The sequence below is a fragment of the Dendrobates tinctorius genome, unplaced genomic scaffold (assembly GCF_039654945.1).
Source record: "Dendrobates tinctorius isolate UK_male_01 unplaced genomic scaffold, ASM3965494v1 ptg000388l, whole genome shotgun sequence".
Taxonomy (NCBI): domain Eukaryota; kingdom Metazoa; phylum Chordata; class Amphibia; order Anura; family Dendrobatidae; genus Dendrobates; species Dendrobates tinctorius.
The window spans coordinates 6,452,062-6,574,303 of record NW_027362054.1 but is presented as its reverse complement, the minus strand read 5'-3'; the positions used below and the strand labels follow the sequence as shown (position 1 = coordinate 6,574,303).

At 44.3% G+C, this 122,242-nt stretch overlaps 1 protein-coding gene across 9 annotated transcripts; it reads right to left on the bottom strand.

Annotated features, from left to right (window-relative positions):
• Positions 1 to 836: 836 nt before the first annotated feature.
• SPATS2 (spermatogenesis associated serine rich 2) lies at positions 837 to 115,179 on the bottom strand. Of its 9 annotated transcripts, none has more exons than XM_073563424.1 (13): positions 115,041 to 115,179; positions 77,885 to 78,082; positions 35,241 to 35,320; positions 34,115 to 34,223; positions 32,510 to 32,559; positions 30,530 to 30,791; positions 29,847 to 30,044; positions 19,625 to 19,760; positions 9,912 to 9,970; positions 9,636 to 9,745; positions 9,014 to 9,116; positions 3,602 to 3,795; positions 837 to 2,888 (listed from the first exon to the last, which is right to left on the bottom strand). In XM_073563424.1, exons 2-13 carry the CDS (start codon positions 77,907 to 77,909, stop codon positions 2,580 to 2,582), a joined length of 1,635 nt encoding a protein of 544 aa, XP_073419525.1. In that variant the 5' UTR covers positions 77,910 to 78,082; positions 115,041 to 115,179; the 3' UTR covers positions 837 to 2,579. The 9 variants fall into 9 exon arrangements, with proteins under 9 accessions (XP_073419525.1, XP_073419528.1, XP_073419527.1 ...); XM_073563427.1 differs by lacking the exon at positions 115,041 to 115,179 and adding an exon at positions 112,629 to 112,689; XM_073563426.1 differs by lacking the exon at positions 115,041 to 115,179 and adding an exon at positions 112,526 to 112,614.
• Positions 115,180 to 122,242: the final 7,063 nt, after the last annotated feature.

The window sequence follows — 122,242 nt, the reverse complement described above, 5'->3', positions numbered from 1 at the left end:
GTTACTATGCCCAGGCAACGCCGGGCTCTTCAGCTAGTATTGTATAAAGCTCACTACTGTGTTACATAAGGGCTGTAAAACAAAAGCCTAAAAACACAGTCTGTCAACAACCTTCCCTCGATAATTCCACTAATGAAAATGATACAGGCTGCAATACATCAGTAGCGTATGCCAGGAATGTGTATGGAGCTTGATAAAGTCTACATGGAACCTCGATGGCAATGTTAATTGTGAATGTAATTACTAGTGCGCCAAATAAGTATCACATTTTCCATAGATTTCCCCAAAAAATGTTATCCCTTGTAAGGGTACCATTACACCTAGCGATGGACCAGCGATTCCGACCAGCGATATGACGCGGTCAGGATCGCTGGTGCATCGCTAGTGAGCTGCCACACAGGCAGATCTCACTAGCGACATTGCTGGGGACGGGGATCGCTACTTACCTGTCAGACGAGGCGATCCTGCGTCCTCCCGCCCGGCTCCACGCGTCGCTCGTCGTCACAGCAGGAAGCGCCGCAGGAAGAAATGATCCAGCAGCTTCTCGCGCGATCAGCGATAACCAGCGGGGGAGCCGGTCGGAGGTAAGTATCACATGCAGCGATAGCGCTAGCAATATCGCTGCAACGTCACAAAATCGGTGACTTTACAGCGATATTGCTAGCGATATCGCAGTGTGTAACGGGGGCTTAAGACGAACAGCTATACTGATATGTCAAAAGGTCTACCTCCTGTAGGTCATGGCATAGGGATAATTACACAACAGAGCTCACCCGCTGCTGAAGAAAGCGGACCACCTAATACTGTAACCACCTCCAGAATCAATGATAGGCAGGTTCAAAACTATCCCTTTTATTGACTGCCTTATTGCAAAGAAAGGATTTTTATTCCAGACGTAAATGTCCCATGCATATCTTTACATTTTGTGTGCAATATCCTACTCACTCAAATATTCCCTCTATATTTATGCACTATTTTAATATAATTGAATTGTGAGATTAAGTTCTGCATAGCATTTTATGTAACTAGCAAGATATGATTCATGGTACAAAGTACATTAAACTAGCACTGCAGGATTGTCATTATTAAAGAGACTTCACTTCAAGGCTCGTCCATGGGATGTTCTCAGTGACAATCCTAAACCTAGCCACGTCAATCGAAGCCGATAAAGGTCCCAAGACAGGCAGATCAATAGCTGCTGATCAATAACTGTTACATTTTAGACTTTAATCAACGTCTGATACAGATTTAAATGCTGCCGCTCAACATACCTGCACTAGCTCTGTATACTGTACTGTATTTATATCCTTTAAGTGTTGTTCTAGGAAATGTGACAACACCAAAGCCCTTGAACTAAGGTCTATAAGAAAATGGAAACCTAGATCTATAACATTTTCCCCCCTCCCTTCACCAGAAGAAAAAAAATGAGACACGTGAATATTGGTGAAAGGTGCATCTTTGGACAAGAGAAAAAAAAAAATAAGGAAAGGGGCACTGCCCTAATTTACAGGAACATGGGGGAAAATAACAAAACAAGACCCAAAACGTGCAACTGGTGGCCAATTACAAGGCCACAGCAATAGGACGGTGCAGATTTGCTCTTTGGTCCACAAAAAAAATAGCTGTGTGAAAGGACCAAGGAAAGAAGTAATAAGACTGAACTGGCTCCCACTGTACTCTACAATGCTTCCAGATTCTGCACAGAGGCTTATAGACTTCCAGTTTGGACAGGTAAAATGTTGATAACAAAGAACCAAAGAATAACTCGTGGTAAATTCAACCATGGCATCAAGTAGTGCTGAATGTGTGCCAGTAACGGAACAAGATACAGTTGTTGCAGCTCCACAAAGAACTGACATAAAAGAAAAAAAAAAAAAATCAGTGGTTGGGGACAGAAGAAGTGGAGAGAATGTGTAGAAGTTGCTGACACCAGTACAAAAAACAAGGCACTTTGAAGACAGGTATAGGGAATGGTATCTAAAAAGTAAATTAAAATACTAGTAGCGCTAAAGCTAAAAAGATTATGAAGAGATATCCAGAAACGCAGAAACCTAGCAATGTCAGATCACTCCACGAGGAGCATACAGAGCTGCAGGTCGTATGTGACATTGCATAGATTCCAATCTACAAAACAGAGCAGATTAAAATGGTTAGAAGCCGCAGACGCAGGGAGCCCATGAGTATGGATGTAGCAAAGCTGGCCCAATGGCAGTGGCAAGGGCTGGCACCAACCTGACATATATCCTAGCCAGCCCTTGAATGTGCTCTTAGTAGAGGACATCTAAGAAAACGGGAAGTATGCTTGGGGGGGGGGGGGATGCAATACAATGTAGTAACTCATGGAAAAGCAGATTATTACTTTAAAATCAATGACGGGATCTCTTAAAGTGAATTGGCAAAAGGTGTCCACTAAGAAAAAAATAAAACAGCTTTGATAAAGATGAGATAAACAAGAAAAGTGGCACAAAACAGCTGGCTGTAAACGTTTCTTTTTGTTAATAAATCTAACAGTTTTCTAAAGTCAAGTTACAGAGTTGAATGTTGAAAGTGCGGACTAAAGGTGTGGGTTCTCTCCGGTCTCAGGACGCTGACGCAGGGTTCGCTCTCGGTTTACGTTGGGGTAGGGCTTTATTCTCTGGGTCCAAGACTCCTATTTGGACAGGCTCAGGGGTAGCAGCAGGTCCACTGGTACCATAGGGATGGGTAGATATCCGGTCACTGGGAGGACGTTGTGTCTGTGGATAGCCTTGGTTTCGAGGGTTAGAATGGTACCAGGAACTGTTCCGGTTGCGATTGGCATTATCATATCTTGCATTATTTGCGTTGTAGTTTTGCCGTGGACCCTGAGGTCGATAGCCCTGCCCTTGTCTTTTATTCATTTGATAACCCTAGTAAAATAAAAATGAGAAAATATTAGCTTAGCAGTAAAACAATAATTTACTACAGTAAAACATCTTTCAGTTCATCAGGTCTTTCCACTAGAGACTTTTCCTTCAGTCACCACTTGCTAATATACCGAATGTACATTAGAAAGAAGAGGACTTCAGGATCAGATGGCACATGGGTTGTTCATGAATGAAGACATCTTGCTCTAATGTTCAGGGTGGGAGATAACTCTGATCCCAGCTATTCACCCTCTTAGATGTTGTGGCAGCTAAGTGGGGGCTCCCTCTGTCACACCATAGGTTCAATAACCCCCATCCCCCAATGAAACAATGTTGGGGTGCAGACTGATTTGGCCTCTAGGTCTGCGACGTATGGGAGTCTTTGACTAGGGCTTGCTGCCACTTCTGCCCTGACACAGAAGTATTACAATGTCTTATACAATACTTGCCTCCCTCCAAAAAAAAGGCCAGAATTGCTGCGTTGCCTCAACCTGTACCTAACCCGATAGAAAGATATGCATTTTATGAACTAGAAAATACATCTCATTGCCCCCAAAAACAAGGCCTTAGATGGTTGTGTCAGGAGGTAAATGAAAGTGACTTCTTTTGAAAAAGAAGAAAAGGATAATAACACAAACAAAATCGCTTTACCTATAAAGGCTTAATTCATATTATATAATTGTAACACAAAAGTTAACTTAAACAACAACACATACCTGTCTAGGTGGCTGGTTCTGCCTGGGAACATTGTGACTAGCAGTAAAGTCTCCTGTGGTAGTCGGCTTTTGATTGGTTGAAGTAAGGCTCGGAGCAGAAGACAGGTCTGGGGTGGACGGAGCAGAAGCATCGCTGGGACTAGTTAAGGAGCAACACCGAGAGCGGGTAGAGTAACTGTTCTTTGGGTGGGACACTGGAAGATAAAACAGAAGATGCACGAAAATCACAGCAGGCGAAAACATGTGATTAGTAAATGCATTACAGCAAACACATGTCAGTCATGCTGTGCACACGGTAACTGCAGGCTTGCCAGCATGAAGATAAGAACCTCACGCTGCTTGCTGGAAAGAGCCCGCAGGCAGCAGAGTCTGTGGGGTGCAAAGACTAATGCTTCCATGCCTGCAGAAGAATAAAGAGTGTGGCTTCCATCAGTCACAAGGCAAAGTATCTTATAGCAGCTGCAGAATCAGGTGGCTGCACAGACCTTACACCATAACCTCACATAGGAAAATGACAAGGTCTACAACTGATCTGTTCATGGGACACTATGTAAGTTATTGTATTAGGACTAACCTATATGCCCACCAAGGACCTCCCCAACTCCTCCCCCTTTAATAGCCAAAATGTGGAGTCACTCTGGCCATGAACCATATTTGGCATATTGTGATTATAATATAAGATCCTCCTCTTAGAGTGGGTGAATATAGCATATGTCTGATGATATGACTGACAACGATATGCATAAAAACGACAGAGGCAGCTAAGGGGCCTTATTCCCTCATTGCCATTTTAAAATGGCGATTGGGAATCAGGTAATGGCGCCCCAAAGAGTAAAAAATCTCTGGGGTTTTAGCTACAGGCGTACCTTGTTTCAGCCGGAAGTTCGCGTACAGTGTAGTTCTCACAATGAGCCGAGCTGATCGCGAGAACTGCCGTACACGTGACCGCCAGGGATCGAGTTATCTCTGCTCATCAGCTTTAAGCTCTGCTGTATCTGGATGTCAGTCTGAGTGGTGGCATAATGCCACCGTTCAACAAAAGGCATCCAGATGTGGCAGAGCTGGACTCGTCGTGGGACAGTATGTATATCTTCTCGGCGGACAGGTAAGGATATTGTTGCTTTTTTATTTTATTTCTCTTACAGGAGAATGAGGGCATCGGTGGAATAGGCGATGCAGTAAGTTTGGTTTAATTAAGATCTATTAAAAGGAGTGTCATTATTTCAATTAAAGGACTTTATTCTGGCTGTGTCTTTATTCACCATGTAACTATAGGATTAGTAATGGATAGGTGTCTTATAGATGCCTCTCCATTACTAAGCCGCGAGCTTGATGTCACTAGACAATACAAAGGCGACATCAACCCCACCAATATTACCCCACTTGCCACCGCTACAGGGCAAGTGGGAAGAGCTGGGTAAAGTGCCACAATTGGCACATTTTTGTATGTGCCAATTGTGGAGCTGCTGCGAGCTACTATTTTTAGGCTGGTGAGGGACAAAATCCATGGGCCTCGCCAGCCTGAGAATACCAGGCTGCAGCTGTCTGCTTTTTCCTTGGCTGGTTAACAAAAATATAGGGACCCCACGATATTTGTTTTGGAGGGAATCCCACTATTTTTGCTAACCATCCAAGGTAAGCAGACTGCTGCGACCTGGTATTATCAGGCTGGTAAGGTTCATGGATATTGGATCCTTACCAGCCTGAAATACCAGTCCCAGTAGTCTGCATTTCTCTGGCTGGTTAACAAACATAGGGGGACCACACGCTATTTTTTTTGGAGGGGATCCCACTATTTTTGCTATCCATCCAAGGTAAGCAGACTGCTACGGCCTGGTATTATCAGACTGGTAAGGTTCATGGATATTGGATCCTTACCAGCCTGAAATACCAGTCCCAGTAGTCTGCTGTACTCTTGCTGGTTAACAAATATAGTGGGACGCCACGCCTATTTATTTTTTTAAATTATTATTTATTAAAAAGGAGGGTACCTCTCTCTGTGCCTTCCTCCACTTCCTTTGTCATGTACTTCCGGCTGTGTCACAAGATTCACCATTATGTAAATTAGTACACATGCGTAGTAAGCTGCAATCACGCACTTAATACATGTGACTATGAAGATGCGATTTTACCGCATCGAATGATAGTGAAAGGATAATTTACGCAACAGAGATTGAGTGTCTCCACTACATAAATTGACATGCTGCAGTCTGGAACGATGCACAGCATTTCCGTCTATGCGGCTGAGCCGCGGGCAAACGATACACGCATAGTGGGCATGGGATTTCTTGAAATCCCATTTACTATACTGTAACGGTTGTATGCTGCAGGTTGGACATTGCCGATGTAAGCAGTGTCCAACCCGCAGAATTTACTGACCATGGGCACATACCCCCAATATATCTGCAAACAGGAAATCACTTTTTTTTTTTTTTTATTTCCTTCCCTGAAGCCAACTTTCAATTAGCTTTATTTCAAGTGACAAAAAAACTCATGCAATGAAAAAACGCATCAAAAACGCATGCGGAAAAAATGCATCAAAAACGCAGGTGACCTGCCAGTGACCTCAGTTGCAGATTAGGTGCAGTTTTCACCTGCATCAAATCCTGAGCAAATATTGAGCCATTTCTGATCGTGTGCACATACCCTTAGGGTTAGGCATAGGTTTTTTTCAAAAGTACAAAATTGAAATAAAAAAATGATGACAATATTCAATATGATGACCTAATGTTATCAAATCAAATTCTGTGTAGTACCTGTGGGTTCAAAATCCTCACTATACCCTGGATAAAGTTCTTGAGGGGTGTACTTTCCAAAATGGGGACAGTTGCGGAGGACCTACTGCTGTTTGGGCACCTTAGTTGCCCTGCAAATCCGACATGATGCCTTGCAATCTGTCAGGTCAAATTTGTGTTACAAAATTCAAATATTGCTCCTTCCATTCCAAGCCCTGCCGTTTGTCCAAATAGAACTATTTGATTACATATGGGGTATCGCCACACTTGTAAGAAAGTGGGTAATAAACGGTGGGGACCACTTTTTGGTGTAACGTCTTGCAAAAGTGAGAAACTTGGGGCTAACGCGAGATCTTTGTGAACAAAAAATGAACTTTTTCAATATGACGACCTATGTTATCTAATTCTGTGTTGTACCTGTGGGTTCAAAATACTTATTATACCCCTGGATAAAATACTTGAGGGGTGTAGTTTCCAAAAAGGGGGCAGTTGTGGGGGAAGTTCTGCCGTTTATGCACATTAGGGGCCCTACAAAATGGGACATGGTGGCCGCCATCTTTCAGCCAAATTTGTATTCCAAAATTCAAATATTGCTCTTTCCGGTCCGAGTCCAGCCCTTTGTCCAAACAGAACTTTTTGACTGCATGTAGGGCATCACCACGCTGGTAAGAAAGTAGGTAATAAACTCTGGGGTCCAATTTTTGGTGTTACTTGCTTGCAAAAGTGAAAAAAAAAATGGGACTAAAGTAAGATTTTAGAGCTTTTTTTTTTTTTTTTCCCCTTTTCATTCCACTGGCATTAATTCCTGGGTATCACCTGTCCTGAAGGGTTAACAAACATTCCTGCCAACAGTTTTGAAGTATTTGAGGGGTGCGGTTTTTAAAATGGCATCGCTTTTAGGGAGTTAATATATAGGACCCTCAAGTCCATTTAAATCTGAATAGGTTTCTAAAGAAACAGGTTTTGAAAATGTGTTGAAAAGACTAACAAAATAGGTTTGAAATTGTTTGAAAAATGATGCAGATGTAAAGTAGACACATGGGAAATATTTATTATTTTGCACAGCATGACTAGCTGATTTATGGATATACATATTGAGATTCTGAAAAATGCGGGTTTTCTCAAAATTTTCATCAAAATTGCAATATTTTCACAACTAAACGCAAGTCATATTGAACAAATTTTACCACTAACATGAAGTACAATATGTCACAAAAAATCCCAGAATCACTGGGATCCATGGAAGCGTTCCAGAGTTATTACCACAAAGTGACAGTGGTCAGAATTGTAAAATTTGGCCTGGTCAAAATTAGCTTTGGTCACTAAGGGGTTTAACGGGACTCTGTTAGCACAGAATGACTGTTCAAACCAAGTACAGGCACTCTGTGCTTCAGGGCAGAGCCAATGATTTATGCATGCTTTCCCTCTATCTCCACCTTTCTTTGGCCCTATGAAGCCAGAGATGTCAATCAAAGAAGAGGAGGTGGAGATAGAGGGAAAATAAGAAGGCGTATATAAACGATTGGCCCCACCAAGAAGCACCGAGTGGCAGGACTTGATCAGTCATTCTGCGCTGACCCCTTTAATATGTACATCTGATGGTACGACTGACAAATCCATAACGTTATATTATCCTGTGTAGCCATTTAGCAGAGCTTCTGAATCTCAGGATTGAAGCATTAAACAAGTAAGGCGGTAATTAAGAATATTGTGGATCAGGTTATAGTTGATATACGGATAACTTTTAGACTAGGACAGGATCATAGATGTGCCACTCCGATGTCACAAGTGTCTCTAGAACCATATGCACATACACAAAACTATAAAGACTTCTATTAAATAACATTTCTATGGGTTTCATTTTATCTGCAATTAATGCCGGAGCAATGAGTCTTGTGAACGTTCCCTATAGACAAGAGACAGAATGGGTATTACACTACGGCAGACAGGCCGCTACTGTCAATGTCAATATATTCCTGTAACATCCAGTAATGGGGAATGAGCTCTACATCCAACACACAAACTCCCTGCCTGGAGACGTTCATCACTTTTATTGCAGCAGAACGCTGGATTTTTATCACTCCGGTAATGGAAACAATTAGGAACCTGTAAAGCTGTCATTGTAATGCAAGCAGCAGTAACAAACACTTATCTTATGTGTGCACAGCGGACACTACTGTAAGCAGAGCAGGCACAGCCGTATTTAAGAACCAACCGTGGGTTTATTTTTTAGCTACTCCGTAACATGTGGAGCAGAGAGGTGGGAGGGTAGGTCCTGAAACCCCCCACTGATCACAAAAAAACCACACTGTCATGCTTCAGGTTTCACACAAAGCGGTGTACGGACTCAATAGAAAGGCTGACTGTATTCCACTCTGGGTACAAGCTCAGACTTTCAGCCTTTACACTGTGCGCTCATGAAGGAGCTCAGAGCTTCCGAGTAATGAGCAGCGAGATGCAGTTCGTTTTGGAGCACCCACAAATCTGCTGCACTGACCCAGACACTGAGCAACCTGCTCCACGTTACAGAGGGACTACACAGCAGAACCATCGATAGCTAGTCTTTAATGATATACTGCCCCTTCGGTGAGCACGCCTATTGTCCTTAATACCAAATTGAGGAAAAAAGAGATGAACCCAAAAATTAGCCCACATATCATATCAGACAGTCACCAACCTTGCCCAAAGGACTCGATGCTTTTCTTCAGAGTCTCAAGATCGGCTGTAAATTTGGCAGCACGGCCCAGCTCCTCATCATACTTCCTCTCGCTGACGAAATGCTGAAAAACATAAATCATCCCAATTAACCATCTTCAGAAGATAAAATGCCTGTATGATTCCCGCTCAGAAAGAATCTGCATTGTACAAGACGTTGTGCGACTTATGGCATGGCCTGTTTATTTTCAGCACATTATACTTTCATGAAAAATAGGAAATTAATTCCAAGTTTCGTGCTGTCATCCAGAAGTCTGAAATATTCAGCGGCGTATGCATACACCAGAATTGGGAAAAAAAAAAGGCAAGGCTGGCAAACTACAGCATATTCATACTACCGAAATCACTATCACTACCGTTAGCTGGCACCATGAAGAATGGCACATGTTCTCAGTGAAGACGTTCTCCGGCATTATGGTAAAAAACAAAACAAAAAACTAGATCAAAATATTTATCACACAATAACCCATTTGTCGTAGGGCAAGGAGCAGAATGAAAGGCCCCTGGAGAACACGTGCCCGCAATACACCCCTATTACTGCAGGAATTTGGGAACACAAGATTTCTGGCCTGGGAGCGCCAAACCTTGATGTCTGCGCGAAGCTCTGCCAACTGCTCATCAGACATCCGCACTGCCACATCTGTCAGCTTTTTCAGCTCCTCTGCCTTCTTCTGACGGCTGTCCAAGATCTCCACTAGGAAAAGAAAGGGCGAAAGATCAGCGATGACACCTCCGACTGTCTCATTAAAGGAGCATACAACTGAGAACAAACAAATGCAGATATAGCAAGGAGAACCAGCGGGTGCTGTACAGGTAGAAAAGAACAGAAGGAGACAGAATTTCCAGGATTAACTACTTACTTGCTTCTGCTTTCACCTTATCCATTTCACCTAGTAAGGTTACTTCTCTGTCCATGAGGCTAGGAGTAAAACAGAAAAAATGTTGTTATAAATGGTACATCAACCATTGGCTTAGTTTACACATTTTTTTTTTTTTTAATTAGAATCCAAAAAGCTACACTCCATCTAAAGGAAGGGACAGTAAAGTCCAATGTGTCAAAAAACCCCACATACATATGTATTTGTGTCTGGATAGTTGTATTTTGCGGCTGAATGGTCTTCATCCTGCCAGTAGGTGGCGACAGACCTGCACTAGTGTTGCTAAACTGCTCCCTGTCCGCTGGGCCAGCTTCACATCTACCTGTCTTGGCTCAAAGACGTAAAACGCGCTGATAGTTTAAATATATATTTTTTGACCAAGCTGTATTGTAACATTTCAACAACAAACAGAATTTACAGCTATGAATAATAGAAAAGGCAAGTACTTTATGGTTTTAGGTTTGGTAGCCTCATCCATTTACAGGTCTGAAAAAAGTCTCTCATGTTCATATGATTCAATCGAACAGGAAAGATATTGTTTTGCAACTGTTAAAATGCAGAAAAAATTCAGCGCTATCAGATCATATGGTTATACGTGATAAAGGTCAGGCAACTTTTAATTTTTGAGTCTTTATTTTTCTCCCCTTCCTCCAAGAGCCATAACACTTTTTCTTTAACATTTTTCCGCCGACATATCCATATGAGGACTTGTTTTTTGCGATGTGAGCCGACATTTTTCTTGATGCCATTTTGGGTTACATACGATTTTTTGATCACTTGTTGTTGCATGTTTCTGTGAAGTTGACGAGACCGAAAAAACATAATTTGGGCGTTTTGATCTTTTCTTCTCTTTAGGGTTTTTTACCAAATCTGATCTATTATCACAGTGATACCACATATGTGTATTTTAATTTTTTTTTGTTTGTTTTAATATCTTTATTTTTAATGGGGGAAAAGGTGGGTGATTTTAGTTTATGATTTTTACTTGCCTTTGAGGCAGCGGGCTTTGCAGTTACTGCTTGGATGAAGACTTTATGGCGCAGTATCCTGGCTGGTTCCCAGGAGGTAGACCTTGCAGATACTGTGGATCAGATCGTGCAGGCAGGCAGATATTTATATTCGGCATGATTAGATGCTGCTGAATGCTCAGCCCAGGGGGCAAGCAACTGTGTGGCCATTCATCTTATTTTATGGCTAAAGGTATGGAGAGCAGATTTGCTGTATATTTACCCTTCAAGGGGTCTCGCCTGTTCAGTAGAAGCACTCTGCTTCCACAGGCCAGGCCCAGCTGTGCATTTTGAAGATGGGGGGGGGGGGGGATTTGCAATTTCAGCCCTTTTGCCAGTTTCCTGCATCAGAGGATTCCAGGAGTCAAGTCAGACTCAGATTCTTCCACAGATCATCCTTTAAACCCACTTCCACTGTGTGTTCCCCTTGGTCAAGGTGGCAAACCTTTTGGCTCCAGAGGCAGGGGAGGAATTAACATATGACAGGCGACCCCCACTCAAGGATTCTTCCCATATTGGTGACCACCTCCTCTTCAGAGAGACATGTTTGGGGTAGTCATCAATTTATTGGTCAAAAAGTTGTCTCTTCTGGCTACAGAATAGAGTTTGTCACTCACCCGCAAGATCGTTTTTTCAGATCTAGCCTCCCCATTTTCCCCAGTATAAGAGCCAGTTTCGATCAAGCGATAGCTTCCCTGCTTCAAGCAGTAGTAATCATGAGGGTCCCTCCTTCAGAATCTTTCAGAAGGTTGTAGTAAAACCTATTCACCATCCCCAAAAATATGGTTTGGTAAGATCCATTCTGGATCTAAGACAGCTGAACAAATGGGTACCGGTGCGTCACTTCAGGATGGAGTCGCTCCGGTCTGTCGCGTCTTCCATGGAGGCCAGGAGACATCCAGGATACCCATCTTCATGTACCTATCTTTCTGGCTCATCAGTGATTTCTTCTCTTTACAGTCAACAAGGATCATTTTCCGTTCAGGTCTCTTCCCTTCGGTCTGGCAACTGTGCCCAGAGTGTTTACAAAAGTCCTGGCCCCAGTCATGGCTTTGCTCCAGAAAAGGTGGTTGGTGGTAATCCTCTAAATGGATAATTTTCTGGTCAAGGCGCCTTCCTTTTCTCAGGATCTAGAGAGTTTGCAAATTGTTCTACTGTAGTCTCCCTGGAACAATTCAGATGATTATCAATAGTGCAAAGTTTGCGCCAGTTTTTCAACACAGCGGCTTTGGTTCCTAGTGACGATATTCAATACAGTTCAAATGTCAATTTTCCTTCCAGTGGAGAAGAGGCTAGCTCTGCAATCTTCTGTCCAAATTCTGAAGCGGCCAGATAGACATTCTCTCCAGTTTTGAATGAGAGTCTTGGGGACGATGGTAGCAACGTCCAAGGCAGTTTCGTCTGCACAATTTCAATCAAGGCCCCCACAAAACACACTTTTAGGACAGGTCAATATAGTATCTAGACCGTCCAGTCCTCCCTTCCACTTTAATGTCGCTAGTCTCAGGTGATGGTTAACATCGCCCTATTAATTCGGGGTCGCTCCTTCCGCCCCATCCAGAGGCAGGTTCTACCACAGATGCCAGCCTTATCAGGTGGGGCCCATCGTCCGCCACTTGCTGGTTCAGGGATCCTACAACATTCAGGAGAGAATCATTCTGATCAATCTCGTGGTGCTTGGAATGCCCATCAGTGGCCCATATCAACCGCCAAGGATTCTATCTGCCATGTCGGAGGTGGAAGAGATACAGAGATGGGAAGGACAAGGATCCTCTGATCTCAGCACTTCATATACCTCGAGTGGACAACTAGGTAGCAGAATTCTTTAGCCGCCAGCAGGTAGAGGCAGCATGAGAATGGGTTCTTCACCCAGAGATGTTTGAGTAGATTTGTCGTCAGTGGGGCACACCAGATATCGACCTGTTGGCATCCAGACTAAAACACAAGGTACCACAGTTTGTCACAAGATTTTGAAATGCTCAGGCAGTCATGACTGACACATTGGCAATTCCCTGGTCCTATTTCTCACTGCCGTACCTATTTCCTGCTTCTTCTTCTGCCCAGACTCAACAAGAAGGTCAAGGCAGAGGGGATTTCAGTTATCCTCATCGCACTAGATTGGCCTCGGAAGGCCTGGTACAAAGACGTGTTTCAACCTTTTGCCAGATGTCCTTTGGACTCTTCCTCAATGTCCAGATCTTCTGTCTCAGGGTCCATTGTTTCACCAGAATTTAAAGTTGCTCAGTTTGACTACGTGGTTATTGAAGCCGTGATTCTGAGGGTAGTGATTTTGTCAGAATCAGTCATCAAAACCATGATCGAGATACGGAAGCCCTCCTCGCTGCGTATCCATCACAGCACTTGGAAGGAATACTTACGCTGGTGAGTCTTCTGGAATTTCTCCAGTGTCCTTTTCTCTGCCTGTACTCTGCTCTCCTTCTTGCAGTCAGTGTTGGCGCTTAGTTCTCTCAAGGAACAGGTGTCCACCTTGACTGTCTTGTTTCAGAGAGATAAGGCCTCTAGACCTCAGGTCAGGACCTTTCTTCATGGAATATCGAATGCTAGACCACCCTTGATCCGTGGGACCTTAATCTCGCTTTGGAGGCTCTTGTTTTCAACATTTGAGCGTTTCCGAGAGATTTCAGCACTTCATTTTGCATATAAATTAGCTTTCCTTATAGGCATTAATTCTATTAGGAGCAAGAGAGGAGAATTTAGTGATAACAGTATATTATTTATTTTCCCACTTCAGGGACATCTTTAGGACGTCCCATAGTTATCTGTGTCCCCCAATGAAGCTACGGAGAAATTGAGATATTGGTATTCACTGTAAAATCTGTTTCTTGATAATCTCAATAGGGGGACACTGCACCCACCCTTAATTGCCTGGTTGGGCATGCATTTGTTGTTTCTTTCTCTAGGGGTGTGACTGAATCATTTTTGACCAAATGCTTCAATAGTTTTTGCTTCTCCTACTGCTTTCTCAATAGACTGAGGGAGCTTAAGGCTAGCAGGCGAGTTATATAGTCTGCTGGGGAGGAGTCAATCTTCATTTAGAATGTCAGCCTCCAGGTGGAAGCAGGCTATGCCATGATTCTGTGTCCTTCAAAGAAGACTATCGAGAAACAGATTATACGGTGAGTACTTTTCCACCACTCTCCCCAAAATTTTTAAGATATCTGTGATTTGGGCTCCTAATACAGGGGTGAACCTATTCTAACTTCCTCAACAACCCTAGGATGAAGCAAATGGGAAAACAGCACTTGAAATGTCAACTTTTAGATGGATGTCATGTTCTGAATCGTGACAATATGTAATTTACTTGTTTAATATTTACAGAAAAAAAACCCACATTTTTCATTTGTACAAACACACAGTGCCATTTTATCCATTATGAAGTAAAGGGCAAGCCACCACCCTAGCTGGAGCAGTAATACTAAAAAATCCGGCCTGAAGCTGGAGCAAGCACTTTCCTTGATATTTATTGAAGGAGGTTCCAGCTGGCAAAAAGCCAAAGCAACTGAGCGAGATGGCGTTTTCTCCACCATACGGAACTAAGCTTCCTGGTAAATAGTTGCTGTGTACGTAAAACCGGCATGTAAACAGGTCTCCTGTTGGAGGATCCGGCAATATAGAGGAGACAGACATTTCTAGGGTTGTCACACTATTACTTTTAGTGGACAAGCTTTTCCATTATAAGAAACATTCACACTGACCCATATTCAGTCTTAGGGCTCATACTCACATGCGAGAAACTCGGACAAGTCTAGCACGCCAATACTCTGCACTCGGATCGGTGTGTGCAGCTGCATGTGTTTCTATGGAGCTGAATGCTCCGATCCGAGTGCCAGCAGCAGTGCTGGGTATTGACGTGCATGTGAGTATGAGCCCTTATTGTATGAGTGTTTCTATCTGGCAACACCAAAGAAAGAAAATCATTTCTCAAAACTTCTCGCCTATGAGATCGCAAAGTACAAAGAGCACAGAGAAATATTATTTAAGTTTAATTACTTCCAAACCAAGGAGGTCTATAAAATATATAAAATACATAGAAATTTTTTTCCGCAAAGCAGCAAATGGTTTAAGAAATGTTGCAGAAGGCTTCAGCAAGATACTTAAATGAAGCTCGTAATGATACTTATTACAAGGTAATAAAAAGTAATTCCCTATAAACTACAAATGATTTGCACATAAAAAATAGGAGGCTGAATAGCAGAGATTCCCCAGGTCGGAGCCTGTGCATATTTGTGAGTATGAGGTGGCGGGTGCTATCACAGGTCATAAAAACCTGCACAATGCAGTACTGGTAGGGCAGGTTCATACCACAAAGGTGCTGAAGAAATGAAACAGCCCAAGGCCATGTTTCCCCGACAGTCAACACGTGATCAGCAAGAAACGAAACACAGGACAGAAAAGGGGAAAAGGAATGTGTCTGCAGCAGAGCGAGCCGTGAGCGACAGAATGAAACCACTGAAGCTGGATTTATAGGAAAGTTATGAGCGCAGGATCAAAGCACTCACAAAGGGAAACCATGACACAACCACAGGAATTAGGGAACATAAATGAGACGAGATGAATTTTAAAACAGTATAGAACCAGAGTCGGATTGGGGTGCCAAGGGCCCACCAGAAACATCAACTCTAGGGCCCCATTTTTCAGCTACATGTAAATATGACTTTATTCCGATTCATAAATTTCTATAGATGTAAACTAGGTAGATTGTTAAGATGCTGACTTTATCTGTACATAATGATTCAAGTATATTGTGCCAAGTATTGAGTCGTGGCCAGAAAGGTCTGCAACATCTGAGGAGTTATGGAGCATTCTAACTTTTGATTTACAATAAAAAGTGAAACATTGCATGCGGTCCTATTCTCATCACCCAATCGAGCAGAGGAGAAGATGAAAGAGACAAGGAGTCAGGCATAATCGTTACTGCAAATCATGAAGCATAGGTAAGCGACAGGGGACTGGCAGAGAAGAGGGAGCTCAGCCTCAGGCCGGGTCCCCACACAAACCTGTAAACTCTTATGCCATCGTGTTGGGAGAACCGCCGTCTGGGCATTGCAGTCCATATACGAACAGTAAAATACACACGTCTAAAGCGGACATTAGTCGACAGGGAAGTTAATTAATTCTTACTGTCTTAGGCTATGTGCACACGTAGTTTTTTTGCTGTGCGGATTTTGTAGAGAAAACCGCAGGACAAAAGTTTATCTGCGCTTTTGCCCTGCGGTTTTACACCTCATAATGGATGAGGTGTAAAACTGCAGCGTTTCTGCACCAAACAATTGACATGCTGCGGATTGTAAACCACAGCAAAACTGCACGGAAAAATCCGCAGCATGTGCACAGCGTTTTTTAATTTTCATAGGAAATAAAGGTACTGTACAATGCAGCAGAATCTGCTGCGGACCCGCAGCTGCAGAAACACTGCGGAACCGCAGCAGAATCCGCACCGTGTGCACATAGCCTTACTCCAATACCCATAATTAATGTAAAGACTAGTAGCAACTTAAAGGACCTTTTCAGCTATTCGATAATCTTTTCCCAATTATTGAATTCTGTAAACTTGCAATCACCTAACAAGAAAGAAAAATGCTCATTCATTGAGTGATTAGAGCAATCATGCTGATATTAGAGGAGTCTGTTACCACATTTGACCTAAACTAACGATCGAAATAGTCTTGCTGTGGTGAAATCATCTTTTATCACTTTATGTAAGTGACCTCTTCCAGGCTCTTGGGAGGACGCTGCTTGGAAGATAACTCTGCCTCCAGAGATTATTGTATATAATAGGGGAGTTACCAGTGTGAGACAAGTAACTAACAGAGCAGGAGAAATTAAACACGTTAAAAACACACTTTTGCGTCTCTCACAGCTCTGATCTAACAATATTACAACCCTGTCTGCCTGGGAGATGGAAGCTGAGAGGAACCTGCAGATGTGTCAGGTATAATCACACACAGCTCTGCAGTGAGATCAGGAGAACAGAGAGCGGCCATCACACCTCACACTGGTAATACCCCTTTATGTATAATAATCTCTAGAGGCAGAGTTATCTCCAGGCAGCGGCCTCCCCAGAGCCTGTTAGCATGGATGTCTGGTTAGCCAAGCTAGTCAGGCCATTGTGTGACCACCCACATTGCTGCTGTATATAACAGATCGGAAGTAGCTTAACTGATGCAGTCTGCTTGTCTCAATATGGCCGAGGTCGGCTTTGAGAAGCTACACTTCATGCATCTATAAATAGGATTGGTCACCATTCAATGTAGACAAGTGTGTACATGCTTTTACTACCTTTTGGACATTAGGTAATCTACAGTTTTGCCTTCAGATACATGCAAAAACAAAAAAAGAGAAACCTTTTTTTCTAAGTGTATGTACTTTCCATACAATTAGGGTTGAGGCAGTGACTCTAGGACGTGTTCATGCTATCTGTACATGTTGTTTCACAACCTAGATTGAGCTTGTTATTTATTATACAGGAAATGTGTGTTACCTAATAAATATACGCATTGTGCCGTAGAGAAGTCGAACATTTTTCCATTTTACTATATTGGAGATACTCCGCTCTGTCGAATATAAGACAAATCCAGACAGTCTTCTATGTAAGAATGGTACTAATGTACAATTGTGACATCGTGTCATATGTCAGCCAGAGATGGAACCTAATGTCAGCTAAAATTCCTCCATCTATAGAAGGATAACATGTAGGACACTTTAAAAGGGGCCCTGACAACGGATACATGGTATCCAGTCCACTGACAGCATGTGTCAGACCCTGCCTATGTGATTCCTGCCATATATGTTTAACACTGCGGCATTTCAGAGAACAAGTAATACACATCTGGAAACTTGTCTCCGGGGGGACTCGTTTCTGCCCAGGAAAGACCGGTCTCTCCTATACATGCACTCAGGGAGAGACTGGTCACTCCAGGGCAGCGTGGGGGAAGAAGAAATGGCTAATAAACTTTGGGCCAATTTGTCAAAGGTTTTATGCCAGGGAAAGCTTTGAAGTGTCACATTTTTGCAAACTCGAGGCTGCGCTGAAATATTGCCACTTTTGGCATTCTCTTGCTATATTTGCACAGCAATGACAAAGTGAGTGGAGATGGTGCGGTACAGGGGCGTGGTGATCGGCACTCAAATTCATGACGAGCAGCAGCGCTCGATACGCCTCAAGCCTTACGCTTGCTAGGACTGGAGTGGGATTTGTGAGGAGGCACACACAGAGGTGTATGTCACTTGTCCGATGTGCTTGATTCATGATGGGACGTATGCTTCTTCATGAATTAGGAGCGCCTGACTTAAGTACATCTCCTCAAGACTGGCGTGAACAACACCGGTCTTCATGAATCGTGCCCAATGTTTTTCTCTGAAACACCACGGCATTTCAGAGTTAAACATATATGACTCAAATCATACAGCCAGTGTCTGATACCGATATTCCCTTTAAAATGGCTGTTCTTCAACAATGTGCAGGTGGTTAGAAGTCAAATGACTGGTACAAGAAAAAAAATCCCCCCCCCCCCCCCCCAAAAAAAAAAAAAATCATCTTTCTCAGATGTGCTGCTCCAGTCACCTGTCCGCTACAGCCAACCACAGTGGGGTCATGGCTTTTGTTCCTATCTCAGTGTAATTGGTCCTGGATCTGTGGGGGTGAAAGTAAAGGCCCCGTCACACTAAATGATGCACCAGCGATCCCGGCAACGATACGACCTTGTCAGGATCGCTGGTGCCTCGCTACATAATCGCTGATGAGCTGCCAAACAGGCAGATCTCACCAACGATCAGCATCAGCGATGACGCTGGTATCTAAGGTAAATATCGAGTAATTAAACGCGCGCGTCACTTAGTTACCCACTGTGTACCTTAGATACCTGGGTGCTCGCGCTAGGACGCTGGTATCTAAGGTAAATATCGGGTAACTAAGCGCACATGGCACTTAGTTACCCGCTGTTTACCTTGGATACCAGCTTCCTAGCGCAAGCTCTCAGGTATCTAAGGTACACAGCGGGTAACTAAGTGACGCGCGCTTAGTTACCCGATATTTACCTTAGATACCAGCTCCCAGCGTCTGCTTACAGCGCTGGGAGCTCGCTGATCATTGGTCTCCCGCTGCCACACGCAGGCGATGCGCGCTGGCCAGCGGGAGCCCAACAATCAAAAAATGGCCCAGGACGTTCAAGCACAATCAGCGATACCCGGCGGGGGGGAGGGCGGTCGCTGGATGTGTGTCACACACGGCGAGATCGCTGTTGCGTCACAAAATCAGCGATCATGCTAGCGATCTTGCTGTGTGTGACGGGGCCTTTAGAGATTTTGCCTTAGTTTGTTTTTCCTTCCCCATCCATGTCGCTCGTAAAATTTCTATTGAGACTCTTCTACACTAGTTTTAATTAGATAAGTATTGTTTAGCTCGGGGATGAAAAATAAAAGACACTTGGGGGATATTCAAAGCATCAGCCTTATTGCAAAAAATTCTGTTGCAGTTATATATTTATCTGAATGAGGTTTACAACAAACCAAAAAAGGTCTACAACAGAAAGGAAGAAAACAAACAAACAAAAACAGCTTTTTGTAGCAGTACTAATTGTAGTCAAAATACTTTGCTGTCCTTCACGCTCGAAAAACAACAGTTTCACAGAAAACGTTTTTCTAACACTTTACTAGCAGCCCGCTTACCAGCTCTGCAATTCGGAGAAGGTCTGCTTCATCTTTTTGATCGAGGCATCCATTTCTTCCTTCACAACAATCCGATACCGCGCCAGGGACACAGAGCAGCGCTGCAGGTCCTTCACAGACTTCTCAATATTAGCACCTGTAAAATAACATACATGCTCATCTCCTGTGCAGAGGTAACGCAGTATGCAGCAGCCCATACAATTTATTTTAATCTAGTCTACAATCTTCAGTCAATCCTTTGTTTCGGTGATTATAAAGCCCTGAGTATATGGCGTTTCAGCCCCATATTTGATGTGTACAGCAGGTGCTATGCTTTCCTGGTATCAACAATAAAGCTGTGTTCAGTATTCGGTCAGTATTTCACATCAGTATTTATAAGCCAAAACCAGGAGTGGAATAACTAGAGGAAAAGTATAATAGAAACACGCCACCACTTCTGGATTTATCACCATTTTCAGTTAAGATCTTTATCCTCGCCATTTAGACTGTAATTCAAAGGTAGATGGTCTGGATAAGACATGTTAGATAAAGAAGCACTCCTGACAATAAGGTTATACCTTAAATGTTTTTTTAAATATGAACATGATGTAGTGTAGCTGCACGGGTCACGTGTCTGCTGCACTCGCTTGCCAGCTCGCATAAAGGTGCTACTTCCACCAACGTAACCTTATCAGAGACTTACATAGTGAAATGGACTTCTGGTCCACACACAAAAACCTGTGTAATCTGGTGAGTCTGTTTCGAATTCATGTGCCCCAGAAGAGGACAAAGCACCCCTGTAACCCGGAGATTGGTGGGAATTTTAAGGCTATGTGCGTACGTTGCACATTTGCGTGCAGAAATTTCTGCAAGGTTTCTGCATCTCTTGGCAGAAAAACGCAGTGAAAGATCAGCACTTTTTTTATGCGTTTTTTTCATGTCGTTTTGTAAATCCATAGAGCTAACTAAAGATATATTAACTCCCTTATGACCGGAGTTTTTTCGGTTTTGCGTTTTTGACTCCCCTTCTTCCCAGAGCCATAACTTTATTTTTCCGTCAATATGGCCGGGCTTATTTTTTGTGGGACGAGTTGTATTTTTGAACGACACCATTGGTTTTACCATGTCGTGTACTAGAAAACGGGAAAAAAAATTCCAAGTGCGGTGAAATTGCAAAAAAAAAAAACCTGCAATCCCACACTTGTTTTTTGTCTTTTATGCTAGGTTCACCAAATGCTAAAACTGATCGGCCATTATGATTCTCCAGGTCATTACAAGTTCATAGACAAAAGAGAATCTAGACATGTTTGGTGTCTAAGTGGTGAAAAAAAAATTCCAAACTTTGATAAAAAAAAAAAATAAAAAAATAAAAATAAAAATGGCGTTTTAACTTTTTTCCCACTATGCCGTTAGAGCCCGGCGTTGCCTGGGCATAGTAACCAACTGTGGTTAGTTATAACAAATTATAATGATTACATTGCACATAAAAACATTTCACATCATATATTCAACACTACAGATTTGCAACACAAATTAACTAAACGATTACCCAAGTATTGATAGTATTTTATTTTCAACTCATTCAAGGTTTTTGGTTTTTCCTTTTGGTGAACAGATTTTTGGCAGTTTCAACTCTTGAACAGACCACGACCATGAGAAAAGCATGGAGATTGCAAATCGATCCCTACTACTTTCAAGGACTGTCCCTGAGCATTGTTAATGGACATTGCAAATAGCAGTTGAACTGGAAGAAACTAGAGGCGTTTAAAATCAAAAAACAAAATCAGATGGAATGAGTGGAATTCTTGGAATGAAAATGTCCTCTCCTTTGGCACATCCTGTTTCTGAGCTGTGTATCTAACCCTATCCTGTGTAATAATGTCTGCTGAGCTGTGTATCTAATCCTATCCTGTGTGATACTGACTGCTCAGCCGTGTATCTAATCCTATCCTGTGTGATACTGACTGCTGAGCCGTGTATCTAATACTATTCTGTGTGATACTGTGTGCTGAGCTGTGTATCTATTCCTATCCTGTGTGATACTGACTGTTGAGCTGTGTATCTAATTCTATCCTGTGTGATACTGACTGCTGAGCCATGTGTCTAATCCTCTCCTGTGTGATACTGACTGCTGAGCTGTGTATCTAATCCTATCCTGTGTGATACTGACTGCTGAGCTGTGTATCACATCCTATCCTGTGTGATACTAGGCTCCCCCTGCAGTCTGAGTCAGAGGGTGGTCTGTGTTGGCACGGTAATAAATTTTGTTATTTCCAACTTTACGGAAGGACGATAACACCACAGAAATGATAAGAATAATAGGCCAAATTGTTTGGTGAATTGGAATGCGCGGGGTTAAAATTTTGCTTCACAACATAGCCTATGACGCTCTCGGGGTCCAGACGTGTGAGTGTGCAAAATTCTGTGGCTGTAGCTGCGACGGTGCAGATGCCAATCCTGGACATACACACATACATATACTGTGTTCCAAATTATTATGCATAAAGAGTTTAGGAGTGATAAGGTTAGAATTTTTTTGTTTGTCATTTAAACTCATTGATGGTGATGTGTGTCAGGGCTCTTTATATCACTGAAAGCAATTGCAGATACCTGTGCAAATTAGTTTGGCAGGTGTGTCCAAATAAAGGCAAGACTACTTAAGAAGGCTGTTCCACATTATTAAGCAGCCTACATTTTTTGCCATAATGGGAAAGAAAAAGGATGTGTCGGCTGCTGAGAAGCAACAAATTGTGGAGTATTTAGGTCAAGGCATGACTACAAACATTGCCAAGACACTTCATCGTGATCACCGCACAATCAAGAAGTATGTAGCTGATTCCCAGCACACACGTGTGCGTGCTGATAAGGAAAAATTGAGGACTCTTTCCAACAGGCAATTGCGTCAGGTTAAAAGAGCAGCTGCAAAAATGCCTTGTCATAGCAGCACACAAGTTTTTGAAGCTGCTGGTGCCTCCAACGTCCCCCGAACAACAAGATGCAGCGTCCTTCAGAGGTTTGCAGCTGTGCGTAAGCCATCCTGTCGACCACACCTCTATCCACTGCACACAAACAGAAACGGCTCCAGTGGGCCAAACGATACATGAAGACTGACTTCCAAACTGTTTTGTTCACAGATGAGTGCCATGCAACGATCAATGGTCCAGATGGATGGAGTGGAGGATGGCTGGTTGATGGACATCCCATGAAAACACGGCTAAGGCGCCAACAAGGAGGAGGTGGAGTAATGTTTTGGGCTAGAATCATGGGGAGAGAGATTGTTGGCCCCTCCATGGGAGGCTAGAAGCTGCCATAGCCCAATCGGCTCTGCTACATAGAGGCGATGCTCAGATCACCTCTATGTAGCAGAATTACAGACTTGCTATGAGCGCCGACCACCGGATGGCACTCATAGCAATCCGGCATCAACAACCATAGAGGTCTCAAGGAGACCTCTGGTTGTCATGCTGACGCACCAGTGACCCGCAATCACGTGACACGGATCACCGGTGAGCGTTTTTCCGGCCGGATGGAGCGCTTGTTAAATGACAGCGGCATTTAACTAGTTAAAAGCTATTGGGGGCACGTGTCAGCTGTTCAAAACAGCTGACATGTCTGGCTTTGAGCTGGTCTCACCACCGGAGCACACATCAAAGCGGGGGATACTGACTTCAGAGACGTACTATACCGTCCGATGTCAGTGAGGAGTTAAAAAAAAAAAAAAAGGAAAAAAAGAATTGTGATGTCAGCTCCTTGTCTCATTGTTCCACCTCTTCTTTTTCATTCTCCATTGAGGACCATAATATCATTACCTACCATGTTCAAATTTATGTTTACACACAGAAAATAAATAAATAAATATATATATATATATATATATATATATATATATATATATATATATATATACACACATACATACACACACATACATACTGTCTATAAGACACACACACCAGCCTATGTAGGAGCATTAACATAATTAACCTACATATGCTGTAACAGCAACTGTCAGAAATCTGCTTGAAATGCAATATGTTTATTTTTCAAAAAATTTGGAAAAAAAAAATTGCGTGGGCTCCCGCATAATTCTTATAACCAGCAGAGGGAAAGCAGACGACAGTGCTGATGTTATATTTCTGGGAAGGAGCCAATAGCCATAAAAGGTTTCCAGGCTATAAACATCAGCTCACACGTTTGCTTAGCCTTCACTGGCTAGTTTACAGGGGAACCCCAGAAACAAATGACATGGGATCCCCCTATAAAATCGAACAAGCAGAGGCTAGGCAGACAGCTGCGGGCTGATATTAATAGCCTGGGAAGGGGCCATTTATATTGGCACCCCCCAGGCTAAAGACATCAGCTCTCAGCCGTCCCAGAAATGGCGCATCTTATAGATATACCAATTCTGGCACTTAGCCTCGCTCTTCCCACTTCCCCTGTAGTGGTGGCAAGTGGGGTTCAAATTTGTGGGGTTTATGTCACCTTTGTATTGTCGAGTGACATAAAGCCCACAGGTTAGTAATGGAGAGGCGCCTATAAGACACCCATCCATTACTAATCCTATAGATAAATGATAAATAATCACACAGCCAGAATAAAGTCCTTTATTTGAAATAAAATCAGACAGACTCCTTTATTGAATTAATTAACCAAAATACTGAACACCTAATCCCCGACGCCCTAGTCTCCTGTAAACAATCAAAAAATACTATCCTGTCCGCCGTAGTCCATTTAATACCAAGTGTTCCAAGGCGATCTCACGTGTAAAAACAGCCACATCAGGTGATGTGACTGCTCTACCCGGCCTCTGACGGTACACTGACAGGAGGTAATCGCTCCCAGTGTATCACTGCGCTGCCATGAGAGTTCACCGGAGTTCATCAGCTCCGGTGCTCTCACTTACAGCACTACCGCTGTGAGAACTTTCTCACGCAGCGGTGCCGTGAGAGCACCAGAGCAGATCACCCGATGTACTCCAGTGAACTCTCACAGTGGCTCAGTGATACACTGCGGGAGCAATTACCTCCTGTCAGTGTATTGCGGGCGACCGTGTGACAGCGACGTGCGACACTCTGTATTAACCCCTTCACGACCAATGACGCCACATAGGCGTCATGAAACCTGGTTCAAATCTGACCAGTGACGCCTATGTGGCGTCATGACTTCAAAGCCCCCCTGCGGGTCGGGTGACCGGGGTCACTGAAAGGTCACCCGACCCGCAGATACAGGGGGCTTTGCAATTCACCACAGGGGGCGTGGCTTCGCCCCCACGTGGCTACGATCGCTCTGATTGGCTGTTAAAAGTGAAACAGCCAATCAGAGCGATAGTAATATTTCATCAATGAAAATTGATGAAATATTACAATCCAGCCATGTCCGACGCTGCTGTAGCATCGGACATGGCTGGAGACACCGATTCCACCCCCCCCCAAGGGCGATCGCCCCCCCGCAACTGAATGATCTGCCGCCGCTGTCATCATCTGCCCCCCCCCTCCCATTCCCTCTGCTCCCCGCCAGCCTCCGATCCCCCCCTCACCCCCCCGGTACCTCCGGTGTCCCCCCGTCTCTCCCGGTGTCCCTCGGGTCCGGATGATGGGCGCCACCATCTTTGAAAATGGCGGGCGCATGCGCAGTGCGCCCGCCCGAATCTGCCGGCTGCAGATTCCATCCTTTCATTTTGATCACTCTCACAGTGATCAAAATGAAAGAAAAAGTAAATAACCCCCCCCCGATTATCACCCCCATAAGTAGGCAGAACTAATAAAATAAAGATAATATTTTTATTTATTTTTTTCATTAGGGTTAGGGTTGAAAAGAGGGTTAGGGTTGAAAAGAGGGTTAGGGTTAAAAAGAGGGTTAGGGTTAGGGTTGAAAAGAGGGTTAGGGTTGAAAAGAGGGTTAGGGTTAGTGTTGGAAAGAGGGTTAGGGTTGGAAAGAGGGTTAGGGTTAGGATTGGAAAGAGGGTTAGGGTTGGAAAGAGGGTTAGGGTTGGAAAGAGGGTTAGGGTTGGAAAGAGGGTTAGGGTTGGAATTAGGGTTATGGTTAGGGTTGGGATTAGGGTTCGGGGTCTGTTGGGGTTAGGGTTATGGTTAGGGTTGGAATTAGGGTTAGGGATGTGTTGGGGTTAGGGCTGTGGTTAGGGGTGTGTTGGGGTTAGGGCTGGAGTTAGAATTGAGGGGTTTCCACTGTTTAGGCACATCAGGGGGTCACCAAACGCGACATGGTGCAACCATTGATTCCAGCCAATTTTGCGTTCAAGAAGTTAAACGGTGCTTCCTCCCTTCCAAGCCCCGACGTGTGCCCAAACAGTGGTTTACCCCAACATATGGGGTATCAGCGTACTCAGGAAAAATTGCACAACAACTTTGGGGGTCTAATTTCTCCTGGTACCCTTGGGAAAATAAAAAATTGGGGGTTAAAAAAATATTTTTGTGGAAAAATTTTTTTTTTTTAATTTTCACGTCTCTGCGTTATAAACTTCTGTGAAGCACTTGGGGGTCCAAAGTGCTCACCAGGCATCTAGATAAGTTACTTGGGAGGTCTAGTTTCCAAAATGGGGTCACTTGTGGGGGGTTTCTATTGTTTAGGCACATCAGGGGCTCTGCAAACGTAATGACGACCGCAGACCATTCCATCAAAGTCTGCATTTCAAAACGCCACTACTTCCATTCCGAGCCCTTACTTGTGCCCAAACAATAGTTCCCCCCCATATATGGGGCACCAGCGTACTCAGGACAAACTGTACAACAACTTTTGGGGTCCAATTTATCCTGCTACCCATGTGAAAAAAAAAAATGCTGGCTAAAAATCATTTTTTTTGAGGAAAAAAAAATATTTTTTATTTTCACGTCTCTGCGTTATAAACTTCTGTGAAGCACTTGGGGGTTCAAGGTGCTCACCACACATCTAGATAAGTTCCTTAGGGGGTCTAGTTTCCAAAATGGGGTCACTTGTGGGGGGGTTCCACAGTTTAGGTACATCAGGGGTTCTGCAAATGTAACATGATGCCCGCAGACCATTCCATCAAAGTCAGCATTTCATAATGTCACTACTTCCCTTCAGAGCCCCGACGTGTGCCCAAACAGTGGTTCCCCCCACATGTGGGGTACCAGCGTACTCAGGACAAACTGGACAACAAATTTTGGGGTCTAATTTATCCTGGTACCCTTGTGAAAATAAAAAATTGCGCACTAAAAAATAATTTTTTGAGGGAAAATTTTTTTTTTTTTTATTTTCACGGCTCTGCGTCAAACTTTTGTGAAGCACTTAAGGGTTCAAGGTGCTCACTACACATCTAGATAAGTTCCTTAGGGGGTCTAGTTTCCAAAATGGGGTCATTTGTGGGGGAGCTCCAATGTTTAGGCACACAGGGGCTCTCCAAACACAACATGGTGTCCGCTAACGATTGGAAGTAATTTGCATTTCAAAAAGTCAAATGGAGCTCCTTCCCTTCTGAGCCCTGCCGTGTGCCCAAACAGTGGTTCCCCCCCACATATGGGGTACCAGCGTACTCAGGACAAACTGGACAACAAGATTTGTGGTCCAATTTCTCCTGTTAGCCTTGTGAAAATTAAAAATAGTGTGCTAAAAATCATTTTTGAGGAAAAAAAAATATTTTTTATTTTCACTGCTCTGTGTTATAAACTTTTGTGAAGCACTTGGGGGTTCAAAGTGCTCCCTACACGTCTAGATAAGTTCCTTAGGGGGTCTAGTTTCCAAAATGGGGTCACTTGTGGGGGAGCTCCAATGTTTAGGTGCACAGGGGCTCTCCAAATGCGACATGGTGTCCGATAACGATTGGAGCTAATTTTCCATTCAAAAAGTCAAATGGTGCTCCTTGCCTTCCGGGCCATGCCGTGCACCCAAACAGTGGTTTATGACCACATATGAGGTATCTGTGCACTCAGGAGAAATTGCTCAAATTTTAGGATCCATTTTATCCTGTTGCCCATGTGAAAATGAAAAAACTGAGGCTAAAAGAAAATTTTTGTGAAAAAAAAGTATTTTTTTTTTTTTACAGATCAATTTGTGAAGTACCTGGGGGTTCAAAGTGATCACTATGCATCTAGATAAGTTCCTTGGGGGATCTAGTTTCCAAAATGGGGTCACTTGTGAAGGAGCTCCAATGTTTATGCACACAGGGGCTCTCCAAACACGACATGGCAACCGCTAAATATTCCAGCATATTTTCCATTCAAAAAGTCAAATGGCGCTCCTTCCCTTCTGAGCCGTGCCGTGCGCCCAAACAGTGGTTTATGACAACATATGAGGTATCGTTGTACTCCGGAGAAATTGCCCAACAAATTTTAGCATCCATTTTATCCTGTTTCCCATGTGAAAATGAAAAAATTGATGCTAAAAGAAAATTTTTGTTGGAAAAATTAAAATGTCCATTTTTTCTTTCCACATTGCTTTAGTTCCTGTGAAACACCTGAAGGGTTAATAATCTTCTTGAATGTAGTTTTGAGTAGCTTGAGGGGTGCAGTTTTTAGAATGGTGTAACTTTTGGGTATTTTCTGCCATATAGACCCCTCAAAGTGACTTCAAATGTGAGGTGGTCCCTAAAAAAATAGTTTTGTAAATTTTATTGTAAAAATTAGAAATCGCTGGTCAACTTTTAACCCTTATAACTTCCTAACAAAAAAAATATTTTGTTTCCAAAATTGTGCTGATGTAAAGTAGACATATGAGAAATGTTATTTATTAACTATTTTGTGTCACATAACTCTCTGGTTTAACAGAATAAAAATTCAAAATTTGAAAATTGCAAAATTTTCTAAATTTTCACCAAATTTCTGATTTTTTGACAAATAAACGCAAAAATTATCAACCTAAATTTACCACTAACATGAAGCCCAATATGTCACGAAAAAACAATCTCAGAATCGCTAGGATCCGTTGAAGCGTTCCTGAGTTATTACCTCATAAAGGGACACTGGTCAGAATTCCAAAAAATGGCCTGGTCATTAAGGTCAAAATAGGCTTGGTCATGAAGGGGTTAAATGGACTAGGGATGACAGGGAGTATATGTTGGTTTATTATTTTTGATTGCTTGCAGGAGACGTGGGCGTGGGATTAGGTGTTCAGCGAGTATGTATTTTGTATGTGATTATATCAATGTTTTGATTTTTTTTTTTTTTCTACATTTGAACTCAGGCGCCGGATGATGAGACTATTCTCCCATCATCGGCTCATGCTGTCTCTGTGATAGGTGACAGCAGACATAGCCGGATGGGAGAAGTAGTCCCATCAGACGATGTCTAAGTACAATCACTATGGTCTGTTCGTCGCATGGTTACACACACCCGCAGATAAACGCAGACAGACAGACACACACACATATTCTCTGCCCACAAACATTCTCCACCCACACACTCTTCCTCCTTTTGACATTTCCTTTGACAATTGTGCAGCATTTTTGTCAGCAAATCTACAGCAAATACGCAAACCTTATTAGGCTAGTTTCACACTAGCGTTTAAACGACGCGCGCACGGCGCCGCTAAGCCACGCCCCCTGCCGGCTCCCTGCCCGCCCCTTCCTGTTATTGCCTCCTCCGAGCGCAGAGGGCTGCATGCGTTATGCGCACCCTATCTTTAGCATAGGGTGCGCAGGCCGTGCGCAACTATGAATATAGCGTGCGCTGCGCATTTTTGGAGGTGCGCCGAACGCAGCATGTTGCATTTTGGCGCGCACGGCGCACATTCAAAAATGCGCCGGGCACGCTATATTCATAGTTGCGCACGGCCTGGGCACCCTATGCTAAAGATAGGGTGCGCATAACGCATGCAGCCCTCTGCGCTCGGAGGAGGCGATAACAGGAAGGGGCGGGCAGGGAGCCGGCAGGGGGCGTGGCTTAGCGGCGCCGTGCGCGCGTCGTTTAAACGCTAGTGTGAAACTAGCCTTACACCTGCGTTTTTGCTGCAGATTTGACTGACTCAACTGAAGTGAGTCAAAAACGCTGCAGAAACGCAAAAAGAATTGACATGCTGCAAAAAATAAAAGTTGCAAATACAGACGGAAATTTACTGATCATGTGCACAACACTTAAGCAAGGTAATGCAATGACAATCCTGTAGTATTCCATTGCATTTTTGGAGCATTTCCGCACGTAAAAAAATGCCACGAAAATGCATCAAAAAACGCACTGTGTGCACATAGCCTAATACAACTACACTCCATGCACACATTTAGAAAGATTTAGGGAACAGCATTTTTGTTGGTAGTGCTTTTCACTTATCTTACCAAGCTTCCTAGATCCTGAGGATAGCTGGACATCCTCTGCTAAAGATGAAGACAAAGACTGAGAGCTAGACACGCTTCCAGAGCGAGCTTTGCTCTGCCTATAGTCTGAGGGGGCAGGTCTCTGTTGCCGATTCTGAGGAAGGCGAGGTGCAGACAGCTTGAGATCTAGATCTGGACGGCCATTTTGAAACGTAGAGGCTGTGAAGAGAAGACCACAGTTTACATGAAGAGCAGTAAGGGACGACAAGTCATTGCTAGAATGATTTTCTCACAATTACTGTATAAACAAAAACAAGTTATATCTATGGTTCGACAAACAGGTACAGATTCCCTAACACTTGTATTTTCAAAATAGTTCTATAAATATTCATAAAAAGGAAGAAGTCCTCTACCAGATAAAAATAAAAAAATAAAACTGTTCATTGTTGGTCCCTGCTAATTTTCATTTCTCCTACCGCCACACACTGAAATCCAATTTGTGGTTGAGAATATCCTCCAAAAGGCGAGATCAGCCATCGGCAGCTATGCTCTATTCTTACTACGAGTGTTCACCTGGTGCAGGGATAGCCCCTCCATTCTACCAATGTAATAATGGGGCACATTGACTGCTTAAAGCACACAGCCCCTTATATTTTAACCTTCAAAAGTTAATGATCACAACACCCAGCACTCCTATTTCTCACCCGAATGATCGGCTACAACAGGGGTAGTTGGCTCGGAGTCTTCCAGTTCTCTGGCATCTAAAGAAAGTGTATCCAAGCCTTCACTGAGTGAATCCACAGACTCTGTGTCGTGGGTGGAACCATTAATGTGATAGCCGTTGAGTCCGCTTTTGTCAGAAGATGCTGCGTTCTTCTCCAGCTCTGCAGACGCTGCTTTCCCAGGCTCCAACGTATTGGTGGCAGCTGCAGGTTCAGCTTTGGGCTTTGTCTTCTTCTTCTTATTCTATTGGAGAAAGTGAAGTTATACTAGAGACAAATGCTGTGGTTACACACAGAGCAACTAGAGGAAGACATTTTGGAATTGTCGTGGAGGAGGAACACGCTTAGGGTAAGGCAACTATTGCTTCAAAACTTACAAAACATCATCCTGGGAATTAACTTTACATTGATCAGGAGATGTAACTTGGAATACGCAGTATTATCAAAAGTATTGTCAGTGGAAATCTAAGCATTGTCAGAGAATTCTGGCTGTGGGATTATTTCATGTGAAATGCGCTTGTCATTTACATTAACTGTAATGCGGAAATTGCCATACAGTAAATAATTCTAGATGAATAGACTTTTCACATGACACGGCCCTCAAGTAATTATTTCACGAGGTTTAACTTCTATGGTCTAGCTTACACAGGACTTATCCATTCCGAAAAAAGCAAAGTGAGTGCTGCTCATATTAGACCTCTCTCAATACGGTTTTGACCGTCATTTCACCAGACCGTGCGCAAAATCTAGTGAGAGTATTTTTCTAGTCTATATTAATGAATCAGTGAATCAAGCGTGAAGATTTAGGAGCCAGACCCTTAATTCATACTGATATTTATGTAATTAATACTATGTAATACAATGTTTCTCTGTACCATGCAGCGGAAATAAAAGCATACAGAGGCTTCTAAAGGATTAATCTGTAAAAGAAGAAGCTGCTTGTGAAGGGCAAGCCTGAATCTCTCACTGCATACTGTGCACAGACAAACAGCTGTAGCTCACTCATAAGAAGTCAGTGACACATTTACCTCAGTTTTTTTTTCTAGCTACCCCCTGATATGCCCCAATAGCAGTAATTACAATATACAGCATGAAGACAGCAGCACAGATCTCCTGTGTTTCCATGCTGCACACTCCAAGTCTCCGGTTCCCCACAGTAGTATTTCCCTAGTCAGACAGGAAGTCTCACATGTTGCAAAATAGTGAAACAGCAGAGAGACCGGACTTAGCTTTGTCCCTTTCAAAAAGACCAATTTATGATCACTAAATCCTACACAAACTTTTTAGTTTTCCTAATTATATATAGACTTGAGAAAAGTTGGTATCATGAGGCTTTCCAGGACGTTTCCCCTTTTATAAGCCAATAACTGAAAAGTCAAGCCGTTTGATCAAGGAATGATGTAAAAAAAACAACCAATTTGTGTGTCTGCTGCGGACTCCAATGTAGAAAGATGACATTTACACGTGGTCTGCACCTAGAGCAGGTTCAGTTCTCTAGAAGGAACAAGGTCATTAAACTTGGAGAGTAAAGGGCCTGTCACACTAAGTGATATCGCTAGCAATATCACTATAACGTCACTGGTTTTTGTGACATTATAGCGATATCGCTATGTCTGATACTTACCTCCGACCGCTCCCCCGTTGGTTATCGCTGATCGCGCGAGAACGTCCTGGACCGTTTCTCGTCGTCAGCTTCCTGCTGTGGAGACGAGCGACGCGTGGACGCGGGTGGAGGACGTCAGGATCGCCTTGTCTGACAGGTAAGCAACGACCCCCGACCCCTGCGATGTCGCTGGTGAGATCTGCCTGTGTGGCAGCTCACTAGCGACCACTTAGCGATGCACCAGCGATCCTGACCGCGTCATATCGCTGGTCGGGATCGCTGGTGCATCGCTAAGTGTCACAGTGCCTTAAGACATTCAATGAACGCTTGGGTAATCTAAGAAACTGTATGATCATTACCTTCTTTTTGCCCAAAACTGTCCACTCTTTTAGAACTTCCACTGCATTGCCTGCGGGAAAAAAAAAAGAAGGAAGGAACACATCATATCACAAGTGATGAAAAACAGCCCACCTATACTTAAAAGTGTGTCTGCAAATTTAGGTTCACACTTTGTGTAATAGAAGAACATGGCCTTATTTTTGCTGAAACAGTGACACACCTGTCCACGGGCCGTGTGTGCTATTGCAGCTCAGGCCTTTGCAGTACCATACAGAAGCCATGCACAGCATTAAAGAAAGCGGACATGTTTTTTCTAATTCTGTGCACCCTTTAATACTACAGAACACTGAAATAAATATTTATTTTCATCGCTAGCGTAAAATTTAATGTTCAACGGACGGCTCTGTTCTCACCGCTGTCAGACAAAAATCAAAGCTGCTCCTAGGCCACGTTACAAATTAACAGGGTCAGACACCTCGAGTCGCGTGACTGATCTGGCTCAGTGTCAAGATGGATTTCTGTTATAAAAAGTGTGAATCTAACTGCTGGGACCCCCACGATCAGTCCTCTAGGTTCCATAACATTTCCACTGATCAGCAGGATGCCGGCTCCATCCCGCTTCTCCTTGCCATGGTCTTGGGTCTACTGTGTTTAGGGAGAGAAGAATGGCTGAAGACGGTAATAGGACCGAGCAGTCAGACCTGCAACTTTCCAATGGATAGATGATAATTTGTTTACTGGTTTTACATAATAAAAGAGAGTCGGTCAGCAGAAGTGACTGTCAAACTAAGCACATGTGCTTGGGTCACCCTCGGTGTGGTCGAACAGTTGAGTACACCCTCATACATACTTGTTTTCTATCTATGTCTTCCTTCGGCTCCTGTAGAGCCAAAGATGTCAATCAATCAAGGAGAAGGTGGAGAAGGATGCAAAACAAGTAGTTGGGAAGAAGATGTACAAGAAGCATATTATACATAATAATATTAGGGAATAGGGAAGCCTTTTTTGAGGCCGTGATACTGCACCTACAGAGGTGTGTGATTTCATATAAAAAGTCATATAGTTTTTCACTTTTTTTTATTTTTTCATCAGACTGTACAATTATCCAACAAAGGAGAAAAAAAAATGTGGCATGTTCCATCAGATGCTGTATACAAAATGGTATTTTCATACTGAAAAACTTCTTGAGCATAACATTTCCATAAGGCGCTGTATGAAGACACCACCCTAGGGCGCACAGCGTCCATGACGCCATAGTAAGGGGCTGCAGAAGAAACTCCCAATGGCTTCACAATACGCTTCTCTGCTATATCCACACAACGGGACATCTTGTGGAAAAAGTCAGAACTTTGAGGTTTTACGTTTGTGGCATCTATCGTACGGCTTGTTGACAGATTAAATAACAAGTTATTTTTTAGACAGAACCTGGTCTTGGGACATTGAGTGGGTGGAAAAAGGACGAGGGTAAACAAGAAGGGGGACTTTGACATATGCTTGAAAATCAGAGTTAAATAGGAGAAATAATCTTGCATGGAATTAGGACAATGTGGCCTCAAATAGAAATCTGTACAATAAGTTTCTGATTAATACGCGGCTGTAAGTCAGGTTTGTGGTCTACAACCCACCTTCCATGAAAGCTTGTACGGTTCTGTCCACGCAGTTATCAAAGTGTTGGAGCACCAAGATGATCTCATTGTTACTCTTATTGGGGACGACAGAACGCACGGCATTAATCTAGAAATAAGTGACAAGATTATTTAAGTTGTGATATAAATTTATATTCAGGATTCAGCACAGGAATAATAAAAGTCAGCCTGTAATCGCAATCATACATTCGTGCTTCAAAAGATCACGTAATTATCTGATCCCACAGCAGATATTCTCCCATAGTCAGCCTCTCCCTAACCTGAAATGACTGCTCCCCGGCAGAGATAACATGTAGATATGGGAAACTGAAGGCTTAGTGTCCCTTTAAGATCTACCTATAACAATAGGATTACATAATCGCGCGGGAAATCTTGGAGTCGCTGTGTGGCTAAACATTATGTGCCGTGATGTAATCTCCATATACACTATCTGTAGAACAAATCACAAAAAGTGAAAATAGCTCAAGAGAATCTAGCACAGGAGGAAAAGTACAGATGTGTCCTTCCTTGTGTACCTTTATTTAAGACTTGAGATATTTTGAAACAAGTGGCGCAAATTAGAGTTTTGGAGAGTAAGACCCTTGTGTTACGAGAGTCTAAAATAGCAAAAAAGTTTATTTTCCTTTTTCAAAGTTGGTAATCTCATGCCACTTATCTTGTGATAGCTCGAGTCGAGAGGACACGTTTATGGCTTGATGCGGCTTCCGGTGCATTTACACTGCGCGATTATCAGGAATGAGCGTCTCTAGGTTATGGAGCATGTACATGATTATCGAGAATTGCTCTCAATATTGGCCAATGTAAATAGGCCGTCAGTAACCTGACGAACGAGCAAAACGCTGGCTTAAAAATTATTTTTCTCGGCAGCACATCATTCTGTGTAAAAAGGCCATGTGCTGCCGAGCCCTGACCCCGCTGATAAATAGCTTCTGGATTCAGAAGCTAAATCAACAATGAGCAGAGGACCACCAGACAGGCGTCCATTGCTCAGTAGTTCTTTTTGTAGGACATCCAATGTATAGAAAAGAGGTCTTAAACGTCTTTTCTTGGGATTTCGACAGGAGAACAATTAAAAGAATATCCTGCCACATCACCACGATCTTACCTTTTCTTTCATATTCTCATAGGAGCCCCCTTGAGCCATGACAGTATTTGACTGGACGTCAAAGACAAAGCCTATTGGATCTGTCCGGAGAGAGGAAAAATAACCAAATTTAATTATGGCATACAAAACAGAAAAGACCAGCTTGGCAATAGGCAAAGCCGAATCTGAATACAAAGACCATCCAATAAAACTTTAGTCTTAAAATCATCAGCTCAATTTGACATGTCAAATTCTTGAATAGAGGCACATGCAGAGGCGGTAACCACATGCCATAACAATACGGATAGAAGGTGGGGTATATCGCACCCCATAGGGCCAATCTGCATTCCCGCAGACAGATATTAAAAGTAGTTGGCTTGCGTTAACTCTTGGCGGCTCCACCTCAGCAGCAAACTGATCCAAGGAAGTTTAGATAAACTTCTGCATGCGTGGCCGTTCTACAACATGACCTACTAAAACTGGAAAAACTCTACAACCCATTAACCATTACGTTCCCTGCCTAAAAGACGAAACCTTCATATTGCAGAACTCCCTGCAGAGCACCGATATTAGGAGGACACCGGGTTAAATTCACCGATGACTTTCTTCTTATAGAGACACGTACACAGTACTGTATGGGACAGAAGATCTCCTGTGGTCACATCGCAGGGCTGCAGCTGGACGTCATCTTCATCGTGCGTAATGAGGTATGACCGCTGCCAAGAAAGGCGAGCTTTGGAAGAAATATGGACACAACATGAGGCGCTTGCCCAACAGCTGCAAATATATGCTACATAGATGCATCATGGAGGATGATACGATGAAGCAGAGGTAATATTAGACGCCAGCGTGAAGGCTATGTGAGGCTACAGACAGGATGTAGTGGGAACCAAAAACCTCTCACAAATCAAATACCAGGACCCAGGTGGCCAATGATCCCAGGAATCTGCTTCCAGCATCTGTCGTTTTGGCCATTTTCTGTTGAGCAAGAGGGAAGGGGAAGGAGTCATTGCCTATGCATACCCCCAAATGTTCTGCCCAATACTGGGTAGGTAGATTAGGCAAGTTATAAGGTACTCATCAGGAACCTTTATGTGAGGGTCCAGTACTGTAATTATAACGCCCAGTGCTCCGACGCTGCACCGTCCTAAACCACCAAGGAAAGTGTGAACATATAGGAGTAGAAGAAAACATCTAATGAACCAAGCAGGAAACACTTTTGAGACTTTCCAAAATTTGAAGAAGTGTGGTCTTGATTGTAACACACTTTAAAGCAGATCTATCACCAGATTTCACGATATGAACTGCATATATTGTTACATAAATCACTTAGACCTGATGAGTCTGGTGTACTTAGGATTTTACTGCTGTCTGAAGTGGATATTGAAACGAGCATTTTAGGAGTAACAGTTATTAAGGTTGAAGGAAGATTTTAAGTCCATCTAGTTCAACCCATATCCTATCCTAACTTGCCCTAACATGTTGATCAAGAGGAAGGCAAAAAAAAACCCAAGTGGGAAACAGTAAGCTTCACATTGGGGAAAAAAAAATCCTTCCCGACTCCACATACGGCAATCAGACTAGCTCCCTGGATCAACGCAATATAAAGGAAACTAGTGTATATACCCTGTAATATTATACTTTTCAAGAAAAGCATCCAGTCCCTTCTTAAATTTTATTAGGGAATCACTCATTACAACATCATATGGCAGAGAGTTCCATAGTCTCACTGCTCTTACAGTAAAGAATCCGCGTCTGTGAGTATGCTTAAACCTTCTTTCCTCCAGACGTAGAGGATGCCCCCTTGTCCCCGTCTCAGGTCTAAGAGTAAAAAGATCATTAGAAAGGTCTTTGTACTGTCCCCGCATATATTTATACATTGTAATAAGATCACCCCTAAGCCTTCGATTCTCCAAACTAAATAACCCCAAGTGTAATAACCTGTCTTGGTATTGCAGACCCCCCAGTTCCCTAATAACCTTGGTCGCTCTTCTCTGCACTCGCTCCAGTTCAGCTATGTCTTTCTTATACACCGGAGCCCAGAACTGTACGCAGTATTCTAAGTGTGGTCGCACTAGTGACTTATATAGAGGTGTGCTGCTAAATTGTAAGAGAGTTCAACACTACACAAGAGACCTATCAGCAGGGTTTTGCGGTCCCATCTAAGAGCAGCATAAAGTAGGGGCAGAGACCCTGATTCCACATACTGAGCTTCTTTCTGTAGTTTTGGTAAATCACTGCTGCAGCTCAGAGTCCTGTGAGTCTACAATATTCATCAGCGCCGACTTTCCCTGCTGCTGCCAATCAACGGCGTGGGCAGCATTCGAAAGAGCCCATTATTGAGAAGACTTGCACAGCTGCAGCAGACTGTACAGTTATTTCATCAAAACTACAGCAAGATGCCCAGTTAGTTATACATGGATGTAACCAACTTATTTTATGCTGTTCAGATTGGGAAGCATAACCCTGGTGACAGACTCCTTGTTAGCCAACCGCTCACCAACCCTACGGGTGCAGTCAGATGGCAGCGTAGATCGGACTTAGATCGGATCGGAGTGCTACAGCTTCAATTATGCCTATGCAGCTGTCACGCTCGGGTCAGTAGAGCCACTGGCCAGTTTGTGCACTGGGATCCGATCTCGGTCTGATTTAAATGGCCGTCTGACTGCGCCCTAATAGATGCAGATTGTACTTGGCAGTAGATGGATTCAGCAGCAGCAAGGAGGAAGGACACTGAGGAGTTTGATAATTGAGCAGTTTACATTTTAAAAAAAGGATTATACAAGATTGTCACAGCAAATACACCAGCCTAATCAGGTCCAAGATCCATTTAACGGTGTAAACAATTTGTACTGTGAGTTCTAGTGACAAATCCACTTTAAGATTTATTTTTTTTTACCCCCTTTGGTGACCACACTATGGAGTGAAGGCTGCCATCTTTGGTAGAATATTCTGAGTGCTCCACATACTCAGCCATTTCCTACTGACTAAATACATAGCATGACTAAGCTGGTTAGAGACTAATGTCATACAGATGGAAAAACATCCAGTCGCCTTCACCCTCCGCTAATGAAGTAAACTGACCCTTCTATAGAAGAAATAGCAGAAATTCTTCAGTCTGGAGACTGCCCCAAATGAGGCCAACCTGATATAGCATAGGGATCACCCAGTCCCACTGAGCGCGGGCGGCAGCCACATCAATGATCGCACGCACACAGTCACTTACTGCAGGGGAGGACCATCGGGAGAACAATTAAATAACGGTGGTCTGCACATCAGCCGCAAATTTAATTGAATATTGTAAATAATAAGCAGGGACCCTGCAGAGCTTGGAAACAGTGTGCGCTGAACTTAAGACCCTCTATGCAGCTGGTAAAGGGAGTGAGGACCTGGTAGACATGGATTTCTTCAAGCCCAGTTAGAAATCTTTAACATTTAACAGCTGTTCTGTGAACCACACGCCAGGGCTCAGGAATGTGGCTGCACCTGCGCACAGTCACACTCATTTTAAGGGTCTGCTGCAATCAGATTGTCCCTTTTAGCGCCCCCTCCAAAAAAAATAAAGTGGTCTCAATACAGTGGTGTGTGCACCTGCTGAGCGCACTGGGTAAAGCATCCCGAAACAGTAGTGTAACACTATACATTTGCTCCATCCCGTCCTAGTTACATATATAACAATACATACAGGTACTCCGCTGCGGCACATGACTGCTATCTCTTACCAGTATGAAGACCCCGGGCAGCGTGATGAGCAAGTATGCTGGAGTAAGACCACAGGGACGAGCTATGTGACAAGGTACAGGACCAGCAGAGTTAATGCTACCTGCTGCGAGCAGTCCTGGAAGGTGTCGCACTATTTCACAGGCGGATGCTCTGCCAACCACACCCCTTCCACTGTCAAAAGCTCTCCTGCGTACCTGCCATCACATTGGTCACAGTCAGAAGACAATGAGCACGCAAAGCAAGTACAACTATCCCTTGTCATAAATGCATAGCATGCTGGCTGACGTCAATACAGCTGGGAGGCGGCGTGGAACGGCTGATAATACAGTGGACTTGGAAACAGGTTCAACTCCAGGTACAAAACACTTTCCTTTACTTAACAATACAGCTTCAAGCGCGTTCCAGGAGACCGCAATAGAGCGCAACATTGATCATCGATTCTGATTACTACTTACAGTGCGGTTATCATTCTGTCCTTCCACAAACCCATAACCATGAGCTAAAATGCAAGAAAGAACAGCATTATTCAACTCCATCACTCTGGGTCATGATCAAAATGCTAGATCTACAGTGAAGACTGACACCCAGCGGAAGCGGGAAGTCAATGAAGCTTTACACATCACTGGAGGTTACTGTAACACATCAAGATAAAGGGATCCAGACAAGGCATCCCTGCCGCCGGAACCACAGGAGCATGAATCAGACGCTGGCTGCCTTACAGCAGCCGTGTACATGTTACCTCGAAATTTTACCCCATTACGTGTTACCCCAGCTTTAGGATTTGCCGGCCCGGGGCGACACGCCCAAGTGATGTTGCAGGCAGCATAATGCTCACCAAGCCACCTCCAACAATTTGCTTCTGTCATGTGTGCTCAGTTGTGAGGATAACATGGAGTCGCTGGTGGCAGGCCAATCCTGGTGATATCTGGTGAATGCCAATAGAGTTGCACAGTGCTGGTCTGTGAGCCCAAGTCCCACTGCAGGATGGCGGGTCCTGACAGTTTCAGCATGCCGGTAGCTCACTGGAGGTAGTCTTGTAGATCCCAGTCCCATTTGTGGGCTGATGCCCTTCTACAGCCCTGTCCAGCTCTACACATGTAATGACGGTTATGTCCTGGTATCGGCTCCATGCTCCTGAGACTGTGCTGGAAGACATGGCAAACCTTGTGACAACATGTGAGCAATCCTGGAAGGGCAGAACTACCCGTACAATCTGAATGGGCTGCAGGTAACAGCCTGATGCTACCAGGACTGACAAGGACACTGGCAAAACACAAAGCTACAGAAGGTTTATAGAGTAGCTCAATAACGATAAGCAAAGGCCAAGAACCTGATTCATCAAGACCAGAATTTTTCATGCCAGTTCTTGATGAGGGGTCATGTTGGAGTCAGACGCTCCAGATTCAATAAGAGCGTCTCTTAATCAGAAGTGTCGGACAAGTGTCGTGTGCGCCTCAAAGCACCTCGCCACAAGTCTTAGGGTACTGTCACACTTAGCGATGTACCAGCGATCCCGACCAGCGATATGACGTGGTCAGGATCGCTGGTGCATCGCTAAGTGGTCGCTAGTGAGCTGCCACACAGGCAGATCTCACCAGCGACATCGCTGGGGACGGGGGTCGCTAGTTACCTGTCACACTAGGCGATCCTGCGTCCTCCCGCCCGGCTCCACGCATCGCTCGTCTCTCCACAGGAAGCGCCGCAGGAAGCTGACGACGAGAAACAGTCCTGGACGTTCTCGCGCGATCAGCGATAACCAGCGGGGGAGCCGGTCGTAGGTAAGTATCAGACATAGCGATATCGCTAGCAATATCGCTATAACGTCACTAGTTATAGCGATATTGCTAGCGATATATCTTAGTGTGACATGCCCTTTACTCTAATCAGAGATTGGAGTAGGTTTTCTGGTGTAAGGTACACCACAGCTCGTCATGAATTAGTCAAACTGTGGCATCCCGCCTCTGTTCACCCAAACATCGAAACTGCTGAGAAAATGGCAAAGGTTGCAAAGTTTTGCACAAAAGTTTTGTAACTTTTCCCCTACAAAATCTTTGATGAATAGGGGCCTAACTGTCAAAGGCAAACCACCTGCATTCCCTTTCCAGGCATCGTCTAAGGGTACGTGCACACACTGCGGATTGATTGATTCGCGCGGATTTTGCAAAATCCGCAGGTAAATCCGCAGGTCAGAAGACCTGCGGTTTATCTGCAGATTAGCCTGTGGTTTTGCCCTGCGGTTTATCATCTCCACAATGGAGGAGATGGCAAACCGCTCCAGAATCCGCAGAAAGAATTGACATGTCAATTCTTTCTGCGGTTTTGAAACCGCAGCAAATCCGCACGGAAAACTCTGCAGTGTCTGCACAGCGTTTTTTTTCCCATAGGGTATAAAGGTACTGTACAACGCAGCAGAAACTGCTGCGGATCCACAGGGCCAAATCCGCTGCGGATCCGCGGCAGAATCCGCAGCGTGTGCACACAGCCTTACTGTTGCCTCCCTGGGGCATCTGTTATCACTTCCACTGCCATCAAAACAGGTGAACTTGATTCAATCACTTAGGTTTCCTAACACAACGTGGTATCACTGAAGGTTCATTCATTTAGGGTTACACTGTAACTGATACACACATTATGGGTGGAGTGTAGCTGCCCTTAGGTCACAGATATACGGTATACATTATGGGTGGCACGGCTGTGGAGTTGGAGTCAGAGCCCATTTTGGTGGTCGGAGTTGGGTCATGGAAATTGAGGAGTCGGAGGTTTGGCTTACCGACTCCACAGCCCTGATGGGTGGCGTCTGGCTGCCATGATGTCACAGATATACACATTATGGGTGCATTCCAACCACTGTACAAATGAATTATGGAAACCTGACAATTAGAGACGAAGCCTGGAGTGAGGAAAACTGCTGATGCAGATAGTGTTATTCCCTTATGGTCACACAACAGCTTATTCTGAAGTCATGTGAAACGACAGCTGTGGTTTTAAAGTTCATCAAAGTCCACAACTCAGCATTAACAGAATATTTTACAGAAAACACTTAACGGTATTAACTCTTTACCTTTCTAAGAATGATGGAGAAGAATATCTATGCTTTTGCAAGGGCATGAAATTATAGGGATATTCCCATTTCCAAGATCCTATCACAATATGTAATATATATAATAATAAGATTATCAGCAAATACCTCCAATTAGAAATGTAGTATAGTTCTTCTGATTTGCTATATTGCTTACCCCATGTACAGGGCATTGCAGTTGCTTAGGTATCCATGGTTATGATCACTAACAACTAACTGTCACTATATGCCCTGGATGAGAATGGGACAGATTCTACGCAAGTGTGGGTGAACCCCAAGAGTGATCGTAACCCTGCATACCCAAGCTCCTGCAATTCCTGCACCTGAATTGCAGGTGCTGTACTACTACTACTTGAGATGGGAATATCCCTTTAAGGAAAATCCACATCAAGTTTTGCTTCAGGTCAAAGACATGATATGAGTACACAGAGCCGCTTTCCTGCAGGCGGTTTTCCAGCGCAGGTCACAGTGCCCAATCAATGAATCACCAGCAGTATTAAATACGATCACACACACTGGTTTAATCTACTATTGTCTATGCCCCAAACCTAGGGATCCAGAGTACAGGATGAGATCTACCACAGGACATGGAAAGAACAGAAAAGCACACCAAAGACTTCAGGTATCGTGCATTGTGTGCGCAGGGCTGTACCAGGATATAGACCTGGACAAACCAGATCATTAGTTTTCTCCAAAAGACGACAATAACAAACGACACAGAAATTTGAATACGAAACCTTCTGAGAATCAGGAAGGTCCAGTGCCCCAAGACATGAGCAATGTTATGAATGAGCAGGATGTTAGTCGGGTTTTCCCCATCTCATTATGTGACGGAACATCACTAATACATGCCATTATTTTTAGACTGTAGGCAGTGTATGGTCCACACTGAAAAATAGAATGAAGGGTCTATTGAGCAGATGTGCCGGGTCAGGGAACTGCAGTGCACCCTCATAGAAGCGAATATGGCTGCAGTGCAGATGCTGGCACAGCCGAGTGTGCGGAAAATTAAGAAGAGGCAGTGCAACACCCCCATACATATTATCATCAATATCATCCAAACCAAAAGCATATTTTAAAGATAAATGACCATATAATGGTAGATCTATAAATAGCCAAATAAGGCAAATGACAATGGACACTCCACTCAATGAGCGACCTATAAGAGACTAGGAGTCAAAGTCCAGAGAGCTTTTGTTTAGAAAAATATCAAAAGGTTATTACAGACAAGGGGGTTACAAAAGCAATACCAAAAGGAAGGTAAAGATAATAAAAATAGAACAGTAAGTGGTGACGGCACAATGCTGCAATTTGCAATGCCACAGTGAAGTAAAGGGTACAGGTACGTGTTAGGACCGACCATGTAGTGTCCACATTCCAGAGATATGTACACATCAAGATCAGCTAATGATCTAATCCACATAAACCCAACCAATCAAGTACAATAGGATCATAGCATGGCCAGGAGTATACTCATAAAACTTAACCCTTAATGGGTATAATTAAATGGAACCTGTCACCTGTTTTGGCCGATATAAGATGCGGCTCCTGCCTTTCAGGACTTATCTACAGCATTCTATAATGCGGTAGACAAGCCCCCAGTCCGACCTGCAAGATAAGAAAAATAAGTTTTGTTATTTTATTATACTCACGCGGGGGGGGGGGGGGGGGGGGGGGTGTTCCGATGCGGTCCGGTCCAATGGGTGTTGCAGGTCTGGCGTCTCCCATCTTCTTATGATCGCCGTCCTCCTGCTTGCTTCATTGCTCCCTGGCATCGCGCTCCTGCGCAGGTGTACTTATTTGCCTTGTTACGGGCAGAGCAAAGTACTGCAGTGTGCAGGCGCAGGGCCTCTCTGACCTTTCCCAGCGCCTGTAAACTGCAATACTTTGAGAAGTACGCCTGCTCAGGAGCGCAATGTCGGAGAGCCATGAAGGAAGCAGGAGGGCGGCATTGCAAGAAGATGGGAGGCGCTGGACCTGCAACACCCATTGGGCCGAACCGCCCCCCGGTGAGTACAATAAAACTAATTTTTCTTATCTTGCAGGTGGGATCGGGGGCTTATATACAGCATTATAGAATGCTGTAGATAAGCCCTGAAAGGCAGTGGCCGCATCTTATATCAGCCAAAACAGGTGACAGGTTCCCTTTAAAAACAACAGTCAACGTAAATCTTGGACATACATACATAATTTTTTTCCAAAGTGAACGTGCTCATGATTAACAGTGCTCTATTTAAAAAATGGTTGGATCTCACCCATACACGTTCTTGTTCATTCCCTTCTCAGATCTGTCCAATCTTGTGGGGAATGGATGACGGGAGGAGGGTGGGAAATAGAAGAGTGGAATATTCCCTGTATTACTCCTTGTCGTGCCCCTGCTTTGCTCCCGCCCTAACAAGGGCAGTACCCAAGCGTAGACTATTTAGGGGTAGCCCATATGAACCATGTAGCCTCCCAACGTGTTTCTTCCCCTGTTCAGGGGATTCATCAGGGGAGAGAAGATAGATATGTGGGTGCTTGCAGTGGCAAGTTAAACGCGGTTATCTGACTAGTAATGTCAGTGCTCCCGCCTAGAGATAAATGGTTTTATTCCACTCAAGGTTGGACAGATCTGAGAAGGGAATGAACAAGAACGTGTATGAGTGACAGCACTGTTAATCATGAGCACTTGCTCTTTGGAAAAAAATTATGCGTGTTTGTCCGAGATATACGTTGGCTGTTTTTAATATACCCATTAAAAGGTTAACTTTTATAAGTACACTCCTGGCCATGCTATGATCCCATATGTCCATCAAGGTAAGGCTGGGGTCACACTGCATTAATGCAGTTCGTTTAACGGATTGCGTTACACTGCAGCATAACGCGATGTAATGCAATCTGTTAACGCTGCCTTTAAAGGGGTTGTCCGGGCTTTTCACATAATCCCAGTACATATCTGGGCTGCAGAATTATGACAATAAGTAATTTACTTTCTGTCACTAGTTTGCACGGTTTTCTAGATATTCTGAACAGAACGTCCAAGGGGGGGGGGGGGGTGTTATGGCATTGAAATGAGAACAGGTCCGTAACTTCCTACTCTACTGCAAACAAGCCCTCTATAGCAACAACCCCACCCTCCATAGCTACAGGCCCTCCCCATCCACATGAAGAAGCTCTCATCACACAGTAACAAATCCTCCCCCTCTAGCAGCCTCAGTGCATATCCTAGTGATATGCAACCCCTTCTTAAGATAGAACAATTGTTCTTTTTCCCATCTCAAAAGGGAACCTATCATGTAAAATAACGCTATTCATTCCTTCACCCCGAAGCCTGTTTTCACCTTCCTGACCAGGACAATTTTTATAATTCTGACCACTGTCACTTTATGTGGCAATAACTCTGGAACGCTTCAATGGATCCCACTGATTCTGAGATTGTTTTCACGTGACATTGTACTTAATAATAGTGGTAACATTTATTTGATACGACTTGCGTTTATTTGTGAAAAAAATGGAAATTTTGTTAGGAAGTTATAAAGGTTTAAGAGTTGACCAGCGATTTTTCATTCAACAAAATTTACAAAACCATTTTTTTTTTTTTTTTTTAGGGACCACCTCACATTTGAAGTCACTTTGAAGGGCCTATATGACAGAAAATACCAAAAAGTTACCCCATTCTAAAAACTGCACCTCTCAAGGTGCTCAAAACCACATTCAAGAAGTTTCACAGGAATTTTGGAAAGTGGAAGGTAAGGAAAAATTATAATATTTACTTTTCTTTCACAAAATTTTCCGTTAGACCTTAATTTTTTTTACTTTCACAAGGGTAACTGGAGAAAATGTACCATACAATTTGTGCAATTTATCCTGAGCATCCCGATATCCCATATGTGGGGGAAATCTACTGTTTGGGCACATGGCAGGGCTCGGAAGGGAAGGAGCGCCATTTGACTTTTTGAATGTAAAATATGCTGGAATAATTAGTGGACGCCATGTCGTGTTTGGAGAGCCCCTGATGTGCTTAAACAGTTTATAACCCCAATAAGTCTTATCTAGACGTGTATTGAGCATCTTGAATCCACAGGTGCTACACACAAGTTTATAATGTAGAGCTTAAAAAAAAAAAATCCAAAAAAATGCACCCCAAAAATTGTTGTGCAATTCCTCCTGAGTTCACCGATATCCCATATGTGGCCAAAAACTACTTTTGGAGCACAGTGCAAAGCTCAGAAGGGAAGTAGCCATATTGCAGTGCAGATTTTGCTGCACTTTTTTGAGGATGCCATGTTACATTGGCAGAGCCCCTCAGGTGCCAGAACAGCAGAACCCCACCATAAGTGACCCCATTTTACAAACTAAGCCTCTCAATAAATTCATCTAGGGGTGCAGTGATTATATTGACACCATAGGTGTCACAGACTTTTATACCATTGGGCAGTGAAGAAAAAATCATTTACATTTTTACCACCAAAATTGTGTTAGCCCTCTAATTTTACATTTTCATACTGGGGAAAAAATGTAAAAGTGTCACCAAAATGTGTCCCACAACTTCTACTGAATGTAGAAATACCCCATATGTGGATATACAGTACTACTTTGCCATATGGAGTGACTCGAGAGGGACGGAGCGCAGATTTTCCTAGAACAGTTTGCGGACTCAATATACACAGCCCCCAAGTGCTAGAAAAGCAAAATCCCTCAAAAGCGATCCCATTTTGTAAATTATACCCCTTTGAGAATTTATCTATGTATTGTGTAGTGATGATTTTGACTCCATGGGTGTTTTCCAAAAACAGGCAGCAGTGGATGTTGCTGAGTGAAAATTGCAAACTGCCGTTGTAGTGACCAGTACCCTGTAATGACCAGTGTTGTTGCAGTCACCAGTACAGTAGGCCCAGCTCATGCTTTTGGAGACACACACCTGTAAATTAGGCGGGCTCTCATCACTACAGAAATGCCAAACATGTGGGTGCTAAATCTAGTTTAGGCACACTGGGGCTCAGAAGGGAGGGGGGCATTTGGATTTGGGAGCAGAGAATTTGCTGAATTTCTTTTTGGGGGGGGGGGGGGGGACGAGGAGCCATTTAGCTTTTCCAGAGCCTTTGTACTATCAGTAACGTGGAAGCCCCTATATTTCTGTTAACAGATGACAGACTTTAGTGAGGACTTGCTTTTTTGAGGATTGAGTTTAAGCTTTTATTGGGAACATTTTACATAACAATTATGATCACATTTATCCATCGCTCTACGCTGAGCTCTTACATAGGTGTTTACATCTAAATCTCTGAGTGACGTGACAGATGACACTCCCAATGGATCCATTCAGTATTATGCGGTAGGAGAGTTACTCTGGACTCTGTCTGGCCTCTGTTCAGCGGTGTCCTTTTCAGAAGTGCACAAAACTGTGGCCAACGACACTTTTATGCAATAGTAAAAAGACGGACACTGCCGGACCACAGGTCCTATTGCATCCACAGTGGCTCCATCTGCCTCATTATAGGGAATCTCCTGTCAGAGGTTCCGTCTGAATCACGTATTTCAGAGATTTACACGGAAACCCCGGTGTAAGCGCTCAGTGCAGAGCGCAGGATAAATGTGCGCTCAGAATTACTGTGATCTTTGGGAGGCAGAATGAAAAAAAAAAAAACAGCATGTGAAGAATTGGTTTTATTTTTTACGCCATTCCTTGTGGGGTACAAGTGATTAGGAGACTTTAATCTACGGGTCTGTGTTATTAATTATTTTTGCAATCGCTTTATTCTGAGAGCTATAATTTTTTTATTTTTCAGCTGAAGCTGGAGCTGTACGATGGCTTATTTGTTTGCGGGACAAGATGACGTTTTCAGGTATACCATTTGTATTTACATTTGTTTTTTATCGTGTTTTATTGCACTTTTTGTTATGCTGTATGATGATAAAGCATTGTTTTTTGCCTCATTTAACTAGTGGGACAGTTTTGTGTGTACTTTTATTTATTTTTTTATTTACATAAATAAATGTATTTATTGGAAAAATATTTGTCTTTATTTGGGGATTTCTAAAAAAAACAAAAAAAAACAAACTCATTTACACTTTTTAATTTTCTTTTTTACATTGTCCCATCCTGGGACATCACTGTATTGTGTCTGATCGCTAATCTGATACTCTGCAGTTCAGAGTATCACATCAGCATCTGATATTCAGGGAAGGAGGCCGTTCAGGTGCTCACAAGTCACCTTCCCTGCAGGACCCTGAAGGACCCCGTGGGCCATCTTGTGGCCGAGGGTCTCCATGGAGACCATCAGGACAACGCGATCGCATCCAGTTGTCCTGATGGATGCGGCATCAGATGGGTTAAATGCCCGCGGTTGGTGCTAGCACTGATCGTGGGTGTTGGTGTGGGGTGTCAGCTCTCACACGGACCCAACATCCGCACCCGATCGCCGAGTCGCTCAGCGTGAGGTTGTGTGATTGGTGCGCTGTACCTGTACTGCTGTTTGCAGTAACACAGCTCCCGCAGAGCAGTACATGCACGGAGCATGTTGGGAAGGGGTTAAAAGAGGAATCCCATAAAATTATTTATCCTTTTAATATATTTCAATCATCCTATAAAATAGCACTGTGTACTTACAATTTGCCTTTCTACCTAGCTAATTCTTCTCTTTTCCATTATGTCTTTGACATAAGGTGATTAAAAACTGACTAGCTGAATCCTTCTAAGCTCCATGCAGAAATTGGAGGTCAATTTTCCATGTATGGGTCATCAATCACTGGAGATATGTGCTGTAACTGCACCCCCGCACTGACTGACAGCCAGCCCTAATGCTGAGCCTGCTGTCAGTCAGTGGCAGGAGCACAGTCACAGCCGCAGCTCTCTATAAAATGAGCGGTGACTGAAATCGTGGCGGCGCCAAACTGGTGACTGAAAGCCGAACACTGCTTTTATGTCAGGAACTCTTTAGGCTAACAAACAGGTTGGCCGAGGAAGGTTGGGGTCACGTCAGCGTATAGCGTCCGATGTGAGAGAGCCCTAACTATTAATTATTTTGTTACAATGGCACCCTATTTAGATTGAGTTATTTTGGGCAGCAAGTGAACAATCAGTGCTTTAATGATGTGTGAGAAGCAATAAAAACACAATAATCAGAGTGACAGACAGACACCAAACTAATGGTTAAAGTATTGGATAAGGATATCTCCAATTCATCAGGTGTTTTTAGTATGTTTCTGGCATATTATAGTTGCTACTTACCAAAACTAGTTTCAAGGAGATCAATCAGTAGGATCAACCCTCCTACGCCATCTACATTGGCATGTATTTCATTGGAAGCTGGAAAAAAATTGTATCTTGACATTTGCGATCTGATGTCTTATTCCAGAGAAATCCATATTTTTCTTAAGAGGGTTGATCCTACAGAGATTTCTGTTAAAGGGGTTGTCCGGTCTAAATCAATAAGTCTGCAGTCACTCTGTGTGACTGCAGACTTATTGATCTCCGAGAGAGATTTGTTATGTCCCGGAAGGCAATCTGCAGCTGCAGATTCGCACAAAAGTAGTAACATGGCGCGGAAAATAAACCGCAGCAAATCTGCGTGGATTTTTCCGTAGCATGTGCACAGCGGATTTGGTTTTCCATAGGTTTACATGGAAAAGTAAACCGCATGGAAACTGCTGCGGATCCACAAGAACAAATCCGCTGCGGATCCGCAGCAAAAACCGCAACGTGTGCACACCCTTATACATACTCCCGGCCAGAGCCCGTCTAATGGGCGTGGCTTTACGCCATACACTACCGTCTAGTGACGCGGTCTTCCAGTGGACATTGCCGACTAGAGGGCGCAGCCTCCTCACTCCATACAAGTGTATGGAAGTGAGGCTGCGCCCACTGGCCAGGAGTATGTATAACTCATACATACCCGCCAGGGTCAGAAAAAGCGAATCCCTGCAGTGCACAGTGCTGGGGGGATTCAGAAGCCTGCGGTCACACAGAGTGACTGCAGACTTATCGATGTGGACCGGACAACACCTTTTAAGGAATGACTTTGGGTTCATGGGCACTATGATCCATGTGAGAAGATGCCACAGAAGACTTATTGTCACACACAGTGCTGAAAAAGTTAAAAGGGAACCCGACTGCAGATACATTCTGCCTGACCTTCCTACATGTCACTCCAGGGCAGTGGGCAGGCAGAAGCCGCAGGGGACCAGCCCCCATCTAACTAGTTTCCCGTTTGCTTTGATCCCTGGTTATTAAACGGTGTCTATCTCAGAAAAGCTGCACCGTTTCAGAGTTAAACATACCTGGCTGTAATCATGCACCTAGCGTCAGGCTGCCTTTAGTGCTGGCTATGACAGCAAGTGGTCAGCGCACAGTGCATTGTAGATTACTGTACAGTCCCACACCTGCCAAAGTGGTCACAGTGACAATACTGCCCCTCAACCACTACTGAAAGTGTCTACAATGGGTTTGTAAGCATCAGAACATGAGCAATAAAAAAAGGTGGTCTGGTCTGATGAATCACTCATCTAGGGAAGACTTGGTACCAAGATACACTATCGAAAAAAGCTAGCCAGAAAAAGGCATAGATCTTGGCGTTCATGTAGAGGTGACCCTGACACGCGCCTAAAGCATTGTTGGAAACTTATAACAATAGTCTCCTTTATCAGGATAAAGCGCCATACCTAAAATCCCTCAGATCCCAATCCTATTGAGAAATGTGCTTAAAAAATAGGTCTAGTCTTGGTGTCAAAGACCATGTTCAGAGGTCTGTGGTCTTTTTGCCTTGGTGGTGCAAAGGAAACCTACACAATAGAGTCACCTGTTCAGCTCGGTGTTTAAAGACAAATAGCACTCACCATCTACTTTGACCATAATACCAAGCTAACTAATTTACTCCCCATGCGCCTGGAGTCCACAGTGAGAAAAGCACAGTATACTTGTTTGCTGCTGTTATTATGGCGGAGCAGTGTCTATCAGGGAATACCTCTGCTATTCTGTAACATTCTCTGCACAAGAGGTAAAATCCCCATTCCCCATGTCACTGGAGCACTACACCTACCTGCTGTGTCGGTACAATAAATGAGCTGAACGCCTAGGTTATGAGCATGAAAACTAATATGGAACCTAAAAGCCTACTATAATTGGATATATTGCAGAATTGCAAAAGTAAATACACATATTGGCAATTTCATTGTAAAAGCAAATACTGAATGTAAAGTGACGACAGAAAGGAAAACTATTTGGCGCACTGGCTATAAAAAAAAAAAGCCTCAAAGTATAAACTGTGTCAATGTGACCTGTCCCTTCTGTGACAAGCATATACTTCAATAGAAGCTAAAAAGGCTTAGTTTAGCAATCCATCCCCAAGAACGGCCTTGTTACGTGGGTCATCCCGACCCTTTATCGGCCATAAAAAAATAATTTACAGGCCGGTTGATCAAGAATCAAACCTTATACAAATGTGGTAGTGCAGATGATACGAGAACCATATCATGATGACTCCGTTGTAAAAAGATCTCAAAAATCTAAAATGAGAAAGAATGGCAAAACTAGCGAGATGGGTCTATTTGCATCATTTAATACATTTGTGTTCTGCTGTGTACAATGGATTCAGCTGGCTCACATCTGAGGCCAGAGCAGCATACAAGATAAATTACTGATCTAGGCCTATGTACACAGCTACTTACTAAAAGAAGAGGTCATACAATGGGAGGGCTAGTGGTTAGCTGATGGGTTTACCAATCATTTATGTAACAGTTACGGTCAGTTTTAGGTGCATTAGATATAGCGTTGGTTAGAATTGGCCGCCTGACATGGTATGTTTAATCTCTCCATTAGCATTTTTGAATAATCCCAGCACAATACCGTGGATACAAGACTTGTGAGGCTTGAATATATTTATTTCTACCGGCAACACGTAAACAAATCATGTTTCAACCTTGTTGGCTTTCTTCAAGGGATCTGTTATTAAGCTGGTATACATGTACCAAGAGTTATGGCAAATCCAACGTTGGAGCATGATCTGTTGACCTTTTTACCGGAACAAATGAATATATGACAAGTCTTGGCATCCACAGTACTGTACTGGGATTATTAGATGACCTAATGTTTGGGCTATTACCCTTTCCAGTGCACAAATCAACTAACTGAAGTGCCTGCCTTCATTCATGCTCTAAGCTCTCCGCTATACACAATGGAGAAAGCAAAACTATAGCAAACAAACAAAAAATCAGTTGTCCATAGCAATCAATGTTTTATTAGTTTGAACCCAACTTGTTTCTAATTGCAACTCCAGCATTAGATGGTGGGACTAAAATGGCCAATTTCCCCAAGACCCTCAACCACACTGGGACCCCCTGCTTTGCATTCCTAGCACTCTTCCTCCACAAGGTTTGCTGTGTCAGCCCTCCACTGTACAGCCTGCAGTTGACTCTTCCTCCACTATGTAATTTCCATCCTTGGCGGGCCAAGTTGTGCCACTTCATTTCTCCTCTGTCTACATACTGTGGGGGGAAAAAAATGCAGCACTGCTTAACTGAAAGATCCTGCTGTGTTGCACAGCCTGCCCCTGCGACAAGCCCCAATACCACTCCCAGGACAAGTGAGCCTTGCTGCCACTGTACAAAGGCGATGCTGGGACTCACGCCGTCAGTGCTGTGGTGCACGGTTACTCATTTATTGTTACTACTCCAGTTAGCCATCAGTCCGTTTGGCATTAACAGCAGGCAGAATTTTCCTTTTCATTTCCACTAACGTTAGGCACCACTATTTTTAGGCGTTTAAGGGAGCTAATCATAGTCAGGGCCCAATAGTATCTGGGGCACAAAGCAACTCAGAAGTACATAATACAGCCACACTCACACATTCAGTATTGAGTCAGTATTCTACCTCAGTATCTGGTCAGTATTTTACCTCAGTATCTGTAGGCCAAAACTAGGAGTGGGTGATAAATCCAGAAGTGGTGATGTGTTTCTATTATACTTTTACTCTGATTGCTCCTCTCCTGGTTTTGGCTTACAGATACTGAGGTAAAAAAAACTGACCAAATACTGATAATGTGAACCTGGCCTAAGATGCATCTACATTCCCTTCACAAAGATGTCTGGGCAGCAAAATCTGCAGACATGTTGTGGCTAGACGTGGTCTTTATCAGGTGAAAAGGACGGGAAGTGTAAGCCAGTGTCAGGTAAGATGCCCTGTTACGGGACTTGGCGTTAATGCCATTATCTCTTGTACTACCTGCAGAGCCAGTGGTGCCTCTGGAATAAATGGTATATGGAACACGGTCACCAGTGGTTTCTAGTCAGTAATAATGTAATATCACTTAGTCACTATGCAGTGGAAGTATTATTTGGGCCTTGTAGAGTGGGGTCGTTGGTTATCTTTTCTTCAGTAACAGTATGGGAGTAACGTAAAAGCATTGTAAGCAGGGCGGGATTTATACTAATTGTGACACAAGGCAAAAATTAAAATGCTTAGATATTGCACCAGCACACAAAAACATGGTGAAACCAATAAATCAGCTGATGGAGATTTAAAAATGAAAAAAAGGTGACCCCAGGTAAAATGGCTGAGTTCTATAAAAAGGGGAATCTTACAAGTACCAACAATCCATGAAAAAAGATGTAACTGTAATGGCGATTGCTTTCCACAGCTACTGCCTTTGTGATGCACACAGTGCCTACACTATACACACACACAGGAAGAGTGTAGAGGACTCCCCAGTAACGCACCACAGGGTGAAGGACCTATCCTCACATGGCCATCATGTCATCAAGGTCCCTTTACTCTCCCTCCTTCTAAATTCAAACTGCACTAACAACGGAAGGCTAGCATTATTAGTGTAGCTTTTAAAGACAGGATTTAGCTGCCAGTTGACAACAATTTATTTTTTTTTAATATAGACAATTTATTACGCATTTCCTAATTTTGAAAGTTACTAAACTAGAAAGGCGCCATGTGAGCCCCAAATCCAGAACATAGTGAGTTGCGGCACTGACAGCATCATAGACAGGCTGTGGCAGGACATAGATTGCCATTATGTCTGGGGAGTCGGCTGAGGCTCTCTCTTTCTCTACTAGTACCCACCGTTATCAGCTTCACATTGTCCACTGATGTATGGCACTTCTTCATCCAGTGATCTCGTCTGCGTCTCCCTCTATTTGCTAGTACCCTCTCATCAGAGTCTCATTCTGTAAGCTACCTTCCTGATGTCTGCCTCCCATTCCCTATCCTGTTTTCCACAGTTGCCAGTTTCTCATTCCCGGGATGTCACCCCGTGAGATTGTGCTACACATACCTTTATGTCGTATGGTCCTGGTGCTGTTCCTCTGCAGGGTCAGGCAGAGCACTGAGCTCACAGTCAGATGGAGGGCCGTCCTCTGTCATGCTGCAGGAAACTTTGAAGAGAGCAGGCTCAACCAGAATTGGGTGAGAGGACTCCCCTCCCCCATACAGACTGCAGAAGAGTGGTCTTAAGGCTCTCTGCCCCCATTCTGATTGGAGCTCCTTCCTCCCCTCTCCCTATCACAATTGTACCGTACATGTAAAGTTTGGTGCATGCATGGTATAAACTTTGGGTTTATTCACACATCAGTATTTTAATCAGTATTTCTGTGCCAAAACACCAAACGAGTCAATATTGCAATTGTTATTTTCCCCTGTAAGTCCCACTCCTGGTTTTGGCAATAGTGACCGTGAATAAGCCTCAAGTAGAAAATAAAAAAAATAATGATTTTTTTTTTCTGTTGGTCAGTACACATGGCGGTGAGGGCCATTTGGGGATGGAAGCCCTGGGCAAATTGCCCAGTCCGCCCACCTAATGCCAGCCTTGACCCTTAGGGTATGTTCACATTGGGCGTTTTTGCTGCATTTTTTATACTAATTTTCAGCTGCTTTTTCCATTACCAGTAAAGCCTATGAGATTTCAGAAATCTCATGTACACACATTGGTTTTTTGTGTGATCAGGATTTTGTGCTTTGCTGCTTTTTTAGAACATAGAGCATGTCACTTCTTTCCGCGTTTTTGCAGTGTTTTTCTGCAGAAAAGTCATGGACAAAGACAAAAAAACGCACCAAAAATGCACCTAAACATGCGTTTTTCTCGCAGCTTCTTTCCTGTCAGGAAATCAGGTTTTGCTGCAGAAAAAAAAAGGAGCAAAAACGCCCAGTGTGAACTTACCCTAGGATAGTTATTGTTCCTGTATAGACTATTGTAAATTCCTTTCCGTTGTCCAACTGCTTTGGATTACTGTACATTAGGAATAAAATATTTACACCAAGTGCAGTATTCAATAGCAGTGAGGGTTTTTTACCTCTATGTAAAAATGTCTATTTCACCATTTATGCAAGTTTGGAAAAAGTTATTCATAAGGGGAAAAAGCCTTCAGCTTGAGAAAAGGGCCACTGACAACAGCCTAAATATTTACCCTAATCAGTGTGATCACCGTCTCCAGCGCTTTCCCTCTCCCCGTAATTGCACTCTTCACCCGCCTGCCTTACAATTTAATCCATCGACGAATTGTTCCAAAAGTATTTAGGTGAAACCCAAATCTAGCACAGAAAAGGGAACTCACAAGGGACAATTGTACACAGAGGTTTAGGTCCATTTAGCCCTGCCATGGCCCCGACGCACTGAAATCCCCAGCTGCTTGCAAATTGATAATGAAGAAACCCAAGGCCACTCCAACAGCCATTTATCAGCAGTCAATAGTCAGTGTTCACAAAGCAATGGTAAAAGAAGGTGGAAAAGACAAAAAAAAGTAAGTGGGAATATTTGCATATCTTCATTTACTAATCATGGTGAGCGACCTCACAAGACCATGGGAAAAGCGCACTAAAGGTACTGTCACACGTAGCGATGTACCAGCGATCCCGACCAGCGATATGACGCGGTCAGGATCGCTGGTACATCGCTAAGTGGTCGCTAGTGAGCTGCCACACAGCCATGTTCACATGCAGCGCTTCTGCAGCCAAAACCTGCTCTTGGCAGTAAAAACGCTGCATTCAAACCTCCCATTGTTTGGTATTTTAGAAGATTTTTTGCGTTTTTTTTTGGGTGCTAGTTAAATGTATTCTTTATCTATAGTATACGTTTAATAAATTCGTTTATTTCACCGAATATACAGCAAAATATTTGATGCTTTTTTGCAGCATTTTTTCACTTTCGCATTGCTTTCCATGGATCCAGAATGCTGGAAAAACACTGAATTGACACGCAGATTTAAAAAAACGCTGCAGTTCTCAAATTAAAGTCAGGTTCTTCAGGATCGCACCGCTCCTCTCTGCCTTCCAGCTTCCCGCTTGTGGTGCGTTTCTGAAGACGCGTGCTCCTTGCCTAGAAAGCCGGGCACTGCAGAGGTGGCTGGTAACTTAAGGGGGTTTTACACATAGTGATATCGCTAGCAATATCGCTAAAACGTCACTGGTTTTGTGACGTTATAGCGATATTGCTAGCGATATCGCTATGTGTGATACTTACCTCCGACCGGCTCCCCCGCTGTCCTTCGCTGATCGCGCGAGATCGGGTGGCTCCATGTCTCGTCGTCAGCTTCCTGCTGTGTGAGACGAGCGACGCGTGGAGGCGGGCGGGAGGACGTCAGGATCGCTGTGTGTGAAAGGTGAGTATCGTGCGCTGCGTCGCTGCTGCATCGCTGTGAGATCTCTCTGTATGAAAGCTCACTAGCGATCATTTAGCGATGCACCAGCGATCCTGTCCGGGTCGTATCGCTGGTGCATCGCTAAATGTAAAAGGGCCTTTAGGCACTGAGTTGCAAACTATAAAATTAAAAATTCCCACTGTTCTTGATAACAGATTCAATTCTTTCAAACACCCCCTCCCTCCCTCAAGCACCTTGAGGTTTTAATTTGTTACGAATATGAAATTAACAGGTATCTGCACGCACTGCAGCCAGTAAACACTAAAGAAGCACTCCTCCTCCTCCCATTAAAGTTTTTATCCTCTTCATATACTGCAGTCACCATATTATGTAGACCTGTGTACTTACAATTGCTCATTTTGCCTTTCTACCCAGCTAATTCTTTCCTTTTCCATTCCTTATGACATCATGCGATTAAAAACTCACTAGCTGAATCCTTCTACGCTCTATATAGAAACAGTAGGTCAATTTTCCCTGCATGAGTCATCAGTCACTGTAAAAATCAAAGGTAGGGGGGAGGAGAGGAGCAGCTGTATCAGGAGAGGAAGGGGGAATGATAAATGCAGGGACAAGAGACTTCCCGTGTCTACATAGTGCAGAGAAGAGAGAAGAATTAGCTGGGTAGAAAGGCAAAATGAGCAATTGTAAAGTACACAGTGCGATATAATGACAGCAATATATTAAGAGGATAAAAACTTTGATAGGAGGAGTGGTGCTTCTTTAATAAGGACAAGGCTCCTCTCATGAATGCAGCACAGTCATACAATGAGTTGGAAGCGTGGCTTACCTACTCCACAGATCTGGATGTCAATGGTAAGGAGGGAAAAACGGACAGAACAAGACAAGCAGCAGTCTGGTTAGAGTTTTGTTCACATCTGTGTTTGAGCTTTGGCTTAAAACACGTTTTGCTTGGAAAAATAGTGCAATGCGCTTGTGGCCATTTCTACCTTCTCCATCAAAATTATACAAACTGCAACAAAGTCTCTAAAGTGGATGAGAAAGAATCCTTGAATAACAGACGGCATATGCTTTTTTACACCTTTGTTTTTCAATACATGATAAATATGAACTGGACACTGACAAATGTATTTGCATAAAAGGTGTAATTATGTCCATTAACACTAACTCTTTCACATTAGGGCGCAGTCTGATACAGTAAAAAAAAAAAAAAAAGGAATTTTCTGTACAGCAGTGACTATACTGTCACTCAGGGCTGTGGAGCTGTGCAAGCTTGATTTGTTATGCATGTTTCACCAAAAATAATTATGGTGAAAGCCGATTACTAACCTTACAGCAAAAGATGGCAGGACGATACAATACAGAGACTTAAGTTTTTTTCTCAGATTGTAGGCACGTGCGAGCAGGGCCCTCACTCCTAAGTTTGAATTGTTCTGGACCTATGTACAAAAAACTGACCAGAAGAAGAGAAAATGTGAGTATTCCCCCAGCCCTGGCTGACTGCACAGAAGCCCTCTGGCCACCATCCGCCATACATACAGTTGTGGCCAAAAGTATTGACTCCCCTGCAATTTTGTCAGATAATACTCAGTTTCTTCCTGAAAATGATTGCAATCACAAATTCTTTGGTATTATTATCTTCATTTAATTTGTCTTAAATGAAAAAACACAAAAGAGAATGAAGCAAAAAGGAAAACATTGATCATTTCACACAAAACTCCAAAAATGGGCCAGACAAAAGTATTGGCACCCTCAGCCTAATACTTGGTTACACAACCTTTAGCCAAAATAACTGCGACCAACCGCTTCCGGTAACAATCAATGAGTTTCTTACAATGCTCTGCTGGAATTTTAGACCATTCTTCTTTGGCAAACTACTCCAGGTCCCTGATATTAGAAGGGTGCCTTCTCCAAACTGCCATTTTTAGATCTCTCCACAGGTGTTCTATGGGATTCAGGTCTGTAATCATTGCTGGCCACCTTAGAAGTCTCCAGTGCTTTCTCTCAAACCATTTTCTAGTGCTTTTTGAAGTGTGTTTTGGGTCATTGTCCTGCTGGAAGACCCATGACCTCTGAGGGAGACCCAGCTTTCTCACACTGGGCCCTACATTATGCTGCAAAATTTGTTGGTAGTCTTCAGACTTCATAATGCCATGCACACGGTCAAGCAGTCCAGTGCCAGAGGCAGCAAAGCAACCCCAAAACATCAGGGAACCTCCGCCATGTTTGACTGGAAGGACCGTGTTCTTTTCTTTCAATGCCTCTTTTTTAATCCTGTAAACTCTATGTTGATGCCTTTGCCCAAAAAGCTCTACTTTTGTCTCATCTGACCAGAGAACTTTCTTCCAAAACATTTTAGGCTTTTTCAGGTAAGTTTTGGCAAACTCCAGCCTAGCTTTTTTATGTCTCGGGGTAAGAAGTGGGGTCTTCCTGGGTCTCCTACCATACAGTCCCTTTTCATTCAGACGCCGACAGATAGTACGGGTTGACACTGTTGTACCCTCGGACTGCAGGGCAGCTTGAACTTGTTTGGATGTTAGTCGAGGTTCTTTATCCAACATCCGCACAATCTTGCGTTGAAATCTCTTGTCAATTTTTCTTTTCCGTCCACATCTAGGGAGGTTAGCCACAGTGCCATGGGCTTTAAACTTCTTGATGACACTGCGCACGGTAGACACAGGAATATTCAGGTCTTTGGAGATGGACTTGTAGCCTTGAGATTGCTCATGCTTCCTCACAATTTGGTTTCTCAAGTCCTCAGACAGTTCTTTGGTCTTCTTTCTTTTCTCCATGCTCAATGTGGTACACACAAGGACACAGGACAGAGGTTGAGTCAACTTTAATCCATGTCAACTGGCTGCAAGTGTGATTTAGTTATTGCAAACACCTGTTAGGTGCCACAGGTAAGTTACAGGTGCTGTTAATTACACAAATTAGAGAAGCATCACATGATTTTTCGAACAGTGCCAATACTTTTGCCCACCCTCTTTTTTATGTTTGGTGTGGAATTATATCCAATTTGGCTTTAGGACAATTCTTTTTGTGTTTTTTCATTTAAGACAAAGTAAATGAAGATAATAATACCAAAGAATTTGTGTTTGCAATCATTTTCAGGAAGAAACGGAGTATTATCTGACAGAATTGCAGGGGTGTCAATAGTTTTGGTCATAACTGTAAAAGCTGTGCGGCCGAGAAACTGCATGTTTCTAGGCAGGGATGTGATGTAACCGAAGTCAGCACATAGTCCCTCCATGCAGCGAGGAGAGGTTGCATTCTAACACCGTATCCTCAGGACTACTGTCTGTGAGAAGAGCGACAATGGAAAATATAGGAAGTTGCTCCTTGCTCACAGTGCTTGGATTTTACACTGGTTGTCCAGGAATGATCAATGACTGATCCACAGGACAGGTGATCAATAGATCGAGGGGGCAGAAATCTGCGGCAGAAGCTGCAGGATGTAAGCGGAGAATGGAGCTGAACACGGTGGCCCGTGTATGCTGAGTGGCCGCTACAGACTACTGTCGTTTATCTTCAACGCACTGACTAGGCGACAAAGTGCAGCACTTTGCCCCGTACGCTACTCAGAAAACGGGCGCAGATCCAAAGTGAACCTGTCAGCATGAAATGGAGTCCAATCTGCAGGCATTGTATTATGGAGCTGGGGCATTGAGCAGACTGGTATATAGTTTTGGGAGAAAACATTTTTTTCTATCCTTTGTTAGGCATCACGTATGTGAGTGTAATACTTGAAGTTACACACAATGGACAGCGTCTTCATCTGTTTTCAGGCCCTCTCCGGTACCACATAACGGATTTTGTAAGACAAAAACAGTAATCTGAGCGGGACTGTAAGCTGGTATATGTGCAAAGAGCACGTTCACACTATGGCCATTTCGCAGACAAGACCCAAGGGAGAAAACAAAACAGAATCAGCACATACCCTACAACAAGTAAATGGTAATGGTACATGTAAATAACATAGGGTACTTAGTTACTGCTATTTTCATCAAAGCAGCTTAAAAGTCATCCGGTCACATCATGGTGTGCCCAACAGGACGGTCCTAACCTGTGTAGTATTAACATTTTACCACGTGTCAAAAGACAACAAATGTGAATATGGGCAGAGCCGTCTCACTGGCCACAGTGTGAACGTGCTCGCACACTTTACACGTACACCAGCTCAGGGTTTTGCTGTAATTTTTTTGCACTCTGTACAAACACGGGTTGTGGCCTCCCTTTCTGAGCTAACTATTCCATCTACATAGCTTCCCATGGATGGGGGTCTGATTCAGGGCTATATTCTGCTCGGCCCTTATTAACACTGACGCCCTATGACACATGGTAAGGTTTTAATAGACAGGTTAGGACTGTCCCGTTTGGTATACCGTGAAGTGGTGAGACGACTTATGCGGTTTTGAGCAAAATAGTGCTAACCAAGTACCCAATATTATTAACATGTACATGCTACATGTAACATGTATTACTAGTACTATTCACTCATTCACTTGTTGTAGGGTCTATGCATATTTTGTTATGTTCTTGTGTTTTGGCTTTTGTAAGCCGCCGAATTCCTGTATGTTCTGGAAGTCACTTTTCTCAACACAAGTCTGTGGGACACAGAACGAAACTACAGAGCCTCGATATAATTTCCCATAGACTTGCATAGAGGAGATTTATAAAAAAAAAAAAAAAAAAAAAAGTAGTGACCTCGGCTTCACCCAGGAACCTCAGTTTTGCAGGTCACCATGGCAGTGTTGTGGTGCCGCAGCAGTCCTGAAAACTGGTGCAGATGTATGTGACTACATGCATTACATACCTGATCCCTAACAAAAAAGATACGAAAATAAAGGCTAAACTTCTGCTCTGAGACTTTTGGTCAAGAGGGCGGTCTTGACAGCTTAATTTGCATAATGGTGTGTATAGCCTCCTAGCTCTGTCACAGATTGGTCCATTGGGCGGTCCTAAAATGCCAGAAAGAGCAAAGGGTTAAGAGATTAAATCACATGCTGTACTGAATCTTTTCTCATAAAACTATCCTCCATCTACCCCACTACCCCTGCTCTATAACATGCTGTCTGCAGATTAGACTGCATTTTCATGGTGAAAGGTTCCCTTTAAATGCATGCATTTTCTAGGTTAAATCAGTCAGACTGAACAACTTGCAAGTTTTTCCGTGAACAAAAGATAGGTAGGTACATTGCAACTGTGAGAGACAGAATCTAAGGCTGTGTGCCCACGTTGCGTTTTTAAGTGTTTCCACAGCGCTTTTAGACGCGCGTTTCTGCTGCGGAAACGCTTAAGAAAAGCATCCCATGTTATCATAATGGAATCCGCACATGTTGTGCTAATGGTGCGTTTTTTTCCGCTGCGGAAACGCTTAGCAAAAAAAAAAAACGCAGCATGTTCATTAATTTTGCAGAAACGCACGTGTTTCCGCATACATTTAATTGTATTGCAAAAATGCTTAGGAAAACGCATGCTAAACCACTTAACAAAAACGTCAAAAACGCTTACAAAAGCGCTTCATAAAACACATGCGTTTTCCCGGGAAGAGGGTGTGCGTTTCCACTCAGGAATATTCTGCATCAAAAACGCTATGTGCGAACATAGCCTAAAAAAAAAAAAAAAAAAAACAGAAAATCATATTGTATGGTTTTTAAATAACTAAATTGCATTTTATTGCATGAAATAAGTATTTGATCACCTACCAACCAGCAAGAATTTTGGCATTCACAGACCTGTTATTTTTTCTTTAAGAAGCCCTCATTGCCTGTATTAATTGCACCTGTTTGAACTAGTTACCTGTATATAAAGACACCTGTCCACACACTCAATCAAACTCCAACCTCTCCACCATGGCCAAGACCTAAGAGCTGTCTAAGGACACCAGAGACCAGGCTGGGATGGGCTACAGGATAATAGGCAAGAACTGTTGGCACAATTATTAGAAAATGAATGAAACACAAGACTGTCAGTCTTCCTCAGTTGAGGGGTCCATGCAAGATCTTGCCTTCGAGGGGTAAGGATGATTCTGAGAAAGATCAGGAATCAGCCCAGACCTACATGGGAGGACCTGGTCAATGAACTGAAGGGAGCGGAGACCATAGTCTCAAACATTACTGTTAGTAGCTGTCATGGATTAAAATCCTGTAGAGCACGTAAGGTCCCCCCTGCTCACACTAGCACATGTCCAGGCCCATTTGAAGTTCACCAATGACCATCTGAATGATCCAGAGGAGGCATGGGAGAAGATCATGTGGTAAGAGGAGACCAAAATAGAACTTTTTGGTATCAACTACATTCACCGAGTTTGAAGGAAGAAGGAGGAATACAACCCCAAGAACACAGTCCCAACCGTGAAGCATGTTGGGGGAAACATCACACTTTGGGGGTACTTTTCTGAAAAGGGGACAGGATGACTGGACTGTATTTAAGGGAGGATGGATGTTTTTTTTTTTTTTTTTTTAGGAAAAGTGGTACAGAGCTTTCCATTGGGGCACAACACAATTAACCATAAACTGACATGCAAACTCACATGCAAACTACTCTTGACTTAAGGTTAAAAAAAAGCTGATTAATTAAACTAAATGCCAGTCTCCACAGAAAAATGTCAGTTATTTTACTTGCACAGAAATTAACCAAGCATGATAAAACACGTCAGGATGCCATCAAAAATAAAAGGCAGCAAACATATTTTAGAGACATTCATAATTCTTACATTTTTATCACACAATCACACGTCTGATAAGTCATCTGCCCTGAAATGGGAAGCAAAAATTTAAGACCCCACTGAAGCCCACTAATCTATCTGTTGACAAATTCAAGGTAGCAAAGTTTTTAATTAAAATAAATAAAAAGATCATCAATATATCGTAAACCAAACCACTCAATATTACAACCATTCTCAGGTATGGCCGACTATATAGGTTTCCCATTACAGGACGCAAATCATCTGGCACCGTAACTTCATGGCTGCTGTCCTGTTGTTACAGAATGCACAGCTCAAAGTGCTTCTTAGTGAAGTCAAACGAGGAGAACTCACTGCCCTATAATGCTGTGTCATGTTCTCTATTAAAGGGGAAATGTACTTTAGCCTTCCGCAGCAGCTGCAAGAACAATATAAGGAGCAATGCACAGAATTCCTCAAAGCTACTTTTTTTTTTAAATTTATTTGACCTAAGAATTGAAACAGATAATTCTTAGTGATGAGTGAATGTGCTCGGATGAGCCGGCCTACGCGATTTATTGATGTTGTGTCCTTCTGGTGACTGCCATTTTCTGTGTTATAATTGAGGCGTTAAAGTCAAACTTTGTTTTAGTTAAAAAAAAAAAATGTTTTGGCACCCATCGCAAAATCTTTCTCGTAGCCTTCACTGAAGGGAGGGGATGGGGGCACACAGGAACTATAAGTTAATATGGGGTCATCTGGAGGCAGATACTAAGAACACATTGTACAAACAAGCGACTCCTCCCCATCAGACTACACTTGGGAAGCTGACTCCTACTAATTCATTTGATGCAAAAGAAGTAACAAGAACAAAATCCAAAACACCCCTAAATATGGGAGGGTGCGAAATCCCCTCTCCCCCTCCACCACAATGAAGGCTACGAGTAAGATTTTACGGCGAGTACCAAAAATCTTTTATTTCTCGGTCGCTTCATTGGGGACCACAGGAACCATAGGACATCCTAAAGCTGTGCCTCTGGTGGCCAGGTTTGGTCGATGAGGAGGAGTCAATTTGCTATTTTTTTTCTAAATTGTATTCTTAAAAGTCAGCCTTCAGGTGTCAGCATATCAACCCGTGGTTACTGTGTCCTCCAATGAAGCGACCATGATATAACTGTATTCCCACTAACTTATAAACCATCATCTTCTCTTGATACAGGAAAGATGTATATCTTGGTACCGTGTTAACCAGTAGATAGAAAAATATTCAGGATTGAGAGTCCTCAGTGGTTGATACCTTTTCATGGCTAACTGAAAAGATGGTAACAAGTTGCAAGCTTTCGAGACTACGCAGGTCTCTTCATCAGGCTAGACTCTGATGAAGAGACCTGAGTAGTCTCGGAAGCTTGCAACTTGTTACCATTTTTTCAATTACCCATGAAAAGGTATCAACCACTGAGGACTCTCAATTCTGAATATTCTTCAATCTTCTCTTGGAACTTTATAATGTGCAAATTCTGATAAAGAAGTGTGAATAAATTGACAACTGGGTGTTACCATTACATGTTTCAAAAGGGGTGTGTTTGTAAACAATGATAGTACTGATTGGACAATGTCAGCCTCTGCAGGGACACGCCCCCAACTGACAAAACCCAGCTCAGTGAATCCTGAGGAAGAGTAATAAGAATTGCTATACTAAAGACGCGCCAGGGTAGAGGCCAGGTCCTCTTAAAGGGTGTATAAAAGGTGGTGTTTGCCTTTAAAACGGCGTAGCCAGTTAGTCACCTGCTGTTACATAAGCCTCTGCTATTTTACACCACGTGCCTGGTATTTTGGAGAGCACAACATGCAGATTCTGTAACACTGACTGTTATTTTTAAAGAGCAGATTTACAGCTTTGCAAATCAAGGCATAAGACAAGGAAGGTCTGCAGGAATCAATGCTGTGCTTTCCACAGCTAGTCACACACCGGTCACTGTTCACAAGTGATTAGGGCAGGATTTTCCTTGAGCTTCTTACAGCGATGGTACTTTCTGGTTTTGCTTTCTTACTTTAGATTTGCTTGGGTGATGGAACGCGCCAGTGATTCAGACGTTCCATACTTGGTTAAAAAAAATAAAAATGGTGTGATAAAATGTCTTGAGCTGGAATATTCCACTTCTTCAGTTTAGTCACTTTCAGATGTCCATGCAGATGGGGTAAACTACTCACTTCAGACACAAGGAAATTAGGAAGCTAAAAATGAAAACTGACAGGTATAGTACACACCCGTGACGCGGCAGGGGGCTTCACACAGTCTCATCTGAATGTTAAAATTGGGAACCTCATGTTTACATTTAACCCTTTTTCTTACATGGCGGCATTAGATCAATGTATGATTGTTGGATGTGCGGTCCATACCTTTTTTTCCTTACAGTTATAGCACAATACATAACCGCAGAAGCATAATGAAAGGTCTTAGATCACGCTGCCGATTCCAACTATAGCAGCTTGCAGCGCCATTCGTGGTGCCAAACTGACTAAATCCTTGACTGATTGCATTTAATGGTTAATAGGCTCAGTCGAGAGTTGGTTGCATTCATTGCATGGTGGAATCTAAACAGCATTAAAGGGGATCTGTTGCAGGATTTCGCAATGGATTCTTACAGCGGCATGATGTAGGGGCAGAGACCCTGATTCCATAGATGTATCACTTTAAAGGGCTTTTAAACTGCAAAGCATCGTGAACAAACGTTGTTAAAACACCAGTTTCAAGAGCTTGCAGTATAAAAAGACTGCTGATCAACCGATGAGCAAACAAAAGGTTTGTTCATCAGGTGAAATGATATTTTGGGCAGCTGGAAAAAAAAAAAAAAAAAAAAAATCATTTTTCATGGTGGTACATCGTCCTGTGTAAACAGGAATTCCACTATCAAGGACTATGGTAGCCTATGTGAAATGAGCGACCTAGTATAGATCACTCACTGCACATCGTTTGCCTGGACTGATTGTGTAAACAGGTATTCCAATGCTGAATGTCTGGGAGTCGGAAGAAGGCAGTAGCCGAAACGTGCTTTGGGGCTGGCACCATCACTCACAAGAGGTAATATTCGTACTATACTGAATACCTGGTTCTTTGGACTTTTTTTGTGCTTTGCTTTGTAAACGTCATAACTTCATGATGTTTTTTTGTATATATATTATCTTGGGAAGTATTTTACTATTATATAAATCTACTGTGTACAGTCTCTATTTGATATATTGTGGGTGCTTGGTACCACGCTGTGGTTTCCCACGGTTTTATAACCTTGACTGTCATTTTTTAACGTTAATAAAATTTTTACTTTTTTATTATTATTGCTGCTTGTGTACATGTTTTTCTTTCGGATATTAGGGATGTCAAAGTGTAGAGGGATCATTATTATTCTCATTTGTGAAAGGAAATATGAGAAGGAATGGAATGAAACTGAAAGGGAGAAGATACAGATTAGGCTACTTTCAGATTTGCGTTCGGAGGCACAGCACCGCAACCAAGCTCCGCCCCCGTCCGCGCCTCCTCCGGTCAGCTCCTCCTCTGATCGCATGACACTGCATGCGATCAGCGTACCCTATATTTAGCGTTGGGTACACTAGCCGTGCGCTGGGATGATTTTGCCGGCGCTTGCGCCGAGCGCACAGGAACGCACTGTGTTGCTTTTTTGTGCGCTCGGCGCAGCGCCAGCAAAATCAGGCCAGCGTACCCAACGCTAAATATAGGGTACGCTGATCGCATGCAGTGTCATGGGATCAGAGGAGGAGCTGACCGGAGTATGCGCGGCCGGGGGCGGAGCTTAGAATATGTCTTATATTCTAGATTCTTCAAAGTAGCCACCTTTTGCTTTGATTACTGCTTTGCACACTCTTGGCAGAGCAATGCCTGTCCTGGGCGTCCTTTTGGGCAGCTATGAGGTGTACCTGACTGGTGCTAAAAAAAAAGGAGTGTTAGTCTGTGTGCTACCCGGCTTTCATTCTTTTTGGTACAGATATGATATGGATAGACAGATATGGATAAATGGATACATAGATAGAGCAGATTTCTAATCTGCTTTTGCTATTGAAAACATTAGATATGAGCTCAAAAACCTTTCAGGTGATGCGGTTTTTTAAAAAGCTGATCTGCTTTTGCAGCTGAAACACGTATCCTCAAAACACACAGGAAAAACGCTGTGTGTGAATGTAGCCTTAGATCAGGAATAGAACAGCCATTTACAGGACATTTCATAACTTTCCCAAATTCCTAGGAAAAAATATTCAGCATATTCTGCATTGAACTACTGTACCCAATTTATTATATATTTTAGGAGTCTGAGTCGGTCCATTTTATACCAACTCCGACTCCACCAAAATGAGCACCGACTCCGACTCCACAGCCCTGCTTTTGAGGCAGAGTGCAAAGCTCAGAAGGGAAGGAGCGCCATATTACAGTGCAGATTTTGCTGCACTAGTTTTATGGTGCCATGTTACATTGACAGAGCCCCTCAGGTGCCAGAACAGCAGAACCCCCCATAAGGGACCCCATTTTACAAACTAAGCCTCTAGATGAATTCATTGAGAGGTTCAGTGATTATATTGACACCAATTTTATACCATTGGGCAGTGAAGAAAAAATAATTTACATTTTTACCACCAAGATTGTGTGTTAGCCACACGTTTTACATTTTCACACTGGGAAATGGGTAAAAATGGCACCAGCATTTGTCCCACAATTTCTGCTGAACGTAGAAATACCCCATATGTGGCTGTACAGTACTTCTTTGTCATACCGAGAGATTCGGGAGGGATGAAGTGCCATTTGCCTCCCGGAGCGCAGATTTTTCTAGACTAGTTTGCGGACTCCATATAAGGAGCCCCTAAGTGCTAGAAAAGCAGAATCCCTCCTCACATGACCCCATTTTTGAAATGATAACCCTTTAGGAATTTATCTACAGATGTTGTGATGATTTTGACTCCATGGGTGTTTTCCAGAAACAAGAACCAGTGGATGTTCCTGAGTTAAAATTGCAAGCTGCCATTGTAGTGACCAGTACATTGCACCCAGCTCATGCTTCTGGAGACACACACCTGTAAATTAGGCGGGCTCTCATCACTACAGAAATGCCAAACATGTGGGCGCTAAATGTGGTTTAGGCACACTAGAGCTCAGCAGGTGCTCACAAGCCACCTTTCCCTGCAGGACCTGGAAGGACCCAGCGGCCATCTTTGTGCCAGGAATTTCCATGGAGACCATCAGGCCATCGCGATGTCCCGATGGAAACGCACAGGGAGCCCACTCCCTGCGAGATGCTTCTCTATGCCGCTGTCACTACGGACAGCAGCATCAGAGGGGTTAAGTGCCCGCGGTCTGTGCTAGCTTCAATCGTAGGCATTGCTGTGGGGGTGTCAGCTGTCACATACAGCTGACACCCGCACACGCATCTCCCGCAGAGCAGTATACGTACGGCACGTCAGGAAGGGGTTGATAAAATGGTGGGTCTTCTTATAATCCGCGCGTCTTATTGCTTACCAGGGGTGGCGACTGAGGTGGAATGGGGTCCCAGGGTTGCTGCTGGTGGAGTCAGGAATGGGGCAAGCTGTGGACCCAATGCTAGAAGGAAGGGGTGTCTAGAGAGGTGCTACGCTGCGAGTGTTTGGTGGTGCGGGGGCTCTGCTGATATTTGGTGAAAGCCCAGAGCCCCTGTGCTGCCATGATTTACACTGAGGTAGGACTCCGGGAAAATGGCCGCTGGGGCAACGTCGCACCACTGAACACCCCCTCCTCCCAGCCGGAGGACTGCAGCCTCCGCCAGCACCAACCCTGGGACCCCAGTCCACCGCAGCTGGTAAGGTATATTCGAATCATAAGACACACCCCTATTTTGTTATTTGGGGAAAAAATGTGTGTCTTATAATCCAAAAAATACATTCTTTCTTGGAAAAATTCTTCCAGCTCTGTGAAATTCCTGGGTGATTTTGCATGCACTGCTATTTTGAGGTCTAGGCAGAGATTTTCACAGATGTTGAGATCAGGGGACTGTGAGGCCATTGTAAAACCTTCAGGTTGCACCTTTTGAGGTAGTGTACTGAGAATCTTTATGTGTCTTTAGGATCATTATCGATTTAGACATTTCTCCTTGTGAAAATGTATAATCTGAGACTAAAACAATTTCTTTGTGGTAAAAAATGTAATTATATTTTCTTCACTCCCCAATGGTATAAACTTCTGTGACACATCTGTGGTGTCAATATAATCACTGCAACCATAGATGAATGCATCAAGAGGTGTAGTATGTAAAATGGGGTCACTTATGGGGGTTCAAGCTGTTATGGCACCTCAGAGGCTCACCCAGTGGGTCATGGCACCCACAAACCTTAATAGTAAAATCTGCACCATAATGTGGCACTCCTTCCCTTCTGAGCTTTGCATTGTGCCTGAAAAGTAGTTCCTGATTACCAGGGCTGTGGAGTCAGAGTCATGGAGTCGGTGCTCATTTTGGTGGAGTCGGTATAAAATGGACCGACTCCTAAAATATATAATATATTGGGTACAGTAGCTCAATGCAGAATGTGCTGAATATTTTTTCATAGGAATTTGGGAAAGTTATGAAATGTCCTATAAATGGCTGTTCTATTGCTGATCTAAGGCTACATTCACACACAGCGTTTTTGCTGCGTTTTTTGAGGATACGTTTTTCAGCTGCAAAAGCAGATCAGCTTTTTTAAAAAAACCGCATCACCTGAAAGGTTTTTGAGCTCATAGATAATGTTTTCAATATCAAAAGCAGATTAGAAATCTGCTGTATACATCCATTTATCCATATTCTGTCTATCCATATCTTATCTGTACCAAAAAGAATGAAAGCGGGGTAGCACACAGACTAACACTCCTTTTTTTTTTTTTTTTTAGCACCAGTCAGGTACACCTCATAGCTGCCCTAAAGGACGCTCAGGACAGGCATTGCTCGTCTTCAGTAACACATCAACATCAATTGATAGTTGGAATAAATAGACTGCATTCACCACACCTTAAGGTGCAGGCTTTATTTTCAATTGTAGGGGTGTGCAGTATAAGGTTCTGCAGCAGCTGAGGTGTGCAGTATGAGGTTCTGCCCCCCTTCCCCAGGTTTGATCCTGGCTTCGCCCATGGTGTGAATGTAGCCTGAGGATCTAGGCTTTGCCTTAGCTGAGATAAGTCATAGTGAGATATATTATATATATATATATATATAAAATTGTGAGAATCATGTGGGAATAGTGGATGAGGGCAGGTATATCTCGCCCAGATTCCTTTCCTATGTGGCCTAGTCTGGTCAGTATCGCACCTGCTTACTAATGGATAATGGGAGGTGGATATAAAAGGATGCAAGGTGGTTGTGTGAGTGTCTCAGCCTGGGAACACAGAGAGCCTGTCTGTGTGAGAGACACACGTGTGTGGAAGCAGTGCCCACTGCAACTGTGGTTTGGCTGGACGGGAGAAGCCCGCCAGTTGGTAGTTAGGTTGTCCATTGTTTAGTTAGTGCCGGACAGGCAAGGATTTGTTTTATGTTTTATTTCCTTTTGCATTGCTTTCACCGTTAATAAACCTGACCCAGGGTCAGTTATACACGAATCCCAGCTCTGCGCCTGAGTTTCATGCTGAACGCACGTGACCTTTGACCCCAGCAAAGGCGATCCCGGAGTGTTTTATCACATTGTGGTGGAGAACGCGGGCATCACGTTGCAAGCATGAGCATGGAGGACGTGGTGAAAGCGCTGGTACAGTCCACCGCCGTCCAGCAAGAAGCTAATCGGGTGATGATAGCCCAGCTGAAGGAGTTGGTGGACATGACAGTTACCGATCGTTCTCTTCTCCAGCAGGTGGCACAGCGCTTGGCAAGCTTACCTGAGCTTAACCTGGAAGCCGAGTCGAGAGTGATTCACGTGAGTCGGTACTGGCAGAAAATGACGACCGAAAATTATGTCGAGGCATACCTGACCACGTTTGAACGGACGGCGGTGCGAGAAAAATGGCCGAAGGCACGATGGGCCGGCCTGATTGCCCCGTTTCTTTCCGGTGAGGCCCAAAAGGCTTATTATGACTTTGACAAATTGAAAGCCGAGATCTTGGCCCGGCTGGGAGTGACGACCGCTGTCCGTGCACAGAGCGTGCATCAATGGACTTATCAGCCGGATAAACCACCGCGGTCCCAGATGATCGACCTGATCCACGTGACGAAGAAGTGGCTACAACCCGAGGCGTTGACAGCGCCAGAGATAATTCAGAGATTCGTCATGGACAAGTACCTGAGAGCTCTACCGCCAGCCCTGAGGAAGTAGGTAAGCCATGGAAATCCTACGACGGCAGATCAACTGGTGGATCTGGATGAACGTTACTCCGTGGCGGAAGGACTCCGAGACGACGCTACCCCACCTCGTTCTTCATCATCTCCACGTGGAACCGGTAAGACTGTTCCAGGGAGTAGGGGAGATGGAAAAATCCCTAAGACAGTGGGGGAGGAAAACGGGACTGCCCGCACTGCGAGGCCGAGAGTAACGAACTATGGTCTAAGCAAGGGGCCCGTTAGGTGTTTCCGCTGCCAAGAGATGGAACATATTGCTGCGAACTGTCCGGTCACTACTGAATCCATGCAGTGCGACGTCACAGACTCTAAAAAACGCATGTCTATGGTTGCACGGGTAGTGAGTGTGAATGCCGGTCAAAAGGATGTGGAAAAACACTTGTGTGATTTAACTGTTGATGGCAAAAATGTGGTGGCATTGTTAGACTCGGGAAGTGTGGTGACTCAGGTGAAGGCCAGTCTGGTGTCAGCCCCGACTGGACCATCAGACAAATTTTCTGTAACGTGTGTGCATGGAGACACCTGTTCGTACCTCAACACGGTCATATGCATTACTACTTCCTATGGGTCTGTGCAACATAAAGTGGGACTCGTCCCGGCGTTATTGCATGATGTTATCCTGGGCCGGGATTTTCCCCACTTCTGGCAATTGTGGGAGAATCAGTTGATGCCCTCGGGTAATAGTGTACATGATTCTTCTCCCAGGGCGCGTGTGGGTCCCGAACCCCGGGAAGAGGTCTTCCCGGAAGACTCGGGGAAAGAGTCTGCGGGAAATGACCTGCAGTTCCCGTTTTCAGTCATGGCGGGTGATAATGAGGAGACCGGGGAAGAGGAGGAGGCTGACAGCCGTCCACCTCCCCGATTGCCGGATTTAGAAGTTCAGAAAGATGACTTCCAAAGCGAGCAAATAAAGGATCCTACCCTTTCTCAGGCTAGGACAAATGTAAAAGTGATAAATGGGGTACCCGTAGAACCTGGCTCTAGGCTGGCATATCCTTACATGAGTTCTGGAGAATGATTTACTCTATCAGATAGAGAAAAAGGGGGAAGATACGGTGCAACTATTAGTCGTGCCAAAACCCTACCGGCGGCAGGTGCTGGACCTGGCCCACGGACATGTGATGGGAGGTCACCTGGGAGTCCAGAAAACCGCCGAAAGGATATTACACTGTTTTGTTTGGCCAGGCATGCATCATGATATTCGTGTATATTGCGAGTCTAGTCCTGACTGCCAAGCCTCTGCAACTAAGCCCCGGTTCTGTAGCCCTTTGGTACCCCTACCTATTATTGAAGTCCCGTTTGAGAGGATTGGGATGGATTTAGTTGGGCCCCTTCCACGGTCTGCACGTGGACACCAACATATCCTGGTCATCTTGGATCATGCCACTCGTTACCCGGAGGCCATCCCTTTGCGTAACACGGCCACCAAGACGATTGCCAAGGAGCTGGTGCATGTGTTTAGTCGGGTCGGTATACCAAAACAGATACTCACCGACCAGGGGACCCCCTTTATGTCCAGGATAATGAAGGAGCTCTGCCGATTGTTACAAATCGAACCGTTACGCACATCCGTGTATCACCCTCAAACAGACGGGTTGGTTGAACGGTTCAATAAAACTCTGAAGCAGATGCTGAGAAAGGTGAGAGACAAGGATGGGAAGAACTGGGACTATTTACTTCCGTATTTGCTTTTTGCCATCAGGGAAGTACCCCAGTCTTCCACGGGATTCTCGCCTTTCGAGTTATTGTACGCCCGACGTCCTCGCAGACTGTTAGACGTTGCAAAAGAAACCTGGGAGGGTCAGGTCACTCCATTTAAAACAGTGATAGATCACGTCACACAAATGCAGGACCGTATTGCGGCTGTTATGCCTATCGTCAAAGAACACATGATACAGGCTCAAGGAGCCCAAAAAAGAATCTATGATAGGGGCGCCAAGATCCGTACGTTTGCACCCGGAGATAGGGTGTTGATCCTGGTCCCCACGGTGGACAGTAAGTTCCTGGCAAAGTGGCAGGGCCCCTTTGAGATCAAGGAAAGAGTTGGTGAAGTAAACTACAAAGTATACCAGGCAGGTAAACGGAAACCTGAACAGATTTATCATGTAAATCTGATAAAGCCCTGGAAGGATCGGTCTGCCTTGTCAGCGGAGCTGGCCCGTCCTGTCTGCTCGCATACCGTACCGGAGGTACGGGTTGCAGAGACTCTCTTGGAGCGGCAAAAGACGGAAGTCAGGCAGTTTCTACTTCACAACCAAAAGTTTTTCTCAGAAAAACCCGGGCAGACTATGCTAATGAAACATGACATCGTAACGGAAGCTGGTTTCACAGTTCACGTAAAGCCCTACCGAATCCCGGAAGCGCGCCGTGAAGCCGTTTCCCGAGAAGTGAAGGCAATGTTAGAGTTAGGAGTCATTGAGGAATCGCACAGTGCGTGGTCCAGCCCGATTGTGCCAATTCCTAAACCGGACGGCACCATCCGGTTCTGCAATGACTTCAGGAAACTGAATGCGGTCTCAAAATTTGATGCCTACCCCATGCCCCGGGTCGACGAGTTAATAGATCGGTTAGGAAAAGCCCGGTATATTACGACCCTAGACCTAACAAAGGGGTATTGGCAGATCCCTCTGGTGGAGGCTGCCAGAGAAAAGACGGCATTTGCTACGCCGGAAGGTTTATTTCAGTATGTGTATATGCCGTTTGGACTGCACGGGGCACCGGCGACCTTCCAGAGACTGATGGATCGAGTCTTGAGGCCACATAGGCGGTATGCTTCGGCCTATTTGGATGACATTGTCATTTACAGCTTGGACTGGGAGACTCATCTCCAGAAAGTACAAGCTGTGATTGACGACCTGTGGGAGGCAGGTCTAACCGCAAACCCCAAGAAATGTCACATCGGGCTAGAAGAAGCCCGGTATTTGGGGTATGTAATTGGGAGGGGTGTTGTTAAACCCCAGGTTGATAAGATTCTGGAGGTTCAGGACTGGCCACAACCTGTCAACAAGAAGCAGGTGCAAGCCTTCCTGGGGATCGCCGGTTATTATCGCCGGTTCATACCCAATTTTGCAGCCATCGCTACCCCCCTGACGGATCTTACAAAAGGGAAAGACTCCGTCATGATTAAATGGAGCTTAGCGGCTGAAGAAGCCTTCCATAGCCTAAAACGGGCACTTTGCTCTCAGCCCGTACTGGTGACTCCGGACTTCCGCAGTGAGTTTGTGGTACAAACGGATGCCTCTGATACCGGTATCGGGGCTGTAATCTCACAAGTGAGGGACGGAGTGGAACACCCAGTCCTCTATCTCAGCAGGAAACTGAATAAACACGAGCAAAGGTATGCAGTCGTAGAAAAAGAGTGCCTCGCCATTAAGTGGGCTCTAGAGTGGATGCACTTGAACAAGGAACGGAATAGCCGGGTGACCTGGTGGTTCCTTGCCCTGCAGGCCTACACTTTAACGGTGGAGCACCGCCCAGGGGTACAGATGGGAAATGCAGATGCCCTGTCCCGAGTGCACTGTTTGGCGGGTGTCATTGCTCGACCGGAGTGGTCTGAGCAGAAGGGGGGGGGGGATATGTGAGAATCATGTGGGAATAGTGGATGAGGGCAGGTATATCTCGCCCAGAATCCTTTCCTATGTGGCCTAGTCTGGTCAGTTTCGCACCTGCTTACTAATGGATAATGGGAGGTGGATATAAAAGGATGCAAGGTGGTTGTGTGAGTGTCTCAGCCTGGGAACACAGAGAGCCTGTCTGTGTGAGAGACACACGTGAGTGGAAGCAGTGCCCACTGCAACTGTGGTTTGGCTGGACGGGAGAAGCCCGCCAGTTGGTAGTTAGGTTGTCCATTGTTTAGTTAGTGCCGGACAGGCAAGGATTTGTTTTATGTTTTATTTCCTTTTGCATTGCTTTCACCGTTAATAAACCTGACCCAGGGTCAGTTATACACGAATCCCAGCTCTGCGCCTGAGTTTCATGCTGAACGCACGTGACCTTTGACCCCAGCAAAGGCGATCCCGGAGTGTTTTATCACAATATATATATATACACACACACACATACACACACACACACACACATATACACACACACACACACACACACACACACACAAATACATAAATACATACATACACACACACAGTACAGACCAAAAGTTTGGACACACCTTCTCATTCAAAGTGTTTTTTTATTTTCATGACTATGAAAATTGTAGATTCACTCTGGAGGCATCATGGCTTTTTTCTTGCCATAATACAAATTCAAACAGTCTATTCAGTAGGACTATCAGCTATGTATCCACCAGACTTCTGCACAACACAACTGATGGTCCCAACCCCATTTAGAAGGCAAGAAGATATCCCACTTATTAAACCTGACAGGGCACACCTGTGAAGTGAAAACCATTTCCGGTGACTACCTTGAAGCTCATCAAGAGAATGCCAAGAGTGTGCAAAGCAGTAATCAAAGCAAAAGGTGGCTACTTTGAAGAACCTAGAATATAAGACATATTTTCAGTTGTTTCACACTTCTTTGTTAATTATATAACTCCCCATGTGTTAATTCATAGTTTTGATGCCTTCAGAGTGAATCTACAATTTTCATAGTCATGAAAATAAAGAAAACTCTTTGAATGAGAAGGTGTCCAAACTTTTGGTCTGTACTGTATATATGTAATCGATATTACATAGTGTATGACATTTACATTTTATTACAGTTTTTTGTGTTCTAAAGTTGTATTCCAATAAATATATCTTATGTTCTATCTAAATATCTTGATTATTGTATCATAAAAATGATTTAATGTCTGATGTTCACATTGTACTACAATACATTTTTCACTTAAATATAAGCAATATATGTGGGAGTCGGAGTCGTGGTGTCAGAGTTGGTGTAAGGGAAATTGAGGAGTCGGAGTCGCAGTTTTGGCTTACCGACTCCACAGCCCTGCTGATTACATGTAGGGTATTGGCGCACTCGGGAAATTTTTACAACAAACTACGAAGTCCATTTTTTCCTAATAGCCCTTAGAGAAATTAAAAATATTTCAGTGGTAAAAATGTATTCTTCCTTCACCGCCCAATAGCATGAAATTCTGCGAGACACATGTGCTGTCAGTATGATCACTGCACCCCTAAATGAATTCCTTTAATTCCCGTGAAGCACCTTAAGGGTTAATAAACTTCTGGAATGTGATTTTCAGCACCTTGAGGGGTGTAGTTTTTAGAATGGTGTCACTTTTGGGTATTTTGTGTCATTTACATTCTGTCATTTTCCCTCAAAGTCTCTTTTTAAATGTGAGGTGGTCCCTAAAAAAAAAAAAAAAAAATGGTTTTGTAAATTTTGGTGGAAAAATTAGAAACTGCTGGGTCAACTTTTAACCCTCATAGCTTCCTAAATTTCCAATTTTTTCACAAATGCAAGTCCTGTCGAATACATTTTATCACTATCATGAACTACAATATGTCACACACAAAAAAAATCTCAGAATCAGTGGGATACGTTGAATAGTTCCTGAGTTATTAGCTCACAAAGTGACACTGGTCAAAAAATTGTAAAATTTGGCCAGGTCATGAAGGTACAAGCAGGCATGAGGGGTAAAGGGGTTAAGCCTTTTACAGATCATTTCATCTTCAACTTACTCAACTGTTCATAATAACAATCATTTTGACCAGAGGTGCCCAAACGTTTACAAGCCATGGTATCATACTATGACATGTTAAATTCCTTTTTTCTTAGCAAAACTGGTAACCTGGACCTTATCGAGGTACCTTTTTATGTAATATTGGAGATAGCTACCATTTAAGGATTGTATATCGTGGTTAAGAACAATAATGACTATGATCAGTAATAAAAGAATGAATGGCACTCATTCAGATTCTAACATATCCGCCTAGATAAATAGCCCAGCCAAGTTCTTTAACAATGTAAGTCTGTGAGATCACTGATTGTAAGAAATTCTAATGTTACGTGTACAAGTTTGTGCCAACTTCGGAGATTGTGCTTATCATTTTCTGCTTATTACGCCACATTATTAAAGCAGCGTTTCTCACATAGGATTCGCTGGAACCTTAGGACTTCTTGGAATAGGAAACCCATGTTAGACCGCAACAGCACAGATGGATACTTGTAGGGGTTTTCAGGGGCTGCAAAGATATTAATTTACTAAAAGTACCTGTGTTCAATGATCACATCTAATAATTCCAGTAGAATTGCACTTCCAGACTACAGACGAGAAAAAACTAACAATATATGACAGAATGAAATGTAGAATACTTTTATAACTCACCCTTATTACTGTGCTTCCGAGACATCTTCGTTAGCACTAGCGAAGAAATTAAAAGCACAGAGAAGTATCCTTGCTCACACACTTCGCAGCGAAGAGATGTCAAAACTGGTGGGAAATCTGGGCCCGCTGCCAAAGAGGTGCGTAAATGTTGCTTTACAAAAGTCAGGCCAGGGTCTTCCTCCCACGTCTTGCTGGACACTGCAAAATAAAAAAAAATAAAAAAAATCAGTCTAATGCCTATACAAGATGGCTCGTTTGACCTCAACCAGCGATGCCAAAATTAGCAAAAAAAAAAAAACTGTAGAGGCACCAGAGTCTAGAACGCAACACAAACCACCCATCAATGTGCCATAGTCAAAATATGACTTCACCGCCATGCCGGAACACACGCCTTCAACCCAATCTATTGGAAATAGTAATAGGACCAAACATCTTGCCAAACTGCTCTTCTAGAAGACCGTGGATTTAGACATTCATCACTTTAATCAGTGCTAGGATGGATTACGCTCATTGTAAGGTGTCCATTGCAAACAGAAGTCTGAAAGAACCTTGAAAAATTTAGAGACGTTTGGTTTCTTTTGGAAAGATGGAGCAGGTCGCCGTTTGAGCTTTTCACCTTTTTTTTTTCTGTTCAGGTAACACAAGGTTGTAGCGGCTTCATTGTCTTCAGACAGAACATTTCACACTATGCGATGCGATCACGAGTGATACAATGGCTCTGCACTGCATTAAAGAGGCTTGACAAAGAAAATCTGTGCCGAGCATGTTAAAATACAATCCATGTACTTGCCTGTATAGTTCTTCACTGATCAGCCGCTGCATCTCTCCTTACACTCTCGCATGACAACGTGGTCCACAGGGCTGACAAGTCACCGAAGCACCCAAGAGCATAAACCGTCGCACCAAGGGACCCAGCGGCGAATGACGAAAAATTCTGAAGAGCAATTATATTAAGGGGTTTGTTTTTTTATCCCCTTTCGAAAAATGGTGCAGACAAGTGGATCCTGTACGTCAATATGGAAGTGTGTAGAACACCGTACAAACTACCTGTGTATTTCTTAGGTCACTGGATTTTATTTTTTAAACAGCATCCTGTAGATGTGGCTCATTTTTCATGTATTTTTGCATAGGATTCCTTCAGGACTGGTAAAGGGAATCTGTCAGCAGCATCAAATAAGAGCTGAAACCCCAATTACAGAGCTGTGTCACTCAGTGGGCTTCTTATAATACTGATATACTTTTATCCTCTCGTCTTCTCAAGGATGAGCTTTGCATAACTCTACTGATTGACAGCTTTCTGCATACACTGTGCATAGGCAAAAAGCTGCAAATGAATGGTGGAGGGCATGGATAGCCACAGCTCATACATATTATGGACTGTGTAGTAGAAGCTCATAACTGAGAAGACTAGCAGAGCTGCAGCAACATAAAAATGCTACTCTCAGATGGGGCAGCAAAAGCCAAGTGACTGATTCATTAAAAAATCCAAAAGAACATGTAAAATAGGGCATGTTTTAGTCAGCCCCCAGCTCACAATAAAGGTTAAGGGGTTCTTTTTGTAACCCCAGAATGCTAGCTCAGCTGTCAAGAATAGGTGATTGAGGGTCATAGGACTCTCACTTTGTGAGCGTTTATGTCAAGCTCGTCACATATACCATAAATGTGAAGACTGCTTATAACCCTATAAAAGGGAACAGGTCGCCTCTTAAAGAAAAAAAAAAAAAAAAAGCTACATAAACTTCCAGTGGTAATCTGCATGCAGTTAGTGTTTAAAACATGTCTAGTAGGTGACTGGAGTAGCAGCTGCAGGGAGGAAATAAAGTTTTCTTCTCTCTGCAGCCACTCATTTTCAGTCATCGGGGCGGTGCAGGGAGTGGGTACAGACACTGCTCATTATACAGTGAGTGCTGTAATCACCCCCCCCCCCCCCCCAACACATTACAGTACTTCACAGACCATTCCGCAGAGTTTGTTCCCTGGGAAGTGATTACAGTGCTCTCAGAGAGTGGAGACTGTAACCGCTGCCTGCACCGCCCTGATGATTGGAAGTGAGCGGCTGCAAGGAGAATACAACTTAATTTTCTCCCTGTAGCCGCTGTTCCATTTGCCAGCCAGACATGACTTAGATGTATATTACCCCTCGATCTGCAGGTAAATAGCATTTTTTGGAGTAGACACATTTCATTTAATAAGGTTATTTTAGCATCTCGGTCAAAACACATAATGATGAGTATACCGAAGACTCAGGAAACCCCAGCTGTTCCTGGCAGTGCAACATGTATAGTCAAAAATGAGAGGAGAGACAGTTTTTGGGGTCGTGCAGATGGCCAAAGTATGGATTTATTACACAATACTCAGATGTATATAGGCCCACACCATACTTCTAATGGAACTTTTTACATGTTGAATTAATATGGACTTTATCAGTGTGACATGCTTTATTATAAAGGAATTCTTCATAAAAAAAAGGCCGTTTCCAGGCAACACTGTACGTCATGGTGCTGCCATGTAGCGGCACTACAGTAGGTAATGGCATGCGTATGTACAAACAGGTTGAAGGAGTTTGGATGACCCACAACTGATCAATATCGTGTAATACGTTTCTCAGGAGGTGAAGGTTTTCTTTTTTCTTTAAAAGCTATATAGTAGATTATATTTGCTTTTATAGTGAAAAATGAAATCTCTACAGTTTATGAGAAAATTGGTGATTGTTTCAGAGACGGCTAAGCTGGAGTCAGACATCCAGTGGGAAAGCCCCAGGAGCCTCCACAGCGTTGTTAAAGGATTGTAGTGGTCGGACTAATCATAGCACGGTTTACCAGTCACCAGACGAAAGAATAGATTTCACAAAAATGCTACTAAAACTCAGCAGAAATCTGCTACTTAAAGGATTTCAAAAAACGCCACTGGAGATTTATCAGAGAGATGTATTCTGCTCGGAGGCTTAAAACAACAAAGTCAATGTCTTGTGGTAACATCTGGCTAATTGGCTTTTGAGTAAAGCTGTCCCTAAACAAGCTATTTTCAGCTTGTTGATCGAGTGCTGGAAAAGAAGCTTGGCATAAATATCAACTGCACTGTAATGCCATTGTAAGCATTGATCTGCAACATAGTACACGGCACCGAGAGATAGCCTTCTTCTTGGCACCGTGCAGGACAGGCTGCTGATCATGGATGACCACCAGCAAAGGGCCAGGACTTTAATATGTGCCACTGATGCCAGTACTAATGAAAAGGATAACATCACACACTCGGCTTGCTCCTAGATCTGGCTAAGAGTCGGTGGAGTATGGAGGTTTTGAAGGAATGAGGGTGTTGGTCAGAATAGTGAAAACCATAAAATTTAAAATGGAGTCTCTCACCTTCCAACAAACGTTCTATACGGGACTTTGCCCACATGAAATGAAGATCTGCAGAGCTAGGAGCTGCTGAAGAGACAACTTGACAATGCCCCTTTGTATTTAGGCAGCACTTGCTCTGGTCAAGTGAGGGCTGTCAATGAAGCTGGACAGGATGCCAGTCTCTACCTTGGGAAAGACTTCCTGCGAACCACACGATGTCGTCAGCACCTATCAAGTCCACCCTAACAGCCCTGAGACCCCTTCTAATTAATAAGAGTCCAGCTAAAGAGAATTCGATAATATCCAGGGTTATAGTTAGGCGGGCTTATACAAAAGATATAAATCAGTCCTATGGGCTTGTTCACACTAGTGTATTACACATTTGAATGCTGTCCACATGCAAAATAGGAAGCATACTGACAGCACATTGACCAAGGCAACGCAATGTGGTAGTGTATATATGTGTGCATTCACTAGTTTGATCCATATTTTGGATCAGACTTGCCCATTTAATTAAGTCAATGGGTGCCCAAAAACAGATCACATATAGGTTACCATCCCTGTGTCATGCGTTTTACACGGAACCATTACAATTATTAAAATAGGAAACTGTATTTGGCCTTTTATTAAATTATTAAGTTGTTCTTGTAAAAAAAAAAAAAAAGTCATTACAAACAGAGTGATCTATTTCACGTGTATAGAAAAATAGTAGAGAAAGCTACTGATCAAAAAAACGCAGGGATCACCATAATGTATGAAAATATTGCAAATTTTATTGGACACACAAAAACAACTCCAATTAGTATTAAAAACATTTAATAGTCATATACAATGACAGGACAAAAGCACACAAAGGGCTCATAATAGAGCCGACAAACCTCATGTAAGAACAGGTCACAATAGACACAAGCGGATGGACAAAACACCTATCAAGGGTATTTAAAGGAAATGACGCCTACAAAGCACACTAAACATGTATAAATATCTTGAAAAGCCCATGAAAATTACCACCTAGAACACAGATTAAACCACATGTTCAAATGAGCTACAGCCATAACAAAAGATCACAAAAGACAGTGGCTTCGTCAGGGGCGACACACGTCGGGCACTCCACAAGCTCCCCCATGTAAGCTTATTAGGACAGTGCAGGCAGGATTCATATTTTCACCATTTAAAAACTTTGAGTATTTTTGAATTTGTCTGTAGGCGATACAGGGTCTGATCCTTATCTATCTTGGATCTTTTCTTACCTGTCCATAATATCGTTTGCACTGTCTTTTGTGATCTTTTGTTATGGCTGTAGCTCATTTGAACATGTGGTTTAATCTGTGTTCTAGGTAATTTTCATGGGCTTTTCAAGATATTTATACATGTTTAGTGTGCTTTGTAGGCGTCATTTCCTTTAAATACCCTTGATAGGTGTTTTGTCCATCCGCTTGTGTCTATTGTGACCTGTTCATGTTTCAGAGAAAATTGATTATATTGCAGCTATTATAGACAATAAGGTGGTGATATTAATACTATCTTGATTCACATTTTTTCAGTGTATTTTTCTGATAAACACCATTATTGTCTGCCCTTTGCCATTTGATAGGGTTTGAATTGTGAAGCCATTCTTTTTTTCTTACATGAGGTTTGTCGGCTCTATTATGAGCCCTTTGTGTGCTTTTGTCCTGTCATTGTATATGACTTTTAAATGTTTTTAATACTAATTGGAGTTGTTTTTGTGTGTCCAATAAAATTTACAATATTTCTGCGTTTTTTTGATCATTAGCTTTCTCTATTTTTCTATGTATGTCTTTACTGATTGCAGGACTATCCCTATTTCTTATTTAGTGGTGCCCTCCTAGTTTCTATTACTATTTCACGTGTATATTTCTGTTAGGCTAAGTGCACACGTACCGGAACTCTCGCGGAAATTACTGCGAGAATTCCGGAATTCCAGTCCGCGGGAAAATTGCATTTTAAATTCCCGTGATTTTCCCGCGGAAAAACTAGCATTTTGCAAGCGTAATTAGCTTGCAAAATGCTAGCGTTTTCCAAGCGATCTGTAGCATCACTTGGAGAGCTGATTGACAGGTTGGTCACACTCGTCAAACATAGTGTTTGACGAGTGTGACCAACTTTTTACTACTGAGGCCGCCTATGCGGCATCAGTAGTAACATATAGAATGTAAAAAAAAACCCAAAAAACGGTGTTATTCTCACCCTCCGACGTCCCGCGCATCCGTTCCCAGTAATCCTTTGCGAAAATGCCCGCGATGACGTCAGTTCTCGCGGGATCGCGACGTCTCGCGGTAATTCGCGATGACGTCGCGCGAATGACCGCGAGACTTCGCGATCCCGCGAGAACGGACGTCATCGCGAGCATTTTAGCAAAGGACTACTGGGAACGAGAGCGTGAAGAGAAGCGGGAAGGCTGCGCGGGACGTCGGAGGGTGAGAATAACAATATTTTTTATTTTATATTCTTTTTTTTACAGGGATATGGTACCCAAAGCCCGGAGGACAGTCTCCTCTCCTCCGGACCATGGGTACCATCCGCAATTGTTCTGCTTACTTTCCGCATGGTGTGCACAGCCACATGCGGGAAATAAGCGGAACAATGCATTCCTATGGGTGCGGGATCGCCGCGATTCCGCAAATTAATGAGCATGCTGAGGTTTTTACCGTGAAGCGATTCCGCCGCGGTAAAAACCGCAGCATTAGCACAGCATTGCGGAATCCCATAGGAATGCATGGGATGCTTATTTTTCGCGTTTTCGCTGCAAAATCGTGCGGTTAAAACCGCCGCGGAAACGCGAAAAAAACGCCACGTGTGAACTCAGCCTTAGGCTGTGTTCACACACAGCATTTTTTTAGCTGTATTTTTAGCGGATTTTCCAATAAAACCGCTAAAAATAAGCTTCCCATTCATTTCTATGCATTTTGCACTTTTTGTGCATACTGATGCGCTTTTTACCGCGAAAAAACTGCATCGCGGTAAAAAACGCAGCATGCTCATGAATTTCGCAGATTTTTCCGTGTTTCTGGCTATTTCTGTGTGTTTTGAAAATGCGCAGAAAAAAAACGCGTGGTTTCTGGGAAGGGAGTCAGGTTTTTCAGCAGAAATTTTCTGCTACGTGTGCACTTAGCCTTAATGTTGATGATTATGGCTTACAGCCAATGAAAACCCAAAAGTCATTATCTCAGTAAATTAGAATACTTTATAACGCCAGCTTTAAAAATTATTTTAAAATCTGAAATGTTGGCCTATGAAAATGTATGCTCAGTAAATGCTCCTTTTGCATTAATTACTGCATCAATGTGGCATGACAAGGAGGCGATCAGCCTGTGGCACTGCTGAGGTGTTATGGAAGCCCAGGTTGCTTTGATAGCAGCCTTCAGCTCGTCTGCATTGCGTATACTACACAGAAAACGCAGAGTCTTAGAGTTTCAGCAAAGTAGACAATTCACAGAAATCTCATGCCCGCTCTGCTGAAACCTGCAATATGTCAATTTCTCTTGCAGGTTACATGAGTTTTATGAGCAGATTTTCTCCATAAAGTTTTATTAGATGCAGAAAATCTGCAGGAAAAAAAACAACATGTAAGTGGTCTTTGTGCACTTCCACTGTGGAAATGCACTTAAAAAAGCAAGTAATCTGCACCTGAATGAATCAATAAAGTTTTGTCAAAGCCAAATACCAGGAACTGTCAAAAACATAACCGCTTTATTTAAAACATGAAGTACGAAAAAAGACAAAAACTGGACCGATAAAAACACAGTAAAAAAATAAAATGCAAGTAACCCAATACAAGTGCTGCAGAAGAACTTATCATGGGAACAATGCCTAAGGATTTAATTTTGATCAGGGTTGTGTTCCCTACAAGATGTTGTGCTTAGCTTATACTGTAAGCTTATACTGTAATTTTATGCAGATTCCTTAGAAAGCAGATCTGTCACAAGATTTCATACTACAAACAGTATCTATAATTTAATACATCTTAGACCTGACGAGGCTTGAAATCCACATGTCACTGTTTCACGTACATGTTCTTCTGTTTTCTTTTTCCCCAAGGATAGAACACTAACCCATTATACCATATTTTTCACACTATGAGGCTATGTGCACACACTGCAGATTCGTCTGCGGATTCATATCTGCGGAACCGCAGGTAAAACCGCAGGTAAAATGACCTGCGGTTTTTCCTACGGATTGGCCTGCGGTTTTGCCCTGCGGTTTGCCACCTGGACAATGGAATAGGTGGCAAACCGCAGCAGAATCCGCAGAAACAATTGACATGCTGTGGAGAAAAAAAAACGTAGCTTTTCCGCAGGTAAAAATCCGCAGCATGTGCACAGCAGAATGTTAATCCCATAGGATAACATTTTACTGTACACTGTCTGCAGAACTGCTGCAGTCAAAACTGCAGCAGAACCGCAGCAAAAACCGCAGCGTGTGCACATGGCCTTAGGCTGGTTTCACAGTAGCGTTTTTTTGCGCAGCGCATCGTGCGCGTCCATGCGTCATGCGCACCTATGTTTAACATGGGGGCGCATGGTCTTTGGTCTTGCGTTTGCACGCATTCGTATGCGTTTTCGTGCGCATGCGTTGTTTGTTTTTTTTTTTTTTTTTAAAAGGTGTTCGCCTAGCCACGCCAGACACAACCTGTTGCATTTTTGGGTCCGTCCAACGGCGTCAAAAAACGCATGCGCACACTTGCGCATGGAATACGACAAAATAACGCATTACAGTCTATGCGAACGCAGTCGTGCACATGGACACGCATGATGCGCTTTTTGCATGCGTTTCTATTGCGCACGAAGCGCTGCGCTAAAAACCGCTAATGTGAAAGTAGTCCAAGACGCACTTTTTCCTAAAAAAAAAAGTCAGTGTTACAATGCTGCAGGGCGATGATCTGACTCCCAATCCCAGGCTGGTGCGGCAGGTTTTTTGTGAATAAAAGCCCGGAGCCCCTGCACATCCATTGCTGTAATGCGGTGGCCTCCGGGAAAACGGCCGCTGGAGGTGGCGCATGTGCAGATTGAGATCACGGTGCTGAGAACTCATTCTGCGCATGCGCCGGCGGCCATTTTCCCGGAGGCCACCACATTTCAGGAATGGACATGCAGGGGCTCTGGGCTTTCACAAAATGTCAGTGGAGCCCACGCACCACCGAACCTGCCGCACTAGCCTGGGATGTGAGACTGAGCTCATCACCTAACCACCAAACACGTACTGTGACCCAAATCCACCAGCACTCACAATAATACCCCCCATCCCCCCAATAAGCTGAATTTGGTCCAAGACGGACCCCCATTTGACATACTAATTTGGCACAATTTTTTTCCCCCTATTTTCTTTCTGAAAATGTGGGTGCGTCTTATAGGTAATCTATTGTTCTGTTCACATGTCAGTTTTTTTCAGTATAATAATCTTTATTTTTTATATAGCGCTAACATATTCCGCAGCGCTTTACACACATTTTTCATCACTGTCCCCGATGGGGCTCACAATCTGAATTCCCTATCAGTATGTCTTTGGAGTGTGGGAGGAAACCGGAGTACCCGGAGGAAACCCACGCAAACACGGGGAGAACATACAAACTCCTTGCAGATGTTGTCCTTGGTGGGATTCGAACCCAGGACTCCACTAACCACTGAGCCACCGTGCTGCCATATCAGGGATGAAGAGAGCCAATACAAGTCTATGGGTCTGTGAAAAGCACATCAATTGTACTGTCCATATACAATGCACAGGAAAGGAGAAGCTTTGTAATTTATTTATCCATCCGTGAAAAACATTGATGACACACTGATGATAAAAATGGACCAACACCCCATACATGGATCCAAAACACTGATGACACATGTACCATTTTTTCACGCTCGTGTTTAACCCCTTTATAATCTATGACGTATCGGTACCTGTCAGCAGGATTAAGCCCTTTAAACTAAAGGCATGGCTATAACGGCATTGTGATGCTGATTAATATGATACCTGATGTAAAGGGATCCGCTAAGTGGTTGCATGACAGCACCATTATGGCCATGCCTTAAGTTTATAGGGCTAAATCCTGCCGACAGGTTCTCTTTAAATGCCGCTGTCAATCTCTGACAGCGGCATTTTATTTGTGCTTACTGGAAGCGCGTCATAAACCCTGTTGATCGGTGCCCCATCACATGATCGCGGGGCGCCAATGGGTTGGCGTGACAGCCGGGGTTCTGCAGAAGACCCCCGTGTCGGTCATTGTAGATCTCCTATGGACACCAGCATTCATAGGAGATGATCATTTCTACTACTTGTGGCAAGGCTGATGCCCAGCTATGTGTAGCACAAGCGATTGGAAGATCACAGCTTCAAGTCTTCTAAGGGGACTATTGAAGCAAGTCAAAAGTGTAAAACAAAAAAAAAAACTTAAAAAATAAAGTTCAAATCCCCCTATTTTGACCCATTCAAAATAGAACAAAAAAATACGAGTTTGGCATCGCTGCGTTCAGAAATGCCCGATTAAAATACAAAAAGAATTAATCCGATCAGTAAACGGCGTGAAGAGGGAAAGAAAAAAAATCAACACCACTATAACTACGGGGTTTTTTTTTGGTCGCCGCAACATTGCAATACAACGCAATAGCAGGCGATCAAAACATACTATCTTCTCTAAATGGTATCAATAAAAACGTCACTTCGGCGAGTAAAAATAAGATCTTAGGCTACTTGCACACTTGCGTTCCTTGGAGCTGCGTCGGGCCGGCACTAAGCTACGCCCCCTGCCGCGCCTCCTCTGGTTAGCTCCGCCTATGGGCACGACACTGCATGCGACCTGCGTACCCTTTCTTTAGCAGTGGGTACGCAGGCCATGCGCCGGTATGCATTTGCCGGCGCATGTGTCCTTTTGACGGTGCGCCGAGCGCACCAAAGTACAACAGGGTGCGTTTGGCGCAGGTCGGCACACCGTCAAAAGGACGCATGCACCGGCAAACGCATACCTGCACACGGCCCGAGTACGCAATGCTAAAGATAGGGTACACAGGTGACATGCAGTGTCATGCGCCCATAGGCGGAGCTAACCGGAGGAGGTGGAGCTTAGCGGCGACCGTGCGCAGCTCCAAGGAACGCAAGTGTGCATGTAGCCTTACCCAGCCCCAGATCCTGAAAAACGGTGCCATGGTTTGGCACTTACGAACTTGTAATAACCTGGAGAATCATAATGGCAGGTCAGTTTTAGCATTTCGTGAACATTGCAAAAGAAAAAAAAACAATTGCGGAATTGCACTTTTTTTTGCAATTTCACCACACTTGGAATTTTTTAAATCCCATGTCCACTATGCGTGCATGTGTGCCTGCGGATCACCCGTGGACAGTGACATGCAGAGAGTCTTTCAGGACCGCAGCATGTCAATTCCTCTTGCGGAGACAGTCTCTGTAAAAGAAAATTTCACCAATAGAATGGGTCACTGACCATACGCAGATTTACCTGCATTCAAAAGAAGGCAGTGAACATACGCTGCATCCAAATCGCTGCTACTTCTGGATTGTGGGCACATAGCCTTAGTAACACAAAACTCCGTCCTTTCTCAGGGTAGACACATTACAGCAGCCTGGTCTCTCCAACAGAGCAGTACAGGCAATGCAGATCCTCAGACAGTGTTTGCTCACCATCATACATCGCTGAGATAGTCTTAGGGCCCCGTCACACATAGCGATCTCGCTAGCAAGATCGCTGCTGAGTCACAAGTTTTGTGACACAACAGCGATCTCACCAGTGAGATCGCTGTGTGTGACAGCGATCAGCAACCGGCCCCCCTGCCGGTATCGCTGTAGGAAACCACTGGACATTTCTTTTGTTGCTGGTCTCCCGCTGGCCAGCACGCATCGCTGCATGTGACAGGCGGGAGACCAGCGATCAGCTGGTAACTAACGCACACATCGGGTAGAACTCGATGTGTACGTTAGTTACCAGCGCGCTGATGCAGGGAGCTGGTAACTAACGTACACATTGGGTATCTAAGGGACGCACGTCCCTTGGATACCCGATGTGTACGTTAGTTACCAGCTCCCTGCATCAGCGCGCTGGTAACTAACAAACACAGCGACGCCGCGCGCTGGGCGTCGCTGTTCTGATCGCTGTCTGTGTGACAGCTCACCATCGATCACATAGCGACTCACCAGCGATCCTGACACGTTGATATCGTTGTCGGGATCGCTGGTGAGTCGCTGTGTGTGACTCCAGCTTTAGTCAAACAAGACAGCTATTGTCCCTAGCATCCAGTGATGTTCGCAGTTAGGTACACACACCTGTACAGTCTCTTCTCACAGAGACATTCTGGTTTGTCTCTCCTGCTCCAATCAACCCACTTTGCTCAGCTTTCCCCAGCTGACTGCCTCCAGTGAACACACAGCCTGGTTCTAGTCATAGCTATCCAAGTGCACCTAATCAGACCCTGGAGAACTAAGATTTAACCCTAGCCTACCTGGCTTTCCTACACCCCATACAGAATTATGAAATTGATTTCCAAAATAAGTGCATCAGGTATAAGAAAATGATGTAGTTTGCTTTGTAAAATCTGTTATCCAATCTATTTTAAATGGGGTTATGTGGGACTTTAAATTATTTTTGTGTATGGGGCTAAGACCTAAACAGGAAGGTAGATGCTAACTCCCTTCCTTTTCTGCATGATGGTAATTGCTTCGAGCTCGGGGGGGGGTCACAGACTGTTCCGGCTGGCGATTCCTTGGTTTCCGTTGACATCACGTTGACAGAGTATTGTCTTCTTTTCTGCTCTACTCTGTCAATGGTGTATCACTGCCGATGTCATGCTGACTGACAGCCGGCTCTCTGCTACCTAACTGTGGGGAGCCGGCTGTCAATCTGCACCACACTGGCTGTGACACTCTGTCGACAGAGCAGAGTGGAGGATAAGGCACTGTTCTGTTGATGAGGTGATATGAAGCACAGGAATCGCTGGCTGACACTGTCCCTGTGCAGAATTAGTAGGAGATACCAACTGCACAGGGACAGCCGACCTGTTAGTTCTTAGTCCCATACACAAAAGTAATAAAAGTCCATTATAACCCCTTTAAGGCTACATACAATTTGCTCCATTACATCTAATAATAACTATTCCTCTGTGCGTTTACCTAGACTTCATCCAACAAACTGAACTTGAGTCCCTTTCTTTGGGTACATTGCTCCCACGTCGCATTTCATTTGGATTAAATTGCACAAATTGAGATTTAATAAGTGTAATTGGTCCCGTAGGGGCTCCTCAAACACTCGAGGGAAAAAACGCATTGACGTAATATGGGGTGTTACATACCGGGTCATTGTAATCTACTGTTATCGGCTATGGTGGCGGTATATGCTTTACACCATTATTGGCATACTGTTATATATGGCTGGCTGCACGAGCTGTACTGTATAGTTACGTTTTGATGGGGTTTTTTTTCTTAATAAAAGTAAAAATATTCATAAAAAAAAAGTTAGGACTTCACATGGTCATGTAATCTGAACTGAGCATTAGTAAGGGGCGTGAAACAATTTAACCCATTCAAGACCAAGAGTGTTTTGACTCTTCATGCCTTGAGCAGTATTCTATTGTTTGGAATGTTGTACTTGCTTCTGTGACAGGAAGCGGCATCCAGATCCATCTGACTCCCCAGAGGTGCCCTGCATGGGAGCGACATCAGGTCTCAAGCATTCCTGATGCCCGTTAGACATGCGACAGGTACAGTGGTGACAAGAAGGCACGTTAGTAATAACATCACTATGCAATGTGGTACAGTTGGTTACTCATTGGAAACAGGTTATTCTGTGCGCTGCATCTCCGATGTTTGTCATATTCCTGAAAGCAGAAACACAATCTCAGCCACGTACAGAAAGTTAGACAAGAATACGAGCGGCTATTAGTCCAAAATGCATCAGAAGCTGCACAAACTAGATGTCTGGAAGAAGAAGTGCAGCCCAGCGAACACACATTCTACAAGTAAACTGACTCCACGAAGACATCCGAAATTCCTCCACAGCAGCTCCTGCACTGCCCGGCAGTGACGCCATAGCCCATACATTGTAGAGCCACTCGATCGTGCATCTGACATTGCATTATATTTATACAGAATTCATAGTATAAAGGGAACTGTTTTGGCTGATATAAGATGCGACCACCGCTTTTCAGGGTTTATCTATAGCATTCTATAACGCTGTAGATAAGCCCCCGGTCCAACCTGAAAGATAAGAAAAATACGTTTTATAAGGGTATGTTCCCACGGTCAGTAATCGGCAGCAGATACCCGCTCCGTCCAAAGCGCTGCCGGCTTTTGTACACACGGTGATTCCACATGTGTTCACTGAATCGTGCGGAATCACCGAGTCCTATACACTGGACTGTGATATTTATCTTGCGGAGACTCAGCATCTCCGCAAGATAAAACAGACATGCTGCAATCTAGAAAGACGCGCCACATGTGCGTATACGCAGGTCTGCCACCAGCGTCTTTGTACGCATAGTGGAGATGGGATTTCGCAAAATCCCATACAACTATGCCGTAACATCTGGACGCTGCGGATTGGACACTGCGGCTGTACATAGCACCTGATCCGCAGCAAATACTGAACATGGAAACATACTCTTATACTAACCCGGGGGTGGTCCGGTTCAATGGGTGTCACAGGTCCGGCGCCTCCCATCTTCTTGCGACACCACCCTCCTGCTTGCTTCATCGCTCCCCGGCATCTCACTCCTGCACAGGTGTACTTATCTGCCCTGATGAGGGCAGATTAATGAACTGCAGTGCGCAGACACCGGGAAAGGTCTGAGAGGCCCAGCGCCTTCGCACTGCAGCACTTTGCTCTCAACAGGGCAGATAAATACACCTGCGCAGGAGCGCAATGCCGTGGCGCCATGAAGCAAGAAGGAGGGCGGCATCACCATAAGATGGAGGTGCCGGACCTGCGACATCCATCGGACCGGACCACCCCCCTCGGATGAATATAATAAAAAATTTTCTTATCTTTCAGGTCGGTTCGGGGGCCGCATCTTATATCGGCCAAAACTGCTCACAGGTGCACTTTAAAGGGAATGCATCTTAAGAAAGTGACAAATTGTGATTTGTTTTTATAATATTTAAAGGGGTGGCAAAGCATTTTTCTCCCAATTCCCCATTTAGTCCTATAATTTATTTGACTCACTTATATAGCACCGCTTTACAAAAAAATTATCATCGCTGTCCCCACTGGGGCTCACAATCTAGAATCCCTATCAGTATGTCTTTGGAATGTGGGAGGAAACCAGAGTACCCAGAGGAAACCCACGCAAACACGGGGAAAACATACAAACTCCTTGCAGATGTTGTCCTTTGTGGGATTTGAACCCAGGACCCCAGCACTGCAAGGCTGCAGTGCTAACCACTGAGCCAATGTGCTCGTAGCTATTTTCTAATATACGGTACTTGCTTTAACAATTCCCTACCGTTCCCTAACTACACTAACAGCTTTTTGTATTTTTTTTTTTCTACTTCTAGTCTGAGGACGATTCATTTGAGTATGAACAGTGCACGCTGGGATACCCAAAGCATATTCAGGGGTGCAGAGTCTGTGGTTACTGTCACAGCCTCTGTCCCCTCCCTGAAACGAAGCATCATCAGTGATGCTAATTTCAGAGGTGGTGCGGCAAAATAGTGTCCCTGAGTGTCTCCCTTGGGCAGTCGCCTTCTATGCCCTGTGTGATGAGTGCAGAGTCTGATCTGTTGGCTGCATATATGAATAGTAGTAAGTCAGCAGCAGAGCGGTTACCAGAGCTGTGGGGTCGGTAAGAAAAACATCCGACTCCTCAATTTCCCTGACGCTGACCCCACAGCACTGGTCACTACTGAGCTTGTACATAAAGGGCAGCACAGATTCATCTCATCTACAACTCCACAGCACTGCCTCACTACTCAGCATGTACATAAAGTACAGCACAGATTCATCTCATCTACGACCCCACAGCACTGGTCACTACTGAGCATGTACATAAAGTGCAGCACAGATTCATCTCATCTACGATTCCACAGCACTGGTCACTACTGAGCATGAACATAAAGTGCAGCACAGATTCATCTCATCTACGACCCCACAGCACTGGTCACTACTGAGCATGTACATAAAGTGCAGCACAGATTCATCTCAACTACAACCACACAGCACTGGTCACTACTGAGCATGTACATAAAGTGCAGCACAGATTCATCTCATCTACGACCCCACAGCACTGGTCACTACTGAGCATGTACCGTACATAAAGTGCAGCACAGATTCATCTCATCTACGACCCCACAGCACTGGTCACTACTGAGCATGTACATAAAGTGCAGCACAGATTCATCTCATCTATGACCCCACAGCACTGGTCACTACTGAGCATGTACATAAAGTGCAGCACAGATTCATCTCCACTAAAAGCAGAGATCCTCAGAACAGAACAGACATTTATAGGACATTTCATAACTTTCCTAAATTATTATGGAAACATTTACAGCACATCCGGCATTGTACTACTGTACCCAATGTATTAGATATTTTAGGAGTCAAGAGATAGTCCATTTTACATGGACTCCACTAAAATGGACACAGACTCCGATTACACAGCCCTAGTTTTCAGGCTGTGTACCCACGTTGCGGATTATATGCGTTTTTGCTGCGTTTTTCGCCGCGAAAATGCTGCGAAAACATATACAGAACGCACCCCATGCATTCCTATGGCATTCCGCACATACAGTTGTGGCCAAAAGTATTGACACCCCTGCAATTCTTTGCCCAAAAAGCTCTACTTTTGTCTCATCTGACCAGAGAACATTCTTCCAAAACGTTTTAGGCTTTTTCAGGTAAGTTTTGGCAAACTCCAGCCTGGCTTTTTTATGTCTCGGGGTAAGAAGTGGGGTCTTCCTGGGTCTCCTACCATACAGTCCCGTTTCATTCAGACGCCGACGGATAGTACGGGTTAACACTGTTGTACCCTCGGATTGCAGGGCAGCTTGAACTTGTTTGGATGTTAGTCGAGGTTCTTTATCAAACATCCGCACAATCTTGCGTTGAAATCTCTTGTCAATTTTTCTTTTCCGTCCACATCTAGGGAGGTTAGCCACAGTGCCATGGGCTTTAAACTTCTTGATGACACTTGTAGCCTTGAGATTGCTCATGCTTCCTCACAATTTGGTTTCTCAAGTCCTCAGACAGTTCTTTGGTCTTCTTTCTTTTCTCCTTGCTCAATGTGGTACACACAAGGACACAGGACAGAGGTCGAGTCAACTTTAATCCATGTCAACTGGCTGCAATGCAAGTGTGATTTAGTTATTGCCAACACCTGTTAGGTGCCACAGGTAAGTTACAGGTGCTGTTAATTACACAAATTAGAGAAGCATCACATGATTTTTCCAACAGTGCCAATATTTTTGTCCACCCTCTTTTTTATGTTTGGTGTGGAATTATATCCAATTTGGCTTTAGGACAATTCTTTTTGTGTTTTTTCATTTAAGACAAATTAAATGAAGATAATAACAAAGAATTTGTGTTTGCAATCATTTTCAGGAAGAAACTGAGTATTATCTGACAGAATTGCAGGGGTGTCAATACTTTTGGCCACAACTGTACTTTGCTAATGCTGCGTTTTTTTCTGCGGCGGAATCGCATAGCGAAAAAACACGCAGCAGGCTGATTATTTTTGTGAAATCGCTGCGATTCCGCACCCACAGGAATGCACTGATCCGCTTACTTTCCGCATGTGGCTGTGCCCACCATGCGCAAAGTGAGCGGATCATGTGCGGATGGTACCCACGGTCTGGAGGAGAGGAGACTGTCCTCCAGGCCCTGGGTACCATATCCCTGTAAAAAAAAATAAATAAAAAAAAAATAAATAAATAAAAATCGGGTTATACTCACCTTTCGGTGTCCCGCGCAGCCTTACCAATGCTCCCGCCAACTCCCGTTCCCAGTAAAGGACCTGTGATGACGTAGTGGTCTCGCGAGACACCAAGTATCGCGAGACCGCCATGTCATCAAAGGTCTTAGTCGCAAGGCATCACTGGGAACGGGAGCATCGCTGAGGCCTGGAGACGCTGTGTGGGACGCCGTAAGGTGAGAATATCACAATTTTTTTTTTTAGCAATCTTTTACTATTGATGCTGCATAGGCAGCATCAATAGTAAAAAGTTGGTCACACTAGTCAAACACTATGCTTGACAAGTGTGACCAACCTGTCAATCACATTCCAAGCGATGCTTCAAATCGCTTGGAATGTGCTTGAATTCCGCACATGAAAATCGCGTGAAAAACGCTAGTTTTCCGCGGGAGTTGTGATGTGGGTACATAGCCTAAAGGTGTTCATTGTGTAATAAAAGTGATCTGGCAATATGATTCTACAGGTGAGTAGGATTATAGAAATACCACACATATACTTACATAAAAAAAAAAAAAAAAATTCTAAAAATTTGTAAAAAAAATATTCCATCAGTAGAACTGTGCTAGTGCCAATTTTCTGTGTTCTCAACTAACACCATTTTGAGATGCATACGACATTGATCACATAAGACATATTGATCACTTTTTTTTTAACTGAAAAACCACAAATCTGGTGTTGATATTTTTTTCTTTTCAGCATTCAATGTACGTTTTAAATAATTTTATATTTTGATAAGACGCAGGCGCCATTTTCTCAGAGGAAAAAAAAAAAAAAAAATTAGGCTTCATCGACCCTACGCAAAATGGATGGCTATGGGAGGCGGGGCACAGATGGCAGCACAGGGGCATGATAGACGGCTATGGGAGGCGGGGCCCAGACGCTACAGAGACATGATTGACGGCGGGGAGGCGGCTGCTTCAGGGGGACACACCATTCCTATGGGACACATTACAGGTATGAAGACCTATTTATAAAAGTTAATATTTCGGCATTACTGGGGGTCAGAAACGGAAGAGCCACCTTCACAGAATGCAGCCTTAAGCGCCCGTTACACATAGCGATATCGCTAGCAATATCGCTGTAACGTCACTGGTTTTGTGACACAGCAACGATATTGCTAGCGATATCGCTACATGTGATACTTACCTCCGACCGGCTCCCCCGCTGATTATCGCTGATCGCGCGAGAACATCCTGGACCATTTCTCGTCAGGCGCTTCCTGCTGGGCTTCCTGTGGCACCGACGAGCGACGCGTGGACGCGGGCGGAAGGACGTCAGGATCGGCGCGTCTGACAGGTAAGTAGCGACCCCCGACCGCTGCTATGTCGCTGGTGAGATCTGCCTGTGTGGCAGCTCACTAGCGACCACTTAGCGATGCACCAGCGATCCATATCGTTGTCGGGATCGCTGGTGCATCGCTAAGTGTAACGGTACCCTTCGTGCTGCTGAAGCCGGCTCTTTTAGTTAAAAACACCCTAGGGGGGTGGCAGGTTCCCTTTAAGTCAATGAAAAAGTCCCTGGCAGTGGGAGGAGGAGTGGGAATTTATTAATTATTCCAGGTTCTGTTGATGTAAATGTACTTTGTCTGTACATTAAGCTACAAAATGTAACCGTACATATATTTTATAGCTTCTTTTTTTTGCCAATATCCACTTATCAGAATCCCTTTAAAAGGTGGAACAATCCAATAACAAAATCACGGGACCATGGTACTCGAATTACCCACATTCCTGCCCCCAAATCCACCAGCAGGTACGAAACAGCCAGTGCGCCGATGGGATGACAAGGAGGCCTTGGAGAATTTCAATTTGCTGCTCTAATATTGGAAGCGCCCTCTGAAAAGGTTACACATTTTTGGATATTTTGTCATAAAAAGTTTCCTAATAGGCAACTAAGGAATTGAAGAGTAAACCTTAATATTAGATGAAATCACCATAATTAAAGAACTGACGCCATAACCCAGACATGTTACACTGCCCTTCTAAACCTGCCTGAGTTAGATCAGCAGATTATACAGAGTCGCGATAAATGTATATGGAATATAAATGGTAAATGCTCGTCTTTTTCAGCTTTCCTTAAGGGGAGAGAAGTTCTTCAACCTTGTGCTCCCCTCCACCCCTAAACTCCCATTCAATAAGCATGACTGGGAACACATCGCTCCTGTCTGACTGAGCAGGAAAGCTGAAACCGGAGGCGCAGACTGCCCAGCTGCACAAAGGAGGCTTGTCTGCCCCTAGCCAGTCTACCTGAAAATAATCCCAGCTGTGTCACAAGGGCTAAGGCAAGTTCAAAGGGGAACTTTCCCCAGCCCTTGATCTGCCGGACAGCCCAGCGCCCTTTAGAGCCAGACTACAGGACATTTGGCAGCTCGGAGGGGCGCTACTGCTGGGAAGGATTAGCAAACGATGACAGCACCTAGTAGAAAAATACATAGCGTTAAATGGAAGAAATCTCTTCCAGTGGGGTTTACACTTGAGAATCTTGGCAGCCTGCGGTTCTCGTCTGCGTGGCAGTATGAGGACAGCAGGGAAGCAGCGGTGCTTGCCGTACAGAACAGGTAGACAAACACTGCAAAATTAACAGCTTTACCTAAGGACACAAAGGATGAGACTGGCGCAGGGGCAGGCTTTGCCATTTTCTGTGTCGTAATGGAAGAGACTTGGAAGGCTTTGTGAAGGATCCAAGTAATAAGCAGGAGACCGAGAAATGGTATTATTACTGCGAAATCCAGCCGTCTCAGAAAACATCAGACTTCTCTAAATGAAAGGGGAAAATAAGAAGGCTGTAATGCTAATGGGGTCCCCACCAGCAAGTCACTAGCCAGACTCGGGATTTTTATAACACTTTTTTTTTTTTTAGGTGGAAAAAAAAACCAAACTGAAACATAGTCACTTTTTCTAATTTGTTTTCATTTCTAATGGCAGATTTTCTGGGACGATTTTCTGTACATTATAGGGGCCATCTTGCTCGAGCGTCTCCAAATAAACAAAAGTCTGGAGTTGACTTATTGGCTTCTATGGGAGAGCGCTGGGGTCACGGTCTGATCTGTGCAGAGAGTGGACTATCACCTACAGTGAATGATGGCTTTTATCAGAGTCATGATTACAATAAAAAGTGACTACAGAAAAGTCATCCCCGTAGAATAGAAAGTGTGAACCGGAAGTCAGGTTCAGTGGCCAAAGGGAAGATTGAAGGTTTTTTTTTTATTTTTTTATAGATATATCAGAATGTATGTATGTGTGTATCACCAACCAATCACGAAGCACCTTTCATTTCACCAGAGCTGTTCAAAAGAAGCTGAGCTGTGATTGGTTGCTATGAGCAAGTTTTCCCACTTGACAACACCTCAGCAGACACTGACATGGTAGGAGAAATCTAGCGTCCCTGGGAACATAAGCTCCCAGCCATTGTCTGCCCCCCAAAAAGGAGCAGAGAGCACATGACAGAAATGAATCCCCCCTCCCGTGCCCATATACACATCACACATCCTCCATCCTTTAGGCACATCTTTCCTCTTAAAGGGATCATTGGTATGGAAGTCAGAGTAAATCCATCCAGGGCTTTGGTTTTGACCCCTGGACTCTCTTAAAGGGATCCCTGGTATGGAAGTTAGGACCGTTACACTCAGGGCTGTGGAGTCGCTAAGCCAAACCTGCGACTCCGACTCCTCAATTTCCCTTACACCGACTCCCACATATATTGCTTATATTTAAGTGAAAAATTTATTGTAGTACAATGTGAACATCAGACATTTAATCATTTTCATGATACAATAATCAAGACATTTAGATAGAACAGAATATATATTTATTGGAATACAACTTTAGAACACAAAAAACTGTAATAAATTGTAAATATGTAATACACTATGTAATATCGATTACATATATATACACACAGTATATATATATATATATATATATATATATATATATATATATATATATATATATATATCACTATGTAATAAACTATGTAAGTGGCAAAAAACAGTTTTCAACAAAAACATACTAAATAACATTTGTGCAGTCAATGAATTTGTTCTAAGATATAGAATTGCCTCCATCAGATCCTCCTTCATAGATGACCTCAAATCTGACCTAATAATTTTAAGGCCAGAGAACAACCTCTCTACACTAACTTGGGTTGGAGGCAAAGCCGTAACCACATTTGCAACATCTCTAACAATTTCCGGGTATAAAGGAATTGCCTCATGCACAGTCCGTTTTGATGAACGGTTGAATTTTTCTTTTTCTTTGAGAGCAAGTGAAACATTTTGCTGAAATATGGTCAATCTGCTTGCTATAGGAGACGGAGTGAAATCTTTTTCCTTGCGGCAACGCTTTTCCTGCTCCATATCATCCAAATACTTGTCAAAGTCAACCTCCTCATCTGATGAGGATGAAGATATGGCAGCAGTAGCACTGTCAGGACCCGAGTCCTCTTGCGCCTGGCAGTCCTCCTGTAGGCCACTCATCCTAACTGCTACCTCAGTCAGAGTTTCTTTTCCTACTGTGGATCATCAAGCAGTATACGATGACTTGGGTCCACATAAACAGCTGCCAGAAAAATTTTATTTTCCAATAGCTGTGTCTCTCTCCGTTTCATTGAAGCAGAAATGACATCTGCGATTAAATCTCCTCTTTGGGACAGTCAAAATAGCAAGTTCTTCCACTCCCTTATGAAAATGCCAGGAGTTAAATCCTCAGATTGTAATTTTTTAGTCACGGTAAATAGGTGATTAAGCAATTCCTTCAATTCAGCCACCTGTGTCCATTGACCTTCATTTAGGGTTACCTGAGGGTTCGCCATATCTATAAGAAACGGCTTTAGCCAGGATCAAAACTAAGGGGGGGGGGGGCAGAACCTCATACTGTTAGGCAGAATCTCATACTGCAGACCTCAGCTGCTGCAGAACCTTATACTGCACACCCCTACAATTGAAAATAAAGCCTGCACCTTAAGATGTGGTGAATGCAGTCTATTTATTCCAACTATCAATTGATGTTGATGTGTTACTGAAGACAAGCAATGCCTGTCATGGGCGTCCTTTTGGGCAGCTCTGAGGTGTCATTGACTGGTGCTAAAAAAAAGGAGTGTTAGTGTGCTACCCGGCTTTCATTCTTTTTGGTACAGATAAGATATGGATAGACAGATATGGATAAATGGATAGATAGAGCAGATTTCTAACCTGCTTTTGCTATTGAAAACATTATCTATGAGCTCAAAAAAACCTTTCAGGTGATGCGGTTTTTTAAAAAGCTGATCTGCTTTTGCAGCTGAAAAACGTATCCTCAAAAATCGCAGCAAAAACGATGTGTATGAATGTAGCCTTAGATCAGGAATAGAACAGCCATTTATAGGACATTTCATAACTTTCCCAAATTCCTATGAAAAAATATTCAGCACATTCTGCATTGAACTACTGTACCCAATTTATTATATATTTTAGGAGTCGTTCCATTTTATACCGACTCCGACTCCACAGCCCTGGTTACACTCAGCTTTGTGGTTCTGACCCCAGGGTCTCTTAAAGGGATCATTGGTATGCAAGTCAGGGCAAATCCAGTCTGCACTTTGGTACTGACCCCAGGCCTCTCTTAAAGGGATCCCCGGTATGGAAGTTAGGACCGTTCCGCTCAGTGCTCTGGTTCTGACTCCAGACTGATGGGATGATGTGGGATATCAGGAGTAGTAGTCCAGTGGCTCTGGCTGATGGGATGATGTGGGATATTAGGAGTAGTAGTCCAGTGGCTCTGGCTGATGGGATGATGTGGGATATTAGGAGTAGTAGTCCAGTGGCTCTGGCTGATGGGATGATGTGGGATATTAGGAGTAGTAGTCCAGTGGCTCTGGCTGATGGGATGATGTGGGATATTAGGAGTAGTAGTCCAGTGGCTCTGGCTGATGTGGGATATTAGTGGTAGTAGTCCAGTGGCTCTGGCTGACGGGACGATGTGGGATATTATAGTGAATGTGGCTATGCGGAGTGGGTGGGGCTTTACACTCAGAGAGAGATATATATATATATATTTTTTTTTTTATATATATATCTAACCGTAGTTAGTTACTATGGCCAGGCAGAGTCGGGCTCTTCAGCTAGTTCATAATATATTTGATACAGTAATACAAAAATATACTTAACATGATGTACCTAGCTTGTCTCCTGATGGGCACGCCATGTTTTCTAACCTTCTTCTGTATAGCTGTAAATCCCCTCTTGCTACCATGGTGCTAAAATGTAATTAAAGTTGTTCATCTCCTCACCCAATTGACTCGAGGTCAGCAACCCGAGAAGCTAAGGAAACCTAATCCTGCTCATTGTCCTGGACCCCAACAACCAAACTTGCATCCAGAGAAGTTCAACTTCCCTGGAAACTAAAGGGAATCAGCCTCCATATTTTTGCTTCCCTATCTGAGTGCAGCAGGGATGTATCGCTGTGTTACATAGTTAATATGGTTGACAAATGCTAACCACAAAGCCCCTTTACTGCTCTTACCACTTAGGGTCTGTGCACATGTTGCGGATTCTGCTGCGGATCCGCAGCGTATTTGGCCCTGCGGATCCGCAGCAGTTTCTGCTGCGTTTTACAGTACCATTTTAGTCTATGTAAAAAGAAAAACGCAGTGCACACGTTGCGGATTTTTCCGCACAGATTTGCTGCGGTTTCAAATCCGCAGCATGTCACTTTGTGCGGATTCCGCAGCGGTTTGGCACCTGCTCCATGACAGGTGTCAAACCGCACTAAATCCGCAGATAAACCGCAGGTCTTTGGACCTACGGACTTGGACAAATCTGCACGGAAAAATCCGCAGCAGAATCCGCAACGTGTGCACTCACCCTTATGGTATAAACAAAGTTGTGGAGAGGGCATAAAATAGCAGATTATCCCATTCTTATTTCTTAAAAAGAATCAGACACCATGTTTTTGCCACTTAATTGGAACTGAGCGTAATGAATGTAGAGATAGAGACCCTGATTCCAGCAAAGTATCACATACTGATCTGCTTGCTGCCGTTATAATAAACTCCCTATTTTCTCTGCTGCATTTCTAGCTGTTCTGAATGCTGAGCTCTGTATAACCCCGACAACAGCACTGACAGCAGTCTGTGTAAGCTGTGCATAGGCAGAAAACTGACGCTCAGTGGCAGAGGTGGGTTTATAAAGAGCTCATGAGATTGGAGGCATGTTTACTAGTCCTTTAGTGATAATGACCTGATAAAATAGTGATTTTATCTTAAGTATGACAAGCAGTTCAATAAGTGACACATAGCTGGCATCAGGGACTCTATCTCTATATTCATTATGCTGCATTTCAATTAAGTGGTAAAAACCTGGTGTGCGATTCTCGTTAAGAAGTAATAACAGGTAAATTTAGACTAGAACTGGCAAGTGCGGCACAGTGGCTCAGTGGGTAGCACTGTTGCTTTGCAGTGCTGGAGTCCTGGGTTCACATTCCACCAAGGACAACATCTGCAAGGAGTTTGTATGTTCTTTCCGCATTTGTGTGGGTTTCCTCCCATACTCCATAGACCTAGTGATCAGGAATTTAAATTGTGAGCCCCAATGGGGACAGTGAAGAGGACTGTAAAGTGTTGTGGAAATTTAATGTCACTAAGTAAGCAAATAAAATAAATATGTGGGGATATAGTGACACATCTCTGAAAACAAGGTCTATTCTAGCATCCAACAAGCTATCACAGAAGATCAATCACGCTTACCACACTTCTACAGTCATGGGCAAAAGTTTTGAGAATGACACAAATATTAATTTTTACAAAGTCTACTGCTTCATTTTTTCTAATGGCAATTTGCATATACTCCAGAATGTTATAAAGAGTGATCAGCTTAACAGCAATTACTTGCAAAGTCAATATTTGCCTAGAAAATGAACTTTATCCACCAAAACACATTTCAACATCATTGCAGCCCTGCCTTAAAAGGACCAGCTAACATCATTTCAGTGATTGCTCCATTAACACAGGTGTGGGTGTTGATGAGGACAGGGCTGGAGATCAATCTGTCATGATTAAGTAAAAATGACACCACTGGACACTTTAAAAGGAGGCTGGTGCTTGGCATCATTGTTTCTCTTCTGTTAACCATGGTTATCTCTAAAGAAACACGTGCAGTCATCATTGCACTGCACAAAAATGGCCTAACAGGGAAGAGTATCGCAGCTAGAAAGATTGCACCTCAGTCAACAATCTATCGCATCATCAAGAACTTCAAGGAGAGAGGTTCCCTTGTTGCCAAAAAGGCTCCAGGGCGCCCAAGAAAGACCAGCAAGCGCCAGGACCATCTCTTAGAAGTGTTTCAGCTGCGGGATCGGGCTACCAGCAGTGCAGAGCTTGCTCAGGAATGGCAGCAGGCAGGTGTGAGTGCATCTGCACGCACTGTGAGGCGGAGACTCTTGGAGCAAGGCCTGGTCTCAAGGAGGGCAGCAGAGAAGCCACTTCTCTCCAGGAAAAACATCATGGACAGACTGATATTCTGCAAGAGGTACAGGGAGTGGACTGCTGAGGACTGGGGTAAAGTCATTTTCTCTGATGAATCCCCTTTTTGATTGTTTGGGACATCTGGAAAATGGCTTATTCGGAGAAGACCAGGTGAGCGCTACCACCAGTCTTGTCTCATGCCAACTGTCAAGCATCCTGAAACCATTCATGTGTGGGGTTGCTTCTCAGCCAAGGGAATGGGCTCTCTCTCAGTCTTGCCTAAAAACACAGCCATGAATAAAGAATGGTACCAGAATGTCCTCCAAGAGCAACTTTTCCCAACCGTCCAAGAGCAGTTTGGCGATCAACAATGCCTTTTTCAACATGATGGAGGACCTTGCCATAAAGCAAAGGTGATAACTAAATGGCTCAGGGAACAAAACAGAGATTTTGGGACCATGGCCTGGAAACTCCCCAGATCTTAATCCCATTGAGAACTTGTGGTCAATCATCAAGAGACGGGTGGACAAACAAAAACCTTCAAATTCAGACAAAATAAAAGCATTGATTTTGCAAGAATGGACTGCTATCAGTCAGGATTTGATCCAGAAGTTGATTGAGAGCATGCCAGGGAGAATTGCTGAGGTCCTGAAGAAGAAGGGTCAACACTGCAAATATTGACTTGCTGCATTAACTCATTCTAACTGTCAATATAACCTTTTGCTACTCATAATATGATTGCAATTATATTTCTGTATGTGATAAAAACATCTGACAAACACACATAAAAACCAGAGGCCAGCAGATCATGTGAAAATATAATATTTGTGTCGTTCTCTAAACTTTTGGCCATGACTGTACAATCCTACAGCAGTTAGGAAAGGATCTTCAAAATTAGCAGCAGGAAGTCTCCTAAACCTTAAAGGCTATGTACAACATTGGGGAGCAGAAGGGGTTAAATGAAACGATGTGATGTTATTTAAGCAATACTTCTGTAAAATTTCTATCAATTTTGTAAGGTTCAGTGTCAGCAGTTTCTAGTCACTGTCAGATCTGGCAGAGAACTCGCCTGATGGTTTGGTCTACAGCAGCTCCTGTGTTCTCTGGAGCAACCAAGTCCCCTCAATTCTGACCAAATCACAGTTAATCAACTTGCATTCCTTCACAATTCTGCTTGGATGATCACTCAGGTGAACACAGGAGCTGTAATTTTATCTGAATGAGGTCAACTGCGTGCCGCTGTGTCATTTTGACTGCGGGAACAGCGCTACGTGTTACACTATTCTCTTCGTCAAATATCACGAATTCTGTGATAGGGGCTTCAAATGGGGTCAGCTAAGCTTGAAGTTATAGGCAGAGAACAGTCAAGATAAGACCGCTATTAAACAGATAAGGCTCAAGGGTGAATTCTCATTACACAGATTGGGGTACCCACTTTCAGCACCGGTTCCTAAAATTAATTGGGTAGACGTCTCAATGTTTTAGAATTCACCCATAAGTAAGCAGTAATTTTTGGCTTTGAGGACACAGATACAGTGGGGAAAATATCATATATACTCGTGTGTAAGCGGAGTTTTTCAGCACATTTTTTTTGTGCTGAAAATGCCACCCTTAGCTTATACACGAGTCATTGTCCCAGAAGACGGTGGGGGAGCGGTGAAGCAGCGGGTCACAGAGGCAGGAGCCGACGGCTGTGGCTAATTCCTGTGCTGCTGCTAAAGAGAAACGAATATTCACTGCACTGGCAATGAATATTCATTTCTCTTACAGAGCAGACAGTTACAGCCGCCTTCCTTGCACGCCCTGGCAGCATCTTGTTCCGGCTTTCAGGAGCTCCTGCAGCCGGCCGATCACGAAGAAAAGATGCTGCGAGGGCACGCAGGGAAGGAAAGTTTTTTTATGCTTTTCTCATAGGAGCCCGTGCAGACAAGGACAGGGATGAGGAGCCCGTGCAGACAAGGACAGGGGAGGAGGAGCCCGTGCAGACAAGGACAGGGGAGGAGGAGCCCGTGCAGACAAGGACAGGGGAGGAGGAGCCCGTGCAGACAAGGACAGGGGAGGAGGAGCCCGTGCAGACAAGGACAGGGGAGGAGGAGCCCGTGCAGACAAGGACAGGGGAGGAGGAGCCCGTGCACACAAGGACAGGGGAGGAGGAGCCCGTGCACACAAGGACAGGGGAGGAGGAGCCCGTGCACACAAGGACAGGGGAGGAGGAGCCCGTGCACACAAGGACAGGGGAGGAGGAGCCCGTGCATACCAGGACAGGGATAAGGAGGCCATGCTGCATACCAGGATAGGGATGCGAGGACAATGCATACTCGGTATAATATTATATATATTACACTTACACAGTTTTCCCACCTACAGAGAAGGGAGAGGTCTGTAATTATTATCATAGGCACACTTCAACTGTGAAAGACAGAATCTAAAAATAAAAACCAGAAAATCACATTGAATGAAAGAAGTATTTGATACAACAGAAAAACAAAACATAATATTTGATATAGAAACCTTTATGTTTGCAATTACAGAGGTCAGACATTTCCTGTAGTTCTTGACCAAGTTTACACACATTGCAGCAGGGATTTTGGCCCACGCCTCCATGCAGATCTTCCAGGTTTCAGGGCTGTTGCTGGGCAACATTGAGTTTCAGTTCCCTCCAAAGATTTTCTATTAAGTTCAGGTCTGGAGACTGGCGAGGCAACTCCAGGACCTTCAAATGTTTCTTACGGAGCCACTCCTTAGTTGCCCTGGCTGTGTGTTTCGGATCACTGTAATGCTATTAGACCCAGACATGAACCACTTTCAATGCGCTTACTGAGGGAAAGAGGTTGTTGGCCAAAATCTTGCGATACATGACCCCATTCATCCACCCTAAGATGGTGCAGTCGTCCTCTCCCCTTTGCAGAAAATCACCCCCAAAGTGTGAGTTTTCCCCCCACCATGCTTCACGGTTGGGACAGTGTTCTTGGGGTTGTACTCATTTTTCTACTACCTCCAAACACGGCGAGGAGATGTTGCCAAAAAGTTCTACTTTGGTCTCATCAGACCACATGACCTTCTCCTTTGTCTCCTCTGGATCAGCCAGATGGTCACTGGCAAACTTCAAATGGGCCTGTGCTGGCATGAGTAGGGGGACCTTGTGTGCCCAGCAGGATTTTAATCCATGACAGTATAGTGTGTTACTAATGGCTCTCATTAGGTCATTGACCGGGTCCTCCCATACATTTCTAGGCTGATTTCTGACCTTTCTCAAAATCATCTTAACCCTACAAGGCGAGACCTTGCATGGAACCCCAGAACGAGGAAGATTGACAGTCATCGTGGGTTTCTTCCATTTTCTAATAATTGTACTAACAGCTGTTGCCTTTTCACCAAGCTGCTTGCTATTGTACTGCAGCCCAACTTAGCCTTGTGCCGGTCTAAAATTTTGTCCCTGGTGTCCTTAGACAGCTCTTTGATCTTGGCCATGGTGGAGAGGTTGGAGTGTGATTATGTGGACAGGTGTCTTTTATACAGGTAACAAGTTCACTTCAAACAGGTGCAATTAATACAGGTAATGAGTGCAGAGTAGGAGGGCTTCTTAAAGAAAAACTAACAGGTCTGTGAGTCAGAATCATTGCTGGTTGGTAGGTGATCAAATACTAACAGTATTTCATGTAATAAAATGCAATTTAATTATTTAAAAAAAAAAAAAATCATACAATGTGATGTTCTGTTTTTTATTTTTAGATTCTGTCTATCACAGCTGAAGTATACCCATGAAATAAATTACAGATCTCCCCATTCTTTGTAGGTGGGAAAACTAGCAAAATCGACAGTGTGTCAAATACTTATGTTCACCACTGTATACAAATTCATTATATCTTTATGAAGATATTTATTAACACGTGGTAAACTTTTTTCCCTCTTTTGTTCTACTAATTGTTCTCCCACCTTTACACTTCAAAAGTGCACTTGACCCCTGCCTCCCATAGTCACGCTTGTGCTTGCAGCATTGGATAGCAGTGCTAGCTTTGTCGCTGAGTGCAGGGGCACAGAGGCTGATAGGATCCAGCGATCAAGCAACCAAGAGTAAACCATAAAGTTAAAAATCACTCCTTTCTTTACAACACAGGATTTTTAGTAAGGAAATTGAAAATTTGCTTGTTTTTACAAGCACATTACAATTTTATACACTAAACATGATGAGACAACCTATTTAAGTGATCTTGATTGCCCATAAAATTCTCTGCAACACTTGTGTCTGCAGTGCATCTGTCAGCTCAATCTAACATTTGATCAGACCCAGCTTCTGTCCATTAGGAGAACTAAGATGGCAGCTATCCGGTCCCCCAATGCATCTGTAGTCCAAACAAAGTATATGGAGACATTTTTGTGCTGCTATTAAAAAAAAAAAAAAAAAAAGGACACTGCTGGGGAAAAAAAAAAAAAAAGCACAAACCAAGTGAATTCTAAATCTGTGATAGGAATCTATTGCTCAGTTGGCGATCCCATCTGAATCACATTTTTCAGGGATTTAGACAACCCCAAGAAGAGACTCACTGCATAAACGCAGCGTGATCAGGCCTGACAAAATCATTACGGCCTTACATATCAATTGTGTAGACTTCTCAAAGTCAAAAGATGTACTGCCAATATCACGCCAAACTCAAGAGGACGCCCTGGAGCCTTAAGATGCCCACAAACCTGGCTTGGCCAACTCTTTCTCTCTATATCCCATACACAAATATGCTTTGTGTGATCAGATGCTCACTTGTTTTTAATAGGTCACCTTTGCCAGACAAAATGATCGGGTGTTAAAAATAAACATGCCATATCCTTCTCCCCCTAGTCCTCACCTGTCGGTGTACTGTCAGGAGGCAGCCATGTACAATAGATGGTGGACGGTGCAGCTGATGGAACAAATTGAACAACTTTTTTAGCTAAATGAATATTTCTAATTTCCCAAGGAACAAATAGCACATAGCAAGATCAGTTAAAAAGATCCCAGAAAGGCCGTACCGTGTAACGACACGTGGCGGTCTCAGACACCTGGCTTTCACAAGCCTTGAAAGTCCATATAGTGTCTATAGGGTTTTCTCTACTCAGCTTCTTTTCGAAAAACCTCTGAAACCAAATTTCTATTTGCATTTGTTTCCTTAAATAGTCTGTGTACACGACTAATGAGTTTTCTCCATGATGGAAAATATTGACTTTACTAATATTTTTAATATCCAGGTTTTGAAATATGTTGGGAAACAACCAATCACTGAGCATAAAGGAGGACAGTAAGCAGCAGAACTAGACTGTATGCAGTGGAGCCATTTCTACAAGAAAGGAAAAGTGAATTGATGCCTCAGCTATAGACAGGATTTGTTACACCCAAGTAATGGCACCACAGCTTAGTCGTCAGGGAAGCAGGAGGCACAGAAGATTATTAACTTACTGACCCACACTGTAGTCGTCACATACATATAGTAAGTCTTCAGCAACCCTTAAAGGGGCCGTCCACTACCCAGACAACCCCTTCTCAATTGCTAAAACAACAGCCCATATTCACCCCACGTGCCGACTCCATTTCAGCGGTGGTGGCAATAGCTCTCACGTGACATTTTTGCCACAGGAGCCCCGCAACCAGTTTGCGGTCACTTCACTCATTTCCTTCGAATGAAACTGGCCTCCGGAAGATGTGAGAACTGGTGAGCTCCGACTTCCTCTGAATGAGTCAAGCGACCGCAGAATGGCTGCAGGGCTCACATGACATATGTCACGAGGCCAAGGAGACCAGGCTCCAACACAACTGCAACAGCACCGACATCGGAGAAGAATATATGGATGTTATTTCATTAGAGGGAAAATAGCAACTGGAAAGCGAATGTCTGAGAAGTGGAAAACCCTTTTTTTGGCCCCTTCTATTGCTTGCAGGGAACTCAAATGACCTCTAAGAAGAACCTAGCTAAAGAGGCAGCAGAAAACAGCATCTCCTGAGCAAGCCCACAGTACACGTTCAATATAGATGCAAAAAAAGTCACGAGACCCAATTCATAATTTACAATTTTTTTAAGTATTTTTTTTCTTATTTTGTCTTGCGACAAAGAAAAAGTTGCGTTTCATCGATTTGTCACACATTTGGATAGGCAAGGTTGACGAGAAAAAATATAAAGCAAAATTAGAGAACTTGTAAAATGGCATACAACTTAGAGAATTAAGCACAAATAATAAAACCACCAATAAAAAGCAAATTACTCCCAAAAATTAGAGAAACAGCTTTCTATTGAATCCATAATCTGTTCTGTGCACTGACTCATGCAGGAACTGTGTGCTCCCGTCTCCAGAGCTTGGTGAAGAGTCCCAAGTTTCGGATGCCTGGCAATGTCCAGGAAATTATAGATACTAATATATATATATATATATATTATTCAAAAAGAGGAAATAAGTCAAAAGTTTAGTCCTCATTAAAGAAGGCCACACAGTTGCAAGAATGGTAGTTGAACAAATGATTGTCGGGTCAATGACTGTTACGAGGCTGCAGCCATATATTTTAGTCCATTTTGGCTGTAACAGTCAGTCACCCTGACCATACATACTGAATGCCAAGGGGCGGTTGACAATATTTTTGGGAATGTCATCACCAGCCAAAATCAGTTGGGATTTCTACAATTGCAATTGGATTCTTGTTACATGAACACTGCTCTTAATGAAACATCATTACATAGAAACCAAAGCAGCATAGTCATAATATCACCGCAGAAACACTGCTCTGTCAGTGGAGATGTAATTGGTGTAAACCGCATTTACGTCACCAAATTCAGGTCAACCAACGTCCCATGCATTGCACCAAAATGATGTATATCCCAATTGTTTACAGAGAAAAAAAAAAAAAAAATTGTGCATCAATCTGACAACATCCCTTCCCACAGGGGGCACACTTTAGTGCCAATCTCAAACAAGTTATAAAGATCATGCAAGATCATTAAAGAGAACCAGTCATCAGATTTTCCCAATATAAAGCACTGCTACCAACTTTACCGCCTCTTCAATAGTGTTCTCGGAAGATGTACAAGTTTCGAACCCCCTCTGCATAGCACAATGAAGTTCAATGAGCGGGCGCCTCTTGTCAAAGGTAGGTACGGAAAGTATCAGACCTTTACATTTTTCACTCTTTGTTTCATTGCAGCCATTTGGTAAATTCAAAAAAGTTCATTTTTTTCTCATTAATGAACACTCTGCACCCCATCTTGACTGAAAAAAAACAGAAATGTAGAAATTTGTGCAAATTTGTTAAGAAAAACTGAAATATCACATGGTCATAAGTATTCAGACCCTGCGCTCAGTATTGAGTAGAAGCACCCTTTTGAGCTAGTACAGCCATGAGTCTTCTTGGAAATGATGCAACAAGTTTTTCACACCCGGATTTGGGGATCCTCTGCCTCTCTTCCTTGCAGATCCTCTCCAGTTCCGTCAGGTTGGATGGTGAGCGTTGGTGGACAGCCATTTTCAGGTCTCTCCAGAGATGCCCAATTGGGTTTAGGTCACGGCTCTGGTTGGGCCAGTCAAGAATGGTCACAGAGTTGTTCTGAAGCCACTCCTTTGTTATTTTAGCTGTGTGCTTAGGGTCATTGTCTTTTTGGAAGGTGACTCTTCGGCCAAGTCTGAGGTCCAGAGCACTCTGGAAGAGGTTTTCATCCAGGATCTCTCTGTACTTGGCCGCATGTTTCCTTCAATTGCAATAAGTCGTCCTGTCCCTGCAGCTGAAAAACACCCCCATAGCATGAGGCTCTTCTCCCATGAATGATCAGTTTGGCTGGATGGCCAGGTCTAGGAAGACTTCTGGTGGTCCCAAACTTCTTCCATTTAAGGATTATGGAGTCAACTGTGCTCTTAGGAACCTTGAGTACTGCAGAACTTCTTTTGTAACCTTGGCCAGATCTGTGCCTTGCCACAATTCTGTCTCTGAGCTCCTGGTCCAGTTCCTTTGACATCATGATTCTCATTTGGTCTGACATGCGCTGTGAGGTCTTATATAGACAGGTGTGTGCCTTTACAAATCAAATCCTATCAGTTTAATTAAACACAGCTGGACTCCAATGAAGGAGTAGAACCATCTCAAGGAGGAACCAAGGAAATAGACAGCATGTGACTTACATATGAGCAAATGGTCTGAATACTTATGACCATGTGACATTTCAGTTTTTCTTTTTTAATAAATTTGCAAAAATGTCTACATTTCTGGGGGGTTTTCAGTCAAGATGGGGTGCAGAGTGTACATTAATGAGAAAAAAAAATGAACTTTTTTAAATTTACCAAATGACTGCAATGAAACAAAGAGTGAAAAATTTAAAGGGGTCTGAATACACTATAGATCCAGCGCCTTCCCTCTGGTCGCAAACGCCATCCTCCTTCCTTGCTTCATGAGGATGCGACATCCTATAGGCATCATCTACACAGTGTACCCCATCGTGCTCATGCACAGGCGTCCTTCAATATGCTGGCTACCGTAACGTAAACTTAGACCAGACTTAAAGAGTCATTCCCAAAAAAACAGGTTATCCCATTTCCATATTATAGTGGATAATTTGCAGCCCCGGCTGCAGAGCCCCTAATATCGAGTCCAACATTCAACAAGTTATTTACCATTACCTAGATAGAGTTGTTTTTTTTTTTACTTAGAAAAACTCTTTTAGGCCCCCCATACACCTCAGCTCAAACTAGGTCAGTTTGGACAACATCTGATGTGTATGGGGACATCCAAACTCTCCGCTGACAAATGTTGGGGGACAGAAGAATCGTGCCTATTTTCAGTGAAGTTTCTCCCCTCTAGCCATTCAAATCACAATGAAAGCTCAACCAACCTGAACACTCATCCGTATGGGGGTTGTTGGGAGAGAAAACGGTCGGCCAAATCTCATGTGCATGGCCAGCTTTACATACCCCCATTGGGGTATGCCACACACAGGACTGACCTTAGGAAACATTAAAGGGACTTTTTGTCAGCACAGAATAATTGCTCAAACCACATAGAGGCGCTCAGGGCTTCACGGCAGGGCCAATCATTTATATATACACCTTCACATCTGCTTGGTTTCCATCCATCTCCACCCTTCTTTGGCTTTATGAAGCCCGAGCTGTCAATCAAAGAAGAGGGGCGTGAAAGATTAAGGGAAAACAAGCAGGTGGGAGGTGTATATAAATGACTGGTCTCCCACCATAGAGCACCAAGCGCCTGTACTTGGCTTAAAAAGTCATCCTGTGCTGACAGAGTCCCTTTAAAGGGGTTGTCCACTTTCAGCAAAGTTCTGCTCGCAGGTTCGGTTAGGTGAAAACTACAATCTGAGCTTTACTTTCTCTTCCGTGTTCAGCGTCGTTTTCCTGCAACTGTGCGGTTTGGCTGAAACGGTGATGTCACATGAACCGTGCCGAGCACAGGGGCTTGTGCAGCGTACACCGCAGGCTCACCAAACAGGCAGAAGGTGGCATAAAGTGGACAGCCCTTTTAATCCACCACCATAGTGTTATACAGGACAGTATCCGCTTTCTAAAGATTACACTCTCTGAAGTGGTCCCTGAAGCATTAAGGGAAAAAATAAAGTTATAAAGCAGCAAACTCTAGCGTCTGATGAGCAGGCCGGACTCTCAGGGGGTCTTTAAAAGCCACACCCCGCCTGGTAGTATAGACATCCTGCAGATGGATGAAGGAGGTCAGTATGCCCAGCTTCCCTGCCTATGTGCCAGCCTGCTTATAATGACATCTCCCAGCTTGTGGTGCTGCAGGACTCTTCAGATGCTCTACTTTATAACTTTATGGTTCCCTTTATGCTCCAGGGGACATTTATTAGAAGCCCTTCACCATTCTGTATACCGATGTTGTGGCAATGCTGTATATGAGGTGCCAGGGTCCCTCTAGTAGTGACAACACTCACACACAGTGCATGGTACACCGGGCACACCAGCAGGGGGTCTGTACCCACATACCAGGTGTGTACACACAGTGTATAGTACACCGGGCACACCAGCAGGGGGTCTGTGCCCACATACCAGGTATGTACACACAGAGCATGGCACGCCAGCAGGGGGTCTGTGCCCACATACCAGGTGTGTACACACAGAGCATGGCACGCCAGCAGGGGGTCTGTGCCCACATACCAGGTGTGTACACACAGAGCATGGCACGCCAGCAGGGGGTCTGTGCCCACATACCAGGTATGTACACACAGTGCATGGCACGCCAGCAGGGGGTCTGTGCCCACATACCAGGTATGTACACACAGAGCATGGCACGCCAGCAGGGGGTCTGTGCCCACATACCAGGTATGTACACACAGTGCATGGCACGCCAGCAGGGGGTCTGTGCCCACATACCAGGTGTGTACACACAGAGCATGGCACGCCAGCAGGGGGTCTGTGCCCACATACCAGGTATGTACACACAGTGCATGGCACGCCAGCAGGGGGTCTGTGCCCACATACCAGGTATGTACACACAGAGCATGGCACGCCAGCAGGGGGTCTGTGCCCACATACCAGGTATGTACACACAGAGCATGGCACGCCAGCAGGGGGTCTGTGCCCACATACCAGGTATGTACACACAGAGCATGGCACGCCAGCAGGGGGTCTGTGCCCACATACCAGGTATGTACACACAGAGCATGGCACGCCAGCAGGGGGTCTGTGCCCACATACCAGGTATGTACACACAGAGCATGGCACGCCAGCAGGGGGTCTGTGCCCACATACCAGGTATGTACACACAGTGCATGGCACGCCAGCAGGGGGTCTGTGCCCACATACCAGGTATGTACACACAGAGCATGGCACGCCAGCAGGGGGTCTGTGCCCACATACCAGGTATGTACACACAGAGCATGGCACGCCAGCAGGGGGTCTGTGCCCACATACCAGGTGTGTACACACAGAGCATGGCACGCCAGCAGGGGGTCTGTGCCCACATACCAGGTGTGTACACACAGAGCATGGCACGCCAGCAGGGGGTCTGTGCCCACATACCAGGTATGTACACACAGAGCATGGCACGCCAGCAGGGGGTCTGTGCCCACATACCAGGTATGTACACACAGTGCATGGCACGCCAGCAGGGGGTCTGTGCCCACATACCAGGTATGTACACACAGAGCATGGCACGCCAGCAGGGGGTCTGTGCCCACATACCAGGCAGCCATTCAGGGCAGTGATCAGCTGCCCGGGTTGCTCCTATGACAACACTGCCACCCATAGGCGCCGGCTGCAGAGATGCGTGCGCCCCTCCTGCCCCGCCGCATCCCCTGCCCGCCTGGCCTCCGCCAGCATCCTTCCTCACACGTCTGTGCGCTGTGGCCCCCGGTCACACAGCAGCATGCGGCCCTGCTCCCAGCGCACCGCTCAGGCCACAGCTCAGCACACAGATGAAACCCCGTGATTCCCAGTAGAGCAGTCAGCACTGGCTGAACAAGTCGCACCGTCCGTTCTGTGCACACGTACCGTTTTCCGCCTGCCGGACGCTTCTGCACAGAGACTCCGGTGCCGGGTCCTCTAGAGCGGCCGAGCTGGAGGATTCTCTAACTAGGGGGAGCTATGGGCGGGGCTTGAGCACTGAGTGGGTGGAGAGTAGAAAGCGAGCCAATGAGAGAGCCGCATTCCGATACGCGCAAGGGAGGCGTGGTCAACAGGCGAACAAAAAAATAATCGTAGTCCCACGGGTACATTTGAAAGAAAAGATGGGATTGGACCGTGTGTCCGGAAATGTACGAAGATCTCCGAGTGGAGTCGGAGTGCGACGAAAATGACCGAGGAAGAGGGGTCATTTCCAGGGGAGATAGCTAGCTGGAGGAACTGGTAGACTTGTCAGCTACTGAAAGGAGCAGGAGGTGGACAGGTCTTCAGCAGCCGGTCACTGCCATCCTGTCAGGCACAGAGGCCTGCGGAGCCTCTGTACAGCCATCCCTGGGTGACTCAGCTGCGGATATGGGATGTTTCAGACTGTGCTCCTGGGAAATGAGAGCGGGGCAGGGTAGCCAGGGCCGTCCAGCCTGTGCTCCTCTGTGACCTGACACTCAGAGGAGGCCATGGTTAGGTCACAACGCGCACACAGGGGTCCTGGTGAATGTTTTGCATGTGAGGACTGCACAGAGCGCCATATTTTTATGGACCGTGCTACACACAATAAGACCGGTTTCACACTTCCTGATAGTTCCGGTACCAGAAAAAACCAGTACCGGTGATGAGTGTCCGTGTGTGGGTGTAATATGTGCGGCAGTACCACACGGACGAGCGCCAGGGAAGCAGCGGCACAGTAACTGCTGTTCCCGGGTGCTGAAGACGGCTCTGATCATTCTCCACTGCTCTGCCAACGATCAGCGCCAGCAGGGGGGAATGATGAGAGCTGTAATCAAGTGAGAACAGTGACAGCAGGTGGTGACTGATGGGACTATTACTCCCTTCAGCCTACACCTGCTGCCGCTAATAACACTGACAGGAAGAGCGGATGTTGGGTGTATTCCTCACCCGCCGCCTGCGCTATAAATAAATGGAAAACGTGGGTTCCCCTGTACTTTTGTTAACCAGCCAGGCAAAACTGACAGCTGGGGGCTGCAACTCTCATCTGACAGCGTTAGCAAGGCTGGTTATCAAGATTGGAGTGGTCCCCACACTGTTGTTTTAATAATTTAAATAAATAATTTAAAAAACAGCGTGAGTAACAGCAATTTAGCCTGGTTGGTAACGCAGTCTCAGTGACCGGCAGTAACCTCGACGAAGTCAACGCTAGTCACAGATGCTGTGCTCGAAGCAAGTCATTTACCAGTGGTTCTCAGCCTGGACAGTCGCATCTTGGATTGAAAGCTATTAATCCCCCAGATATGGATTACAGCGTGGGACAGAACGTCGGACAGGTGAGGGATATTGTTGTTTTTTTTATTTTTGTTTTATTACATGAGACGAAGGATTCAGTGGAATTAGGCATTAGATGAGTATAACTGAACAGGATCATATTCCTCACCAATCGTTACACCGATGCCTCTACCTTGTCATTACACTGGCTACCCATCCACTCCAGAATTCAGTATAAACTTATTAGGCCGGGGTCACACTGGCGAGGAATACGGCCGAGTGAGAGGCGCTAAAATCCCGCATTACACACGGACCAATGATTCTCTATGGGGTCACTCGCACCAGCCGTATATTTCTCATCCGTATTCTACGCTCCGTGCCAATCGCAGCAGTACGCCAATGCAAGTCTACGGGTGCGCAAAAAATACGGATTACACACGGACCACACATGTGACTTGCGAGAAATACGCACCCGGTGTCTTTTAGCAAAGCCGGCAATTCAGTGCGCGATACTGTAAACTCACACTGACAGTTTTAATAAAGAAACAAAAGAATAGATATATACACATAGAATACATTCTATGTGTCTATAACTATTCTTTGGTTTCTGTTTAGAAACCCTGTCATAGGGCTCCATTATATGTCCATTTTGCAAGCCGGTGAGAAAATCTCGCCATACGGATTACATACGGATGCTTACATGCGCAAAATACGCGACCACACCTTGATTACGGATGACATACGGAGCACTGTTTAGGGGCCATTCATCCGTATTACGCATGTAAAATACTGACCGTATTTTGCGTCGGTTAGTGTGACCCCGGCCTTACCCTCACCCACAAAGCCCTCCATAGCTCAGCACCACCTTGTGCCAGTCATTACACTGGCTCCCCATCCACTCCAGAATCCGGTACAAACTTATTACCCTCACCCACAAAGCTCTCCATGGCTCAGCACCACCCTACATCTCCCTTGTTTCAGTATACCACCCTACCCGCGCCCTCCGTTCTGCTGATGACCTGAGGTTAGCATCCTCAATAGTCAGAACCTCCCACTCCCGTCTCCAAGACTTTACACGTGCTGCACCAATTCTTTGGAATGCACTTCCCAGGTCAATACGATTAGTCCCCAATCCCCACAATTTTAAGCGTGCCCTGAAAACGCATTTATTCAGACTGACCTATCCCCTCAACATATTAACCTAACTATCCCTGTGTGGCACAGCCAAAAGTTTTACCATAACCAGATTTCCCGCATCATGTTCCCACATGCTTTATGCATCCATTAGCCCTCTGTGTTTGTACTGTTACACACTTAACATTATGGCTGGTCCATACAATCAGGGCAACTGTTACCACCCACCTTTCGTGTCTACCTCTTTCCTCATAGATTGTAAGCTTGCGAGCAGGGCCCTCATTCCTCTTGGTATCTGTTATAATCTATGTGATTATTGTTATGCTGTAATGTCTGTTGTCTGTACAAATCCCCTCTGAAATGTAAAGTGCTGCGGAATATGTCGGCGCTATAAAAATAAAATTTATTATTATTATAACTGTGTTATTTTTAAATAAAAATGGAAAACTGTGTTTTGTTTTATTTCTAATAAAATATTTTATTCTGGCTGTGTCTTTATTTACCATACAACTATAGGATTAGTAAGGCTGGTTTCAGACTAGCGCATTTTACATGCAGCGCACGGCGCCGCTAAGCCCCGCCCCCTGCTCGCCCCGTCCGGTCATTTCCTCCTACTATCGCACACGGCTGCATGCAATCTCCGCACCCTATCTTTAGCATAGGGTGCGCTGGCCGTGCGCTAGTAGGATTTTTGCGTGCGCTGTGCACTTTTGAAGGTGTGCGCCGAACGCACCATGTTGCATTTTGGTGCGCTCGGCGCACCTTCAAAAGTGCGCAGCGCATGCAAAAATCCTACTAGCGCGGTCTAAAGATAGGTTGCGCAGATCGCATGCAGCCGTGTGCGATAGTAGGAGGAAATGACAGGGCGGGCAGGGGGCTGGGCTTAGTGGCGCCGTGTGCTGCCTGTAAAATGCACTAGTGTGAAACTAGCCTAATGGATAGGTGTCTTAGATGCCGCTCCATTACTAGGCCGTGGGCTTGATGTCACCTGACAATACAAAGATGACATCAACCCCTCAAATATCAACCCCACTTGCCAATGCTACACGGCAAGTGGGAAAAGCCAGGCAAAGCACCAGAATTTGCGGATCTAATAGATGTGCCTTTTCTGGGCGGCTGGGGGGTCAATATCATGGCCTCTTACCAGCCTGACAACACTAGCCCCAAGTTGTCTGCTTTAGCAAGGCTGGTTGTCAAAAATAGGGGGGCCCACAACATTTTTTAAAATATTTATTTAAATAAATAAAAAAAACAATGTGGGGACCCCTCTATTATTGATAACCAGCCTTGCTAACGCTGACAGCTGAGGGTTGCAGGTTTGTCAGTTTTGCCTGGCTGGTTAAAAAAAATACAGAGAAACCCATGCCGTTTTTTTTCATTTATCTATAGCGCAGGTAGCGAGTGAGGAAAACTATCAGCCGCTGCCTTCTGTCACTTATTAGCGGCAGCCAGTGTAGGCTGATGGGAGTAATAGTCCCATCAGCCGCCACCTGCTGTCATTGTTCTCACTTGAATATAACTGATCATTCTCCCCGATCGCTGGCAGAGCAGGGGCGAATAATTAGAGCATCTTCAGCACCCTGCGTCGTGGAACAGTGCTTACTATACCGCTTCTTCCCTGGTACTAGTGTGTGTCACACAGATGACATCCATATGTGTCATCTGTGTGCACGTGTAGAGGACATTTTGCGGCCCATGCTAATGGTAAAAAAGGGGCATGTTGGCATGTTTGGCCACGGACACACACTTGAATGGGTCTATGTGTGTAAGTGTCTCCGGTATGTGTGGAAACTGTTACCACATGTACCAGAGACATGAAGGTGTGAAGGAGGCCTAAGAGAGGACACTGTGTTAAAAAGGGTGACCCTATACATAGGAGACAGCATACTGCACTGTACGTTATAAGAGAGGACACTGTAATAAAGGGTGAAGCAATACATAACAGTGCACTGTAATAATGGACTGCACTATACATAATGAGACACTATAATAATGGGCTGCACTATTCATAACAACAAATGACACTGTAATAAAGGATGACGATATACATAATGAGGGGACACTAATAACTGCACTATACATGATAAGAAAGGACACAAATAAAGGATAACACTATACATAATACTGTAAGAGAGGACACTGTAATAACAGACTGCACTAAACATAATATGAGAGGACACTGTAATAAAGGGTGCTATACATAATAAAAGAGGACACTAATAAGGGTGGCTCTGTATATAATGAGAGAATACTGTGTAATAATGGACTACACTATACATTACGGTAGGACACTGAAAAAAATGGTTGTACTATACATAATAAAAAAGGACACTGTGTAATAAAGGGTGACGCTATACATAAGAGCGGGGAACGGGTTATAACAGACTGCACTATACATAATAAAAGAGGACACTGTAATAACAGACTGCACTCTACATAACAAGAGAGGACACCGTAAAAACTGATTGTACTATCCATAATACTGTAAGAGAGGACACTGTGTCGTCTCCATGTAATGTGGGACATTCTGACACGTGCCTGCTCCCAATTAAATAGTGAAATCCAAATATATGCATGGAAGAGCCACACTGAGCATCAAGGCAGATCTCTCTTTTATTACATAACAGGTCAGTGTTTATATAGGCATTTTCCTGACATATATTGTAGCTAGGGGCGTAACTACCACGGTCGCAGAAGTCGCCACTGTGATCGGTCCCAACTGTGCCGATTCCCGTGGGATAGTCCCATTTTTGACCCCCTCCGCGTCCCTCATTGAGCCACCACGCCCCCCATGCACCCCATCCTTGCCCTCCCAGATAGACCCACCACAGCCCCCCACAGGCTGCAATGAAGTCCTAGGCTGTTCTGTGGCTGTGCACACAGGACCTGTGATGAGGTCACAGGAGGGGAGAAGGCAGGTTGTCATGATGCTGGATGAGGTAAAGATTCTGTGTGGGGTCAGGAGTGGTTTACACGGTGGATGTAGCAGAGCTGTGTGTGTACGAGGTGTACAGAGCGAAGATGTGTATGGGGTGTGCAGAGCAGAGCCGTGTGTGTATGAGGTGTGCAGAGCGGAGCTGTGTGTGTACGAGGTGTACGAAGCAGAGCCGTGTGTGTAGGAGGTGTACAGAGCGGAGCCGTGTGTGTATGGGGTGTGCAGAGCAGAGTTGTGTGTGTATGGGGTGTGCAGAGCAGAGTTGTGTGTGTACAAGGTGTACGGAGTGAAGATGAGTGTGCGAGGTGTGTGGAGCCGTGTGTGTACGAGGTGTACGGAGCAGAGCCGTGTGTGTACGAGGTGAAAGGAGCAGAGCCGTGTGTGTACGAGGTGTACGGAGCGGAGCCGTGTGTGTACGAGGTGTATGGAGCTGAGCCGTGTGTACGAGGTGTACGGAGCAGAGCCGTGTGTATACGAGGTGTACGGAGCGGAGCCGTGTATGAGGTGTACGGAGCGGAGCCATGTGTGTACGAGGTGTATGGAGCGGAGCCGCGTGTGTACGAGGTGTATGGAACGGAGCTGCGTGTGTACGAGGTGTACGGAGCGAAGATGTGTGTATGAGGTGTGTGGATCCGCGTGTATACGAGATGTACGGAGCGGAGCCGCATGTGTACGAGGTGGATAAAGCGGACCCGCTTGTGTACGAGGTGGACGGAGAGGAGCCGCGTGTGTACGATGTGTACGGAGTGGAGATGTGCGTGTATTTTGGCATGGGGGGCCCCATTTGAAAGTGCGCACCGGGGCCCATAACTTTGTAGTTACGCCACTGATTGCAGCAATATAATTGACTCAGCTTATCTCTACATATGTGCTGGTATTAGCATGCATACATTGCACTGGCTAAAGTTAATATTGTCTACACCCAGCTGAAGAGTTTAGGTGTGACTTTATCTCTTTTTTCCTTTCACTTTGCTATGGGTTATCTCTAAAGGGGGTTTTACACTAAGCGATATCGCTAGCAATATCGCTATAACATCACCGGTTTTGTGACGTTATAGCGATATTGCTAGCGATATCGCTATGTGTGATACTTACCAACGACCGGCTCCCCGCTGTCCGCGCGAGATTGTGCGGCTCCATTTCTCATCGTCAGCTTCCTGCTGGGTTTCCTGCTGTGACGACGAGCGACACGTGGAGGCGGGCACCAGGATCGCTGTGTGTGAAAGGTGAGTATCGTCCGCTGCGTCGCTGCTGAATCGCTGTGAGGTCTTTCTGTGTGAAAGCTCACTAGCGATCATTTAGCGATGCACCAGCGATCCTGACCGGGTCGGATCGCTCGTCGGATCGCTGGTGCATTGCTAAATGTAAAAGGGCCTTAAGTCTCTAAGGCTAGTTTCACACTAGCGTATTTTCCATGCAGCGCACGGCGCCTCTAAGTCCGGCTCCCTGCCCGCTCATCTGGTCATCGCCGCCTGCTATCGCACACGGCCGCATGCGATCTGCGCACCCTATCTTTAGCATAGGGGGCGCAGACCGTGTGCTGGCCGTGCGCTAGTAGGATTTTAGCGTGCGCTGCGCACTTTTGAAGGTGCGCCCGTGTGCACCGAACGCACCATGTTGCATTTCGGCGTGCTCGGCACACCTTCAAAAGTGCGCAGCGCATGCTAAAATGCTAAAGATAGGCTGCGCAGATCGCATGCGGCCGTGTGCGATAGTAGGCGGCAATGACCGGATGGGGTGGGCAGGGAGCCGGCAAGGGGCGGGGCTTAGCGGTGCCGTGCGCTGC

What these genes read in the sequence shown, in the direction of transcription:
- SPATS2 (XM_073563422.1), bottom strand. Translation starts at nt 112,499, where the DNA reads ATGGGGGTATGTAAAGCTGGCCATGCACATGAGATTTGGCCGACCGTT. An exon ending in CAGTTTTGGGCAAAAAGAAG is followed by an intron (nt 30,792 to 32,509) that starts GTAATGATCATA and finishes TTTCTCCAATAG; the next exon opens with AATAAGAAGAAGAAGACAAA. An exon ending in TGTTGTAGCCGATCATTCGG is followed by an intron (nt 30,045 to 30,529) that starts GTGAGAAATAGG and finishes TTCTCTTCACAG; the next exon opens with CCTCTACGTTTCAAAATGGC.